This window comes from Populus alba, chromosome 13 (genome assembly GCF_005239225.2).
Source record: "Populus alba chromosome 13, ASM523922v2, whole genome shotgun sequence".
Classification (NCBI taxonomy): domain Eukaryota; kingdom Viridiplantae; phylum Streptophyta; class Magnoliopsida; order Malpighiales; family Salicaceae; genus Populus; species Populus alba.
Window position 1 is genome coordinate 14,006,655 of NC_133296.1, and position 144,179 is coordinate 14,150,833.

At 32.4% G+C, this 144,179-nt stretch overlaps 11 protein-coding genes, 2 long non-coding RNA genes and 1 other non-coding gene across 21 annotated transcripts; 5 read left to right on the top strand and 9 right to left on the bottom strand.

Moving 5' to 3' along the window:
- Nucleotides 1–363: 363 nt before the first annotated feature.
- Nucleotides 364–5,200, top strand: LOC118050384 (putative ubiquitin-conjugating enzyme E2 38). Of its 2 annotated transcripts, XM_035060724.2 has the most exons (8): nucleotides 364–511; nucleotides 701–784; nucleotides 2,003–2,125; nucleotides 2,221–2,841; nucleotides 3,096–3,159; nucleotides 3,332–3,471; nucleotides 3,547–3,858; nucleotides 4,707–5,200. In XM_035060724.2, exons 2-8 carry the CDS (start codon nucleotides 719–721, stop codon nucleotides 4,959–4,961), a joined length of 1,581 nt encoding a protein of 526 aa, XP_034916615.1. In that variant the 5' UTR covers nucleotides 364–511; nucleotides 701–718; the 3' UTR covers nucleotides 4,962–5,200. The 2 variants fall into 2 exon arrangements, with proteins under 2 accessions (XP_034916615.1, XP_073259870.1); XM_073403769.1 differs by having other exon boundaries at nucleotides 427–784.
- A 166-nt stretch (nucleotides 5,201–5,366) lies between these two features.
- Nucleotides 5,367–9,184, bottom strand: LOC118050383 (uncharacterized). Its single transcript, XM_035060723.2, has 2 exons — nucleotides 6,469–9,184; nucleotides 5,367–6,369 (listed from the first exon to the last, which is right to left on the bottom strand). Exons 1-2 carry the CDS (start codon nucleotides 8,231–8,233, stop codon nucleotides 6,089–6,091), a joined length of 2,046 nt encoding a protein of 681 aa, XP_034916614.1. The 5' UTR covers nucleotides 8,234–9,184; the 3' UTR covers nucleotides 5,367–6,088.
- Nucleotides 9,185–9,326: 142 nt separating this feature from the next.
- Nucleotides 9,327–10,075, bottom strand: LOC118050385 (MLP-like protein 423). Its single transcript, XM_035060726.2, has 2 exons — nucleotides 9,843–10,075; nucleotides 9,327–9,760 (listed from the first exon to the last, which is right to left on the bottom strand). Exons 1-2 carry the CDS (start codon nucleotides 10,033–10,035, stop codon nucleotides 9,477–9,479), a joined length of 477 nt encoding a protein of 158 aa, XP_034916617.1. The 5' UTR covers nucleotides 10,036–10,075; the 3' UTR covers nucleotides 9,327–9,476.
- A 456-nt stretch (nucleotides 10,076–10,531) lies between these two features.
- On the bottom strand, nucleotides 10,532–29,689 carry LOC118050381 (two pore calcium channel protein 1). Its single transcript, XM_035060721.2, has 24 exons — nucleotides 29,341–29,689; nucleotides 28,361–28,504; nucleotides 28,112–28,219; nucleotides 27,272–27,367; nucleotides 26,309–26,439; nucleotides 25,605–25,665; nucleotides 25,225–25,391; nucleotides 23,322–23,427; nucleotides 23,080–23,157; nucleotides 21,570–21,631; nucleotides 19,762–19,834; nucleotides 18,833–18,898; nucleotides 18,602–18,745; nucleotides 18,054–18,111; nucleotides 17,115–17,222; nucleotides 16,531–16,594; nucleotides 15,410–15,578; nucleotides 14,872–14,936; nucleotides 14,604–14,694; nucleotides 13,609–13,695; nucleotides 12,635–12,712; nucleotides 11,578–11,615; nucleotides 11,388–11,496; nucleotides 10,532–10,876 (listed from the first exon to the last, which is right to left on the bottom strand). The coding sequence occupies exons 1-23, from the start codon at nucleotides 29,485–29,487 to the stop codon at nucleotides 11,409–11,411; spliced, it is 2,229 nt and encodes a 742-aa protein (XP_034916612.1). The 5' UTR covers nucleotides 29,488–29,689; the 3' UTR covers nucleotides 10,532–10,876; nucleotides 11,388–11,408.
- A 7,449-nt stretch (nucleotides 29,690–37,138) lies between these two features.
- Nucleotides 37,139–45,625, bottom strand: LOC118050386 (callose synthase 12). Its single transcript, XM_035060727.2, has 2 exons — nucleotides 40,188–45,625; nucleotides 37,139–37,519 (listed from the first exon to the last, which is right to left on the bottom strand). The coding sequence occupies exon 1, from the start codon at nucleotides 45,503–45,505 to the stop codon at nucleotides 40,205–40,207; it is 5,301 nt and encodes a 1,766-aa protein (XP_034916618.1). The 5' UTR covers nucleotides 45,506–45,625; the 3' UTR covers nucleotides 37,139–37,519; nucleotides 40,188–40,204.
- LOC118050442 (small nucleolar RNA J33) lies at nucleotides 42,469–42,549 on the bottom strand. The gene has a single exon (XR_004687879.1). It is a non-coding gene; the product is annotated as a small nucleolar RNA J33 (small nucleolar RNA).
- Nucleotides 45,626–50,800: 5,175 nt separating the features above from the next.
- On the top strand, nucleotides 50,801–51,314 carry LOC118050388 (non-specific lipid transfer protein GPI-anchored 30). Its single transcript, XM_035060730.2, has 2 exons — nucleotides 50,801–51,110; nucleotides 51,196–51,314. The coding sequence occupies exons 1-2, from the start codon at nucleotides 50,801–50,803 to the stop codon at nucleotides 51,312–51,314; spliced, it is 429 nt and encodes a 142-aa protein (XP_034916621.1).
- Nucleotides 51,315–52,904: 1,590 nt separating this feature from the next.
- On the bottom strand, nucleotides 52,905–56,805 carry LOC118050387 (uncharacterized). 2 transcript variants are annotated; one of them, XM_035060728.2, is made up of 3 exons: nucleotides 56,490–56,805; nucleotides 54,811–55,101; nucleotides 52,905–54,318 (listed from the first exon to the last, which is right to left on the bottom strand). In XM_035060728.2, exons 1-3 carry the CDS (start codon nucleotides 56,646–56,648, stop codon nucleotides 53,197–53,199), a joined length of 1,572 nt encoding a protein of 523 aa, XP_034916619.1. In that variant the 5' UTR covers nucleotides 56,649–56,805; the 3' UTR covers nucleotides 52,905–53,196. The 2 variants fall into 2 exon arrangements, with proteins under 2 accessions (XP_034916619.1, XP_034916620.1); XM_035060729.2 differs by having other exon boundaries at nucleotides 54,811–55,098; nucleotides 56,490–56,804.
- A 4,439-nt stretch (nucleotides 56,806–61,244) lies between these two features.
- On the bottom strand, nucleotides 61,245–62,496 carry LOC118050390 (CASP-like protein 1C3). Of its 4 annotated transcripts, XM_035060735.2 has the most exons (5): nucleotides 62,056–62,496; nucleotides 61,857–61,959; nucleotides 61,537–61,684; nucleotides 61,391–61,448; nucleotides 61,245–61,297 (listed from the first exon to the last, which is right to left on the bottom strand). In XM_035060735.2, exons 1-4 carry the CDS (start codon nucleotides 62,208–62,210, stop codon nucleotides 61,420–61,422), a joined length of 435 nt encoding a protein of 144 aa, XP_034916626.1. In that variant the 5' UTR covers nucleotides 62,211–62,496; the 3' UTR covers nucleotides 61,245–61,297; nucleotides 61,391–61,419. The 4 variants fall into 4 exon arrangements, with proteins under 4 accessions (XP_034916626.1, XP_034916625.1, XP_034916624.1 ...); XM_035060734.2 differs by having other exon boundaries at nucleotides 61,245–61,448; XM_035060733.2 differs by having other exon boundaries at nucleotides 61,391–61,684.
- Nucleotides 62,497–62,769: 273 nt separating this feature from the next.
- On the top strand, nucleotides 62,770–63,988 carry LOC118050389 (riboflavin synthase). The gene has a single exon (XM_035060731.2). The coding sequence runs from the start codon at nucleotides 62,998–63,000 to the stop codon at nucleotides 63,820–63,822; it is 825 nt and encodes a 274-aa protein (XP_034916622.1). The 5' UTR covers nucleotides 62,770–62,997; the 3' UTR covers nucleotides 63,823–63,988.
- A 9,734-nt stretch (nucleotides 63,989–73,722) lies between these two features.
- Nucleotides 73,723–74,828, top strand: LOC118050394 (uncharacterized). Its single transcript, XR_004687871.2, has 2 exons — nucleotides 73,723–74,092; nucleotides 74,466–74,828. It is a non-coding gene; the product is annotated as an uncharacterized lncRNA (long non-coding RNA).
- Nucleotides 74,829–77,244: 2,416 nt separating this feature from the next.
- On the bottom strand, nucleotides 77,245–79,488 carry LOC118050393 (GPI-anchored protein LLG1). The gene is made up of 3 exons (XM_035060738.2): nucleotides 79,087–79,488; nucleotides 78,365–78,421; nucleotides 77,245–77,896 (listed from the first exon to the last, which is right to left on the bottom strand). Exons 1-3 carry the CDS (start codon nucleotides 79,112–79,114, stop codon nucleotides 77,541–77,543), a joined length of 441 nt encoding a protein of 146 aa, XP_034916629.1. The 5' UTR covers nucleotides 79,115–79,488; the 3' UTR covers nucleotides 77,245–77,540.
- A 143-nt stretch (nucleotides 79,489–79,631) lies between these two features.
- Nucleotides 79,632–83,171, bottom strand: LOC118050392 (uncharacterized). Of its 3 annotated transcripts, none has more exons than XM_073404015.1 (9): nucleotides 82,799–83,171; nucleotides 82,311–82,451; nucleotides 82,129–82,224; nucleotides 81,920–82,046; nucleotides 81,446–81,555; nucleotides 81,122–81,202; nucleotides 80,748–80,830; nucleotides 80,294–80,568; nucleotides 79,632–80,040 (listed from the first exon to the last, which is right to left on the bottom strand). In XM_073404015.1, the coding sequence occupies exons 1-8, from the start codon at nucleotides 83,096–83,098 to the stop codon at nucleotides 80,349–80,351; spliced, it is 1,158 nt and encodes a 385-aa protein (XP_073260116.1). In that variant the 5' UTR covers nucleotides 83,099–83,171; the 3' UTR covers nucleotides 79,632–80,040; nucleotides 80,294–80,348. The 3 variants fall into 3 exon arrangements, with proteins under 3 accessions (XP_073260116.1, XP_073260115.1, XP_073260117.1); XM_073404014.1 differs by having other exon boundaries at nucleotides 79,632–80,121; XM_073404016.1 differs by having other exon boundaries at nucleotides 79,632–80,213.
- A 2,989-nt stretch (nucleotides 83,172–86,160) lies between these two features.
- On the top strand, nucleotides 86,161–88,555 carry LOC140954476 (uncharacterized). Its single transcript, XR_012167741.1, has 2 exons — nucleotides 86,161–86,579; nucleotides 88,206–88,555. It is a non-coding gene; the product is annotated as an uncharacterized lncRNA (long non-coding RNA).
- The last annotated feature ends 55,624 nt before the right edge of the window (nucleotides 88,556–144,179 follow it).

Here is a 144,179-nt window from a genome sequence, read left to right on the forward strand (position 1 = left end):
TGCATCAAAATGATTTAAAAATACTAAAAAATATATTAATTTAAAATAAAAAAATTTTAATTTTTTTTAAAACTTCTTTTAAAAGTACAAACAAACAAGGCTATTATAACAACATAACTTTTTTTTTAACTATTTTTTTGTGAAAAAAAAAAAAATCTTTCATAAATCCTATGATAAAGTCCAGTATGGACCAAGTCACCAAGGCACATTAGCAATAATCAACCACAATACATCCTCACCATAAACCCAACCCCACTAGACCCAAACACCAACAATCCTCTTCCACGTCACCAAGCAAACACCTCTTCGAATCAAAGCTCCAAAACGTCCAACTAGTAAGATACCTTTACCATACCTTATTTTTACTTACCGTGACCTTCCTGCGCACGATAATATGAGAAACATACCTAACAAGGCGCGAATATCACTCTCTCTCACACACTTTCACTGTTTCTCTCACAGAACAGAAAGAGAGAGAGTAGTGAGAGACTTAACTCTCGTGTTTCTTCTTGTACGTCAACCTTCACCTCCTTCTCTCCCCTTCTCTTTTTTCTCTTGATCATCCATCAAATCAAAACCGTTCCTTTTCTGATTCTGATTCTGATCTTCTTTCTACTCCGTGTGAGAGTGTGAGAGAGACCGTACAGTCTTAACCAACTAACACGCGTTTTTTTTCTTTTCATTTTTAATATTTTTTTAGGGTTAGATTTCGGTATAAATGGATCTCGACATGGCTGATGGTAACCAGGACGTTACGATCTCAAAGAAACTTAAACAAAGCGAGGTAATTTTTGTTTTGATTTTATTTTTTTGCGTGTCGTTCGTAATTTAGTGTCGTTTTGGTCACTATTCTGCGATCATGTTCATGATCGGTCGTGTTTTGTTTTTTTTTTAAAAGTAATTATTGTTGACTTCTAGTTTTTTAGGTGCCAAGCGGTTTTCTTTTCTTTTCTTAAGGTTTTAAAGTGATTTGGTTTTTTTTAGTGTCTTACTTTTGGGAAAGTTAGGGTTTTGAAGGTGGATTGTTTGAGTTTATAGAAATGAGGAGCTAGCTATGTTTTTTGCTAATTTGGTGGTATAATGTACTTGCAATTTGAAAGGAAGAAACTTAGGGTGAAAAGAGAAAGCTTGGGGATTTATACTGATTTTTTATTAAAGTTTGGGGGTGGTATTAGCTAACTGTAACGAAATTAGGGTTTGAATATGATTTGTTTCTAGTTTCTCTATCGAGTGCAAGTTTGTATAATTTTTTGGCTTAAATTGGGAAATTTGACCGGAGTTGTGTGATTTCGAGATATTCTGGTAATATGTCTTAAGTTTGGCATGGTGCTTGGAATTGTTTGTTTCGGGATGTCTTTTGCATTATCCAACTGTAGAAGGTAGATTACCCAGTCTGAGAATAATTAACACGATTTTTTGTGCATTATGAGGCAGCAATGGAGTTAGAAACTTGGCGTCCTCAATGGTTTCATCATGTATATGGACATTGGAGGATGAGCCTATTTCTTCTTCTGTCAAAACATGCGTGCTGAAAACTGTTAGAAAGGAGAAAAAAGAATAAAATTTGTTGGTAATTTCTATGGCAGTGGTTCATTTTTGCTTGCATGCTGGGAATTTTGGCTATGTTAAGTGTTTTGTGAAGTGGTAGACTAGTTATACTTTCTCATCTCAATAGCTGTTTGAGCACCACTCTACTTTTTACTTTGTCTTGCATGATTGGGAAACAAAGGAGTCGAACATATGCTGTGGAAACTCGTTTATGCCTTACTGTGAAACACAATGAAGCATTAATTCTGTACTTGGCTGCATATTTGCCCACCTATAGGCTGATTTAGCTAGTTTTGTACTTGCAGAACTAAATGGCACTTGCCAAATTTCACAATCTTTGCAGCAGAGAATTGCCTTTTCAATTCTACCAAAATTTTAAAATAATTATATACAACAATGTTTTTGTAAATTATGCTGTAATTGTTTTTAATGCTGGAAGCAATTTGTTGTTTAGGTTGTTCTATGTGATGTAATGGATGCTCCAGCTGAAGTTTTGATATGCCATGGAAAAGCTGATATGGGCACCAAGGGAAAATCAAAATCTGTTGATGATGATGCATGGCAACAAGAAATTAAGGTGAACTTTTGGAACACCAAAGTAATTGTACATGGCTTTTTTTTGTTCTTTTGAATATAAGCCATTGTTGGTCTAAAATTCTTCTCTTTACCCAGAATGCTTCCTCCAGTGATCTTGGCAATTATACCAGTGTAGCAGGATCAGTGGATAGTGCTTATCATCTCAGGGGTTCAACTTCTGGATCAACTAATTCAAACAATAATAATGGTTCCAATTCTGACATGTCATACCATGATGATGAGGTTGGCAATGATTGTGATGATTATGCTGATGAAAATGACTGTGATGACCTTGATGGCTATTTATATTATGATGATGAAGATGAAGATGATTATTCGGCCATCCAATCTCAATTTGATAACGTGGATCTTCCTCCTGGAGTAGAGGCATCCCTTCCTTGGCTGAAGGAACCAGCTTCGAGTTCAAATATGATATCCAATACCAGCACCTCAACTATTCCTAATCATACTATTCCTAGTCATACTAATCATAATCATTCTGAGAGCAAAATTATGACAACCACTTGTCTATCTGAAAACAAATGGACTGCTTCTGCAAGTAGTTCGATGTTTCCTGCAGATTCAAGCTCTAATGGTGAAGTAGAAGATAGCGGAGAAAACAATACCATGCAAAAGTATAGGAACTTTAAACAATTTGATAATGTGGAAGACTTTTCTGATCATCACTATAGGGGCACCGGTGTCTCTGACCTCCCGGTGAGTAAAGTTACTTGCAGATTCAACTCTCCCTCTATCCCTCTCACACAGATACATGCATAAATGCATGTGTGAATGGGTGACACATAAGCCGACCATGAGGGGGCCATGGTCCCATAACTTTCAAAAATTCGTTATAATACCTTAATATCAGTATGCTTATATTGGCTCTAATAGGCCAAAAAAGTTTTTATTACTTGTTTGTATTGATTGATTTATTACTTGCTTTTCCATTGAATTTTCCTTTGCTGTAGCCTCCCAAAATTTGGGCGAAAAGAATTCAGGATGAATGGAAAAGTTTGGAGAAAGACTTACCAGGTGACTTCTGAATCTATTTGCTGGCTTAAGTTTGGCATTTTGCAAAAGTTGCATCTTAGCCACCCTATTGATTGTAAAATTAGTCTTCATTTGTCATTCTCAAGCGTTTTCATTTTCTGGTTATAAGGCATTGCTTGGTTGGATGACTGAACCCCCTCCCCTTCTCTCTCAGATACTATATTTGTTAGAGTTTATGAAACAAGGATGGAACTTTTGAGGGCTGTCATTGCGGGCCCTGCTGGCACTCCCTACCATGATGGCCTTTTTGTCTTTGATTGTATATTCCCTCCTACATATCCTGATGCACCACCGGTAAGTAATTTGTAATATCTTTTTTATGCATATAAATATTTTATGCTGTGCCTGATTGTGATTCCTCCTTGTCAGATGGTATACTACTATTCAGGTGGGCTTCGATTGAATCCAAATCTGTATGAATGTGGAAAAGTCTGCCTTAGCCTTTTGGGCACCTGGTCTGGCAAAGAGACTGAGATGTGGATCCCAGGGAAATCAACCATGCTGCAAGTTTTGGTCTCAATACAAGCCCTCATTCTAAATGCAAAACCTTTCTTTAATGAGCCTGGGTATGAATCCTCATATGTGGGGGCTGAAGGGGATAAAAGATCTAAGAAATACAATGAAGAGGTGTTCATTTTGTCCTTGAAGACAATGATGTATACTCTACGAAGGCCACCAAAGGTATGATCACACTGACTGCCCCCTCTTAATAATCAATTGCTGCTTTGTTACTTGGAGTTCTTGTTTCTGTTCTCACGGACAAAAAGTTCTTGCCTATAGTTTTGATTCACCAAATTGGCAACTGTTTTTGGTGTGATCTTTCCATGGCCTTAGCATGTATGGATATGATAAAAGGATTACTTGGGCAGACCTACCCTCGGTCCTTGCATATATATGTGTGTGTGTGTGTGTGTGTGTGGTGTAAGGTTTTGTTATTTTTTGTCCTTGCATATATATGTGCGTGTGTGTGTGGTGTAAGGTTTTGTTATTTTTTTGTTTTAAGCTTTTGAATGAAAAATAAAATAGAAAAAAAAGGATTATTAATGTTTGAGTTTCTTTACGTGGTGCATTACATTATGCTTGCAGGCATTCCCCAATGTTTGTCTTGCAATTTGTGAAAAGGTGTATTGGCCCTAGCTTTGGTATTAAAAGCTTGCGCAACTGACAATGCTTCTTTGTTGACGTCCATTCTAGTGTTTTTGTTCGCCGCCATTTGCAGTAGTTTCTTGTATTGAAGGGACCCCCCTGGATAATGTGCCTTAACCATATGTCGGTTTATTTCATATTGATATTTTGTTTCCTCCTGATATTCATTTTTTCTTTTTTATTTCTTTCTTTAGAGGATGTTAGTAGGTTCTGTTCTGTCTAGTGATACCATTGGCCTCTCATCTTATTTAAGAGCATTGTGATTTTACTTGTGTGGTCATCAAATTCGCACATGCATGTTCCAGTTCACTTAGGACATTTGCTGGATTCTAAACTTTGTCATTGTCCACCGCAATAACTAACTCGATTGAGTTTGCTTGCAGCATTTTGAAGATCTAGTCATTGGTCATTTCTACAATCGTGCACATAATATTTTGGTGGCATGCAAAGCTTATGCAGATGGTGCTATAGTAGGTTCTGTTACAGTTAAAGATGGAGTAGCTGATGTTGATAAAGCTGACATGGGTGCCTCGGGTGAATTCAAAGCAACTGTAAAAAAGATGATAAATCCTCTCGTTACAAACTTCACAAGGTTTGGATCGATCAACTGTGAACAGTTCCGGATTGATGACAGATGAGCAAAGAAGTTGACAGCATGGGAAGGGGTGGTTGGTTGGCAGCCAATTTTAGGGCAGCTATTATTATCACAATTTTGACAAATTTGGTTGGACCAATACCCCAGCTTAAGAAGCCTCGGGTTCTTTATGAGATTCTAGGGATGTGTTAATATGGTAGAACGATGACAGGATGTTTTCCAGTTGAACACATTGCACATTTTGATTATAATATATATATTATCTGCCTTCTGGTTTATATACATTAAGGAGATCCTTAGTTACATGATTCTCACCAACTTTTAATGCCGATTAGGGTTTTGGCTGTGGTTATACATGTAGTGGTGGCTACAAAAAGCATTTGGCTGTGGTTATACAAGATTATCAAATGATTGACCCTTATCTTTTTTTTTTTTTTTTAAATTTTATATAGAAGGCATTCTCAATTTCATTTGTTAGAGAATCATAGAATTCACTGTATTCAATAGCATGGGCTGCTCTATGTACTTGTGCTGTTATGCTGCATTATTCGAAGCTCTTATTTTTATCTCTTCACACGAATTGCCACCTGAACTATCTTCCAATTAACTTTATGCACACGCGTCCTGCATCGTACTGTAAAGACATGCATAGAATTGACAGCACACAGCATGCAGTTTGGAGTTCACAAAACACAACTCTTGGACACTTATTTTTTCTCCTTGCAAGGAAACCATAGAAAATGTAGCTCAATACGTGTTCCTAAGGTCACCCACAAAGGCACAAGATGCGACTGACCTGTTTCTAACTCCTCTAACAGATCCAGCCAAGGTGTAGCTCTCCTCCCTTCCCTAGATCTCCAAACACTAGATTGTGAGATCTTTCAATGGAGAATTGATCAGGTTGATCGTGTCAGGATCATGGGGTGTCCCTTGGAAATGGAAACTATCACACTTTTCAGAGTAACTTGGAAGATGAAGCAGCTTTTCTTTACCTGATCCATTTCACCTGATTGCAATTTTATTGTCATTTAATACTGATCAAAAGCCAAGTGGAAAAGGTAACTCTACCACCATCCATACAAATTAGAAATTAATAATAGTAGAATTTAATAACCGAAATAATTAATTCCAAGCCTTTTGTTGCTTCCTTTTCTTTCTTCAAGCTGTCTGTCAGTAAATCCCAGGCAAGCTGTCCCAAGAGCCACTTCCAACGGTTCTGCCGCCTTGGTCCGTGGCTGCGGTGGGAAACAATAAAGCTATCTGCTGCTGCATATCGATATCCATGTTATTATCATCAATTATGACCGAAGTTTGCTCATTGGAGATGTCATCGGTGTACAGATCAGAGAGCTGCAAGGGAGAAGAAGGGAAAATGTCGAGCAGCTTGGTCAAGTCATCAGTCATGCTACTGTTTAATTGCTCTGCTACTTCACCATCTGTTGGCGTCAACTCTGCATGCACAGAAAATCAAGGGATGGAAAGGAAATCATTATTTTATCAATCAATATCAAGGCAAGTCTATTCACATGCATGAACAAAAAAATGCTGACCTGAAGACAAAGACAGAGAGCTGGAAAGATCAAAATATTGTGTTCCGCAGAAATCATCGAACATGAGCTCCTTTGGCTTCTGCTGAGCATCCTGAAAAACCAAATGACTCTGCTTGGTCCAAGTATCCTTTTCATTCACTTCCAAAGCTGTCTTAACCTCTTGCAAGAGATCATCTTGTAATAGTCCAATCCTGCTACTTTCAGTTGCACCAAATCCTATGCTATTTCTCTTACCCTTGCCAGAAGTTGTAACGTTTTTCATTCTTCTTATTCTTGTTCTACCAATCTTAGCAGGCATAGCTGTGGTGTTGGTAGTAGTAATAGTAGGAATGCTGCTAGATGCTGAATTCCAATTCAGAGATGTTGGTGACAACAACTGGGCCAAAGGGAGGTGATCTGTCTGCGTCACGGAAGCGAGAAGCAAACACAGCTTCTCATTCTCCCTCTCCATTTCCTTGTGGAACTCACTACTGTTGCTGCTGAGCAGGTTAGTGAAGCAACACGGGATTTCGTAACTGAGAGGACTGGTGTTGGATGGTGAAGTTATAGCAGGCAATGGTGATGGGGGTAGCGAAAAGTAAGAGGCAGGAACGGTAATGTTATGTGAGGTGGGCGGGGTGTTAACAATGGTGGTGTTGTTCGGGGAGGTGTTATTGTTGGGGGAGGTGGCGGAAGAGGATCGGGAGAAGTTCTTGATGCGGGGAGGGATCTGAAGGATTGGAGGGGCTCGGGGGAGGTAAAAGTCGAAAAGTGGGAGAGTAGGAAAATTAGCAGTGGAAGGAGAGGAGAGAGGGGAGATACGGGGAGGGGTAAAGGGAGGAGGAGAGGGATGGAGAGCGGCATGGGTAGGGGGACGAGCAGTGGTAGGGGGATGAGTAGGGGTAGCGGGAGGGGTAAAGGTACGGGCAGGGGATGAGAGATTATATTGTGGATTAGTCGGAGTTGTTGGGGATAAGAGTTGGGTGGTCGGGAAAGTAAAAGAGGAGGTTGGGGTCGAAGGTAGAGAGTGGGATTTCTTGTAGTTATTGTCGTGCTGAGGACCTTGTGGATTTTGGGGCAGGATTTCTGGTGGATAAAGAGGGAGGCGATGCCGCAGGAGTCTCTTCGTTCTTGTGTTCCAAAAATTCTTGATATCATTGTCTGTTCGTCCAGGAAGCCTAGCAGCCATCCGAGCCCATTTGTTGCCAAACTGGGCATGCAACTCAACAATGATCCTCTCCTCTTCTGCAGAGAAGTTCCCTTTCTTAAGATTAGGTCTGAGATGGTTAGTCCATCGTAGCCGACAACTCTTGCCGCACCGAGCCAGTACAGAACGTTTCTGCAGAGCATTCCAGTTCCCTTCCCCATGTCTGTTCACGTACTCTATTAGTATGGCATCTTCTGCAGCCGTCCATGGCCCCTTCTTCAGCTCACCTCCACCACCCTCATCATCATTAGATGCTGAAATCTGAGCATCCAACTCATCAATGATCCTATCCTCTTCAGCAGAGAAGGCACCTTCCTTGGCATTAGGCCTGAGGTGTGTGGTCCATCGCACCCGGCAACTCTTGCCACACCGAGGCAGCTCAGAGAGTTTATGCACCGCATTCCAGTTCCTTTCTCCATATTTATTCACGTGCTCTATTAGCATGGCATCTTCTTCTGCTGACCATGGCCCCTTCTTTAGCTGGAATCCGCCACCCTCATCACCACCCTTAGACATTGAAGACGATCCACCTTCGCTCTTCGCACCAACCCCATCTATGTTCCCAACGGGTTCCATCATTCAAAACTCTCAAAAACCAACTACAGATATTCCAGTCTTTCCTTTTCGCTTAAGAATAAGAAAACAACTTTGTTATGTGAATTTTGCTAGAAATTAGTTTACCTCCTCTCAGAATCAAGAAATGAAGGAAACAATTTTTCCTGGTGGCCGGGGATGTTTATTGAGGAAATAGAGAGCAAAGAGGGATGCGAATGTGCTTTTTTGTGGGGATCATCTGTTTGCAAGTCCTTTACACCATGGAAAAACAATGCCGTCGATTCATTGGAGGAGGGGGGGTGGGGTTAGAGCGGGGATGGGGTACCCCGAAGGGTAGGGTTTGCTAGTGCTTTGGCCGATAGAAGTTTCACAGAGAACAGAATATTAGAAAGATAGAGGTTGCTCCTCTTTCCTTGCATTTCTATACTCTTGAATGGCGAACCTTAATAGACGGCTTTCCTTTCTTCTCCCCCGCACCCCCCCTGCCTTTCCTTCTCTTTCGTATAAGCAAGACCTGCATGGATGATGTCTAACAGATACAGCCTTGGATTCTTATAGAAGTTAAAAAAAGGTAAAAGCCATAGTGGGAAAAAAACGATAATGACCTGATAACTTCACTAATCTTAGATAGATTGACAAAGCTGACAGCACAGGAAGGAGGGCAGCTGTGTTGTTATCACAATCTTGTCAAATCTGGTTGGACCATATCCATGACTCTAGGGCTGGGCTGCGTTGATATGGCAGAACGACATACAGGCATGACAGTATAATTTCAACTCCAGCGAATATTTAGTAATTTTCCGGTCTATAATCTATATTGCTGGGGATAGTGATAAGCTCCTGTCATGTTTATTTCTCATCTTGTCGGCTAACTTCTAACTCCGAGGTCAGGTTGTGATAACATAATTCCTTACAAAACATGTCACAGCAAAGAGAAGCTTCTCATGAATCTAAGATGTTTAGAGGAGCTCGAGGATACCATTTTATTGTCATGTAATTAGAGGAAGAATTAGAATAAAATGAACACTTGTCAAATTGTCAAGGAGATATTGGTCATGTCTGTAGATACTTCCATTGCTGAGGTAATTATAAGGAAGGGTAGAATCACGACAAGAGATCACTATGGAGGAGACAAAGTCCATTCACTCTGTCACATAAGTTTCTGTTTACATGTTGATGCACACCACACTTATCTCATAGAACACAATAATCATGCATAAATAGTATGTAGTTTGGTGTTCATACATAGAACATCTCACATCAGTACTTAATAGCTTGGCACAAATTTGTCAAACGACTTGAGGAAACCTAGGGCAGCATCCCTTGCTTTGTCTGGGGGAGGCGTTGATGAGTTCAGTAGCTCATAGTCAGCCTTCCATTCGGCAATACATTTCTCCTCCTCCTTTCCTTCCACCGGAAAAAATGAAAACGTAACCCTATAAGGATCATACATGTCCCTTAGGTCACCCCCAACAACACGATATGTGACAGACCTTCCGATCTCTACCTTCTCTATCTTCTGCGTGGATTCCTTCACGTAGCTGCTTACAGCTGCGTGAAACAAAGTGAAGAAGCGGGAAGTTAGTGTGGTCGCATGATAACTTAAGAACAGAGATTGCAAGAGAGAAAATACCTGGTCCCAGCCTGAGGAGCCTGAGACTTTCAGGGCTGCCGTCTCCTTCAATGTATTCAGCAAGGGCAAGCATTTCAGGATTGATTTTGCTAATGATCTCATTGTCTCTGTACATCTCCCAAGCTTTCTCTGCAGGAACGTTGAGCTCTACCTCTCCCTTCATGCTTCTCATCTTCCTTTTCCTCTCCTCCATTTTATTTTTATGTCGTTCCAGAGTTTATATAATACTATTAAAGCCCTATCCCTCTCCGTGGACTTCATTTTCAATGCAGATAATCGACCGGAAAGCAACCCTAGATAAGGTCTAGGACATGTTAGTGCCAATAAATTCTCATGTCCAATAACCACAAGACATGTTAGTGCCAATAAATTCTCTAGTCCAATAACCACAAGATCTTGAGACTTCAAGGTGGCTCAATTGCATCATGCTCTTTAAAGCAGATGCAAATCTTTCCGTATCTCTTTATTTTTATTTGCTGATGCCGATATAAATTCATGTCATGAGACATTGGTCTAGTAAATAATAAAATACAGAATTTAATCAAACGTACTGCTATGAGAACAATTCTTGCAGAATAAAGTCCACAAGGCACTAGTGAATGATGCTTCCATCACCAAGAAAACAAATTTAACTTTATTAATTTTTTATTTCATTTCAGAGGAAAATTTGTGGAAGAATCGGAACCAAATACAGCAGAACCTAGGACTTCCTTAAATTAATAAACATGTTGGAAAATATTCATATTACAATCAGATTGTTTGTGTGAAAGAGCAAAAACAAAAGAGAATTTAAAGCAAAAGAGCTTTAGGAGACATGAATCTTTTACAATGACAAATCTTTGTGTACCATAATAGACCAGGGCAGCTTCAAGATTACATTGTTCCTAAACATAGAATTAACACGTCATGTTGATTAAAGAATGGCCGGGCTCCTCTTGAGAATTCCTCCAAACAACGTTCAGATTATAGGCTCGCTTGAGTTCAGAAGGAAGGAAAACTCTCTCCACCTTTTCCTAGTTAAAATGCTAGAAATCCTGTTGAAATTGCCCAAACAAAAAGCAATAAACAAAAGCACTCATACTTTAATGTATCATACTATCAAAAGGAAAAGGAGAGATTTGTATAATCATGCATTCTTAGAAATAAAAAAGAAATGGATTCGCATTTATGATGGGATAATGCTCGCATGGCATCGATAATATTAAGATTTTGGTCCAGTGGTATTAATGACTCGAGTGTCATCTTTTATAAGTACAGTTCAACCGTGCAAAACCACTCTTGATAGACGGCATAGCTGTTAACCCGTCAGGTCAGCTTGTTGACAGGTTTTGACCAACTAAGGGTTTTTGTTCTAACCAAACTGGAGCCTTGGCTGGTTCACGTGGAGCCTGGTTGAACTGGCCTGTCCAGTTCGGTTTTGACAACTTTGCATCTCGCTAGAAGTTCATGATTGTACAAAGATTTCGAAAATGAAGAAGGTTTTCACCTACTTGCATCTTTGGGCTAACATAATTTAAACTTGAAAGAGAGATTTAATATGCTAACCAGAACTGTGAAAGAAACCATTTATGCATTGGAGCATTCTGGTTTTTCCAGCTCTGCACTTAACATATGATGCAGAAGAATATCAACCCTTTGACTGCGAGTTTTTGTGCTGCACCAACCAAAATAAGTTCAGATTATTGTCAGCACTCAACATCTAGACTGAAAGAAATGACTAGCTAGCAGCACATACCCAACAGATCGGCGTCGGGATTTTGAGTTGCTTCCTTCCTACATTGAGAAGGCAAAAGAATATCATTTAAATTCAGTAGTTAATCTATTGCCGCAAATACAAACTGGGGATAAATCCAATAGCTCAATACTACATTTAACCCAAAAAATCAGGTAGGAGCAATGAAAAATTTGAGGAACAAGATCAACCAGTAAATCAAAGCCACAATTAGCATTCAGTAATGTAACAATAATCTTATGGTATCTGAAACCTGAATCTACTTTCTAATGTTGAAGAGTGAGAGCTTCTTTCCAATGTAAACTAGAATATTTAGCTTGCATTTCTAATTAGCTCATCATTTATAGCAATCACATGCTTATCATATAACAAAAACAATTACTTGAAATTCTCTGTAAATGATTGATTTTTTATCAGACAATATTATATATTCATTTTTTCAATATTTATTGGGCAATGTCCTAAGATGTTAAATTTTCTTTCTAAGTATGACATTTTGTAATTTTAATGGTCGTTGTCCCAAATGATTTTAACAAGTATTATCACTATAAAACTATCATTTAAAATTGAAAAAGATTAAACACAAAAAATGAGTAAAAGTGAAATAGTTAGGTGGATTTAAAGTGAAAAACAAACAAGGGGTTACTACCTGCTCTTGTGAGAAGGAAAAGGCAAATCAATCAAAATAGAGACAGAGGCAAACGAGAGTAAATTTCAAGATCATTAAAGTATTAATTAAAGAAATGAGGTGGTTAAAATATGGAAAAAAAAAGGAGCCAAAGGATCACTAGATAAATTCAATAGAATGAAAAAAAAATCAGATTCATATTAGAAGAGAACAGGAAATTAAATCGTGTATAATACAAATTTTGAATAAAAAATTTAAAGTTATAAAGATTGTGTGGTAGAGCCTATACTAATGGGAAGAACAATGAAACAAACTAATTTCGTTAGCATTTTTTCCTTTTGCTTATAAGCAAATAAATATATTTTGAGAAAACAACGTGAATCACATGCGAAGCATGTACATTAAGAACTAATAGTTTAAAAAGGTACCAACCTTGTCCTCTCCTTCACATTTTTCTGATATCTCAAGTTCCATTTCAGCAAAGAATGCCTCCAGGACAAAAGCCATAACCTGAAACATTGAAAAAAAGAAAATGATGTTTTGCATTTTATAATAGCTTTTGCCCTTAACTAAAAAATGCTATGTATTTAGTAATCCGGTCATAAAGACCACTAATAACTTGAGTGGAACTCTTGTTATCTAGAAAACTCTGCACTTCATTATCTAATATAAATAAAACCAAATAGCAACTAAAAGCTGAGTTCTCCTATGCATTTTAATTTCCTTACAGAACACCATTTCTTATTATCATTTCTTATAATACCAATCAATGATCAATTAAATCCAGCTTATTATCATTCAGATGATTAAGTTATAGGGTCACCACCATTTCTTAGATATTTCTGGAATAGCCAGTCAGTGTTACCAGGCTCACTGAACAGTGAAAACACTGACCATCTATTCCAGATAATGATGCATTTTTTATCTGACCAGTTCACTAGAAACAGGATGGTATGCAGGAAAGAAAGCTACATCACAGAGAAAAGCATGAAGACTGCAAGGACTAAGCGGCAATGAGACAAGCTATTCAGGAGTCTGCCAATTTGAGGTTGATTTCGGTAGCAATAATGACCAGAACAGATAGCCTTTAGGCAGATGAAATGATAGATGCTTACTTTCCACAATAATATAGGATTGATCAGAATGAGCATAAGAATACAAAATGCAAAAAAGGGTCAACCAATAGTCCCATAACTTCTCTCTATGAACTTTCAAGGATTCATGGACCATTCATCTATCTGGAAACAGAATATCCTTCCTATCAAATTATCAACAATAGGGCAAAGAAGTGGAATGCTACACGTGGTTTCCCATTATTTGTGTTTGATTTGACAAATTGACATATCTACAGGTTTTGAGCTTCAGCAAATTCAATAAAAAGTGCTTGAGCAACAAATAGAACTTACCAAATTCAAAAGCAATAGAACCGTTATTAGGTAGAAGCTGATGAAGTATGCAAGGCTCCAATAACTTCCAGTCAAATCCTTGTAACTCTGAAATAGTAAGTACAAGTGATCAGGGCTTTCAACCAAAATTATAAGATCAAAGACTGCATGGTAAAACAGGTAAACATTTTTTCTTATCGCGTCATTGAGTGTTAGAAACAGCCTGAAGTCTCTTGCATGCAATATACATTATTCAATAGTTGTTTTAATGTATTTCCTTAAAGTTTTTGGAAATTTATGACACATTCAGCTACATCATATTGAACCCATTGTTCTCTTCAAATTTCAAAACAGAGCAGATTGTGTAAAATGCATATTATCCCCTCTCTTTCCTTCAATAAATTCATAAATTAATCGCCAGAAAAATCATGAAATGAGACAGTATCCTCATTTACAAGAACAACAATTTGACAGGATATGGAGGAAATGACATGAAAGCATTTATAAATGTGTATATGCTTGCACATGCATGATATACAAAAGAGTGTACTACAATAAGATTTTCCAAAGTTTATCATGCTTAATATTTGACCACACCAGCTTTGTCTCAACATATCTTTCTGACTCTCCAGATCCAGGGGAAACAGCTTCCCACCAAACAACATGTTAAATACATTTGCAAATTACCGAAAATAGAAAGCCACTCAAGCTGATAAATGATTTTTCATTATGTATTTTGCTGATAAACACAATATTGTGATCTCTAGTGGGGACTGCTTTGATGTGGTTAGGGTTCCAAAAGTGATATCCTACTGGCACTTTATGGGCAGAAATAATCATTCCTTAAGTTACAATTACAAGTTTACATGCAAGATACCAGATATTATTATTATTATTTCAAAAGAATCCATAACAAAAGGGCATGTGAAATAGAATGTTCTGCACCGTACTAAAAAACAACAGCGGTGAAAGTGAAAAAAGAAATATAGATGTAGAAGGCAAAAGGCAGTATTTACCTGCATCCACACTTGCCAATTTCCCATAACGAGCAGATTAAAAAGTGTCACCATTCCATTTGGATAGTCATTAAAATTGAAAAGCAAATAACTTATTTTGTCAAGGAAATTGATTTTTGGGAAACTAATGGCTTACCCTAATTGTAAAGCCATAACAAGATAAGAAATCAATTTAAGAGGCACCACCCACAGATCAGAGGCTACCTCTAGAGGGAAAAAGTAAAACGGGGCTTACACCAGGCTCTAATCCATTATGATTAAAGGATACTCATCTTCAGCAAGATCTGTTCCTTCCAAATTGAGGTTCCCGGCATTGACAAGTCCGCCAAAGAGCTACAAGTTTAAACAAGTAGAGATTTTATAACAATAACCATAGTAAAAAAGAGAATATAATCCAGTATAGTTTATAAAAATACTGCAGGCTATCTTGAAGACATGCCAATCCAAGATATCACAATTTGCAGATTACACCAAAAACCACTAAAGAGTAGTGAGGCCATAAATGACATCTTTTCCTTACGAAAAAATTAAATCAATCACATATGCATGAATGTAACAATACTTCCCAATATAACAAAAAAAAAAAAAAAATCCATCCTGTATTTTTTATTGTTAGCAGTTTTTGGGCAAAACAGCACAATGCTTCATCTAAAAAGAAAGGGGATCATTTCTGAAGGAATCAATTTACTATGAACTAGAAGTTTCTTTTCAGTTTCCTGCTACCAAAAAGCATAAATTGAAACAGAAATATTGACAACAGCAGAATTTAATTGCAATATGACAAGAAAACAGAGCATCCAATGTACCTGTATACCAAGAGAGCAATAAATACACATGACGCAAAATATTGTGCCCAGATAAGGCATCAGACTTGGTATGAGGGTTAAAAATGTGGCAACAAAAGCCCGGTAATTTCTAACATACATCAAGATCCTTATTAATCTTAACAATCTTGCAATGAGGAGGTAACGAATCCTGCAAACAAAAAAGAAGATGAAGATACATCATAAATAGAAGAAAGAATATCTATGCATATCAAGCTTCCATTCTCCTATTAGAAAACTATTGTTTAACAACACTATAGTGAGTGGAGATGTTGAAAAACAAAATTGTGCTTTGATTTTGAGTTCAATGATGGAATTATATTCACAATACATGAAAAATGTCAACAATGAGCTAGTGAAACATGCTGAAAGTGGGCCTTGGCAAGGATGGGCAGTTAAATATTACTGTCATACATAATGCCAGAACTCTTTCATTAAGTAATCTAAGCATAACGAGACTGCAGGAAATAAGAGCTTATCGCTTTATCCAATTCTCTGCAAGGGCTAAGAATGATCTACACGAGGAAAACTTAGCATGCTGTTCTGGGTGATTGCGTGGTTGCTGCAGAGCAATCCCCAGTGCTATTTATTTTATGGTGAATAACAGAAAGGATCTTGCAGAAGGTTCAGAATGTCCGGCTGCATGTGCATTAATGTAGGCGACCTTTAGCACAGAGTAAACAGAAATAAGGGTTGCAAGGGCTGGAATATGGAAGAAATACCACCCAAGTTAGACAAAACCCCCCCATCCCTCACTGATGTCACCGTACTTCATTTGTATGCACTAACTGTAGATGCCAGCTAAGTTTGTAGGTAAAAGTGCTGGGCAATCCTCCCAATAGACTTTTGCTCAAATTTTGCTCACACTTAAGATCAGAGGGGAAATAAGTGGATAAGAAGTGATATCCCCACCCTTCCCCATCCCCCATCCTCCAAAGGTGTAATCTAGCTAGTAGACCAAATAATAATAAAATAATATGTTTGAAAAATAGAGGAAAAATGAAAAATAGTGGCACAACTTAGAAAAATCACTTTACACAAAATAATAATAATAATAATAATAATATAATCCATTAATATATATATATAGAGAGAGTTCATACCATTCTCCATTTGAAAGAAAAGTCAGCCCATTAGGAGATGCAAAAGTTACAGTCTCTCCGATAACTGCAAACATAAAAATCATTTTCATGGCATTATGGTGCAGTGTAAAATGAAATATTCCTGTCAAACAAAATAGTTTAGTTTCTCTACTTAGAACATTTGAATCAATGGCAAACATGCATATCAAAACAAAATTCTCTGGAAAACAGTGAGCAGGTTTCTCGAATTTCCCCGAACTACAGTTATTAAATACAAAATCTTTTTTTCTTTTCAAGAGTAGTAGTTTGGGAACATTAAGAAAGAAATACAACCAGATCCTCATGAATGGTCATTAGTTCACTCGTAGGTCATCCTTTACACAACATATTGAAAAGAATACACAAAAACAAACTACTGTTTTTTTTTTTTTTTATTATTGAGATGCAAAAGAAATTACAGTTACTAAAAATAGTAGCAATGAATCAACACTAGAATTCATAGAATCATAGGGTGAGAAATAATTTTCATGCATTCAAATTAATTGCATTAAAAGAAAGAAAATAATAGACATAGACTGCTGGGAAAGATTATATAAAGTAATCACCTATAACCAAAGTGATCACAAAATCAAAGCGATTTTGACCATCCCTCCAATAGTTCTCAAATCCATATGCATAGATTTTTAGAGCCATTTCCACAACATAGATCCACCCTGAAGTACAAAGGGCAATCCATGAACTCCAAAGACATGATTCAAACTCACATCATAAGCCACTACAAAATAGCAAGATCGAATTTACACAACAAAATTGTAGAGCTAAATAAGTGGTTGAGCTTGGACAAGTTAATATCCAACTTTCAATTGACACCCTGCAAAATCTAACTAGTAGATAGTCCGTGGTTTCAATTATTTGACCATCAAGATTGGAATGACAAATGGTCAAGAAAACCAATTTTTATGATAAGAATTTACATCTTTATGAACTCATATTCATCATGAGCAATGCATGTCATGTTTCATCATTCACAGATTATATTTTATGAATGATAAATGGAAATTCAATGAAGCATCAAAAGAAAAAACATGCACAAGGAGGGACACCAAGAGGTATGCAAAATCTGTCTCCATTGGTTTTAGAATTAACTAAAGAACAAGTCAATGTATAATGGAAACAAAAGTGCATTAAAATTCTCACATAATTATCATATTCATATGGATAAATTCCTTCAGCCATTAATGTTACAGGTTTATATACTGCTTGCCACCAAATTGATGTCAACCCTGGCTGATAGAAAGTTTCAAACCAACTACAGAACACATAATTATCCTCGAGAATTTCAGGATTAGTCCTATAGTCAGTCATTTCTTTTCTGCTAGATGGAACATTGTTTATAGACAACCGTGAGTTATTTGGCTATCCAAATTTGAGGCTAGAATTGCATAGACCCAAAAAGCTCCATAAATGTACTTATATCCATAAAAGTAAACACTATAGGAGAGGGAAACAGCATCGGAAGAGTTGATGATTTAGCAAGTCTATACCGAAGACAAATTCCACTTCTTGCCACACCTTTTGAGCAGAATTGTTTGCTATATCAAGCTGCAAACCAATTACATACAAGATTAGCATAATTGCATCAGCATTTAAATATACAACATCAAGACAGTAATCTAACAAGTGGATCTTGGTGGTTTCAAATTTTTGGTTTTGATTATTGAGCTGGATAGTCATGTCATTGAAAAATTGGTTGTCTTGAAATGAACTAGCCCAAAGAACTTTGCGTGTCTCAAATTCTATTTTAATCTCCTTTCCAAATGGTTACATTTCAATGCAAACATACACTCATATGTGGTATTCAGAGGAGTTGACTTTAGATCAAGACATGATCTTGGCAACAGCTACATCCAAAGCCCACATTGTTTTGCAGTGATATGATTAGATTTATAAGAATAAACATTTAAACAGATTAACAAACCAAATCTTAAAAGAATTTAAATATAGAGGAACCAAACTTTAAGCTCTATATGTTTATCGTGATAAGAGGGGAAAAAAGGGAAAACATCAGTTCTATCAAATTTTCATGCCATACCGTTGTCTCAGTGATGACAGCTAACAGATTCATGACGAGAATGGATGATATTATGTAGCCAAATTTAGGGCTTCGTACAAACTCTTTCAACTTTTCAGAGAAAGGTGAATGGTAGATTGATGGAAGGTATTCAAAGTAAGATGGCTGCAAACAGAACCCACAGTATCAGAGATGCAGTCTAAAAGCTCCAAATATTTCCTTGTATTTCAGTTTCAGAGCAATACAACTTACAACATCCTCCTTTTGAAATCTTAGAGCGATTGCATTGCAAAGGTCCTCAAATTCATCCAAGTTGATCTACATAAAGAAAAGATACCAAGGCCAGAAAACATAACTGAAAGATGCCCGATGAAAAAATAATAATGACCAAAAGTTAAAATGTGCCAAATGGGATGGTTGTGAAAGACTCTTGCAAGCTTTTGCAAATGATAGCACAAGCAAACCACAAATCTTAGATACCAAGAACCTAAATATCAGTAATATAAATGAATTCTTGTAGCGCAACATAAACTAGCTGCAATGAGGAGCAACCAAAAATAATGTGAGTTTTGGGATTTGCACTCACACACACATGAATGTGTGTACACACACACATCCATATAGGCAAGCACACATGCAATACTTGATCTTTGAATAATACTTTTGAGCATATGGCTTATACAAGGATGAATGGAGTTCTTTGTGGTTTTTCAAGACAGCAATTTTATAATGAAACTTTTGTGGTTTTTCAGGACAGCAATTTGTGTATACCTAAAACTTGTACAACATTCATAACTAACACAACAAGCTCAGCATCAGAAATATTTTTGTGCACATCAATTTGTGAATTCAAAAAATAGATGATATGCACAAAAATATTAGAATGACGAATACATACACACTCATGTGTGTGTACCAATGATAAGTTCAATGAAGCAAATTGTTTCCTTCCTTTCAATCCATGTAGAAATCATACAAACTGATGTGGCAATTACTCTATTCGTGCTCAACTAACCATTTAAAATGCATGAAACCCACAATCCACCATTTATCACTTACCACACATGTTAGAATGGAGTTTCAGTACTGTTTGTTTGTATGCATAGCATTTCCATGACGATGGTGAAATCAAAAGATCACCTGTGTTTTGTTTAAACACAAGGCTAAAAATATGAATATACCTTGAAATCATGAGAATCGTCAAGTTCATCAAATATCAACTCAAATTCTTCCTTTGATATGTTTGGCAAAGTCCTGATAAACAAAATAAATATAAATAAATAACACATACTTCAATATATAAAACAACTTGCACCAGAATAATAACTTGAGTTATAAAAGCTAAAGGCAAGCGATTTTTTTATCCTGAACCATGGTAACGTCTTGCCATGTTTCCCATCTTTTTTCCAAACTCCATCCAATGGAAATCAAATAAAATTTGCCAAGATATGGTGAAAATAAAGTGATTATTATTACAATTCTTTCATCAGTTAAAGTCAGAGTGCTCCTAAAATGACACCCATGATGAGAAAACCAGAGGACTTACAACAACATAAAACACGGAAGCAATTTTAAATAAGACCCAAGGCTCAAACAGAATAACGTTTAAGGGGGAAAGCATATTCATAGGAAGAAAAAGACCGTCCATGCTCACAGAACCAATCAGTTAACAACCCCAGACAACGAAACCAACTAAGAAGCTCAAGAGAAAGCCATAAATATACACATAACTGAAAAAAAAAAAATATAACAATTAAATGCATTCCTTTGGTCAACATGTTGTCTACAAAGAGTTGTAACTGTTTTCTGCTACAATATCCCCACACTCATATGTTATCAAGGCTTTTTCTTTCAAACAATATATAATGACAGAAGCTGACTTTGGCGGCTTAATCCAATCAGTTCATCAATAGTCAGCCCATATGATTACCTGGTTATGATATCGAATATCTGAAATACTTTTGTGTATATAACAATAGCTTTAAAAACTGTTGCACAATGACTTAAGTCACGAGGATAGTGGTATACAGTGTAGCAGTTCATTCTTACTTCAGGACCAAATGGATGATAGGATAGTGAAATTAAATAGGCATAATGAAGCTATTCATGTCATTAACAAATGAGATCCAAGGAAGGCATAATCCACTTTAATTTTCATCAAGGAAAAATATCAACTTTCCTCGTAAAACAAATGGCTTTTGAATAAGGTTGGTTTTGAGATCAAATACCAGAACAAGTAGGCAAAATTTGACCAATCCTTGTGCAAAGAAAGCACAAGACACCATTAGAATGCCGTTGCACTAGAAATGGATATTTGAGTATAAGTGGTGATTTATAATATCACTCATATTCAAACAGTTAGTTGAATGCAAGCATCTGTGGAGTGTTTGTTGTTGTTCTACCAAGTATAAGTTGAATACACAAATAAATGGCTGAAGTAATAGTTTAATGAAGGTTTTTCCACTTGTGCTCCATAGATGACTGCATTAATGTCTTTTATTTTCCAACTTCTAAAGGAGAAGTGAACACAAAGAATGAACAAAGTTAAATCCTATGAAATCCAACTAATATATTGCCTCATTTTTATCCACTCATTCTTTCCAGGGAAATGGAAACTATTTTCACTATCACACATCCATCCCATATGTTCCTCTGGTCAAGGAGCGAGGAAGGGGCTTTGCTGAAAATGAGTTCCTCAAGGAAGAATAAACTATATGCTACTTTCAGGAATCAAGACCAAAAAAGGTCAAAACAGGAACCTTTAGAATCTGCCAATATCAGTCATCCATCTAGAAAGCACCATGTTCAGGAATATAAATATATATTTTTGCAGCATCTTTGTATTTTTGAGAAGTCAATTATTTGTGCTCCTCCAGGATCAATTGAATTAGACTAAAAGTGTTTGTGCAAATCATATATCGGAAGGATATTGTGCATGATTTATAGAGAATGTTATGAAAGTGTATTGAAGATGGTACACAAGGAATACCTGTATTTATTAAGTGCTTCAAATAAAAGAATGCATTGCTCCTTATTAAGGTATCCAGCATCCTGTTGAACAAAAATGATATTCCCATTGGACACGAAAGAACAACAAATAAGATGTTAGCAACTACATTTTAATATAGAGAAAAAAATGCTATATTCAAATGTTGAAAACGCAGTGTTAGGTCAATCAACAAGAGTAACCATGCTGGGGGGAAGTTGAAAATTTTCCCTTATGAATTGAAGTAAACCACACACCAGGGAGAAAATGATTGCAGGAACATGACATTTAGTCATATTGCGCACATTGTCTAAAACAAACATTTGCATCAGATCAAATCAGATGAATGCGAGACAGAGAAACTAGCCTTGTCACTTCATCGCTTGATTTAGTGTGTTTGTCTCCAAGAAGAGATAAGAGAGCAAGAGCATAGTATTTGGGAAATTCAGGACATGTTATTTGAAAATCTTTCATGCTCATCTTATTCATAATCCTACATCTTCTTAAATCCCTGTAGGTAATCTTATTTGTAAGGTCAAGATACTAAGAATAAAGCATTTGTTTTGTTCAGTTGTAAACAATGTCAATGCTTACGTTTTATCACATCACAATGTCTCCAGATGTTTGTTTCATGCATTCTATTAGAAGTGACACCTTCGAACATTATTACCATATAATTATGTAGCTTGGGTAAAAGAAAATGAAATTGTTGACATATAAAAAGCCACATATTTGTCCAAATAGCCTAAATGAGTTGCTTTCCTATATGCTTTTGTGAGTTTAGCAAAGATGCATACAACTTTTGCAATGATTTGATGAATTTGATTTCAGCACTCTAGAATCTTTAAAGACTTGAAATTATCTTGTCTTCTCATTTTGGATAAAATAGCTTTCCTGACTTTGTCATTGTAGCACCACAAAACGGAATTTTTGGAGCCATATTTGAAGAGCAGAAGGACTGCAGAGAAGATCTTTTGTTTAAATTGTACAGCATGTTTCCAGGGAGGATGCCTTGTCATCCATTAAGTACCATGCTCTTTTTTGTGTCTAGATAAAATTACTTCCTGTATCAATATCAAGTTGAGTGTTTAACAAAAGAAAGTGACTATCATTCACATCTACGGACAATGGATATAGCAACATTGGTACACACATTAGACAAGGATTTATCTTTTGTTTAGAAAAGGTATTTCTTTATCTGGTAGAGAATCATTATGCAAGGGCCATTTTGATTTCTCTGTCAGATTTTCATTTTATTAGATATCTAAAAGGACTTAATGAAGAGCATTTCTCTCAAAAAGCAGAAGTATTTGAGATGTCATGATGTTAGAACAATATTTTGAAGGCATTGTTTGAAAGAGGAAGGCTATACAATTACTTTTCAATGAACAAGAATTAAGCACAACGATTATATTTGTGGGGTGTGCATGCATATTAGCATCCATGGAATACAAAGATAATGCAAATTGAATGGATAGTTGAAAACCATGGTATTGAGTGACAACATACTTACATTCTTATCAATGAGATTGAAGGCTTTCATCAGTATTCTTTTCCTCGAACGGTCCATCTCAGAAACTTGTTTTACAAGCTAGAACAGAAAGAAGATGTAAGCATGTACATTTTCATTTTATCCCTTAACACAAAAGAAAACATCCTACAAAATATTTTGCGATATATCACGAAGGAAATGGTATAAGCATTTGAAAATGAGAGGAAGACCGCATATCTGATTGTTCACATTTTCAACTTTACCTGGTCTTTGAAGCTGTCATATACAACAGCAAGAACCAAGTTGGTGACAAAGTACACTCCTATTAGCACGTAGAGGATGAAAAACAAGCAATACCAACGTGAAACCCTGTAAAACAAAGAAGATGTGGACAATACAATATGTTTTTGTATATATGTTTTTTGTTCTGCCCATAGTTGAAAAGCACACCAAATTAATCAATAGCATGTGTTTTGCCATATGAATGATCCAAAGAGACAGGCATGTAATACTCTAAAAAATTTTAAGCGAGAATTATCACCAATACCAACATGAAACCCTGTAAAATAAAGAAGATGCGGACAATACAATATGTTCTTGTAAATGACCCAAAGAGACAGACATGTAATACTCTAAAAAAATTTAAGAGAGAATTATCGCTTCAAAGAGAGCAAAGACTTCTTTTAAAAAATGCCTTGGCAATTAACAAAGACCAATTACACTACAAGTACACCTAAAGAATGTTAATAGTGGCAAATCAGATTATAAGCAAGCCCCTATAACAAATTTCTCATTCAAAGTCCTAGATTGAAGGGGAAAGCATATCTAATCGATTTGCATGCAGAATCTCTAGCCAAAAATACAAGGCATCTTCTATATCACTAAATATTACATATGCAACTCCACAACTTTTTGCCACATTGCTCTAGGTTGAATCCCATGCCAGTATCACAAGTGAAATGCAAACTATATGGTAATACTTTGGACGAATGTAGGCTCGAGAATCTTCTATTTTGGCAATGTCTAAAACTCTCTTAAAGAATAACATCATAATAAACTCAACCAAGCTTTAAGGACAAACAACTTAACACCAATGACATACTCCATGATGTTTAAGGCTACATTTCCCATGACTTCATAAATCACATCCTGTCTTATAACTTCAAACTAAGTCAATTACAGTATGTCTCTCATGCTCTTTGTTCCTTCCACTGGATGCAATTACTCTTCCTCACTATTTGCACTTTCATATACAAGGTTGGAGCTATTAGCACTATATCAATTGCTAACAGTACTGTGCATCTCTCTCAAACTTTTTCTCTCTCTCTACAGAAGCTGAGTGCCATTGACAATAGATGGCACAATAGATGAAGGGCTCATAAACCCATTACATGTCTAAATGTCCACGTTGCAATCCAGACTATTATCAAATGGCTTTTCCTTAACTTTTCATTAATCAGTACTACCTTTACCTGTTCCTTCCCCTGTCCGTCATTTGAGTATATGGTGTTCTTATAAAGCATAGATGACTTTATATTTGTCCAACAAAATGTGCCAATCAACTTGAAAGGTGTGTTATAATCTCATACTACATTGGAAATGCCCCTCCAAGATACCAAGAATATTCATTCCTATATTTCTTAGCCATTGAATTTTATTAAACTATCAGATCTATTACCAGAAGTTCTAAGGTCTGAATTCCAGGATTTTGTTTTTCTCCTACTTACCCTCAAGTCCTTAAGAGTATAACATGAACTTTACAATTGTAACTTATCAGTAATCCAATCCAGCCTAGTTTCATCTATCATTAATTTCGCAAAGATTAGAAGAGGTTTTAACCATAATGTAACCAATCTCTTAACCCCATCATTTGCAAAATGCAAACACTATTTTTGGATGAAAAAAATGCAAAGAGTAATCAAAGGCAAAAAAGGTTTTTTTGTTTCTTCACTTTTTTGTAATTTTTCTGAAGCTAGAAATCTCATAAAAAATTGCAGTTCAATAGCTTCAAATGACAGCAACATTTTTACCACCACCCTCCAGCCTCAAGATAGAGTAAACACACACACAGACATGAAAAGGACACCTCACTAGCTACACGTAAGTGGAACAAAATATAATAAAATAAAGAAAAGATCACATAAATCATTCCTCAAGAAAACTTACTTGTATGCAGGTATCCATACATCTGGATTGTTGGATGTTGTAAATAAAACAAACATCTGATACAATGTGATGCCATATGAAGTGAAAACTATTCTCCCCTGTTGGGTATCTTCAAACATGACATAGGCTAACCAACTGGAGAAAAGCAGAAATAAAAACCCTAGAGCCTGCACAAAGACATCAGACAACAATAAATAGAAAAGAGAACATTATGTAATGCGCACTCATGAAAATAAAAACATATCAAACCAGTTCATAAAATAAATGGAAATATAGTTTTGAGCAACATCTAAAAGAAATCAGGGAGTGACAATAATTGCAAACTAAGATTAATTGTAATTCCAGCAGCAATATTGAGAAAGGAATGAATGTAAACGAACCAAGACATTCACATAAGTCTTAAGCATTCCGCCCAAGATGATGATGCTCCTTTGCAAGTCCCTGAGGTCATGACAAAATAAAAAACCGGTCAAATAACCATAAGTTGTTTGACAGAGAAGTGCAATTTAAAAATGTTCACCATAACATTCAAATTACATGTAGAAATAACTAAACATTATAAAAACAGATAATCCATTTACCTTTTCTTCTTTTAAAAAAAGAATTCAATAAAATGACAACCCAATTACCACAGCCAATAGAAGTAGAGGAGAAAGATCTCAAACATCATTCCCCTAAATTGGCTGATTTTCATCCCTTCTAATGCAGTCCTGCTAGTTTCATTCTCCCTGCTTGTGTTATCTAAGAGGTAAAATCATGAAGCATGATGTAAACATCCCGGAGAAATTGTGCCAACCTAGGATTTCTTCAGGTATTCAGTAATGATGTGGCATTAAAGAGAGAGTAATCCTTGACAAAATAGTTGTCCACATGACAAATATCATGCAATCCTACCCCATAGTTCGAACCAAACTAAACTGCCAACAGTTCACCAAATCATATCTCCATTCACTAAAATGCTATAGATTAAACTTCACCACCGGAACACAAATGCAAAGAAGGTTTATCTATGTATCTAAGAGGAAGAATATGAACTATGGCTAACACATGAACAAGGAACATATGAGTTTTATGACATAGATACCTGATGTATAGAATAAACAAGACAACTCTTATGTAAGGTGCAATTCTGAAAGGAAGAAAATTGAAATTCACTGGAGATGCATAAATCGCGTAAGCCACCAAATCAATAACCAAAATGCATAGGCAAATGACCTGAAAATTCAGCCACCAAAAACATTGTATATCAAAACCTACAGGAGGACAAATTAACATTTTCTTTATCAATAAACATTGTAGAATAGAGTTTATTGATGCACATGTACATTCCATAAAGAGACACATACGTACTGGAAAAATAGAGAGCTGGGTTGCCCAAATGAAAAAGAAAGTAAGATGACAAGCAAGCATTTTGTGGCTACACAAACATGGAAACACAAAGATGGAGATTTTGTATGCAATAAACAGTTGATAACATGAACAAGTCTTGTTTTCTGTGAGCCTATCAACTTCCCAATTTGGATTTGGCAGAGATGACCATTAACAACAATCAGCTATATGCAAAGACACTCAGTTTCCCACATGGAAAAACAGAAATGGATATATTACCGCAAACATTAGAAAAACATTACAAGAGAGTCCATTTACCTTCAAGACACCAAACTTTAAGCTGGGTTTACGTTTTGGCAAGAAATAAAATGTTACGGAGCGGCTCAAATGGGATACATAGGGTGCCTCGGTCAGTAGAACCCTAGTGAGGGAAGCATATAAATGCAAGGCTGCTTAAAAGGTTAAACTGGAGTTCATTCATTAGTTTATGGGATAAGGTGCTAGAGTTTCACATTACATTAACAAACAATATATATGGTACAATTTTCTCCAAGGTAAAGAAAAAAAAAACATTGAGAGAGTGAGGTATTCATGTTCCAAAACTATAATTATTGCCCATAAGAAAACCCTATCTAACAAGCTAAAGATGCTTCATGTGGTTGAAATAAAAACAACAATCAGATTAAAACTTCACAATAAGAAAGCCATAGCCCAGTACCTTTGACCAAGTAAGAGGATTTTTCCAGTAGATACGGAAACCTTCATATGATATTGGAAAGAAAATATGTGCCACTAGTATGATGAGAGTTATGCCCTGCATAAGAAAAAAGAACCAGTGTAACTTGCCAAAGACCAGATCTGGTGACAGGATAACCCAATTAAAGTGACATGTTTAGTAATAAGACCACTAATGAATTCAAGACAAATTTTACTGACTGCATTTTATCAAGTCTATACTTTAGATACATGTTTTTCAGCAGAATAACAAATAATTTATGAAATTTTCAGCACCTTCAAAACTTGGTGGCAGATATAAAAACTTATCCAGCTTATTGCTAACATTTCAAGAAATCCTAGAAGATCCTTCAAAATTTTGTTAATTAGTCCTGAATCTTTACAGTAATTTGCTTGAACCATAACAGACTTCTTGCCCAAACAAGAAACCTGTTAACAGTTTCTGGTACAAGTAATTCATTAAAAGTGCTACAGTGCATGACCCAAATGTACACTATTAATTTTTTTTATTGTACATTTACAACGCTAGTCAGTAAATGTTAAAAATTTCACTAATCAGTTTTGCAATATTTAAGCCATTACTCAGTGTATGTGTTCCTCTGTGTTGACAGCGTCTTTTGCAGCACCCTGAATAGAAGAGGATAGATTTCAATCCTATGGAACATGTCCTACACTAAATAAGCCACCTTGAAGCTAACCAACTGGTTAACTTTTCTCTACACTAATGAAAAAACTCTTGTTCGATTATATAGAGATGCCGCAGCAAGGTGAGAACTAAATTCTCCAAGTTAGAAACAAACATCAAGAAGATATTTACTCATACCTCAAAAACAAAGGACTCTGCAGCAGTTAAGTACGGCAGCTCCCCAAGATAGAAGAACTCCCTATCATTGCAAGAATGTCCAGAATTATTTTGACACCACAGCGGTTTCTGCACCAGTTAACCAATTTAAGAATTATATAATAATTTAGAGAAACATTGGAAAATCCTGTTTTTGTTTTTCAATTTTCTCAGAACCTTTATGATAAACTGAAAGCATATAGCGGTAATCAGTAACAGAAGGGTACTGACCTCCAAGAAATTTAGTACTATCATTGCAAAGTAATTGAGGGTCCAAATGATATCAAACTGAATAAAGATGAAGTAGAACTTTGCAACACTTTCAAAGTTTTCTTGATCAAGAATTTCTTCCGGTATACCAATACCATCTTCAGCCTGTACAAAGTATTTTCAAACCATTCCAACTAAATTCAATGCCAGTCCCAAAGATTCTCAACCAATAACAAAAAGTAAATTTTTGTCAAAAATCTTAAACTTGAGATGGTTAGTAAATTGCGTGGGAGATAAATGAATAATTAAGTAAAAGCAAAAACCGATTCAGCTCCTCGCACGCTAGCAACTAATGTGATAATTCATGCCACTTGAAACAGGTCCATATCCTCCATATTTATAGATATTAATATTTTCAATGATCGGCTTGGTGCTTCCTCACCAATCATTAATTTCTATAAATCAATATTATATTTTGAATTTTAGCCACTTCACTAACCCTTGATGGACCTGTATTACGGGAAATAAACTAACATAACTGTGCCCATACTGAGGACTATAAACAAACTAAAAGAAAACAATACATGATCATAAACCACAAGTATTTTACTCAAAAATTCAACCCTTCACTGTTTTATTATTATTATTTTACATCCATCAAGATGATATTAACTGACTGAAAAGAATTCCAGAACAAGAAAGCAAAAGAAAAGAAGAAAAAAAAAAGACTAAAGAGACAATAAAATGATTATCAAAATCTCTCTAATGATGATTCAAACCTTAAATCCAAATTACATGAAAGCAAGAAAAGAACAAAAACCAACCCATCAATCCCATTTACAAATCAAGCAAGAAAACATGATCACAACCACTCAAAAACTCAACTTTATAATAACCCGTTTCGATTTAGAGACTCAAAATGTGTTTCCTTTTACTATAAAATGATTAACATTCACCTTCAAGAGCACAAAAAATTAAAATTTTCAAGGAATGAAGCTAACCAGATCAACAAGAGCAGCAGCCTTTTGAAAGGGAGAACCATGAGTGATGGCATCAGAACGTCGAGGAAAATTGGACGTGGGCTGATCTCTTCTTCTAAAACGTATATCTCGTCCACCGCTGCTTTCTCCTAACAAAGGCTTCTCCATTTTCTTTTGTGATCTCTGGTTGCCGAAAATGGTGGGAAACAAAAGGAAGACAGAGAGACAAGGAGGTGTAATACTTACACAGACAGATCCACGGTCCCCGGGTTGTTATGTGTGCGCCCCACTGCATTGAGTTTAAGGTGGGCCAGTGGGTCCACACAGTTAGATCCCACGGTGTGTGGTAGTGTCATTACGTGGAGGGTGGTTTGGTGTAGACTGCAGAGGTCGGCTCAAATCCTGTCTTTTCGTACTTTTTTTCATTAAAAAAGACAACAAAACATCTACTTAAAAGACACTAATCTCATTTTATAATATGTTAAGTGCGTCTTGAAAAGAAAGAATTACCGAACAAAATAATCTACGAGCATGCTTTCAAGATATTTATACAGAAAAAACTTTAATAATACTTTATTGATAATAAATATAAAAATAAAATAAAATTTTTAAACTGATACACACACACATATATTAAAGTTGAATTTCTTAGCGTATTGTAAATCATTGGTTATATTGAAGTTCAATGGGGTTAATCTGCTTGAGGATACTGTTGAATTTTGATGCAGATGAAGTAATTGTAAGGGTAGATTGGAAGCATTTACGAGAGGGAGTAAATACTGTAACGTTAATAATAATAATAATAATAATAATTTTGGCTGAGGAGTGATGAAGAAGTGGGAATAATCTAATAAGTTCTGGCAAAGCAGATTTCTTATACAAATTGATAAAAACAGTGTTATTAAACCTGCTAATCATCATGATTAATTTAGGTTAATTAATTTTTATTTTAAAACAAAAACAATATCATTTAAGTAACAAACATAATTTTAATCCAGTGGATTAGATATGAATAAATTTACAAGTGGGCGACAATACATTTTCAAATGCCCCACTTGGCGAGTTGATTATGCATGATGAATAAATTACTCAAAATTAAATTCCAAATCCTTATCATGATCATGATCATGATCATGATGGCCGTGGCTTCTTGAAAAAAAGTGGAGAGAAGTTTCTATTACTGGATAAAACAAATAAGTCACCTCTCAAGTGGTGATACGCTCAATCGACACGGTTGTCGGCAAGATAAAAGGTCAAAAGCTGGACCAAATAAAATCAATTTCCCAGCTGGCTTTTATTCCTGCAATGAAGATGTGGCAACAAGCTGCCGCTGTTAGACTTTTTCAGTGCAGAAGTTCCATGGATAGAGATGAACTTGAACAGATAGAGGGACCCATCTTTGATATTTCTTAGCGACTAAGATAGCCCCACCATCATGCAATAAGATTTGGATCAAATCGTGGAGCCCATGTTGTTTTTGCTCAGATTTAAGCATTCAAAGCCTGGATTTGAAGGGTCAGATTCAAAGATTTGTTGAGCAGAAATATTGAAGCCCAGCAAGTTGATCCTGTTCATGACGATAGAGAGATAAGCCCAGATATGAAGGATCAAGAAATGGTTGAGCAAAAACAAGAATCCCAACGAGCTAAAACTGTTCATGATGTCAACAATGGAGATTAGGGAAAAAGAGGGGGCATATTGATTGTTTCTCGCAATATCAATTTACCATTTAACAGAAAAAACAGTAAACTTTTTATTGGGATTAATGCAGTTTTTTCTTAGGGTTTATTCATTATTATGAGATTAACTAGCAATAATTTCATCTTTTTATATTTTAAAAATATGGTATAATAACTAAATTACTTTTAAAAACGAAGTTTGTCAAACCGACTTTTATAAGTTTTTTTATATATTCATAATAGTTTTTTAATAATTATCAAATGAGATAATTTGTTTTTTTAATAAATATAAATATTAATGTAAAAATAAATTAATTTTTAAATATTTTTAGTTGTTTTAATGTGCTAAAGTCAAATATAAATTTTAAAAAATAAAAAAAATATTAATTTAATAAAAATTTCAAACAAAAAAACATTTTCAAAAATAATATACTCCAAAAGTCGCTGTATGCTTTCATGTGTTGCCCCATTTCTTTGAAATATTGAATGGTTTTGTGACTGATACATTTAACTTTTATTAATTGATTAAGCTAACAAGTCATTTTCATCCGTACCTACAAGCCAAGGTTTCGATATTTCTATATTCAAAAAAGAAAAAAACAATTGAAGATTTTCACTTTTCATTTATTAGCTTATACGATATTATAGATTTGTCTCTGATTAATTCTAAGGTTGATCATTTTTAATTTGGTTAAATTTTTTATATATAAAGAAAACAACAAAATTGATTTAAAAAAAAAAAAAACAGAAACCGGTTCAAACTGACCAGTTTCTGTTCGATATTTTTAGAAAAAAAAAAACCGATTCAAATCAGTTTGATTCAGTTTTTTTTCGATTTGGATTTTGTTTGATTTAGTTTTTTCGGTTTTAGACTTATAAAACTGAAACCGAATTAAACCGGTCATTTTTTTTTAAATTCTAATCGGTTTTTTTATGGTTCGGTTTTTTCAATTATTGTTTTCTGATTTTCTCGGTTTAATTGATTTTTTTGATTTTTTTGCTCACCCTTAATTTAATCCCCCGAAAATATCATGAGTTGAAAAGCACAAAATTGGATTAAAATCCAAATTTCTTTTTTCATTAATTACATTACCCATTTTATTTTTTATTTATTTATTTTATTATTTGTAATCCTGTGTTAATAATAATAATAATGTCAATATCATCTTAATTAATTATTGTCTTTAATCCTGTCTTGCTCTGGGCCGATTCTAATTACTTTGTTTAATTATGAAAGTTATTTTATAATTTCCATGACAAGTTCATGTTGTCCACTCTTGTTTAACCCTAATGCAGACGCTATTACCCTAGGATCTAACCACATGTATGGTGGATATCAACCTTCTTTTGCATGATCTACACTATAAATATAAGGTCAGAACCTGATAATTAATCATCAACCTGAGTTGAGTTAGGCTTGAGCAGATTCATTCGCTAACTAACCCTTTAATTATTTATCCTATTTTTCCTATAGAAAATGTCTGGTTGTAGCTGTGGCTCCGACTGCAAGTGCGGCAGTGACTGCAAGTAAGTGCTCTAATTTCTTTTCTTGTGAAGCTTTTACCAATTAGAAACATCCAGTCATGGAGCAGGGCATTGAACTGCTTGTTCAACGCTGTTTCCATGCCTTTTTGTCGCTTCAAAGATGATGAAAAGGGCACCATATTAGTTTCTTGATTTTCCTTTTTTAGTTTCCTTGCCGTTCTTGAGACTATAGTCTGACACTCACCTCGCTGTTTTTTGTGATTTCCTTGCACGTTGCAGATGTGGTGTTTACCCTGACTTGGGTTTCTCAGAGAGCACCACAACCGAGACAATCATCGCAGGTTTTGCACCAGTTCAGATGTAAGTGTTCCCACAGCTGATATACTGTAATTGGTTTCATGCACCGAAGTCTTACTTGATTATTCTCCATGGAAGAAAAGGGGAATGATTTTAACTGATTTCCTGCAGGTTCTACGAGAGGTCTGAGATGAACTCTGGTGCTGAGAATGGCTGCAAGTGTGGATCAAACTGCACCTGCGATCCATGCACTTGCAAATGAGAAAACTAGGGCATGGCTCCAGCAAAGTAGTTATTGTGGCCTATAGTAAAAGTAAACCAGGTGGTCAGTCCATGTATGCATATATAATTGTGCTTTCAGTAAATTAATAAAACAGCAAAGGGTTCCTCATAATCCTTTCTGTAGGGTTTCATTTGCTGCTGTAATTTGATGGCTACTGATCTGTCTTGTGTGTGTGTGTGTCACTGCTTTGTTGGCTTCAACTTCCATGGTGATTGGATGAAAAATGCTTGATCAGTTTGTGCTTTAATGGCGTGCAGACTTTTTCTTCTCCTTTTTCCCAGCAAATCATAAGACTTTTCATTTGCTTTGACGCTGTTGATTTGGCCATTCCTCATGCTGTGATAACATGGTAGAACATGACGCCATTGCAAGCATCATTCTCTTGAATAAGAACTATATGTGTAATTTTCTCCTCTTATCAGAACACATTAATCAACATGTATTCAAGAATTAAAGATCCAGCAATCAAATCAAGAACAGCAACTCAATCTATTGACAACGTTGCGTAGTATAATTAATAGAGCGAGAGATGATTATCATCAACATCAAACTAGTTCCTGTCATACTGAGTTTTGATTATTTTTAAGGAGTTTGGTGTGGTGATATCATATCATATCCGATGCTATTTTTTATGTATATATTCATAGTTTTCAGACCCAAACGGATAAAAAAGTAATTGAATCATCAAGTAAATTGGGCTTTACGAAGTCAATATCGTATTCAATTTAATTAAAAATCTAGCTCGAGTCAGGTTCCAGATTATGAATTTCTCGCAGCAACCTGTCAGGTCGGATTTAACACACAGCTATGCAACCAAATGAATCCAAAAGGCGGTTAATTTGCAAACCGCATGTTAGGATGCGTGCAATGCAAAATGTTTGTGATATTCCTGTTCCAGAAGTGGAGATGCCATGGAAGATGCCACCCGCAAGTTCAAGGAACACAAATCTTCTTGGTTGGCATCATGTTTTGCAGTTTGGGGCGTGGTTCAAGGATTTACGCAGGAATTCTTTGATGGGGATGTTGGGATATTGCAGTCCATTTTCTAGAAGAAGATGGCTTCTATTTTCAAAGAAGGTTGTTGGTGCAGCAACCAAAAATAAAAAATAAAGACAAATGTTAGATGATCATCGTTAATGAAAATGAGCTGGAGTAGCACTATTAATGCCTACAAAGGAGGCATGATTTTGGAGAGCAAAATGAAAATATGTATATTAATGCCTACAAAGGAGGCATGATTTTGGAGAGCAAAATGAAAATATGTAAAGAGAATAAGAGAAAAAGAGAGAAGAGCTGCAATGGCAGCAGCTTTACTGTCATTGTAGCAGTTGCAATGACAGCAACGTGAGCTGAGAGTTGAGTTTGAGTGGATGTGTTTGTTTTGTATTTTTTATCTATCTCTAATAATATGAACCTCTCATGTGGATGTAGATTGTTTGTCAAACCACGTTAAATATTGTGTTAGTGTGCTTAGCTTCTAATGGACAACTATCAATATATCATCGGTCAGATTTCCCAATGGGGGAGTAGTTGTTTATATATATATATATATATATATATATATGCAGATTTTTTATGGCGTCATGAGCTTCATGGAGAGCATGAAAATATGCTGGTGTTTCAACTCACAGCTTTGGAGCTCTTTTAGATTATCCAACAGTCACTTTTGTTGTAACCATTTTGTTTTTTTATTTAAAAAATTCTTCTATTTTTATTTAAAATAATTTTTTTTGTATTTTTTTGTTTTGATATGTTGATATAAAAAATAATTGTTTTTTTTTAAATATTATTTCAATATATTTTAAAATAAAAAAATACTTTAAAAAACAACTATTATCATAATATATCATAGTACTTAATACTCTTATTAAAGAGTATAAATATCAATCGAACTTCAAGCCTAAGGACGGTTCTCTCATTTTTGATAGTCCATTTATTTATTTTCTCAATTATGCTAAAAGCAATGTTATTTGTTTTAAAAATATTTTTTTTTAGATGAGACATCAAGATATAATTTATTATTCTTTAACATTTCTTTCAAGTGAAAGCTCTTAATTTTTAAATAGAATAAGGATGATGAAATCTAAACTTGTGATTACTTGGTCAACAAGGCTCTGATATAATATCAAATAATCATCTCATTCAAAACCTTAAACTCTTAAATGAGAACTTAAGATATAATTTATATTATTCTCTAATATTTCTTAAAAATAATCTACTAATTTAAAAAAAATAAAAAAATACTAGCCAATCCAATGGTTTAAGATCAAGAAATTCTTTGGTGGGTTGGTTCTTTGATTATATATATATATATATATATATTATGAGACTTTCATTTGTTATCTTCTTGCCACCGACACTGGATTTGCTTGTTTGTAGTAGAAGGTAATATTTATATAAAAAAAAACCTAAAACAAATGAGTTTAAAACAAAAAAAGACTCAAAAATCAAAACACGTGAGTCGAAAAAATATAGACTCCAAACATATGAACCTGAGAAAGCTTGAAATACTTTTTTTATTTTTTTAATGTCACTTAGAATACCAAAACAGTCATCTTTATTATTGTCTTGAAAAAAAAAATGACAAGAGATTTGAACTCATTCACAATTATGAATTTGACATTTAGCTAAAATTGACTCAATGTTTTATTTTATTATTTTTTTTAATTTTATTTCTTAACATCAAGTTATTTTAACTTTGTTATTTTTTTTTACATGTATTTTTTTTCTTATGGTTATCATTATCATATTTTCTTTTAATTTTTGGTCAATTTACTGTTTAATTGAATTAACTTGGATTTCCTTTTTTAAATCACGCTAGCAATGCCCGAGTATCTTTTTCACATTGCAAAAAAAGCGGCCAGATCTACGGGCCATCTTTCTATCTATGTATATATATATATATATATATTGAATGTATGGTGAAAATAAGTGTTTTGAGTTCTTCGTTCTTTGTTAGAAACCGATAAACCGATAAAAGCTAGATGTCAGAAAGAACGGTTAAAAGAAACAGACATGTCAAAAATATTTGCATGGAATTAATTAACTTATGGTTTGAATAATAGATAATTGAAGCATAAATAATGTAACGGATATAGAAGAGAGAGCAAGTATTTATGTGCTTGTCAATAAATATTATTCCAAAGTATTTAATGAAAATTTTATCATAATAAGATTCATCATTCAATTAATATGACAAACACGTAACAAAAAATAAAATCTTCTCAAACTCCAAATTCAAGCTATCCAGCCAAATTCTACCAAATACTCGAATAAGATCAGATTTTGATTCCATATGAATCTTTCCGGTTCTTTTTTTATTTTGAAATTAAATATTTTATATAAAATAAAATTTTATAACATTAGAACACAAGCAATCAAAGCGAAATTAAGGCCACTCAGATAATTAAGGTAAGCTATCAATTATTTTTCCACAAGCAATCAGTAAAATAATTAACATTAGAACACATAAAAACACAATTAAAATTTGGATGCATTAGAACTTTTAAGCATTAAACACATATGAACCCCCTGCTCTTCTCGCCCCGATGAGCATAACGACAAAGCCAAAGTCTGAAGAATCAAAATGTCTTAAGCAAATGAAATCCAGCAAGGTAAATTTCACCACAAAATTCAAGGCTTAATAGAGACAGGGGGAAATGATTTATCATACACATATGAGGAGTTAATGTGGTGGTGAGCTGGGATCTTCCTCAATAATTCTGCCCTTAAAACCACACAGCCCACAGAATCCAACAAGAGAGAAATAGGAAGTCAAATTCATTCAATGAAGTTGAAATAAAGAAAAGGGTGCAATCCATATAACACAGCCAGTTAAGCAAAAGCAAGATTCGTGTTCTTGACCAAAACAGAAGAAGGCAGATAGGGAATCAAAGCACAAAGCTACTGTATGAATAAACAGATAGAAGCATATTCAACAAAAGATCGGTTATGGATTGCACGATTGGCTGCCTCGTTGAATATCACCATTTTTGTTCTCAAGGCAGTCAGTTAAGACAAAACAAGATTAGTGTTCTACACTACCAAAAAAAGACTAGGATAAAGACACCAGATCTGAAGTATGAGTAACTCAAAAGCTGCATATCTGACAAAAGAATTACAAATAATCAAGCAATCTCAACAAAGCTACCGCACTAAGCTACTTTCAATATATGGACACAGCTGTATTTTCAGAAATGAGGGGAGGCTAGGCACGTAAGAGCACAAGGGTCCGTGAATAATAATGCCAGGGAGAGCGTGAGGTATTACACAAATTACATCAGTAAAGGAGAAAGAATCTGAGAATGAAGAACCAAATAAAAGTTTCCTCTCCAACCACACTGAATTTCAGACATTACCAGAGTAGCAACTGTGTCAGTCTCACGTGCAAAACCCAGGGAGAAATCTAACCTCTCAGTTCGTATGATTATCTTACAACATCTTCTTGACTTGAGACCTGCAAAAGATACCCCAGTCCTCTCAGTAATGACTAGAAAATTTGTAGGACAGTAGAAAGTAGACCAAACGATTCAGTTATCATTCATTCAAAGATTTAATTAGAGACTAAAATACATCAGTATATTAATAGCAAAAGTCAAATGGATAAACTAATTGTTTATCAAGCACCTACACGCAAAAAAAAAAAGGTCCACGGAAAACTCGAGGTTCATTCCCGCGCGTATATATGTAAAACCCATTATTAGGAAGAAAGCAGGATTCAACACCACAACTAGTTCCACTCATGGAAGGTATAAAAAGAATTAAATACATAGTGCAACTGAGGCAATAATTTTACCATAATTCTATTAATCAAACAATAGCAACAAACTAGTTGTTTTTTTGCCCGTGCAATGTTGAAGAATTTTTAAAACATTATGATGATGACCCAGGATGATATTGTTTAAAAAAAATATTGGGATGATAACATATTGGATCGACCAGAACTAACCATATTTAAATCGTGAAACTCTTGATATGGGACATGAGTCTGTGATAACACCATAAAATTCAAATCAAAATAAATTAGAAACTCCAATTCAAATTAACCAAATATTGAAGGCTTTAAATAAAAGAATAAAACATTTAATAAAAAAAAATGATTCAAACAAATCTAAATTGATGTCTCGTATTATAACGCAGCTTGGACCAGTATTTTTAAAGAAGAAAGAAAAATTCAAGACTTGGATGATTGACCTGACAAGATCTATTAAATCAAGTTAATTTAATAATATGATTAAAAAATTAACAATGAACAATAAATAAAAAACACTAACACATGTCATTTTTAAAATTAGTGAAAAATCATATTGAAAAACAAAAAGGAGTCCAATCTTCAAATAAATCAAATGCTAAAATATAAAACATAAAAAACATTGAGCTTAAAAAAACAAAACACAAGACTTTTTACCTTGCGCTACATTGCGGGTTAAATATTTTTTTATTCCTTAAAAAAATGTTAAAATGAATGGAGATAATGACAAACCAGACGATATATTTTTTTAAAAATAAATATTGAACAATTAATTTAATTTAATTCAAAAAAAATTCTTTATAAAAAGCTAAATCCAATAAAGAAAAAAAATATAAAAAGACTCGAGATAACTCAGGATATTTTTAAAAGCAGTGAGAAATCCTATATAAAGAAAAACAATAAAATTACAAAATTCAATATCCAATTAAATCAAATGTCAAATGAAAAAAACTGAAAGACATGAGTTTAAAAAAATAATAACAAATAAACCTAGACGAATCTCTTAATTCTGAGTTAATAATTCACAACTCGTAGAATCCTAGACCTAAGGTCAATTAAAAAACTCAATTTAATATTAAAGGATGATTTAAAAAAAATCAATTATAAAACTGTCAATGTTAAAAAATAGCAATAAAAAAAAGGATAAAATCTTATATGTAAATATAATGAAAAAGGATGAAATTGTAAAAAAAAAAAAAACAACTCTAAAAACTATCTAAAATAAAATAAATAGCAATTAAAGATAAAGACTAAATCTAAAATTAAAAAAAAATAATCGAAGATAAAATCAAAAAAACAATTCAAATCTATAAAGACCAAGGAAAAAAATTAAAGATTGTTGTGAAATGTTGCTAGGGCATACACAGAAACCAAAAAAGAAAGAAAAGGAAAGGAAAGAAATAAAGAAAGCTAATCACCGTCAAACTGATCGAAATTAAGCCATATGCGCCGCCAGAAAGCGAAAGAGTGGCTAAAAAAAACAATTCAAACCTATAAATTAATTTAAATTAAAAAAAAGGACAAAATATTAAAGGAAAAAAAATTAAAGAGTTGTTGTGAACAAGCATGACAAAAACCAAGAAAGAAAAAAAAGAAGAAAAAGATATAAGGAAAACCAATCGTTGTTAAATTGATCGAAATTAACTTGTTGGGCCAGAAAACGACAGTGACTCACTTGTTGGGGCCTTCCAGCAGCTTTTCCCTTTTTTTTTTTATTATTTCTTTATTAATTAAATTACCAAATCACCCTTGAAACCACATGAATATTGCAAAAAAAACAACGTTAAATCACGAATATGCCCTTAAAGCCAAGCTTAAGATTTTTTTTTATTCCAAAGGCATTATAGTAGTTACATTGTTCATAATTAAAGGAAATTTCAATAAAGACTGCACTGTGCCAAAAAAATAGGAAAAGAGTGGATACTGGTGAACAAATATAAAATGACAAATGAATCTAGCAAAAAAATCATTTTACCCCAAAGACAGCAAGGAGTGATTTTTTAAAAGGCAAAACATCAGTTCACTGTTACAATTCATGGTGAATGAATTAAAGCACAGCTACAGTGGTTTTCCCACCCCAAATTTGTTCGGTTAATTCACTCACTGTTGAAATAAAGAGAACTCAAAAGGCATGGAATTATCACAAATGTTCTATATAATGACTTCGTGGTCCAGAGCATGAGAGGCTCCCCTTCATTTAACATAAAAGAATAAATGCAAACATCCCGTAAGGTGCACAGTACAACACTAGCATATTCCAGTCATTTAATTCGACTCTGTCTAGTTTAGGTTGCCAAACATGGCTAATAATCAGAAACAGAACTGATGGGCTGAGAAAAATCTCCTTATATTGAAAGAGTTGTGTCAGAATTACCTCAAATCACAAATCAACTACGATTTTTTTCCCGTGACAAGCTGGAAGATCCGGAGGCCCCTGCTGAATGCCTCGTTGAAGAGGATCCTAGTCTGCATTGATTGGAACCCAGGCATCCATGACAAAAATGCCACAGGGACCATAACTATCACCCCAAACAATATATCATATAGCCGAGCCACAGAAACCACTGCTTCCCAAAGTATAGCGGGCAGGAAGGGGCGGAGTACTTGGGCAATCAATAAAATGCCCCATCCAGTGGGGATAAAAGCCAACAAACTTGTGAAAACATCAGTAAATTTGAAAGATGTAAACTGAAGCAGGGCTATAATCACAAAGATGCCAAGCACAATGATCAGAAACTGGACCATCCGATAGTAGATGTGTTCTTTTGCAGCATACTTGTTCCGGGCATATGCTACCATCAAAAAAAACCCAAAGGCGACAACTACATAAATCCAAGAAAGCATGTAAACAGCAATGCTAGTACTTCCAGCAGCAATACCTAGTTGGTATACGATCCCATATTGAAAAAAGAAGAAGCGAAGGTCCAATATTACATCCAGTAACTTTCCCCAAAGCCCAGTTGTCCTCAGATGATCCTGCTCCTCATTCCACCATCTTTCCCAGCTCTGTTCAGATTTTGCAAACACACCACCTTGGTACCAAATCCAGTTCATAAAATCATCAAAGTCGTATACTGTCTTCAACCAATCAAAGCCAGATGGATTGAAGACAAACGGGGCCATTATCCACGACACAACCAGGAACCAACTAGAGATGGTCATTGCTATATAAACAAATGTGTCCTTAGCTACAGGGCTGTATGCTGCATAAACTACAAGTATCAGTCCAAGCTCAATTGCCTTCACAAAATGGCTACGAGCATAGAGCCTGTAATTCTCTGCAAAACTCTTGTGCTGCACAACAAAACCACGCCCAGTTGCCCGATATTTTGCGCCACCATGGAGGATGGTACGGCCAAAGTAGTGCGTCCGAGTTCCCATAGAGAATGTGTAGAAAACAGATGAGAGCTGGAGCTGCATCGTCAAGAAATCCCAGATAGCTTCAAGAAACCCATGCTCAAGAGAGTTCTCCACTATCATCGGAAGGGCAGTGAAGAGGCCAAGTTGGATGATGAATTGCTGATTCAAAATAGCACCAAGTGCCTTATTGTTACTGCTGTTGTCGGCCAAAGCAGAACCCTCAACACCGCTAAGAGCCAGATAAAGACGGCCCCACAGAAATGCATACACAGTCAGAATGACCATCATAGTGTTCAAAAAAAATCCCACCGTAGTATAAAAGAATGACAGCATACGGAAGAAGTCCAGCCTATGGCCCAATCTATAGACATCTCTGCTAAGAATTTGCTCGCCATTTCCACTGGCAACTTTTGCTTCAAACATGGATATTTGATTCAACCCAACATCCCTTCCTTTTCCAACTTGGATGTATTCGTGGTGAGTAATATTGCCTCCTCTCAAGGTGCAATTAAAGCCAGCAAATATGTCCTCACTAATGTTAATCACTCTGGAAGCCTTGCTGATTCCACCTCTAGTCATGAACCAAAACCTGTCAAAGACATCTGGATGGCCATAATGCATTCGAATTTTCAAAGGGTTTGCCAAAACACGCTGACCCAGGGTGACAAAACTAGTTTCCTGAGCAGACATAAACCATGCAAGAGATGAGACAGAACCAGTAAAAATGTGTTCCCTGACTCCCAAGATAGTAGGTTTACGAGCTCCATAGTAGTGCCTGTATTCTTCCAAAAGATTCCGTATTTTGAGAGCCTCTTCAAAATAGTTATCCTGGTTCATATCAATAGTCTGCACTGCATCCCCACGAGTGAAGATTAGGGCATGATTTTGATTCTCTGGTTTTCCCTCACCGAGTTTCAAGGGACCCGGCAACTTCACCCTGTAGATTTCCACTTCCTTGTCCAGCTGCTGATCATACTTCACAAGTACAGAATAATATTCCATCTCATCCCTCCCAGTGTTTACTTCATCAACATAGGCAACTCGAAGGGCCTCATTATTTTTCATCAGATACAAGATTTCCTCAGCATGGGGATCCTTCTTTGCCTTTTGTGCCCCGTATATCTGGCAGGCAACCACATACGTGTATTTCATCAAAGCAGTCCCATACTCATGACCTTTAAACAACAAATTCACTGAACTGCTATTTCTGCTCAAGCTCTGAGAAGGAGAACTTTCTGAGTCAAAGCTATCCAAACCATTGTCTCGCCTCATTGAGCCAAGTTCTCGTGAACCCTCTTTAATGTCCATCTCCGAGGCAGAATCAAGAAAAGCCAGCATCTTAAGAGCACGGTAATAATACATCATTCCCCTCACAGTACGGCCAAGCGTCTGGCCTCTATAAGATGCCCAGAGCCTAAGATCTCTCAACTTGGTTGTCCATATCTCACCATCCTTTTCCATTCCTTCACGGCGCATCCTCTGCATGAAGTTTTTCCACTCATCAGCATAAATAGTTTGCAGGTAGTACAGTGTGGAAACCCCATCTTCATTTTCAGTTCGAAGCTGTTCTCTGCTGTATAGCACCTCCTCATTGTAATAAGGGGTCAGCACACTGAAAGCCATCATTTTCTCAACCTGGGGAGCGTGGGGCATGTTCATGAACAGGGAATTGCTGAAAAATGCAATTCTGCGCCTGGCCTCTAGATTTTCTGGGATAGCGTTCATCGAATCCCTAGAGGTAAGAATCATGTGCAAACGCCGTGCCTGCCTATAAAAGGTCTCATTGCTAGCATCAGGCAACTGAACTGCATTCCCAAAAAGAAGCCCAGCCATGGCAGCTGGGTCACGAGGAGCCAACCCGTCCTCCATCAACTCTTCAGTGCTCCTCTTCTCTCTGAAAAATTCTCGTACAGCAATCTCATATAGAGCCTGTAGAGTATCTACCACCTGGTTCAGATCCCGCTTAGGCTTGTTCAACAGCTCAAGAAGCTTTATCAACTTGGCATGGAAATTAGGCAAAGCTGTCATCTTGAAAGTCTTGGTGAATTTCTCAATCTGCACAGAGTGATCAATTTCTTGAAACAAAACCGTGATAATTGAGTGCTCTTCTGTGTTGGTCTTGATGATTTCAAGTAACAGGTGCTTGACACTATCATAAGCTTCTATGACTGCACAGCGCCTATACTCGTTCTTGCATATCTTGTACCAGAGCCACTTATCAGGAGCATCTACCAACTCTTTGGCCTGGCTAAGAGCAAGCAGCAGCTCATTGCACAGGAGAAAACTTGGCCAGCGAATCACCCTCACGTTCCAAGAATTCTGTGGCAACTCCATCAACTCAAGCTCCTTGTCAGAGATAATATCCTCCTCCCTGAAAATTATTATGATCTCATTCCATATCAAAGCAAACTTGTTTGCCTCGACCTGGTTAGACTCCAGCTTCTTGTAAGGGTGGCCAAACCCATACCTAAGCTTTAACCTGTGAATGGCATCTCTGAACTTGCTCTTGAACGTCCCCCTTGCATTCAACAGCTGCTCCTCTGGCATCAGATTAAACTGAATTGCACTTGCAAAGAACTGAAATCTCAACCTTAATTGCTGGATGTTTCGAATCTCACCCAAATGTTGAAACAACCCCACTCCTGCTCCAACAAAAGAGGAATAAATGGCATACCAAATCTGCAAGTCCATCAAGTAAATCAACACCACAGGAAGCCACAGCAACCCAACTGAAAACCTATTGCTGTGGTCAAAAAACTCGTGCCATTCATAATTCACATCCTTCAGCTTCAGCATCTGTTTTGATGGTTTAACCATGGGTTTAATCTGCATAAAGTAGCTGAAAGCAAATTTGGTAGCTAAAACCATAGCCCAAAACAAAGTATATTTAATATTATCCACAAGCCCCTCCCTCAACCCTCTACCAATAAAACTACTACTCTGAAACCACCATGTCAACATCCGAAATATCCTCCAATCCGTATTCTCAAGAAAATTCCTAATCCAAGGAAGAATAAACAGAGCCAATGCCAGTATCTCTGGCGCCACAAACACCAAAGCAACCTCAAGAAAAGTCACTACCTTCTTATCAGCCTCCGATGACCAACTCAGATCCCTGGGCGACCTCCTCAGATCACTGTTCCTCTGACTCCAAATCCTCCCATAAAATGCACCAAACACAATAATCCACCCTACTGCAACCACACTTTTCAAAATCATCCTAACCCCAAGCCCCAAAGTCTCCCTCGAAACCAAATTATACTGTGTCCCGACATCAAGCAATGACTGCAAGAACCTCAACCCACTCCAAGTAAAAAAAACAGTCAACACCCTAACCTGCACATCCCTGCTCTTCAACGCTTTCCACGGATACTCCTTCTCCTCCCACGCAACAATAATCCCCGCTTGCAAAAACAAAATCAACATCACCCACAGCCTATCAAAACTCCTTACGATATTCCAAAACGACCGTTGCTCCACAAACCCCGTCTTCCCCACCTTCTTCCTCGATCCCGAAGTCACAAAAAAATTACTCCCTAAATCAATCGGCCATTTCAACCTCTCAAAACACCTCCTACTCCAAAAATACTCATTCAAATCATCATAATTCCGCCAAGCACTATGTGGCGCAGCCCCGTTAAAGCTCCTGTCCACTTCCCTCCTCACCGTCTCATAAATTGGCTTCACAACACCATTCAAAAACGCATTCTCCCCTGAAATTGACGGCATCACCGGCTGCCCTGTATTCTCATCAATATAATCCTCTAATACTCTATTCAATTCAAAACACATATTATGAAATATAAAGCAAATACACTCCGGCATAAACCGTAAATTCGCCGATTCCCCCCAAATTAACAAATACAACGAGACATACAGTAACTCCCTTCTCAGATCCGTCGACCGGTCAGAGATCCAGATATTCGACTTCTTATTCAAGTAATCACACCAATTTGTATAATTCTTCAGCAGTTTCCGCCTGAACCGACGGAGTACACCGGCGTCTAGGGTATCAATGTTGTCCGGCGGAGGAGTCAGCCGCATCTGAGCGTTTGCAAGGTGAAGGACTAGGTGCTCCCGCTGGTTGCGAACGTTGTCCTTTTGGAAGCCGAAGAGCAGAGCAAGCCAGTCGAGGAGGTCCATTGAAGGGTGCCATTGAGCGTAGGGTGGTTTACGGAGGTTTCCGACGGTGCGTAAGGCGGCGGCGGCTGCTCGAACTTCGGGGTAGCGGAGGGAAGGGTGGTCGGCAAGGAGGTTCTGGATGGGGATTATGTTGTAGGGTTGGGATTCGGGTCGGTTCGGGTTAGGAGGGGGCGGGCGACGGAGAGACATGGCATTTGAGAGTGAGGATTGTGGCCGGGTTTGGAGGTGATTTTTAGGCGCGTTTTGGGGTGGTGTTGGATTTTGCTAGAGAGATTTTTGAAATAGTTGTCCTTGCCAGAGTTTTTGAAATATTATGGGATGGAATGGAATTTAGAGGGAGGACTAACTTGAATTTTCTGTATAAAATATAAGGACTTTGTGGTGCTTTTCTTCTTGGCTAATTCTTGAGGTGGTGATCCTTGTGGCTATGGGTCTCTATGGCGTCGATTTTTTTCCTCTATACATATTTATATTTATATAAACAAATTAATTTTTGTCATTGATTTTAAATTCAAAATCATAAACTATGGGGCAAATTAACTTGTTAGTTGAGCTATGCTTTAAATTTTGCTTCTATTGTCTAAAAATTGATGCTGAGTGTGTCTATATATATATACACACACACACTTGATGGGAGAAAAATAAACATAAAGTATAAAGAAAATTAAAAGTATTTTTATCAATTTAATAGAAAAAATATGATTTTTTTTATTTATCTCGGTGAATAGGTATAAATAATTACAACATGAACACAATAAAAAATTTCATGTTTCAGGGATACGTATTAAAAAAAACTCACTTATATAATCAGTTCAATTATTTTTTTGTTTGGGTAAAATCTTAATTCTAAATTCAATGAATATAGAAGTTAAACCATTCCATTTATACCAATATTTGCTTAATACGTGTCAAGTAACCGTGATGAAGAAGATTATTTACTGATTTTGTCTACGATTTCAACTCTGCTAGAGAGGATTGCTTTTTCACGTGTAAGATGCATGCGTCTTTCGTGTGCTTATTTTTGTGTTTACAAATTAATTTTTTTATATTTTAAATTAATTTATTTATAATTTTAAATATTTTTTTATTTTCTATCATAAAAATAATTTAAAAAACAATCATTACTATTTAACATTGTTTTAATAATTAGTTTTTCTTGAAAATACATCAAGTAAAATAATTTGAAAACATTAAAATTTTTAAAATAAGTTTGAAGCAAAAGAAAAAAAATACAAAAAAAATAAAAAAAAATTAAAATGTAAAAATAAACTGTAAATATATCAAATATTCAAAAAAATAAAAATAAAAAACCTCAAAAATTATTGCATATCATGAATTAGAGTATAGTTTTGAAACCTGATCCCTTCTAAAACTGGAACTGAGTTGGATTGAAAAAAAAAAAAAAAATAAAACTTGATGTGACCTGATTGAAAAAAAATCGAAAAAACTCAATTGCAACCCGTTAATTTTTTATATTTTATTAAAACAAAATTATTTTAATTTTTTTTAAAAAAATTAACTCAAATAATTTAAAAAACCTAAAACCTGAATTTTAACCTGCCTCGAATTTAAAAAAACTATGAATTAGAGTGTTGGAAAAGGTTTCTATTTGTATTTTTTTCCTTGCGGGGTTCAGACATTACGCGTTTCATTTGATTTGGATGTGATGGGTAAGAAGAAGAAAATAAATAAATAAATTAGAGAGAATTAAATCCCAATTGCAAGAGATAGTTGGAAGGGTGGAAAAGGAGAACAACCTTTTCTTTAATCATTTATCGTGGATTTACCCCTTTTTGCCGCATTGTCATGAAAGAGACTAATTCAAGAAATACAAAGGGGAGAAAAGGCATTATTAACTAACCAACAAAGAAAAAAACCAATCCATTGATGGCGACATTTTCTAATTTTTTTTAGGGAATTCAAATCATGCTATTCTGGGAAACTAAACAAATAAAATTTATTTCTTAAAAAAAATTTAGACTTAAAGGTTCTTGAAACTAACATATTTATTGCTCGGACATGAATTATTAGCTTTTATTTTTATGCTTCCATGTTTGGTAATATTTAAAAATGATATTATAAGATACAGCTTAACTAGTCTTTTAAATTATTTTTTAATGATTATAAGTTCAAGTTCTCTCAGGGTTAGTATAGAATTTATATTGTCGTTAATTTCAGAATTGTATAAATTAATTAAGGTATATATAAACTAGTTCAAATATCCATAATAAAAAAAAAAACCAGTATTACAACTCCTTTCTCACATAACTTTATAATCTTTTTTCGAAGCTATAATTTATGGCCTTTGAGAAGTGTAATCATATTTCTCTTGTTTGGAATTGCGGTTTAAATGAAATATCAACTAAAATTTTATTTTTTTGGTTTAAAATTATATTTTAAATTGTTTTAAAGTGTTGATATTAAAAATAAAATTTTAAAAAATAAAAAATATCATTATAATACATTTTTAATAAAAAATATTTAAAAAAATAATACTACCTATATTTTCATATACCCCTAAAGAGACTCTTAATGTGATGTGCTGTTGAAAACAAACGTAAGTACACATGGATTACATAATTTTCACATTTTTATGTTAGTTTTTTAAAAGAAAATGGAAAATTCTGTTTTTTTATAAATAAAAAATCTCTCTGAAGTTTCTCTTTTGTCGTTTTCGAGGTTTTAATATCTTTTTTTTTTAAAAAAAAAAAAAAACCCTTCCTTTGTGGGTAAGAGTTTTTATATATAAATACAAAAAAAGGGTGGGAAAGTAATCTTCTTTTGAGGCTTCTCCCATACATACAAAGCCGCCAAATGGGCCCACACTCCACGCCTCCATTTTTCAACATCGATCGGATCTAGAAACTCTCTTCCAGCCGGTGTCTCTGACCGTGACCGTTGGATTCATAAAAGTCAAACAAAACGCTGGTTTTTTTAAAATTCAAACGAAAGTTTACGAAACACGGTTATGATTAGTGGACCCTCTAGATACTTCCACGTCGTCATCACGTGGGACCTCTATTTGATGCCTTTGATGCTTGACGGATGGTTGAGATTTCATGGGTTTCACACTGATGGTTCCGATGAAAGTTCATCTTTCACATGGCATGTGGGTGTCGTAGAATACAAGGCAAACCTTAGTTATACATTCAAAGTATTTTTAAAAATTGGAGCATAATTAAATTATTTAACAACACATGTTATGTGATTCACAGATATTAAAATATTAAATCCCAAATTTATTAAAAAAAATAATATTAATTACTCTTGCATACAAGGAACTTCCTTTTATTTGATCATTCGAGAACACAAATAATTAATAATTAATATATTTAATGGTACACTTGCACAAAGTATACTTTAGATGTATAATTAAGATTATCCCAATTCTTTGGTGATAATTTAAAATTTGTCCTAAAAAAAAATTTAAAAATAAAAGGTTATCTTGGGGGGAAAATCACTAATTAGTAGTTTCAAGTTTATTATTTATCAACAATTAATATGATAATCATAATATCTACATTTTTTTTTGGCATAAATGAGTTTATAAAAATATAATAGCTTTTGCTTTTAAATACATTTCAAGAGCTAGTTTCACTTAAAAAACATAAAATTAATTTTTTTTTGTAGTTTTTTTTTTATAATTATGATATGTTAATATCAAAAAATAAAAACATTTAAATATATTTTTAAGTAAAAAATATTTTTAAAAAACATAACATACTACTATACTAAACACAATCTAAATGTAAATAAATCTAGCAATCATCTAAGCCGAGAAAAACTAGATTATAGGACAAAAATTATCATTAATATTTATGATACACAAACACTAAAGGCTAAATAAATCCTATAATTATTAATGCCATGCCACAATGCTAAACACAATCTAGATATAAAAAAATCTAGTGTTCATCAATGTCAAGAAAAGCTAGATTATCAATTATCATTAGATTTATTTACATTTAAATTGTGTTGCTTTTTTTTTTTTAACTTTGATGATCACTAAATTTATTCGCATCTAGATTGTGCTTAGGCTTGGCATCCATTAGCTTGGCATCCATTATATATATATATATATATATATATATATAATGGAGCAGAAAGCAATGATGCTCATCACAAGAAGAGGAGCATTCTTCTTTGATTTGAATAAATAACTTGTTAAAAACACAAAGTGATGCCCTCAAGTCAAGAAATGGACAGGAAAAGATGCATAGAATCATGAATTTAACTTTAATTCAAAGCATAAAGATGAACATGGGCTCACATGCTTTCAGCTTAAATTCCCTCTGTGATTCTCTCGATGCCTATCCACCCCCTAGTCTACCTGGAGTTCAGATTCCAGGAGATTAATTTACTCTAAATGTAACAAATCCAACATAAACTCGTTTACTTACACGAAAGCTGTTTTCTTTTATTTCTTATTTATTGGAATATCTAATGAATTCTTAACAACAATCCCTTTTCATTACAGAATAATTAAATAAATTAAAATACACGAGAGCTGGAATCCACTTTACTAAAAGAAATCACTAAATGTATAAATAATGTTTGGGATTGTAGCTGCTTTTATTTTTAATTAAATGTATTTTAAAATTGTATTTCACTTGAAAAATAGTAAATTAATATTTTTATGTATATGATGGTTTTGATATAATGATATTAAAAATTAAAAAAAAATTAATATATTTTTAAATAAAAAATGCTTTATAAAAATCTCTTTCCACCACAACACTAAACACATCTATCATGAATATTTTTTTTTTTGATTAACATGGGTGTCCGGGCCAGCTTGCGCGCACCATGACTAATCTCACAGTCCACTGAACATCTTGCAAGCCCAGTAAGCAGGTAAGACACCGCGAGGGTGACAGACATACCACACAGGAAGGACCCAATAAAGACAGGAAGGGAATAAACTCTCCAGCCCCACTCCCACTGGGACTCGAACCGAAGTTTGAAGGAAGAAGAGCTGCCCCAACAACCACTGAGCCAACAACATGTTGGTCATTTATCATGAATATTTGTGATAGTGGGTAGGTGTAGTAAAAAAACTATCCTAGTTTTATTGTAATTTTTTTTTTATCTAATGAGCTATAAATATATTTTTTTTTATTGAGGTTTTTGTTGTACTCATTTTTTTTTATAAAGTCTGTTTATTTTTTTTTATATTATTTTAATATACTGAGGTTAAAAATATTTTTTTAAAATAAAAAATATATATATTTTTAAAAAAACCGCCGGAACACTCTCACTCAGCTTCTACAGGTAGCTTCACCTATCCAACTGCCATGGTCTGCCTCTAACAGGAGACAGTCACCATTACAAGATGGTCGGCTAAAGTTAGCCAGAATTGGATGGCCAACTTTCCTAATCAAGCACCGAAACTTAGATCAACAACTCCCACTTCCTCCGAGACACAAACCCACTAACATTTTCATATAAATTGTATTTTCACTTCCCATAAGAGCAAACACAGAGATGGATAAGTTGCTGTCATGCTTTCTTGGGATTTCATCGCTAATGTTGTTCGTGTTGCTGCAAGATGGTTATGCCCAAGACACCTCGTGCCTAAACCAGCTCGTTCCTTGCCTCAGTTACCTTAATGGAACAAGAGATGTGCCAGATACTTGCTGTGATCCTCTCAAGACTGTGATCAAATCAAACCCAAAATGTCTGTGTAACTTGGCGAGCAATCAAGGCAGTAATCAAGCTGGGATCAATGTGACTGAGGCCCAAGAATTGCCTGGAAGATGTGGACTGCATGTCAATCCACTCTCCTGCCTCACTGGTGTGCTTTCCAATCCACTCCATTTCTGTTCTTGTTGAATTAAATATTTCATGTTAATCGATGATCCAATGTCAATGTGTATCAGGCAGCAATAATTCTCCCAATTCCAAGAACTCAGTTGATAATTCTGCAAGCATTTTCTTGTTGCCTTCTTGGAGCTTGATTGTGGCCACGACTCTGTCCTTCACTTCTCAGTTTTTGTGATCCCAGACAACAGAATACATACTTCAGTCCTGAGTGTTCAAGGAAAGGAAATGTTCAAGCAGAGAGTTCAGTTTTAACATGGAGCTCTTGCCTTCTTTTATACATATACAATTTACTTCTTATAATTTACACATTTTTCAGTTTTGAAGAAATGATAAAACCCTGTTTAATTCTCCTTCTTCTTCTTCTTTGAATAGCCCTGAACAGATCTCAAAGCCTTCTTTTATAGTATTTAACAATGAAATGGAATGTGAGAAACCATATATGTACTCTCAAGGTTTAAAAATTCAGGACTCATCTATAACAAAGCGAGTTCTGTAAACCCTAATTCCTTCTAGCAATTAGACCTCCATTTTAACAAACTGGAAGTTAAAAACTGTAAACGATCTTATTGTCATTGCTGCAAGATGGCTGCATTGAGATTGGTGAGACTTGGTAAACAAGTTGTCTTACTCGAGATCCTTCATGGAAAGAAAATAAAAGAAAAATTTTGCCCACTTGAGTTGTGAGCTTCCATTAGGGGAGGAGGAAGAAAATAAGAAAATCTTAGTGGCAATTTAAAAAATGGTAAGCCAGGTGGGTTTGAGTAGAAAATGGTAAAACACAAAGCCGATCTATTTATATATTGTATGGGTTGAATTGATATCATACTGGATTTGATAACCTGCTTTAAAACCCTAATTAATTAGACATCAGCAATCAGCTTCCAGATGGGTTCAAATCAAATCATTTTATCAAACCGACAAAACTTTGATTGCGCCATGTTAGAAAGGGTTTAGCTTGGAAATGTTCAATTTTAACCATTTCAATAATTAAGTTCACATGGGATGCGACTGGATTTTGGTGTCCGTTCATTGAAGGAGGAGTTTTTCTATAGAATAATTTCTCGACAACCATGCCTCGTCAACTTTGTTTCAATTTTTAATAAAAACTCAAACAATTGCTGTTTTGAACAATTCTTTTTTGGTAAAAAATAAACGGTGTAACTTTTAGTAAAAGTTTTTTAAGAAAAAATATTGAAATTGATTTGACATAGTGCGAGGGCTTTCCTTAATTGAGTTAACTTTCAATGCGGTTAGAAAACACAGACCTCCGACAACGAATCAACCGGAAAGCCAAACCCACTGTTACACAAGCATGTTTAAAGTCATGCTCGAAATGATAGGGGAGTTAGCTAAGTCCGATACTAACACCTAGCAGGCGAGGGATTGTGGATCTGCCACGTTGAAAACTTTCTGGACATGAAAGTTAGGGCAACGATCCCACTTGCCCCAACCTATTAAATCCATTTGCATCTCTGAGCTAGAACAGCTGGAGAACGAGTTCTACAAGTTGAAATATGATTGGATTTTTTGACCATGCCCACCTTGAACTGGGCCTGACTTGGCGCATCAGACATCTTGTACCTTTTTTTTAGGGTCACAAATGATTGGTTACTTCAATATTTGTCGGTTAAAGACAAAGAAAGAGTACATTAAAGGAAGGAGGACGGATATCATATAAAACCAGGGAGATAAAAAAGTAAAGCAACAGAAAAGAAGAAGCATCTAACCACTGAATCAAGAGAAGAGAAAGAGGAAAGATTTGAAAGAAACAAAAAAGGGAGTGAGAAGATTCGTGCTAAGAAACCCAAATTACTCATAGGTTCATGATAGTTAAAAGGCTCACAGTGAAATTGGATCTCCCTTACTAAAAACCAGAGGGAAAGGTCCAACACACATGCAATAAGAACTACTAACATATAACATCATAGATACATGAAGACTCAATAACCATATACACAGTACTGGAGAACACCGTGCATTGTAACTGCCTTTATTCAATTGAAGACGAGCATAACTATCACTGCAATTAAGGTTTCGAACATGGATTAGTGGTGGCTTCAACCAGACCATCCTCCCCTCTGAGAACCCCCAGATGAATGCACTTTCAACCTATCCAGCACAGAATTAAAATCCACAGGCTCACCACCCTCCTCCATCCTCTGAATCACGCTGACAACATGATCACCTCGGAAACCCATGTTTACCAATTTCTCAATCAAGTCATTGTAGAAATTGTTACGCACAAAGTGTGAAGGGCTTGAATGGCGGGGCAGCATACCTGCACCTGTGGCTGGCTGAGGGTATACACCCTGTGGGAAGTGAGGTTGTTGAGATGTATGGTGTGTTCTCCCAGTCTCACCATCATAGATCATGTATGCACTTACTGGGGGCAGGCCTGGATGAGATCCAGCAGTTGCATATACATCACTGGGTTGTGCTCCAAAATTGCCCTTAATTTGCTGAGGTGGAGGTTGCTGTGGAACTGCTGCTCTTCCAGCTCCATATCCATATGGCACCGTGTCAGCACGACTAGACATGGGCTGAGGTGCACCTGAATACGAAACTTGCATGGGCATGCTGTTAGGTAGAGTCTCTGGTGGAGAGGGATTTGTTGGCTGACCAGCTGGAGGGTAGGGAGTGTAAACTGTGGTGGATGGAGGCTTGATCTGGGGCTGCATGGAGGGCTGTTGAGGTGGTTGTAGTTGCAAATGTAACTGCTGGGGCCACTGTTGCTGGTACTGAGGAAATTGTTGGCCTTGTGGTGTCTGGTTTACTTGTGGCTGTGCTGGTGCCACCCTAGATACATCTTGCATTTGGGGTGTTCGGTACTGAGGATCAGAAGTTAGATATTGGTTCTGAGGGTGTTGGGTTGGAGCTGCTGGAGTTTGTAAAGGGGCAGGAGACAAATAATAAGAATGCTGTTGTGCCACATTCTGAGGTGGGGCCTGTTGCTGTGGTGCTACCTGGTGAGGCAGAGCAAGAGCCAATTGCTGGTTATGTATTTCAGATGTATTGTCAGTTGTTTTGGGATCAGAGGCAGCTGGTGCAACTTTTTCCTCACTAGATTGGGAATGGCTTGATGAAGAGGGTTCCTTCTGTGCAAGCTGAAGCTTGAACAATTCTTTCTGAGTCTCAGCGAGTTCTTGCTTGTCCCTTAGAATCTGGACAGACCTGTGCACCTGCAGCAAACACCATAAAACAAGCCATACTATAGTATCATACGACCAGAAGAAAGATGAAATGCTTGAAGATCAAGATATGTTGTCAGCAAAAAAAGAAGTGATAAACTTATTAGTAATTGCATTTTAATAGTTCAATAGTTTAAAAATGAAGCAGGATTGCCTTCCCACAGAAACCCATAATTCTTTTCCGCTGGGGCTCCAGAAAGTACAATCAGAAAACAAATAATTACCCTAATATCACATTATTACTAATATCACTCATATGCATTATTTAGCCTCCCTAAATTTATCAAAGTACCACTGCATTTAGCCAGTCAGGATGTTTTTACTCGACCCAAAAAGTTTGAAAAACCTGGTAACCATATGCACTCCCATGTGTCATCCAATGACCAAGGGAAATAAGCAAAGGTAAAACACAGTTCCTTTGGACAAAATTACTAGTTAGTAAACCATGATATTGAAAATACTGATAAAAAGAAATCTAATCACCTCTTGAATGTGCTTCTCGAGAGATTTGAGTTTTAAATCTGCCTCCTCATTGTCACGAACAAAATCTGATCGCATTTCTCCGATTGATTTATCAAGGTTGTAGCAACACAATTCCAACTGGGACAGCCGTGAACTGATACCCTCAAGAAAACGCATGATGTTGTCAGTTTGTTTTTTCATGCTTTTCTCAACAATAGAGACCACATCTTGATTGAAAGAATCCTCTGGCTGGCTATATGAAGTAGCAGGAAACATTGATGACCTTGTCATTCTACTTTTGTGAAAATCCTGCTTGAAGTAGAAAATTGCAGTTCCTCATATAAGTGAATGTGATAATAATTCTGCTTATACTGAACGGCTAAAAAAAATGCATTCCAGGTTAAGCATTCAAGTTAAGTTGAAAGTAAGAAACTAATGAAAAGATCTAAGAAAAATGATCTGAATTAGACTCTTTCAATTCTCGAACTAGGGCTTCTCAAAGCATGTGCACGGAAAATATCAATTGGGTTCTTTCTTAGTAAACAAAGTACCAAAAGAAAGAAAGAACAGCTATCTAGTGGCAAGTAGTTCTGTGGTGTGCAAACAAGCTTTTCAGCAAAACTTTTAACGTGCAGCCAGTTATCATCATCAGTTCACCACAATATTTAAATTTGCAGAAAAAAGAGCTGTAAGATCTAAATGCTTTGCTTTCCAAATGGCACTTGTCTGTTTTCCAACCCTACCAGCAATGTAGAGCTCAATGATCGTTTGTAATGGCACTTGTTTGTTATCCAAATTTGATATTTTGAGGTAATGAATTGCCAAGTAAGCACAATCAAACATTCCTACTCCTTTTCCCCTCATGATTTTTTTGCATTTAAAAAGCAGTCAGACTAACATTTCATTCTAAAACACATTTTTTTCCTCCAAAGAAAGTTTAAGATGTTTGGTTCAGAGGTGTCAGGATCTCTTTGCACGCACCAAGCATTGCAATAAAGCAAGCATGTGACTATGCAGCTAAATATTGAGGCCCCAAACTTCTCTCATTTTCTAATAAAAATTCCATTATATTGGCTAAAAATAGTATCCTCGCACATCATCTTATTCCCTCTAAACCTCAACACTTATCTTAAGAAATGATAAAATCGATGAAATTTAACCAAAACTCGATCGACTTTCATATTCTAATTTGAAAAACAAGGAACACCAAATTCAAACAAACCCAAAAGGCCTCCGATTTTTTCAACAAAAACTGTAAATTATTATATTCACCTTTTGCTTGCCATATAACAAAAACAGCAAAATAGTTAAAGAAAGAAGTCAACAACCATCAAAACTTTCACTAAAAAAATGAGGGACTCTACTGGAAAAAACCAAAAAAATATAAAATCACCATTAATCATCCCAAGATTAGATAGAAAAATCCATAACCAAATCCAAAAATCTAAAACCCTAAATCCCTAAAAAGGGTCACAGGAATTTCAACATTTACAGCTAAAATAGCAAAAAATAAATTGAAACTTCCATTTAAAATCAAGAATCCAACTCATAGTAAAAAAACCCACAAGAAATACCTAACCGAACCCAAAAAAAAGTTCAAAACCCTAAATCCCCAAATTCCAAAGAAGCTAAGCACAGATTTCAATAATCACACCTGACCCAACATAAAGATCAAAGCTTTACCAAACCAAAACAGTTACCTTGCTCGAATTGGACCCTATAACAGTATCTGAATGAGACAGGTTAGAGGAATCTTGATTGTTGGTACCATAATCTTCATAAGAGCAGAGAATGTCATCAGACCCAAAATCGAATCCTTTTGAACCCGAGTTAGTCCGACCCGATGACCCAGATGCCATTTTGGGAAGTGGGAAAATGAAATTATCGAGATTGAGGAGCAAGGGAGAGAGATGAGTATTTAAGGGTTTCTTTGGAGAGAGGATTTTGGGGGGTTTTGAAGAGGATAATACAGAGAAAGTTCAGGGTCGCTTGGCTTGTTTTCTAAGGAAGGTTCTGTTTTCTTATTAATTTATATAAAAGCGTGAGAAACGTTTTTTTATATGGAGGAGGATAAGGTGCTATGACCTAGCTAGAAGATTCTTCCTTTTTGTTTTAGCCCACCAACTACAAATCCTTACATTTATATCACGATTTCTTTATTCCGGGTCGGGTCGGGCTTTACATTAATTATTTTGTGTTTGTTTATTTATTTAAATATATGCTTCATTCTTTATATTCTTTAGATTTATTCAAACAAATAACAATTTAATTTGACGTGATTGATCTAGTTATTAAAAAGGCATGCTTCATTGCTTAATTTTCTTGATTCACTATTTAAGATTAACATATAGAAAACCATAATAGTTGTAGAGTACACTTCAAGGTTAAAAAATAAATTTAAACAAAAATAAATTTTTAAATTTTATAAAAGAATCGTATCTAAACATTATTTAAAATATATTAATTGAAATAGAAATTCACTAGATAATATCTCTTATTATTGAGTAAAAATATTATGACTGTTTAAAAATGCATTCCGATCCACATTTCTAAAAACTTTAATTTTATTTTTTTGTTAAAATATAATTTTTATATATTTTTTTAATGTGCTGATCTTAAAAAATAATTTTAAAAAATTAAAAAATATATTATTTTAATATATTTTTAAGTAAAAAGTATTTTAAATTATAACATAATCCTAACTTGTTGAACATCAATGACTTTCCTCTCTACCTTCCAGGAAGAAAGAATGGAAGGGCATGCTTCTCTTTTTCTAATTTTCTTCTTCATTTTCAATTTCTTAGCCAATTAGGTTTTGAGGAAAGGAAGGGCATCACGCAACTTTGACCAAGGATCAAGCAAATGTGAAGTTAAATCATGTTTCTCAACTAGAAAGATTGTAAATACTTTTAAATTAAACATTTATGAGTTATAAAACCTAACTAACCAAGTTTGTATTTGTTACTATAGTATAAGGTATTTTTCATTTTAAAATATATATATATATATATATATATTTTAATTATCAATTTAATATACTTAGATATCTAAATATGCATGCATAAAGAACAAAGTCTACTACGCAAGGTTTATTATTTGTTTTTTTTATCCAAAAAAATATTTTTATTTTATTTTATTATTGTTGCTTCGTTGATGAGTTTTCCAATCCAATCTTGGTAAGTAAAGGACTTGATTGCAAAGTTAGCCATGATTGGGTGGTGAAATTGCAAGAAGAATTAGTCTGGGACCGTAAGGGATGTCTAAAAAAACAATAAAAATTAATTTTTAAAATATTTTTTATTTAAAAATATATTAAAAATTTTGAACTGCCACCTAGCACCGCTCAATAGTGAAGTTTATGCTTGCAGGAGACTGATTGGTAGTTGGCCTGTTGTTTTACATTTAGCGAATTGGTCCTCATATTTGCATGGAATTTCTGTTGGCGTGTGGGGTACGGGGGTGGGGTGGGGGATGCTGCCAGGATGGACACGTGTATGGATGAGCATTGGAAAGAATACACGGGTCACCACAGAACACAATCAGTGGTGGTGACGTGCACGCCATGATTCACGCTGTTAACGGATCAAGCGTGGTTCGTTTTGGAGTGTTGATGATGGGATGGCCCAGTTAATTTGATGTTGACTACGGTTTTTGAAAGTCAAAGGGACAGTATATCAAACATATAAAACCGACCTAGGTTAAAAAAAAGAAAACGTGACAAAGCTTTAAAGTAAAGTTGTCATGAGTGGTTAATTAACAAAAGCTAAATCAGAATATTGCTCATTCATACCCTTTGCAATTTTGCACCGTTCACTTAATAGTAGTATAATGGTGTCTTTTATGACTCTTTGAAAAAATTAATCCAAGTTTTTTTTACGAGGCGCATCGGTTGTTTAAGCTCTGACTAGGATACACGTGTTTCCCTCCTACTTTTTAAACATGATAAAATGATCCAATCATCTTTCATGTCAAGACTTATTATGTCAAGACTTATTATGTTGGCAAATAAGAGTATTAAAGTCTTTTTGTATTTTAAAAAAAAATAAAATGATAACTTCACCCTTGAAACAAAAAAACCAAATCAAGCATCTAAAGGCTTTTTGGTCTTTTTTTCATGTTTTTTTTTTTGTTATGGTAGGCTTCATGAAGGGCAATGTGGTCTTTTTGTATAGTTTCGATAATATTCAAATGGGAAAAGCTGAAAACGTGTGTGGCACAAGCGTTCGTATACTTTAGACAATTCATATGACGCTTCCCTCTTGTAGTCAAAATTATCGTTTCGTTTGTTAAATAATATTTATGTTGTCTTATTTATTAAGGGTAGAATAGTACTTTCAGTTTAACCTATATATACTTTATTTGTAATTAGGTTAAGACTATGCATTCATAATATACAGTTTATTCAGAATTCTAGCCTTCTTTTTGTGTTTGATCTCAATTAGTTTAACATCGTTGTGTCATTAAATAGCTTGAGCTCCTTGCTTCTTTTCATAATGATAATTGAACAAGCTGACTGTTTAGATAATATTTAACATTACTGTAAAGATGAGTTTTCAATATGTTTTTAACTTGAAAATGTATTTAAATATTTTTAAAATTTTAAAATTTATTTTTGATATCAGGACATCAAAATGATAAAAAAAACACTAAAAATATTAATTTGAAATAATTTGTTTTAAAAAAGAAACATAATTGCACTTTGTAAACAAACACATCTTTAGACAAGCTAGGTAGATCGATGGGGTTTTGCTTCATACTTCTTTTCTTATTGTTATAACCAATAATTTTGCTTTAAAATTTTTTCCTCTTGAAGTTCAAGTGAAAAGGACGAATGAAAATTAAAGAAAGATGCATAAAGTGATTGGGATTATCCACTACTTATGGCGATGAAACACCTTTATTTTAGCTGGAGAGTTGAGAGTGCCATGAGTAGGTAATGCCTCTATCTCTGTAGTGGGAAAAACCCTAAGCTCATTTTGCAAGAGAAAATGATGACACCTTGACCCTCTTCTGGCATGGTGCTAATCCTAGGAGGGCATAGGGATTGCTCCCTTTTGCCCACAACTGAGCTTTGCAATCCATGATCATGGAAATCACTCCTGCAAAGTGGAGGCGGAAGTGAATTTTGATTTCAAATTCGAGTCGTGTTCTTGCTACTTTAAGAATCAAGAAAAATCAATCGTTGAGGAGTGGAATTCATTGACCAATCTTGGACTCAATTCTGGTCAGAACTCCATTTTTTATGCCTAGTAATTGCCTACAAGGCTTTCTATCTCTTAAGGATGCTGTGAAAGGAATTATCCAAGGTGTAAAAACAATTATAAAAAAAATAGGGATTAAATTTAAAAAAATGTACGAAGAATTGTTGACTCCACACACCAACAGGGATGAAGAAGCCGCTAAGAAGATTCAGTTGTCTCGGAAGCTATCATTGTTAATGAGTCAATTGATAATGCTACACGCGCAGCTCAAAGAACACGGCAAACATAAATTTGACACATCAACCACTTTTTTTAATAGTATTTATTATCTATTAAAATATAAATTTTCCTCTCAATCTACTGATTATAACAAGAGGGAAGGATTGAACTTCTGGTCTCTGTTTCGTCCATCCAAGCTATGTCTTGACGACTTCTCTTTGGATGTGTTGAATAAATGTTCAGCTGGGGGCAAAGAGTTTGTAGTTTTGAAAGCAAAGTTTTTTTGTTTGGATTGGAGAAACCTTATCTCTTAAAAAATATATTTTTATAGGTCAGATGAGTAATTAAAACCTCAACTTATCTCAAATTTTTATAAAAAATATAAGTCCTTACTCGAATTCAATACGTGAATTCAATACGTGTTATATAGATTTCAAGTTCTTTCAAAAGCAAAGTGATAGGTGAAGAAAACAAAACAGTAATTTATTAAAACAAGAAGAGAATCCTTCGTGCTTGGGCTACCAGCTATAAAAAACCTAATTTCCATATAAAGTTCTTTCATTTTCAAGGCCTTGTGGTGAAGCTTTATGTATTAAATTATTGTCTGGGCCATGAATGTTTTTCTTGACTGATAATCTATCATCCATCTTTTTTTCTTATTAATATTCTTATTTCATCTTCAGAATGCCGATCGATCTTATATCACCTGCATATGTTGAGAATCTTCTTTGAAGAACAATCCAAGACTAGTAATATGCAGAATAACTTTTGCAGAATCAATTGATGGCATTCTCCTTGTTAGAACTATGTCATTTACACAGGGAAATATTTAGTTTCATATAGTTTAAAGAAATACCATTTCATTTGAAAACCTTGTGTGGGCTTGAGAAGCTGAATTCAAAGAGGAAATTGGAGTTATAAATGGCATTTCAGTAGCCATGACATTGATCAGCAAGAAAGTTCTGTAAGATGTAAGATCAGCTAGAATATTGTCTTCCCTTCTTCTGATACCACTTGATAGACACAAACGTCTCCTTGAATCTTGGCAAATGGCCATTGTTAGGCATTTTATTTGTGATATAGCTTCCCTTAAAGGACGAGGAAAGCATTTTGATCAATACAAATCTGAAAAAGCATCTACTAAGGCAAAATTTTTTAAATAGGCATCCTACAAACCATACAATGAAAATGCAAAGGACTGGCGATGATTTCAGGAACTAAATCCCAGGACTTGATAGCCTACAAGGCGTTTTTCCAAGAAGAGAATTTAGGAAAGTGTAGATAGAGTAGAGCAGCAGAATTATGTAAGTTATGATTGCAATGAAACCTGCAACTAATGCTCCTGTTACTTGGTTGCAGTACTTGGTGACTTGGCCACAGACAGGTAGCCAACCTGCACTAGAATTCCCTTTCTTGCCTACCTGAGCAACCGCCAAGGCCGCCGAAATGCTTGAGATGAGCAGCATGGTAAACACCTACTTGAAAAAAAAAAGAGAAAAAACGACGAACAATTATGAGTAAGGTTATGAAAGGTTTCCTGCATTCTGCTGTGCCTGAAATCGCTTTGTAATATTTGCTCTAGAGTTCGATATTGAACTGAAGCAATCAAGTTAATGAAACAAATCAAATCTGTGTGCTGCATATTACCAAATCCAAGGCCAGAACTAATCTCCATAGCGGACTCTCTGAAGGGACAAACAGAGCAAGAAAACCATAGACAGTAACAATTGCATTTGCTATCACAAAATACCTGCAGAAACCCTTTTCAGTAACCAACAAAAAGGTGCATGAGCAAAAAAACTAAAGAAGCAAATAGACCCTTTTCAGTAACTATAAATGAACTTACTTGAAGGCTGGTGTGTCGGAGTATTTTGCTTCATATGATAGTGCAAAGAATGAACCTTTCTCACGGCTTGTAGCCATGATAATTACTGCTGCAAGTGTAGCACCAAAGGCAATAAGCCTTAGCAGGAGGCCGAGTAGCCTCTTGGGTTTGACCATTGATGATAACCTGAAAGTTTGAGTGTACTAAAAGTATTGAAAGTTGGAATATGAGATAGAACTGTTGGAGGCAGATGAGAAAATATGTTTCTTTATAGGGTTGTTGCCTAAGAAGGCAGGTATGGAGGGTGGTGGTGACAGGTGCACTAGTTCAGGTCCTTGCTTGTGCATTGTTAGTTGAATTTCTCATCTGTCACCAGCACCGTCCAGTTAGAGTTTTTCTACCTTTTCTGCTATGCAGACTTTTTTAGGGTAAGCAACCTATGGCTCATGGGGCTAGTGTTTCTTGATGCAGATGAATATCACATAGCCTATGACTATGATTAAAGGAGGCAGAAAGTGTCCACATTGTATTATGTAATCTATCACTTATTAAATGATTTATGTATGAACATGATGCGCGTAATTCACTTATTCAGGAACATGCCAACCTAGACCCTGGATCATAGTCAAAAATAGAGAACTTTGAAAAATTCGGAAGAACTACGTTGAGGAGCCATTGAGCAGATGAAAAAAGCACGGGGCCACTTACAAAAAAATGGAAATAGAAGCGGATCAATTTCGAGTGAACAAATGCTATGAGATAGAAAATTATAAAAACAAAACCATTCAATTTGAACAACAAAAGAGCGAGTAATCAAGTTCGACAACGAGTTTTCCATGGGGCCTTACAAGGAGGTCTAGGGACGTTGAATAGTTGTAACGAGTTACATTTTCAGTCGACTTAAAGCAAAAACTCAAAACTCTTCAATTTTTTTCTCAGCAACCAAACAGACAAGAGAAGAGGATGGCTGCACTCTCTTTCTCTCTTACTTCTATCTCCAAAACCCCAAAACTCTCTCCTTCAAAAACCCCGACAACAAAATCAACAATCCTAAACCTCCTCCCTTACAAACTGCTCAATCTCAACAAGTTCTCTACAATCTCAAAACCCAACTCCTTCTCTCTGACCGTTACAAAACCCTCAAAAAACCCGAAACCCAAATCCCATTTTCAACCAATAAGGTCTCTTTTCACTGGCATAGTTGAAGAAATGGGCAAAGTTCAAAAATTGGGAGATACCGAAGATGGTGGCGTTGATCTTAAAATAGCGGCAAAAACAGTGCTTGAAGGTGTAAATTTAGGTGACAGTATTGCAGTTAATGGGACTTGCTTAACTGTCACTGATTTCACCAATCAAGATTTCACTGTGGGGTTATCTCCTGAAACTTTGAGAAAAACTTCTCTAATTGAGTTGAAGACTGGATCTTTGGTTAATTTGGAGAGGGCAGTCCAGCCTATTAGTAGGATGGGAGGGCATTTTGTGCAGGGTCACGTGGATGGCACGGGTGTGATTGTAGAGAAGGTGCCAGAAGGTGACTCGCTGTGGATCAAAGTGAAAACAGAAAAGGGGTTGTTGAAATATATTGTGCCAAAGGGGTTTATTGCAGTGGATGGGACTAGTTTGACAGTTGTTGATGTTTTTGAGGAAGAGGGATGCTTTAATTTTATGCTGGTGTCTTATACACAGCAGAAAATTGTTGTTCCTTTGAAGGAAGTTGGACAGAAGGTGAATTTGGAGGTGGATATTTTGGGGAAGTATGTCGAGAGGTTGCTTAGTAGTCGTTGCTGATTCCTTCAAGAGTTCTTCATCATACAAAAAGGAGGTAAGGGGCGTGGTTTTGTTATTTTGAATTTAGTTTTTATTTTTTCATTTTTTTTTTTTGTTTTAACTTCACTGAAATGAAATTTGAATAAAGACGATGGATATCTGGGTTGATGTTTGATGTTATTTTAAATGATTTATGATATTTGTGGATTTTTCTCTATGAATGCTAACGCGGTTGTATTTATTTGTGTGTTTTTGCATTAGAATTGCCTGGTTCTGTGTATCAAGTAGGAGATATCAAGTGGGAATATGATTTTGATAGGAATTTGGTATAGAGTGAAGTTGTGTGTGTTTTTGAAGTTGTCCTGATGATCTAGAATGTATGAAAAAAAAATTATAGATTGGTCTTTCTTGTTGTTATAACCAGAGAAGAATAAATCTGCAGAAATCCTGTTCTTCATTTCATACTTAATAGCATTTTGGAGAATTTAGTTTGCAGGATTGCGTTCTTGGCCTTTACTGGCTGAGCAAGAGTGTCTTACAGATTAAGTTTTAATTTTTATCTATCTAGTTTGTAGAAATGGCAATTCTGAACACTCCCAACATTTTTATTGTGAAGCAATGATGTTGGCAACAATCAAACTTTGTTTCTTCTCTTGCCGTACTTTTATTTTCAACTCAAGAACCTTCATAGATAATGAAAAATGAGTAGATGATTTAGGGCACCATGAGACTAGTAAATTGAGAGCTGTACTGCTTTAAAAGTTAAAGGAATCAAGTGGGAAAGGTTTGGAATAAAGCCCTAGAAGCCTAGAAGGATGACCATGAGGAAAATAATTAAAAGCTGAACGTGTTCAAATTAACCCCTAGGAAAAATTAGTAAGGTTTGCCATTCAGCCTAGAGTGGCTGCATAGTAGCCTTGTGGATGGCCAATTCAAATATTATCCATGACCTAATTTCAGTTTTAGATTTAACACCTTTGGTTTTGTTTTGTTTCTTTTCTTTTGAAAAGAAAAGCTATCTTGACCGGAAATGCTTAATGGTTTCAGGTCTTTGCCTTTTCAATTGGTTGATATTCTTATTTTTTTACTCCATTTGTAAAATCATCAAGCTGACTACAATTGTGGCAACGTCACTGCTGTTGAAATCAGTAGCAAAATCACTAGTGTAACAGATTTGCTACTGAAAATATTACTTTCGTAAGAGATGCATTACTGCCATTTGAAACTAGGAGTGTGCAACAGAGTTTTTGAAGTTCTTTGGTGTTAAACAGTGAGCACCCTATATGGAGGCTTATCATAATCCATAAGCTGTCTTTATTTCCCTCTTCAATAATTGGTAATTTTATAATCTACATTAAATTTTATTGTTTCCCCAAAAAGAGAGAGTGATGTGATAATTCTCATAGCATCTTAGAAATTTGAGTGATGGTGTGCTAGAGCTCTTTTGAATGATGGGATTTGAAGTTTGTCATTGCCACTCAGTTGAGGGGATGTCGCAGATCAAGCTGTTTGTTATCTTTGCTCATGCAGTGAGGAGACCTGCTACCATTTGCACTACTGTGTCTTGGCAAGGGCGTTCTGGCAGTATTTGATCCCCTCTACTGCTAATGCAGTGTTTGCTTTATACAAGGGGCAATGGTTTGCCTCTAATATCAAGGGATGGTGTGCTAGAGCTCATTTGAGTGATGCGATTTGAAGTTTGTCATTGCCACTTTGTAAGAGTTTTAGTGTAGATATTGCTCTTTGGGAAATTAAGAGATTCGTGGGGGAGGTCAAAATGGCTTGGCGGCGGCGGCATCCACTCTTAGACCTCAGAAAGAAGTGAGGCTTGTTTGCTGGAGGCTGGAGGCCACCTAATCATGATTTACTGCATGATTCCGGTGATACCTGGCTTGGAGAATTTGTATTTCAGTTAGTCATCAGCTATCGTTGCAGAAATATGGGCTGTCATAACATGTTTGGAGGGAGCTCGAGATGGGGGTTTTAAGCAGCTGCATTCACAGATTGATTCTGCTGTCACTGTCGAGATGTTGCAGGACGCAGTTTGTGCTTCTATTCCCTAGCTACTTTGTTTTGCAAGGCAATGGAGCTTCTAAATTGAGCCTTCAAAACTTGACATGCCTTGATAGGGTAACCGCAAAACCAACCTGTGAATCATCCTTGAAAAAGACCTAGAAAAAGGACAAAGATTACATGATCTAGCAGCACAACAACTGAGAAAAATGAAAAAGAATGCTTAGTGCAGGAGGAGTGGGACGGTGATCAAATGAAAAATGGGTAACCGAGGAAAAAGCAGAAAGCACATGATCTAGCTGCAGTTCCAAGCAAAAACCGCAGAAGCCCCCAGAGAGCCAACGCAAAGATAAAGCATTCGAGTATGCAGCAGGGTTTTTGAAGTTCTTTGGTGTTCAAAAGTTTTTTCACTTATTTTTGCAATTTATTAGTAAAATATATAAGGAAATTAAAAGAACCAAACCAATCTACACTAATTATGTTTTCACTTCTTTTTTTGTTTTAATCTTTTGAACAAAGCAGCTTTAGCTAAGATTCACAAATTCTGAAAAAGAGGAAGCAATTGTAGCATGATAAAGTTGTAGGATCCAATTTTCCATTTTAAGAAATGAGCATGGGCCATGGAGACAAAAGAAGAATTGGGATTGTCAAATGTTTCTTTAAATATAAATTATCGAATTCAAACTGAGTGATTGTCATTTAATGTATAATAAAAATTGAAAATAATTTAATTTTTTTATCATTTAATTTCTATCACATAATTCAAGTCATTGAATTCAAGATTTATAATGATAATTGAAATATTATTACCATTTAAAAAAAAATAAAATGAAAGTAACTAAGATAGTGTTTGACACAATTCTGCTTATATTTTTAGATGCTCTTTATAAATATTGTTGGTTTTAAAAAATATTAAATTATTTTTTTAGTGTTTTCTAATAGTTTTAATATATTGATATTAAAAATAAAAAAAAATTAATATATTTTAAATAAAAAAATATTTTAAAAACTAATTTTCATCACAATTTCAAACACCACAAAACATCCCAATCCAAGCAAAACTCGTGCAAGCAAGATACCTGATCAAATCAAGGGAGAGAGTTTGTTGCTAAATTTGTGTTGCTAGTGAATATAAAGTGTTTGAGAGTATATTAATGGTTGTTTTTTAAAGTATTTTTTTATTTAAAAATATATTAAAATATTATTATTATTTTATTTTTAAAAATTATTTTTGATATTTAAACATCAAAAACAATAAAAAAAATAAATTTTTTTTTAAAACAAATTAACAAAAAAAATTAAAAATTAAAACTCAATTCTAAACACCCCGTATCACTAACTAATAATAATTTACTCAACCGCAAGTCAAAATTTATGCTGGCTACCTACCATAACAAAATCAAGCAAATCATGAAACGAGATTGGTCGCTAAGGCATCCAAGGATGACCATTTAACTTGAACTCTAATATCAAATTGAATTGATTGGAATCAAATGAATTTATTTTATTATATATATAATTTTTATAATTTTTTTATTTAATGCATGTATATAAACCTCAAATATTTATATTACTCTTTCATTTATATTAAATAATAAATAGCACTCACATGTGGTGCTATCTTTGTTTATTTTGGATGGATGAAATTATTTGTTTTTATACTTGAAAAGTATTTTTATTTTTTATATCAAAATTATTTTTTTAGTATTTAACTCAAGTTGAATAGCATCTACAGCCGCTTTATTACTAAATAGAATCTAAATATTTAAATGAATGACCAAAACCATTAAGAAACGAATATTCGAATTTTCTTATAGAAAGAATAACAGTGGATAGAAAATAAATATAATAAGAAGCTGACCAATAGAAATCCATGGCCATCCTTAGAAGGCATCCCTCTGTTTGGATAGCATTTTTATTTACGGTGGTGTCAGGTGGCCGGCGGAAAGGTGGGCTGTTGACTTGATGATGGACGGCCGACTACGTGATTAGAAGACATGACATCTGAGTTCATGCGGGGCCAAGACAGCGTCAAAGCCGAAAACATGGAGGATCAGAACAGTTTAGAGACGGAGGATCTTGTCTCTGCTCAACGTCACCTCCCAGGCTGCCATCAAACTAAGTCCCAAGCTGACCTCGTCGTGTTCTCCATTGTCGGCACTGTTATTTCCTGAATTAGCTCGACATTGAGACCATGTGATCGATCAAGCTGCGTAGTCCAGAGACCATCTAATGTAAGACAAAAAGAAGCAAGAATTCTCCTCTCTGGACATGGCTTCTGGACCAGGTTATAAACAACAACACAGGATAGTTCACAGATCACTAGGGTTTGTTCTTCCTGACCTTTTCGAGTTAATTTTTTTTTTTTTTACTTAAGAGAGTATTTTTCTAAGAAATTGAATGATGAAAGAACTTTATTTCATGTAAAAAAATCATTTTAATCTAATAATTTAAGTTTTTAGATAAGTTTACAAGATATAATTTATATTATTCTTTAATGCATATTTTCAAGTAAAAATCTTTTGAGCTTGAAACTTGCACATAGTTTTATACTACATTGTACTTAATTTTTATCATATAAATAAAAATGATAAAATAAATTCAAAACTCATTACTGTTTGGTCATTAAAGCTTCTGGTATATATTACTATGTCAAAGAATCATTTTAATTCAATAACTTTGTTTAAATAAAAAATTTTAAATATAATTTATATTATTTTTTAATATTTTAATTAACATAAAACCTGGGCCAAGATGAACCTCCTTTCTTGATAAAAAAAAACAACTCACAATATGTTAAAAATACTTGAAACTTCGTTACGTAAGAGGGGATGTTTCTTTTTAGTGTAAGGAAGGAAGGCACAAATAAAAGAAAAATAATTAGGATGAATTTCGAAAGGGTTGCGTTGGGGCAACAACTCTTCTTTAGCTTACCCAACAAGTACTTCTTTGTTAAGGTGTCATTAGGTATTTTATAGAATACATTCGTTTGATATGACAATGTCTTTGACTTTGTTTCGATGCCAAGTGACATGTAACCCATGTAAGAACTCAAGGGGGACATTCAAAATGTATTCGCCAAGTTGAAATCAACTTAACCACATAATGAATTTTATCATTAAAAAAGACATCTTTTAAAAAGAAAAAAGATACTCATGTTATATAAATAAATAAAATTATCACCTTCTAACCGATATAAAATAATAATATACGATAGTTTTAAATAACACGACATAGCTAATATTTTCACATACAACATCAATAATGACATATTTTCAAATCCACACATAGTAAATGATTATGTTACTATTTTACATCGCCCAGGAAATAAAAATTTTAATTATTTATATAGCACGAAAATCTCTTCTTTTCTAAAAAGATATCTTTTCAAAAATAAAACTCATTACCATAACCAAACTTTACTAATAAGTATAATAACATTTAGAGGGTTCATGAATATATACACACATCATCAATTTTGCAATGTTTTCATCTATTTTGCAACATTTTTCAATTCTCATCTTTCCAATTTACTTGAATATTCAATTTGTTTATATATATATATATATATATATATATATATAGACACCAACCACTTTCTCTCTCTCTATAAAAGCGTTTGGGAACGCGTTGAAACCGCGTTCTCACAAAATTCAAAAAAAAAAATTTGCTAAAATTTAATACGGTTTATATGTTTTGGATCGTTTTGATATACTGATATAAAAAATAATTTAAAAATAAAAAAAAAAAATTATTAGTATAACATTTCAGCACGAAAAAGTTATTTGAAAAAACAACCGCTATGATGCTTCCAAACATAATATATATATATTGAGAGAGAGAGAGAGAGAGAGATGGTGGTGTCTCATGCTATTATGGCAAAGATCACGCAGGGCTAAAAATTAATTTCAATACATATAGTAAATATAAAAGCTATGAATATATATAGTTTCATGCATGGGGTTGTCCTGCTCACAGCATCCATCACATGTGATTTGGCATGGTCATGTTTTGCATTGTCGGCTCCAACTTTATTTGGTGCCCCACTAAATTATTGTGAATTAGCTTTGACATTGATTAAGTTTATAATTAAACTTTACTCTAATTTCCTGTCATTTCAAATGGTTGATCATATGCGGTTGCCTAGAAAGATTATTCAACTTTTGATTTCAACTTAGAGATAGATTTGGATATTTTATTGGCTGATCTATGCATTTGTTGAGCTTTTTGGAAGATGGAATCATACTGTGCATTTATGCTCTAGGTGGTGAGATTTTGTTGAATTTTATTTCGTGAAGTGATAGGTATTACGTCATGGTCCCCGGTTGGTAATTTAAAACATGTTTAGAATTATGGTTGTTGTTATTTTTAAAGTGTTTTTCATACTGAAATGTATTAAAATAATATTTTTTTATTTTTTTAAAAAATTATTTTTAAAATCAGCACATCAAAACGATCTTAAAATATATATAAAAATTATTTTTTAATAAAAAAATTTAAATTTTTAAAGAATGCGATTTACATCGTATTTCTAAATAGTGCCTTAAAATTATTTGAATAAAATTATATGGTAAATAAATTATATGAAAAATAAAATTCTTTGAATAAAAGTGTGAAGATGAAATAGCATTGTGTTAATTGAATTAAGTTAAAATATTATTTTAATAACTTAGTTGACCCAATAAAAGTTTTACTAACTTAATTGATGGATTCAAAATTTAAAATAATTAATAAAAATAATTAGTTTGATGAGCCCAACAACTCATAAAATAATATAATAATAATTTACTGACTTTTTTTTTTTTAAGTCGTTATAGTGGTGGACCAAAAACAGTTGGTACGACACGTATCATGTGGTCATGTGAGCAAGAAGAACCGCAGAATAGAAAAATCATGAGCTAATGTATCATGCCAACATACATTAGCGAAATGGCAATACTACCCTTCAACAAACCCCTGAATTGTTCATATTTTTTTAACTTTATTTTGTTTTTGTTTTATTCAGACAGAAAATGCTGTGTCTGGCTTGACATTACGAGGCTTTAGTTAATAACTATTTGGTATAGTAGATTTATTTTTAAAATATTTTTTATTTAAAAATATATTGAAATAATATTTTTTATTTTTTAAAAAATATTTTTGATATTAGCACATGAAAATGATATGAGAATATTAAAATAATATTAATTTAAAATAAATAAAAAAATTAATATTTTTATAAATATTTTTAAAACACTGAACAAAATTACCTTGAAGCAGAAGCATTTTGGTCTAACTTAATGTGTAAGAATTGTTTTTAAAAATAAATCATAATAAAAATAAAAAATAAAAAAATTGGTATCACAAACTTCCAAACAAAAACCATTTAATAATATCTTCCTTCTCTGCCAGCTCATGCATTTCCAAAACCTATAAATCATGGCTTTTCCAGTATTACTCCAATGCAGTCTTTATTTTTCAACAACTTTGAGATGCTTGCGTGGTCCCATGTCGTCCATACACGTGTCGACAAGTTATTGAGTAGTTACATGAAAAAATCAGCCTATAATGGAGGACTAACTCCCGAACAAGTCGTCTCGAAAAAATCATCTTCGACATGCCGCGAAAAACCTTTCTTCATTTTTGTTATTACATAACTGCCCTCATTCCATTTCATCAGATTCTAGAAGAAAAATTCGCCTTTTTACCGGACTACCCTTTCCTTTCTTATAATTTTATTATTTAATATCCATCATTAACGAGTTCCAATCAAATCATTAGGATTCGTCTAATTTATGAGAGGCTTCTTATAACCTTTTAATTGAATTTAATCTAGAAGTATTAATAAAATCTAATTTATTAGAGGATGGTGTTGAGTGTCAATATCTTTGATTTAAAGGTGATTTAATGGTCTGTTTGGAAGTGTGGTTTCAATTATTTTTTAAAATGTTTTTTATTTAAAAATTTATTAAAATAATAATTTTTTTAATTTAAAAAAATATATTTTTGAAATCAGCGCATTAATATGAATATAAAAACAAAAAATATTAATTTGAAACAAAAAAAAAATAAAAAAATTTAAAATTTTTTCAAAAACATTTTTGAAACGTAAAAACAAACACGACCTTACACAATGCATGGATAGCAAGATCTTATTTTATGGAAATGTTATTGCATAATTTTCATACTTATATTATTTCATATATAGATTACTGGATCCTAATTTGATATTAGTGATTATTGAAATGCATTAACTCCATTAATCTATAACTATATATACATGATATGCTATAGGCAAACTTGGTGATTCATAGAAATCTATGAATTATGAAAAAAAAAATATCATTTATATTTAGATTAATCACCATTAATATCTTTCCTCTGTTTTTTTTAACATATCTCGAAGTTTTCAAACTTAATTTTTAAATTCATAAGAGTTTTTTTTAATAAATATACAATAAAATACAAGAAGAGAGTTTAGTTTTAACTATATAAAATATCAACATAGTTATAAAACAAAATGGGAATATACATGTTAGAATATTATATATAAAGCTAACGCAATTTAGTGTTTTAATGATTCATTTTGCATCTGATTATTTAGTAGCTATTAAGTATTATTGAGGCAGTAGGGTAATTTAATAAAAAAATAAAAAAATAGAGATAAATGTATTAACATCTTAAAGCGCATGCAACACCGTCTGGTAACCAAAACCTAGCTTTTAGGGTATTGGTTGAAGCATCTCTGCGTCCCCTCCACAAAACGATGGCTCATTTTGCATAGTTGTGATTAGGGTGTGTATAGAATTTTTTTTTTTTTTTGCCTCAATCTTACTTGACTTTCATGGTAACCTTTTAAAGAATCAAATGGGCTCCTCAAGTCTTCATTATCTTGAATCCATTTTTTTATATATAATAATTAATGAAATTAAATATATTTTTTTTAATTTCATCCCTTATAATTTTTTTTATCTTTTATATTTGGTTTTCATTATTTTAATTATTATTTTTTCATTGAAGATGTTTTTTGAATTCGAAATTTTTTTTTACAATTTAATTCTTCTTCAATTTTTTTCCTATCAAATATATATATATATATATATATATATATATATATATATTATATTGCTATTCTTTTACTTTGCAAGATTTTCTTAGATTTTTTTCCTTTTTTTAAAAAAACTTTTTTGTTTTTGTTTTCATCCTACAATATTTTATTGTTTTTAAATTCACTTCCCTTTGGGATTTTTCAATTATTTTAAAAATAACACCAGTTGTTTTTTTTTTTTAGAATTTTTTTTTAAAAGGAATCTTTTTTTTTAAATTAAATTGATTGATTTTATTCTTTTTTTTTTTTTTACCAAAATCTTGTATTTTGTTTTTCTCATTTTAAAGCATTGATATCAATGTTTTTAAACTCGATTCATTGGTCGACTCAGCCCAAGGCTCGGGTTATGAATTTTGATTAGATCACCCAAGTCAACCTCTATTTTTTTTACAAATCAAAACGATTTTATTTTGATAAAAATAAAAAATAATCAATAGGTTGCAACTGTGTTTTTGACCAGGTCTTGTAGGGTTAATTAGGTCACCAAGTCAACCAGCTAGGCCAGCTAGATTTTTAACTACACTTATTTTTTTATAAACTCCGGTTTAGTTCCAACCCTGAATCAGTAAGGTCTTGGGTTGACTTGCCAAGCTAGGCAAGTTTTAAAACTATAATTGTTATAACAAATCATTAATTTTTTATGTTGGTGAAAAATTAACGTAACCCGCAATTCATCTATCTAGTTATTTATATATTTAAAAAATTCCCTCCAATGCAACCATGTGCTGAATAAATGTGACCACGACCTAGTCAATGCATCAAATTCATGCATGATAACATCACTCTTGAAGACATCGTTGTCCAAATATTAATTTAAAATGCCTAAAATAGCTTCCAAATTGAAGGACAAATTAGTAATAAAAAATATATTTTCAAGCACAAATTCGAAGTCAAGATTGTAAATTTAATGTCCAAAGAAGGGGATAGTTGCCGCGTAAATTTTCGAAAGTTACCCTTCACCTTCTATAAATCCCACCACTGGCCTCATGTTCTTCACAAATTTCACTTCTCTTCAATCTCCATCTACACCTTAGCCTTCTCTCCAAGAAACCAATTACCAAATTCTTGAATTCCAGACAAATCACCATGCCAATGAAGAAATCAAGTGTTTTTGCTGCTTCGGTTGCTGCAGCTTCTGCTACTGCCCTCTCTGTTTCTTCCTCTTCTCCTAGTTTTAACTCTAATGTTAAGGTAAGACAGTTGACAAGAGAATTCTGGGTTTGTGTCTTTTCTTGAAAATATTTCATGGGTTTTGGTTTCCTTGCTGTTTTCTCTGTTGGGACTTGCCCTGTTTTCTTGAAATTTCTTTGTTGGTAAAGATTTTGCCTTTTATTTTCTCTGTTGCCTCCACTTTCTTGTAAGCCAAATATCTTTTTTCCTCTCTTTTTCAAGAAATCCAATTTCTCAATTTTGCTTTTCTCGGAATTCATGGAATCCTAATCCGCCCCTTTCGGTGTTTGATTTTTCTTTTATTGATATATTTCAAGCTTATTTGTTAGTTTGGGTTTGATTTTTGTTTTTGTACACTATTAATCTAAAAGCTTGATTCTTTCTTCTTTTCCAGGAGGCTGGGTCAAACAAAGACCAACAAGGACCTGCTTCCATGGAGAAATTTACACCAAGGTTTGATGGGCTGAGGTTTATTGAAACACTGATCACTGCTCACAGATGAAGAGATGAGAGACAGAGAGTCATCTGGCCTTGATAGCTCCATGGATGATGTTGATTAGCCGCACTAATTTTAGCTAATACCCATCTTTTCTCTTTAATCCAGAGGGAAAAAAAAAAGATAGCATAAAGAAAGTTTGACCTTTTTTTTTTTTCTTGGGTGGACTGTAATGCCTGAGTTGAGATTTTGTAAGAGTATTTTCACTCAAATTGTGTCTGTCCTGCTCATAATTCAAATATCTGATTTTTCTTTGTGCTATTTTCACTATTGTTTTTTCGGGTTACCACGTGTCAGAAAACGATTGGTTTTCAAAGTCAAGTGCCAACAGATCTCAGCTACCATTTATTACAAGTTAGGCAGGCATCATGGGTTTTATATCATGTATGTGGATGACAGAGTTTTGGAGCACTTGAAGATATGGTTCCTATGGAGGAGAAGTCCCAAAAAAGAAATTCTAAATTGCAAAGAATTTTCTTTGAATTGTGAGGACAAAATGTCATTATCCTTGCTAAGTTGAAGGATGAGAGCTAAAAGTCAAGTTCTTCTATGCATTCCATGTTGTTTTTCACATGAATTTTTTTTTTTTAATGTTTTTAAATAATTTTAGCTTGAGATGATAAGTAGATTAGTTTCTCTGTGGAATGGAAAAGCTAAGTTCTTGATTTTGCACCAAACTCTTGCTTGGGCGTCTGGGGTTGCCTGAAATCTTGATCTGCTAACACAAAGAATGCCAAGTTCTTGACTAGGCACCATGTTTTTGCTTGAAATTGTATGCTTGCAGTTTTCAAAAACACGATGAGAGTAGTCTGCAGACAAATTTGGAACAGGCTAAGCTAAACTAAATTTAGTGGAACAAGAATGGGATCAATGGTCCAAATGATCGAGTGGTGTCTTGTTTTTTAAAAAAGAATTGTGAAGAACGAAGCAAAATCTTTGAATTTGAACCCAACTACGCAGAATCTTTGATGTGGTGCTACCTTCAATGGTCAAAAAGAGAAAAGGAAACAAAAAACAAAGCGATGAACATGAAAAAGTTTGAATTTTTATTTTATTTTATTTTATATTTTAAATTAATATTTATTTAATGTTTTTATATTATTTTCATATACTATATCAATAAAAAAAAAAATATTATTTTAATGTACTACTAATAATGCCCTACACTTCCAAACAAGCCATGAAACTTGAAATCAAGTATTCTTGATTCCCAACACAAGTATGTTAACGCAACCTAAATACCAGAACTTATTCATTAATTGGTTGCAGTGATCACACTTTTTCAAATAATATTCGAAGCTTATTGCTTAGTCAGGATAATAGCCAAGGTCTTGAGATCTCAAATCTGAATTTATTCCACACTATATTCTTGAATCACAAGGCACAGATATTAGCTCTTGATTTCAAAATGTTATCTTGCTCCATATCTTGCCAAGCAAAATGAGTGGTAAAAATGGATACACATCACAGGCATTTTGTGCGAGCCAAGCTGCTTCTAACATTTATGGACATATTAAGAAAATAAACTTGCTGATCATGCCGCAATTATAGATATCCCACCATTGACACCACCATTCTTGCCACTCTGTTGATGCTTGCTTCTTTTTCCTTGATCGTGATGTTGATTTTTGCTTTTTCTTCTTTCGGTGAGGTATTTCATTGGCCTGCAAGCATGCCCGAGCCTGATGTCGCAGCATACTTTACAGAGTGCTTGATGTGAACTGCTAAAATGGGTATAATTCACGCAACTATTGGCTTCCTCTTTTAGTCGCTTCCACGAGTAGTCAATGCTCCCAAGAGGTTTTTACTTTCTTTTCCTTGCCCTTTCGTTGAAAGTGATAAATGGGGGTAAAGGTGACAGTGACCAGAAAGGTGCGAGGAGCTTACTGTTGGATTAGTGGAGAGGTGATGCCAATGTTCAAGAAGGGAGTGCTCTTGTCTTGTACAGTGAGAATACAGCTCGAGTAAACTGGTTATAAACTAATGAAGGTAAAATGCCATACACCTTTATGTAATGGAGGTTGTGACGGTGTTTGAAATCGTATTTTTACAAAATTAATTTTTTTTATTTAAAACTATGTTTTTTTTAATAGTAATCGATAGCACATTTTGAAATATTCTCGTAAAAGATGTGACCTTAAAAGCACTTGAAATGATATAATAGATGCGTGAACTGACTCGAGGATATGTTTGATTAGTGAAAAAACAAAAAAGTTCCATAGTAATTGCTACAAAGAGACGAGGGATCCAATCTACTTGTGTAAGGAATGGGCAAGTTTTTGGGAAAAAAAAGGGTCTCATAGGACAGTTACAAGACTGTTTTGGAAGCAATAACAGATGTTGTCCAGATGCCTTTTCATCCAATTGTCATATCATGCGTGGTCCTCCCTCTAATATCCATGTTTTTTGAGAAGACCTAGCACACGATTCTTGATGTTTCCATGACATATCTTTGCTACAAGAATCATGTTCGCCCTTATAAGTAATATAGAGAGAGAACTATTACTAGATATGCAAATTTGGCAGCATCAGCACTACTGCAGTATGACAGTGCAGTTTCAAGTTCTTAGAGGGACGACAGACATTGACATAACACCAGAATCTTTAATTATATCAGGTGCCAAGTGACCATCTATAATCCGAAGAACCCAGGTCGATAGCATATGGAGATCCTCTCAAATCCAACTAAGCAATTGACATTAGAGCTTTATAGCAATGTTACATCCATTAATATTCAGGAATGTCTTTTGAAAGTCAAATAGCCATACAGGTTTACAGTAAAACAGTACATGGCTTGTCGAAGTCGAAAGAATTGGACAGAAGATTAGGCACCATTTAGTAGTTAAAAGAATACCAAACTGTAGCACAGAGGTGGAGAAAACGATGATGGAGAAACCATAATTTGATGAAGCAATACTTTGAGACAGGAAGGTGTTTCAGTTAGGAAATGAATGGCTATCCACTCTGAACAGTCTAGAACAATTGTAACAACAACGCTAAGAGTCCTGCTGTGAGCATCAACAATGAGGATTGAGTAGCTGCAATTTGAACCCCTCCACTCTTTTTAGATTGTTCCACATTTTGGCAATCAAGACCATTCTTATCTTCTCTGCATTCGTTGGCAAACAAGCCAGGAGGGTATTTCCCATAGAGGTTTATGAAGCTAAACATGGTCGAAGCACAGTCAGATTCCAGGTCATTTATGGCGTCACTAAAAGGGCAAGCAAATTCCTTGAAAGCATCACAACATGGCTTGGCTGGGTATTGGGGTCCTTTGCACTTGTCTGTGAGGACACTGTAGTCCAAATTTTCAAAGCTTATGTTGCATGCTGCAAATAGTGGGAAATTGAGGAAAACATGAGAATTCATAGGGCCATGTTTTATTGATAATAACCCCATGATGTATCAACCCTAAGATATCGGCTGTTGGTTTAAGTTTCTCCAAGAAAATAGTCCTTCAGCATAGGAAGATAGGCAAGTGATTCAATACAAAAGTTGTACATGTTTGATCACCTTAGCAAATGGGATGCAACAGTAATATTCTATCCTCAACACTAATAATCAAGAAATTAAAATATCAGTTCAAGAATCAATAACTAACAATTAACAAAGGGGGGATGAAATGGAGAAACGTTTAACTTTCTTGTCATTGAGATATTAACTAGGCAAATCCTAGAAATCTGCTTGTTTCTGCAGAACAAAGAGATTTCTCTGTATCCTTTTCCTTTTCAATCACGTACGTTCATCAAATTACAATTTTCCCAAAAGAAAAATGGAAAAATAGAAGGAAAACTTACCTTTTTTCATCTGAAGGAGGGTTCGGCCGGAACCTCCATGAACATCAAGTGCATCATCTGCATTTTTCAATTGCAAATAAAGGGAAAGAAAACCAACATGAGAACTAATGAGATTAAATCCAAAATGTTATGCTAATACAATGCTATGATGTGATATGAATGGTATATAATTCATACAGGAAATGAACGAGGAAGAGGTGGCAAGTCCAGCAAGGAAGAAGAAGCAAATGAGATAAAACCATGGATTAAAATTACTAGCCATGCTTTTCTTTTTCTTTTAGCTTTTTTTTTTTTTTTTTTTTTAAATAAAATTTTGGAGATCTAAATTGATCTCCAACCCTCCTTAGACCAGAAATGACCCTCCTTTCTTTTCTTTTTGCTGCCAAAAAACAGTGTCATCGTATTCTCCCGTTTTACTATTTTTAGCCGGAACGAACATTTGCACGAGTGGTGGTGAAAGAGTTTAGGCAAACAACCGTGAACTTGTCATGGTGGCAAGCAACCATCAGCTTTCTAACAGTAACACAGGCATATTGCTTAAATTGTTAGTTATAAATCATTATATTTAACATAGAAATTTATTTATTCAAGTATTAATAAATTCAACATACCCTCTTATATTTCTTTTTTCTTTGGACATTAATAATACAGTTGATTGATCTCAAAAGGCAGCAAAAAAACCTAGAGGAGAGGACAAATACTTCCATATGCAACAAATGTACCTCCAAATAACAGCCGAACTCGCATCATATCCGCAGCAGCTCAAAACTAAATCCAAATCACAAGCAGGGGCCTATAGCACCAGCAGCCCAATAGCATACCTGGAACTGCCTATTTGCTACACAGGCTAGATCAGCTGAGGAAATTTCAGTATCAGTAGGAAGCAAAGAGTGCAATCCAGTTCCAATTTCCAGACAAGACCATTTCGCTTAAGCTTGTGAGTTGTGACCATTTAACAATTTACTCCTCTGAAACAATTGAATAAAGACTACAGCAGATTTCAAGCAGACAACTCAACCATTGTGATATGATACCAAGAAATCATTCAAGATATCTATAACAGAAACACAGCAATGCTTAAAGCATTGCTCGTTGCAAAATCCTTGCCCTAATGATTGTCTAATTTTACCATCGGAAAAATGAAAAGAAAAACATTTCTCCCTTAATGTGATGTGATAAAAGGAACCACCAGACTGTTGGATTGCAGCAGTTACAAACATTTCCCTAAAACATTTCTTATGTAATTCACGTAATTATAAAAGCCAAATATAGGAAGCCAAAATTGCTGCAATATATGGGTTAGAAGATGCTGTTATTCATTACAGTGTAAAACGTCAAATCAAAGTGAACCAAGTCTCAGAAGTACACAAGGGAAGAAAATCCACTACATTATTGTATGCTTTCTGGTTGCAGCTATTTCTGCACATTGAAAATGATGCCCTCCACCTCTCCCATTGTCTTCCAATTTGACATAATAGGAACTAGGAGCTGATTATAAAGTACGCTACTAAATGACTTCAATTAGTACCAGTGTTCTCAGATTTATCCAGTATCCCATCATTCTCTGAATTGCAAAGTCAATGAGAGGTTGAAGAGAAAAACCACGTGGTGCAGCTTAGAAATTACAAAATGCACCTCACAAGCCTACATCATGGCCAAAAGAGAAACGCAGTAACCTATAACAAAAAGAACTTAATGTTAAGGAGATTGTTGCTTGAAGAGAATGCTCGAGCACGCTGCTGGAGGATGAATGGGCACTGAAGACAAAACCAAAGTTGAATTTTGTGACGAATGAATTCCATTTTGAGAGACATAAAAGCAGTCAATAATAGCAGCACTGACACCAGAACTGGAAAGATTTGAAAAATCATTCATCTGTTTATAACCACCCTATATGAAAAAGATTTCAAATAAGTATTTGCAGAATACCTCAGTAGTTTTAACATTTTCCGAGCAGATAAATAATATCAATTTTAGGTTGGCCTTAACAGATGTTGCTGCTGTGCCTCAGTCTTCGGGTTATGGAACGGCCCATCCTAAGACGTCGAGCAGTTAGTGCTTCTAATAAAACATCTACAGCATTCTCCAGCGCTTCATTCTGTTTATCCAATCCATAGGAGCTGAACTGTGGAAGTACTTGTAGCTCGGACAGCAGGCCAATGGCTGCAGCAGCTGTACAGGTACGATCCCATGATGGCTGGGGCCTGCCAATAAAATGCCATTCATGCTTGCTTGTAAGTTTAATGTAATGAAAGGGCTTCGCAAAAGGCCAAAGAGAAGAGAAGGAAGTGGTGGGAGTCACTGGGGGTATGAATACAAATAGTTGATGTGTAGAAGCCCCTACAGACCCCTAGAAGAGATCAGGCTATGTTTTATATCTCACCGAAGTTTGTGCATTGTAGATACACCTGCAGAGAGGGATATGCAGGGAAGATCCTCCACTCCCCATACTGACTTTGTCTTCTCCTGCACAGAGAACACACAGGTCAATGAAATCCTGAAAACAGCTTAAGGTTTATTAATATGAACATCCCCATATTTATAATATAAGGGTATGGTAGCAAAACCAGCATGCTCTTGTAACAACTAGTGCCAGGGTTCAGAAATTTATACACGTACATGTGGCATACAGAAGAAGATGAGATGAAGGAAAAAAGCATGCACACTTTTTTTTCCTAAGAATTGTCTAACCTGGAATTCAAGTTGCTACACACTAGACAACAGATAAGGTACAGAGAAGGTGCTTTGAAGTATTACCTTTAAGCGGTTGAACATTGCAGCAGAGTTGCTCCATGTACCATCAATCAAAATGAAATTTAAAGGTTTATATTCATTTGTCTGTGAAAGAGAAGCAATATAAGTATCACCACGTAGTTGAACTGAAAGAAGAGGAGAGCTGTCAAACTGAGAACAGAAATTTCATCCTGAATTTAAAGGAAATTAATATTTTTTGTAGGCTCGGAATAGTCCACATCCTGGGATATGTTTGTTGATTTAATGTCAGGATATTTTAAAACCATCAATGACAAGATATTACCAAATAAACACAGCAATTACACTAAAGCTGTGAGAAAAGAGTACCATGGTTGTGTTGCATTCTGGATCAGCTGAAATTTCCTGACAAACAGCATCCTGCACTGATTTTGTTGCTACATTCTTGTTGGGATAAAGGCACCAAACCTTGTCCTTTCCTGCAATTTGCATCAAGCACTTAAACCAGTGGTTCTGCAAGTTGAATATGTGGAGTTGGGAAGAAATAAACACCAAGCAGAAAGTTTTCAAATAAGGAAAATTACTTAACTGCATCGCCTTAGCTAAAAAAAGAATGCTAATTAAGTTCCAGCACATAAATATAAAACCCATTTGATCAAATGACCATACATTGAATAAATGGTGACTTCGTAAAAGTTCTTCATGGATTGCTTAAAACACTCAAAGCTTCTGTGCATCTTTTTTGGCCAGCAGAAATAGATTCTCATAGCAGTCAAAAGAAGTGACAGACAAAGCAGACATGCATGTTGTATCAGTGTATTGCAAAGCATATATTGAGCACACCTGCAATCTTACAAGCATTCCACATTATTTCTTCATCTTCAGCAATCCCATAGAGGCATAAAGTAGCTGATTCAACACCAAGTACTTGCCATAACAACTTTCCAGTGTTGTTTTGTCGTAGAAAATCCTGCAAAAAGTTGATTGAACATTTGATGGCCACGAAGGATGTTACAACATTCAGGACAAGAACTAATGCATGACATGCTAACCTTTGGATGCATATACAACCAAAACCTTATGCCATGCCATAGAGAGCTGGGCTTGACTTTTGAACACATACAATCTTCTTCTAGAGGAAGCCAGCACTGCAAATAAATATATTAATTCCCATTAAAAGACCACACCAACCACCACGAAAATGTCACCGTACCATTGAACATCAATCACATACCTTCTGGCAGAGGTAACCTCTACTTCCAAGCAAACGACAAGCTATCTGTCGAGCTGAAAAGAACTGGAGCTTCTTCTCAGAATCACCTAAAGCCTGATATGTTGCTCTATGTTTCTTGTTCTCTTGCATTCCAAAATCCCCCTAATTCAAAACAGAATATACAAAAAAAAAAAAGAGAGAGACTTTCAGCCATGCGAAACACACCCACTGGAACTACACTATAGCTTATCAAAACAATGATTCTCATCACCACAAAAAATCTCTATGAATTATCAATTGCTCCATTTGAATATATCAAATACCAGGCAAAATAAACAAAAAGAACCGATCTTTCCATTCACAGGAACACAAACCTCAGTGAATTGAACCCAAGAAAAATGCTATTCATAAAAACTTTGTTTTCATTACAGTACCACACAACATAACACATGAAAATCGAATCTTTTCCATCAAATCCCTCCTTTTTTGCTCATTAACAAAATTGTTACCTCTAGTTTGCCACGATGCCCACTAAAGCTCATCTGGACCTCAGTTGTTTTCTCCAAGAGCTTCAAATCCTTAACAATCTCCACAACTTTAGCAGGTAGTGGAGATACTGCACCCCATCCTTGCCATTCCTGTAAAGTTATGGTAAACCCATCACTAGTATCAGGGTTTGTTTGAGGAGAATGTGATGCAGAGGTAAAGTGGGTTCTTGGTGGAGACTCCATGTGGGTTCTGAGAGAGAAGGCTGGAGATGGAGGAGAGATTTTGAATGTCAATGGCCTTGTTGCTGAGACGGAAAGCATGGTGGGTTTTGGTGGGTTTTTGTTTTTCTGCTTAGCTTGTTGGTCTCTCTTGATACGGCGCGTTTTCCACAAGCAAAGAATAACTTTCACTCTATATAAGGTTGGTCTTGGGCTTAGGATTGAGCTTGGGCTTGCATTCAATTGAAATAGCGATGGAAATTTGGTCTGGTTCCAACTTCCAACATAAAGGGAGAGATTGAGAAGCATTAAACTAAACTAAACTATTATTATTAATAAAACAAAATACATCCAACTCATTATATTATGGATTGTAAAGGTGTAATGATGAATTTTTAATTATGAAAAAACCAATTAACGGTAATATAATTTTTTTAAAATTCCATTAATCATTATAGATTGATTAGGGACAATCGATTTTTTTTATGTTTTTTTAGCATGGTAAAATAACTTCATTAGTTTTATAAGCAAAATTATTTAATTTTTACCTTGGAGTTTTTTTTTTCTCACAAATAAAATAACTAAATTACTCTTTAAAGCAAATAATATTAAACTCGTATCCATGGGATTTTTTTAAATTTTCACCCTAGTTTTTTTTTTTTTGTTATAATCAACTTGACTAAGGAACAATTATATATTTTAATAAATATAAAATATTATGTTTTAAAAAAAGTGGCTTGCGCATGTGTGCCATCAAGTGGGAAGCACTAGTGATTTCTGGTGGCTCATAAAGGGGTGTTTTATGGGCAAACAACAACGTTTGAATACTCTAGGTAGACTCTTTATCCCTAAATGATGTGTGTGGTTTACAAACCTCTAATTTGACATCGACAATTTTTTTTCCCTTTCTTTTATCATCGATTTTCTCATCTTACCCTCTAAATTTTTAAAGCAGTCATTTGAAATGTTTTTTCTTCATATCTGATTCATGTTTTTTGGATTATTATTTATTTTATTTGAAATAATTTATAAAATTGGATTTTTTTTTAAAAAAAATCATCCTTTAATTTTTTTTATCTACTATATTTGATCCTATTCTTTTGATTAGTACTTGTTTTATTTGAGATAACTTTTAAGATTGGATGTTTTTCTCAACTTTATCCTTCATGTTTTTTTGTTATCACATTTGATCCTTATTCTTTTGATTATTATTTTTTTACTTTGATTTTTTTAAAAATTGATATTCTTTTCAAATTGCATACTTCAATGTTAAATTGGTTGTGAATTAAGTTTCTTGATTGAACCAGAGTCTAGGATTTTAAGGATCGTGAGTTTGAGAGATTAATTCAGGTTCAAGAGATTTGCCTGGGTTAGCTTAGTTTCCCTTTAAAAAAAAAAAAAAAAACTCATGCTTTTTTCAGTTTTATCCTTCAGCATTTATTAAATTGAATATTGGGCTTCATAATTTTTTTTATTTGTTTTCTATAGGATTTTACACTAAATTTGAAAATGACCTAAGTTATCTTGAGTCTTTTTATTTATCGTTCGTTGTTAAATTTAACTTTTTCTTAAAGAAAATTTACTTTTTAATTAAATTAAATTAAATTAATGAATTAAATATAAGCATGAAATGCTCACTTTATGATATTTTCTTTGGTTTGGTTTATGAGTTATTACTTTGATGGTATGTGCGACCTTTTTCACTATTGTCGGCAGCTTTTCGCACTGATATTGGATTCGTATCAATGAGATTTTTTTTGGTGGTGGGGGTGGTGTCCATGGAGAAGCAATGACGAGTCTCCAATATTTTTTTTTTCTCTCTTGAGTATGGTATTGACAACATACTTTTTATAGTTAATTATTGTTATTTTTTTATCGCTTTATTTAGTGTCAATGTCTTTTTTTTCTAATTATATTATTAAATTAACCAAACTTATTGAACTTGGTCAAATCAATAACTCGAGTTTCATATTTTTCTTACTTCATTAAAATGCTAGTGTTGTTTAAATATCTTGTTTTTATGTAACTAGAAATTTAAATTGACCCACGAGCTATCTATGTAGTAAAAATACTAGATGTATTGATGAGTATAGTGTAGTTGTTAAACTGGTAATAGATGTATTTATGCATAGATGCATGGTTGTCCCAAACTCCATACAAAATCTAACATATAAAAGAATTCAAGTTATTAGGTTAATGGGTCAAACCAGATATATATATATATTTTATTAATACGATGCTATTTCATTTTGTTTTTTATAAAAAGTTCTATATTTCTAATTTAGCCTGTTTTGAATTAGGATTGACTAAGTCAACTAGGTTACCAATCAACCTTTCAAGTTAATCAAGTTTAATCATATCAATGTATTTTCCAATTAAAATTGAAATCCAAATCGAGTTAAGTTTTGAAACTAGATTTTTTAGATAAACTCAGAAGACCTTCGTACATAAGTTTTTATAATTTTTAATGCTTGTAAATTTATCTCAATATATGTCTAAAATAATTAATGTGATTTACCAAACTTATAGTGTTTTGGGCTCAACTCACGACTGAACCCAAGTATTTTAGTCTTAGCAATGTTTTTATATATACGGTATCTTGAGTTTAACTCACGATTGAATTCAAGTATATTGAATATGATATTTTACTATATACATATTTAATTAAGTTACTATATTATTATCATTGAGTTGAGCTATTTCAAAATACAAAAATATTAAGTAAAACATTCTGAATCATCATAGATATAATTTTCAATAAAGTATAATATATGTAGTTTAAAATGATAACTCCCAGGTCCGGTGATTTGGTTGTTGTCTTCAACCCACACGACTAGGGCACAAGCATTGATACCCTCATCATCGAACACATGAAATCACTCGTGATTATAATTAATATAATATAAAATCATTTAAAAAAATACCTTTAAAATCATTTAAAAAAAGGGATTAATTTTTATTGACAACCATACCTGGTTAAAAATTAATATTTTTTTGTATATTTTTAAATAATTTTGATGTATTAATTTTAAAAATAATTTTTTTAAAATAAAAATATTTTAATATAAACAACACTTTAAAAACCAATCAAAAACCATCTAAACTAAAAATAAAAAGAAAGCCTTAAAATCTCCTAGTACAAACTGACATTAGTCGTTAATAACAGAGAGAATTTAGCATTTGAAACCTTTGTCCTGCCGCCTTCTTCCACTTCTCTTTATCCCTCTGTCTCCAACTCCTCCATGCTTCCTCTCCAAACTAACTTTCCATAAGGAAACCAAAGACACAGAAAACTCACTTTCAACTAAAAGCTCTCAAAATGGTTCTATCTTCTTACCCTTCTTCACGCCTAAAATGCTCCCTCTCAAATCCCAGTCTATGATTATGATGTCATCACCTCAGCCTACAGTGGCGCTTCTTTTCCCCGTCCGCCTTGGTGGGGCGGCTTCCTTTGCCGAGTTCAGAGGACTGAGGATCCAAATGGGTTCAAAGTTCTCAACTTCGTTGGTTTCCATTAATACGAGGAGGAATCCTAAGGTTTTTTCTCGTATGGTGTCTGAAGCTCAAGACACTGTTGTTGATAGTAAGTTTTAAATTTTTATTTATTTATTTTAATTTTGGGTCTTATTATTTGGTCTTGTTATTTTACTTCTAGTGCTTTTGTTTGATTCATTGTTTATGATTTTGTGCTATCTTGATTCCGATTACTGCACCAAGTTAAATGGGTATTTTTAGCTCAAGATTTTGAGTTTTATTCAGTGATAAACAACATTAACTTTTCAAGGATCCAATTTAATATTGTAAATGGGGTTTAAGTAAATTAGAGTATGTCTCGATACCCGAGAAATGACCTTTGATTGGGGAGGAGGGCCAATGTTGCCCAATGGAGGGTTTAAGTAAGAAATGAATTCAAGAATGTTAAAAAGAGAGCTCTATTATGATTAAAATAGGAGATTGAACCTTTATTTTTAGTGCGCATCAGGGCATGTCTAGATGTTCTTTATTATCAAGAAACGAACTTGATAAGGCAGGATGGAACAGGGAGCCATATTCGCAAATGGGGTTTAAGGAATTAGAACTGGATCAGAGATATGAAATTCTAGAACCAAAAATTGCATCAGAGAATGTTAAAGACACCTTCATGATCAGTAAAATAGGAGATTAAATCTAATGTTTAGTGTAAGGAATTAGAACTGGATCAGAGATTTGAAATTCTAGAACCAAGAATTGCATCAGAGAATGTTAAAGACACCTTCATGATCAGTAAAATAGGAGATTAAATCTAATGTTTAGTGTGACAAAAATCTGATGAGGAACGGGTGGTTATAATTGCTGGTGGACGGAGACTGCAACTACAATGCTAAAGATTGGATTATCAATTATGAATTAAGAAGGGATTTTTTTCAGGGAAATTTGGAGTTGGGAGAGGGCAGGGGCGGTGGAGTTTGCGTAGTAGAGAGAAGCCTGTGAGGTCTGGCAATGAGCTTGTGTCATTTCCTTTGTCTACACACAGATACATTAAAAGCTGTTGGAGGCATTTTCTCTTGTTATTTTGTGATTTCATTAAATCCAGGAAGGTTTTCCTGTAATTATGTCTCCATTTTGGATGACATTGGGTGTCCAAATGTTTCAAGTGTAGATGCTTAGGCCAATGTGGGCAACTGCAAACCTTGTACACTTTTCAAGAAATCATTGCTTCTTCTTTGCTTTATATGCTCTTGACATTTCCTTTGTTCATAGAATATCAAGGTTCTTCTGAAACAAAAACTGTTTTCGTGGTACCTTTAATTTCAAATGTTTTCCTTAAAATCGGATGGAATCTTCTATTAATCTTTTTCCCCTCTACATGAAATACGATTGCTGGAGCTCTGGTGCAATTTGCTCTATTTTTCTGTAAAATTTAAGTCACCTAACTAGTTATGCATTCAAATCTAGAAAAACAGCAGTGTGAACTGTGATCTGATATTCGGCATTTTGTTTTTGCTGGTTGATATTAGCTAAACCTGGCAGCTGCATTGAAGTTCTTTTTTAGCTTCACAAAGCCATGCTAGCTTCCTCAATAACCTAGCAGCATTTTTCTAATGACTGAAATGCAACATTTCTCTTGAAGATCACTCATTTTTCTTTAATTTTTTTTTTAAATGTATTTCACTAACTTGTCAGACCTCCATTTACCCTCCCATAACACTGGTTTGCTATGAATTTGTAGCCAATATGAGGAGAAAATTTCGAACTAGTTCTGTGGGACCAGACTTTCCCATACGTCTTCAAGGCCTGGCATGGTCTGCAACATCACGGAAAGCTTAGGAATTACTGGATTTGAACCTCTGCATTTCTGATACTATTTTAAGTCGCAAAATGGCCAATCTTCCTCCTCGTTAACTGGTGTCCTCGATTCTTGAAATGGCCGCGTATGAAGCTTGTTCTTTCCAAACCATCCTACGTACGTACCTAAGGTTCTTTGTTTTATGATTTCCCAATCTCTTTATCTGCTGATAAAATGTTGTTGAACTTGGACTGTATTGTTCTTCGTGTCTAATCTAGTACCGCTTCGACCCAGCCCACTTGAAACTCTTCCTATATGTGGTGGTTTTTTCAAACTAGTAATTCAATTAGGCTTGTTTAGCTCCTTCTTTGGTTTCTTTTTTCATTTGCATAATGGCTCATCTATTGAAAAATTTTGATTTTTTCTGTTTTAAATTTTGATTTTTTTGAATTATTTTGATGCATTGATTAAAAAAATAAAATAAAAAAAATATTATTTTAATATATTTTCAAATAAAAAATACTTTCAAAAATAATTTTTATTACTGTCTCCAACACCCCCCTCACTCATCAACATCTGGTTTTCTGAATTTGGTTTTGATGTGTACCTAAAAAAAATGGCCTGTTGCTACCACATTCCTTAACTTGTGACGTATTAAAACATTCGGAATATCCTCCAGCTTTCCTGTTAAAATGTAATTACCAATAATTGGTCATACGTATTATTCTGCCCTTGAATTCAAATAACTGGACTGAATGCTGCATAAAATTGGAAAAATAACTTTCTTGTCTTGTATTTGAGGTATTTTGAATTAAAGTGAATAATTTATCTTATTTTATGTTTGGTAGATACTGAATGAGACCTAGTCAGTCCGGGACCTAGACCGGTTCGAAGTTTAAAAAAATAAAGAAAGGATTGATCCGATAAAAAACTCGGGTTGACCTGAGATAAAATACTAGTAAAAAACCTTATTGACTTTTTTTTTTTCTGAATTTTTCGTCAAATTAGGGTTGCTTTGATTCTTTTTTTTTTTTTTTTTTTTAATTTGGGTCAACTTGGGTTAACCGTCCCGACCCGTGACCTGAACCTTGCCTCAGGTCAACCACCGAGTTAGGTTTTATAACTATGATAATAATTATTTCTATTCATAGGTTGACTTGGGTTAATTAACTCGGATTGACCCTTCTTACCTATAATCCAATTCTTGTCTTGAGGATTGACCTCGAAGTTGAATTTTAAAACTATATTAATAATTATTTTTATTTTTATATTTACTTGATAGTATTTTGAAACAATTTTGTACAAAACAAAAAATAATTTTTTACTGTACAAAAATACACAAAATAACTTCACAATAACATTATCTTAATAATGTACCAACCACTACCTCATGCTCCTGTTTTAGTTGTATCTTATATATATATATATATATATATATTATTTTGGGTTTTCTCTCAAAGCAATTAACATATTTATGAAAAATCCTTGAGGACCTCTATGCAGGAACAGCTTCCAGATTAGAACTTTAATTGCCATACATGTTCTCACTTGGCTGCGAAGAAATACGTTGAATGACACCACTAATGATCTCTGTTTCTAGTTACCCCACACCACTTCCAATGAGTTCTCTCTATCACAGTTCAATTGACCTCTAAATTCCTTGATTCTCAAATCTCATCAGTTCCTACAGTGACGGATGAAACATGGCAGTCACTAGTCATCGAGGCTGATGGCCCCGTGATGGTGGAGTTTTGGGCTCCATGGTGTGGACCCTGCTGAATAATCCATCCAGTGATAGCTGAACTCTCGACAGAACATAGTGGGAAGCTCAAGTGCTTCATGTTGAATACCGATGGAAGTCCTTCTACTGTAACCACGTATGGAATTCGAAGCATTCCAGCTATCATCTTCTTCAACAATGGGGAGAAGAAAGATGCAATCATTGGTGCCGTGCCCAAAACCACACTAATTTCCAATATTAAGAAATTCTTGTAGAGGAAGCTGGTAACAGAATTCCTTCGAATTTTTTTTAATGTTTCCAAGTCCTTTTCTTTTTCTGAATTGTGAATAAAATCTACCTCCCAGCTGTGTGCTTGCTTCCTTGTAATTTTTTTATGTTTTCCTGAAAGTGCTAGCTGGTGTGACCACCCAAGCAAGATGGCTGGACCAAATCCAGCCTTCATTTGCTCCACCAAGCGGTGGCTTTTCATGTTTTCTTCCACTCTAGAACTTTTGAATTCTTGACTCAAGGAATGGTATTGGCATGGAGCCCATACGTCCACTTTGAGTGGTGGTTGAAAGGATTCACCATTGCTTTACAGTGCAGGAAGAAACAAAGGGTTGTCTGAGCACCAAAACCATGATCTTGGTGAGAAAATTCTGTGGTGATAGAACTGGCCTCCAACTCAGGCCAACATTCTCCAAACATGTAGAAAGTACAGTAAATGATGAGGAGATGCGATGGCTCCTTGATAAAAGAGATGCAGTGAATATAGCTAGTCAACTGCCAACCACCACCACTCGTATTAATTTAGTAATAAAATTATTCCATCGAGAAGGGGATTATTTTATTTATACATAGGAATCTGCATATTTTTTTAGCATGATTGCTTGTAGTGGCATAAATAATGTCAATTCTTTGTGGATACACTAATCATTTTATAAATATGGCTGGTTAGATTGGAAAAAAAAATCTAGATTGTTGTTTCATGGGTTTAATTTATTAGTTATTGGGTTGATTATTTTTTATAAAATAATAATATTTTTTATGAGATATTAATTCATTGGAGTTTGGATTGGATTAATTAGATCTTTAAAAATTCTATTGTATTAATTGAGTTTAATCATATTAATATTTTAAATTAGGTTATCAGCCTCAAGTTTTGATATTAATAATAATTAAACTATTAACCTTGAGGGGTATAGTTTAATTAGTCAGGCCCTGAGTTTATTTCATAGAGGTCATCAATTTGAGTTTCACAAACTTTAAGATCACTAGAGGCTTACATGATCGTTAATTTTAGGGTTCGTAGGATTAGTCGAGGTGCACGCAAACTGGCCTGAACACCTATGTTAATTAAAATAATAAATATTAAACTATAATAGATTGTGTAAATTTAGTTTTTTTTTTTGGTTGAAAAAAAAACCCATATAACACATAACATGGGTGAGATTGTAAATCCCAAAAGCTACTTTCTAAACCTAAACAAAAACTTAAGATGATAAAATGAAGATAAATTAAAAGGATTGAAAATAACTTATTATTAATATATTATACATATTAATAATAATTTTTAAAAGAAGAAAAGTTTAATGGCCAGATATAAATAAATTAATTCAAAGAATAGTAACAATGACTAGAGATTCTATAGAAATTACTATTTATTTTTTTTAATATGAAAATGGTAATTAGTGTTTAATTAATACAAATTAGAAATGAAAAAAAATAGTCACTTACAATAAACATCAATTGAATCAAATCAAAATAAAATAAAAAAATAATTAAAACATCAATTATAAAAAACTAACAATTAATTGAATCAAATCAAAATAGAAAGGGAATATAAAATAATTCATTCCAACCCTTGGAATTAATGATATAAAAAGACATTAGTAGAATGGTGGAGCAGTAATCAATTATACTTATAATCACTTAAAATAAACAAATAATAAGGTGAAATAAACCAGATGGCAACTAAGAGTTTTTATCAAAAAAGCATCTTAATTCAATAACTTAAACTATTAGGTAAAATTTCAAGATATGATTTATATTATTCCCCAACACATTCACTTAAGTGAAAACACTTTGGGCTTGAAACTTGCATGGACCTATATTATTTTGTGCTTAATTTTTATCAAATAAATAAGGATGGTGAGATTTAAACTCGTAACTGCTTGGTCATTAAAACTTTAATATCATATTAAAGAATCATCTCAACCCAATAATTTAAGCTGTTATGTAAGGTCTTAAGATATGATTTATATTATTTTTTAACAGTTTTACTATCAAAATAAAAAACAAAACCAATAGTTAGATGAAACAAATCAAAATAGAAAAACAAAAACAAAATAACCGTTGGAATTAATAAAATTAAAAATTTAAAAACCCTTAAAAAACCAATTGATGTATCACACTATATAATTAAATTATGGTAATGTGGCTAATTGCCCATTCATTTTCATGCTCTTGATCATTGAAAATAAATATATATAGTAATAAGAAGAAAATGGAATTGAAAACCTGAAAATCAAACATTAATGCATCACTTTATAATGTAATTAAATCAGAGTAGAGAGAAATTATCCAAAAAAAAAAAGTCAGAGTGAGAGAAACGGGGGAGAGGCAATACTTGAAAAAGAGGCAATACCTGAAAATGAAAGAAAGAAAAAGAAAAAGAAAAAACAAAAAGAAGACGAGCAATACTTGAAAGAGAAGCAAGGAAAAGAAAAGGGATAACAATTCCCATCCCTTCTATTTGCTTGAATATCTCATAAACTTCTATTTTTCAAAATAAAAATTGACTTTTCTGTTTGTTTGGATCTCTCTTCTTCTCCTATTTTGTTATGGATCTCTCTTATACTTCATTTAAAGAAAAATTAATTCAAATATGTTTAGCTTATATTTTGAAAGAGAGGGGCGAGAGAAGCTGATAAAAACAAGGCATCAAGATCTGACACAGTAAGATGATTGCCCACAGGCATTGATTTCTGTCCTCCATTGATGAGCAAAACTTGGTTCTTGGAGTCAACACCTCTCTCTGTCTTGAATACATAGTACATGGAATCTGAAATTATGGAAGGTTCAATACGATGGGGTGTTTTCCCTTCCTAATTACATCAAAATCTTAAAATCTCTTGACAGAACAAGGATATTAATAACAGTCGAGTTTCAACTTATTAGCTGTGAAAACTTTTATCACTTCGTTGCTTTCAAGATCAAGGCACCGTCGACGCATATAGCGTTGATGAGGCCTCACATTGGTGATCACAAACTTGCTTCATGCATGGAGTCATGTTTTTCCTTGCTTCGATGCATGTGTAGCATGCATGCATGCGGAATCTGCAGATTGTCAAAGTAGCAATTACAGCTAGGTCAATGTTCATATATATACAGGAAGTCTGCTTAAGACTTTTCTCTCTTCCTCTTAATTATAGAAGTTGAAGAAGAAGAAGAAATTTTGTGGCAAGCAAGAAAATTGGAAGTACGTACTCCATAAGCTCTTGAACTTGCATGGGTAGGTATATTGGCAGCCACAAAAGTTGGGTCCGAAGACACTTTGTATTCCACATGGATTTGTAGCTTCAGAAATGTCAACTCCATTTTAATTTTGTCACATTATTGCACCCATGTTCACGCATTCAAGTATTATTGATGGCCATGTCTGTTCAACTTGACCTATGGCTATCAATTAGGAGTATCTAGTCGCTATTGTGGAAAAAAAAAAAAAATCTCATAAACGTTATCCATGTTTTTTTTTTTTTCTAACTATATTTTTTAAAATTTTATTTTATTTTTACTTTAAATTAAATTTTTATTGGTGTTTTTGAATGTACTTATGTCAAAACTAAATTTTAAAAAAGTAAAAAAAATAGTATTTTAAAATATTTTAAAATAAAACAAATTAAAAAACAGCATATATTATAATTTCATACACTATCTAAAAGAATACCATATATAAACTGTTTTGAAAAGAATACATTCTAATTTATATTTTGAAAGGTTTTGAAAATTGCATGCAGACAATGCCCTAGCATACACGAATACGGAATCCATTAATGCTAATGCTACATGGTGCCTGGTATGATTTTTCCTGTTTTGTGGATCATATTGAATTGAAAAATAACAGTTTTATAGGATGATTCTTGATTTTATATATATATATATATAGAGGATCAGGTGACATTTATTAAGATGTGTTTATATTGTTTTGAAAATAATAATTGCACATATTATCATATATTTGTCAGAGAACCAATTTAACATAACATGAGATGTTATTTTCTGATACACCATTTCAAGTGAAAGTTTTTTAAACTTGAAACTTGCTTAGATTCATACTATCTTATGCTTGATTTTTATTAAATAAATAAAAGTATGAGATTTGAACTCGTGATTACTTGGTCATCAAGGTTCTGATACCATACCAAATAACTAATTCAACCTAATAACTTAAGCTATTAATTGAGTTTTTAGAATATAATTTATATTATTCTCTAATAATAATAATATAGTATAAAAGTTATCTAACTTTTTAAGATTCATTTCTTAACACGGTGCACTACGATTAAAAATCAACATGTATTTCATATTTTTTATGTGATAAATCTAGTGTACACCATACAACATAAACAAACATAATTAATTTTAAATTCTGATATGGAAATGACTCAATTAATACAATCACAATTGCAAATTTGAACAGTGAATTAATTACTCACTTTATCTTAAATCAGTAGTATTCTTGTAGGATCATTAGCAGAATTCTTTATTTTAAAAATAGCTTGAATTAGCATGAAAAATAATCACCCATCAAGCAAGAGAAGCAAACGTCTGTTACAAACAAGCGTGTTCCTAAACCACTTGATACGAAGTGCAAATTAATTACCACTTTTATTTATTTATTTATTTTTTAGTTTAACGTGGGTGTCCGGGTCAGCTTGCGCGTACCTTGACTAATTCCACGGGCCCTGAAGTTAACGACCATGTAAACCTCCAGTGACCATCATATGAGCAAACCCAGAGCTCGAACCTGAGACCACAGAGGGAGCAAACCTCTTGATCCTTCTTTTATTTATTTTTATTAAATGGGATGATAGCTACTGGCACCGTCACAGCCACGCACAAACTCAATTATGACACACCGAACTTTGAAAATATTATCACCGACCAATATTGATAGCCAATTATAGCATCAATCGTGTTCAGCACCGGTGAAGAAAACTTGCGCCATGGAAGGAGTCAACTCCTCACATTGCTTAACAGGTTATAGAATCTGCAAATTATTGAAGTCCTCATCAACGCAGGAGATTTCGATGGGTTTTTTTATTTTTATTTTTATGCTGTAATATTAATTGTTGGCTAGTTAATGCTCGTTAAAATGCTAATGCATGCTGACCACTTTAAGCACATAAGGTGATGAAGATGAGCGTTGAAGATGAGTGGTTTCGGAGGTGCATCCTTGAGATAAGAAAATAATAAAGAAAATGGACGGTTAACATATGATTATCCATAATATTTTCATATAACTCAAGGCCGAAAGAGAAGTAAGGAATCAACAATAACAACTCAACAATTAAATCAAGTTAATTTATAGGAAATCCAAAACCTTTTATTAGTAGACGTGTAATTCTGTAGGCAGATAATCAATAACTAAATTGCTCGTATGCTGATAATTTATAGGTAATAATCAGTACACTTATAATTGTGAGCTTGTAAATTAGTAGACTTGTAATTTTCATTGTAATTCAATAAGTTTGAAGTTTTTATTAAAAAAAAACTTAGAAAATACCAAAAAATATATATCTATTCATGTTATCTTATAAAGAAATTCCCATTGGTGGTTGTAATCAAATCAAGAATCATTAAATAAATAAATTTTTTTTTTATCCTAAACTGTCAAGTTATCTTTTGCATTCAAGCATTCAAGCTGTTTGAATATTTATTAAGTTTAAATTTGCTTTTAGTATATATAAAGAAAAATCATAAAATTTCAAAGATATCTGGAATTATAGATCTAGAATTATATAAATAATTTAGAGTTTAAATTTAGAGATTAGATCATTAACATCTAACTTAATATTTAACTTTGAATTTCAAAGTTTTCTTAACTTAAACAAGCACAAAAAAACCCAAAACACATGCATTATTGATTTTTAATTCCAATGTACCTAAAGAGAAATTCAAAAGTGCTTTAAGTTGTAACTACTAATTATTAATGGAAATAGATACAAGGAAAGAGACAAATATAAGAGATTTTTCAAAGATATTTTTACTATTAACATATTCCTTCATATTTCATTATTAAACCCAAAATTAACACAAGAAGCATATTAACTTAAAAATGAAAAACAATCTCTTTATCCTAATTCAAAGAATATGACAATTAAAATCTGCAAATATGTACAACTCCGCAAGTAAATTAACTTGAACAACTCAAGTTCTTCCTCTTCGCTTTCGGTTTTCTATTTGCTTTCTTAAATTTGTTGCTAAAATCTCACAAAAGCAGGCTGCTTAATTCTTCTTTTAGTTAAACTCTACTGTAACTTAGATAATAATGGCTAATTTCCATCACTTTCAATACAACGTTCAGTCTTCTTAAGAATTTTCTTCACCTAATTGAAGAAGAAGAAATCTTTTTGCAGTAGTTTTTCTTTTTTCTTTGAAGAATGATATCTTGTTGCAGTAATTGGAGAGACGTACAAGCAATAAAAGCGAATGCAGGGACGTAAGCTTTAGAAATTAGAACATGCATGGTTGTCTCCACCACAAAATTTGTGACTGAAGATTAATGATCACTAATTAATTCTTGAAATATTGCATTTGACTTTGTAAAATCAAATCTGAGTAGATCGACATTATCTTTGGAATAATCTCTTTACTTTAGAAGTTCATGTATATCTTGGTCGGCATTGATCTCAACCCTTAAGCTAGCTGGTACGTAGTACTATACATAGAGTCGACTATATATATATATATATATATATATATATATATATATATATATATATATAGTTCCTTGTAACAAATTAATTATTGCCTACCGGCCTCTAATTATACTTTGTTGACTCTGTGTTTCTTATTGAGCTTAGTCGTGCATCCCTTATCGCTATCCTTGATCATGTCTTCATGATTTCAATTTTTTTAATGAGTAATGTTTAAGAATTCAAACTATGTTTATTTCTACGATCTATTTCTCGAGTAATAGTATACAAATAAACTTCTTGTGAAAATTTAGTATAAAAAGTTTCTGTATAAATATTTTTTCTTATTCTCTATTCTAGGAACTCTATAGATTTGAAAATAAAAAAACCAAACAAAGTTTATGAACTTGTAAACATAACAAAATTTAATTTATACATTTCCAACTTTTTTCTCTAAGAACTACCTAATCACCAATATTGGATTGCAGTTTAACGAATATGAATGTCATCTCTCTTCATTCTTAAAAGTTGAGTTTAGTTAGTCTCACAAGATGAAAAAAAAAAAAGGGAGAAATACAAAAATAACATATTTATTTGCTCAAACCTCTCATTTCTAGAATATAATTTATATTATTCTCTAAAACATCTACTCAAGTAAAAGTTTTTCAAACTTGAAACTTGTACAAGTTTACATTATTTTGTGATAAGGATAATATGATTCAAACTTGTGATTATTTTGGTCATCAAAACTTTAATATCATGTTGAAAAAAAATCTCAACTCAATAGTTTAAGTTGTAAGGCAAGATTATAAGATATGATTTGTATTATTTTTTAATTAACACGCATTTCATTTCAAATCTATCAAGAGCCACCCACCCATGACTTGGAATTTTAAATATAGCTAAGTAAGTTTATATAAATTAAGGGTTATTCAGAAACATAATAATATTTCTATGTACTAAAAAATGGAGTTATATTTTTTTTTTGAAAATTTCTATTCAAATAAAGTATTTTCTATCTAAAAAAAATGAAAAACCAGTTTCCCACTTTCTCAAATTTGTACTAATTTTGGAAAATGCATTCTAGAGGTTCCCCATAGTTTTTCTTTACAAGTTTCTCAGTGTTTTCAAATAAAGAAAAGACAAGAACAAAATAATTTTTTCTTTTCTACACAATTACTTTTTATAATGTAAAAGATTATTTCTTATATAAATGTTTTCATATTTAGTCAGTGTCTTAAATTTAATTTTTATTATAATTATAATATAAATATTTTTCTAGTTAATAATATAGATTTTCTTATTATTATAAATGATAATTTTTAACTTGAATGAACTATAATTAATATTGTATAATTAGATTACCGCGATACAAAATATTGAAATGACTATTATAAATTATGGTTTTGATTTTTTATATATAAAAAAACTGTTGTAATCTTGATGTTTTTTTATTTTTTGGTGAAAAATTTATTTTCGTTTTTAAAAAATGAATATGTTTTTAATTTTGTATGGAAAATGAAAAACTAGAAAAGAAGAAAAAATGAAAATGAAAAAATAAATTAAAATAACTTTTTTATCATTAATGAACAGACCTCTAGCATCTCTGGTCTTGAAGTTTCAATCGTGGAAACTTTTTAATTTCCTGCAACAATTTTAGCTTCTTCATGGCTGCCTTTCATTTCAGTCATCTTTGTTGTCGTTTCGAGTCTGAACAGAAGAAACCTTAAGTACTGATGTATAAATGTTCTTTTTCTTTTTTTTTGCTCATGTTTGTGTTTGATTTTATAATTTAAAAAATATTTTTTTAAAAAATATTATTTTTTATTTTATTTGTTTTAAATTAATATTTTTTAGTATTTTTAAATTATTTTGATTTGTTGATATCAAAAGTATTTTTTAAAAAATAAAAAAAATATTATTTTAATATATTTTTAAGTGAAAAATATTTTAAAAAACAACCGCAACCACACTTACTAGTACACTTAATTGGTTTTTGTTTCCTTTTTGTTTGTATGGTTCTCCTAATTAGTGGCTTAATCTAGGCACAATCTACTAATTTATCGATAAATTAAGCAAAGAATTATAAAGTTATATATAAAAAATTAGGACAAGAAATGGTTTGCATTCTGAGGTGACTGTTTTGCTTTCATGGAAAGAAACAAACTATTTCATCACAAATAACGTACACTTCTTTACAACATTAAGACAAAAAAATGTCTCTCTGTGATTTTTGGCTCCTCTCTGTCTGTGTGTACAAATTTAATCACATTATAATTGTAGTTATCATACTCTATAGTTATCAAACTTAGCTGGACTTAGTAAACTGATATAAAAACTTGAGACCTGAGCATAGTCCGGTCAAGTTTATAATTGAATTAGATAAAAAAAAAAATCACTAGTTTCTTAGTAACTTTATTAACTTAACTAAATTAAATTTAAATTTGATTAGGTCAACATAAAAAAAATAAAATATTATTGTTTTAATAAAAATAATTAATTTAAATTGACTCAATAACTCATGAATTGATTAAATAATTTAGCAACTCATATTTTCTAGATTAGTTCCAGCTGAATTGGTTAGGATAACTATGTTTATAATTATTTTTTGGATAAATGACAAATTCTATTGTTCTAAGTTGGTGATTTGGTAATATTTTCCGGCCCTTTAATTATCGAAAAGTTTGCTTGAGCTACAGTAGCTTCACATTGCGAGATTTAATGGAATTTTGTCAATTTAACTAGCGAGTGCTCCTATATATTATATACATTCATCACTATTAATTAAAGGGTCTTCTTTATGCCTGGTGAAAAAAATAAAAATAATGTACAAGGATGGGAAGCTGGGCAATGTCATTTTAGGCACCCCTCTATGTTTCCAATCTTGTTTATTCGCCAACGAAGACATTTCAGTAGTTAAAGCTTGAAATTATCATTTTCAAGTCTTGATTAGTTAGGTTAATCTTGAGATAGATGGGGTAGAGGTTTTGGATTGGAGAAAAGCTACAAGCAACGTGCAAGCCATTGACTTGCTGTTCTCAATAAAAAGAAAGGGCCATTGATGAAGCCGGAAAAACTTGAATTTTTTATTTTTTCATGATTGTGTATTGAGCTTTATCGCGAGTCCACGTCACTTTCCTGCGAAATAAGTCTGATGCTTAAGTCAACAACAGTAAAAGAAGGGGTGTGGTGTGTGTGAAAAGTAATGTTTAGAGAAAAAATGTATAAATAGAAATACTCAAGCTTGTATGATATAGAATAATATGGTCTTGCAAGGGTTGGCTTTTACGACCTAGAATGATATTCTTGCATGACTTGCTTTTATGGCATGGCTGGTTTATGGCATGAATGAGAATATGTATTGCCATGTCTGGCCTTCAATGTTTAAGTCAAAAGGGATAGTAGTTATGAGCTTGAGAAATGTTTGATGATCACGAATGTGCGCTCTGTAGTGTTTTTTTTAGATGCTCTAGTGAAAGACTAATGACATTAAAGAGATTTTACTACGTGTGAATGGAAACAAGGGTGTCATTATTTGGTTATGTTAGCTTCCTTTACCTTAATATAGTTTTTCATTACATGTCTAGTCGTGATGAGAGTTTTGTCATCAAGAATATATAACCTTTCTTATAAGAAATAGTTATAGACTCCATTAATCAAAGCTTATATGTCAATGGGCTCGAGCCTTTCTACATTGAGATTTTCTTTGTCTAACATTTAGAGATATGCTATGGTGCTCTCATCTTCTTGTTGAGTGATGATAAAGAACTATATTTTGCTGTTTTTGGTTGGAATGCTTGTGTTGAAGAAAAAGATAAGTTTGGTGTTGATATCATAAAAATAGAGGATAAAGTCTATATTTTGCTGTTTTTGGTTGGAATGCTTGTGTTGAAGAAAAAGATAAGTTTGGTGTTGATATCATAAAAATAGAGGATAAAGTCAAACTCTAGGCTATGATACCATGAACATATAGATAGACGAAGCATTATTAAAAGAACTTTGCTTGTAACATCTCTATCATGTGTGACAAGCTCTAGGGTTTATGAGTCTTTTTTAGTTGTCTGGGTTGGCCTTTGTAGAGACATAGTCTTTGAAGAGATATTGTTTTTGGAGAGTTGTGTGTATAATATTCTATAACAAGGAAGGATGTTCTTCCACTTGGCATGGACTGTATTCATCCTAAGATGCTTATAGAGTCATGAATCTTATTGCTACCTAAATTTTGTACCTTATTTAAAAAAAAAAACCAAATATAGTGAAAACAAAACAACAAAAATACAAAAAAAAAAAAATATGTTCTTGACGTATTTGTATCATTTTCAGCATCTTTTCCAAAGAATTTAAAATAAAAAAATCTACTTTCAACGAGCTTAGTTGTTAACATGCCTTTTGAATTGACATTTATGTTTCTATTTTTCAAAAAAATCAAAATATAAGAAAAATCAAAATTTACAAAGGGATTACATATGAAAAGAAAGAAGTTGAGGGATTAAATTGTTTTTGGGTTACTTGGTCACCAAGTTTGCATGGAGACCAAGCAATTAAAAATAACAAACTTATTTTCACATATAAATAGGTGGTTACACATACACACACAATAGAGGGGGAACCGGAAAATAAAAAAAGAAACAAATAGAAAAGTGATTCCCACACATGCTCTTCATCATCTTCACCAACTTGTAACACCCCCCTAACTTCTGGACTCACCAGTGACCCAACCACCATCTTCTTCAATCAAAACCAACAACCCGACTGCCAACCTTCATTTTCAACTACCCACAACCCCCAACTCCTCTTAAACCCGACAACACCAACCACTCACATCATATATATCCTTTTAATCAAATCCACACTTACTAGTCATTAACCAACCCACCACGACGAGCTACACAACTCAAAATCAACAACTCCCTAATCTTTCTTTACAACATTGTCAACCATCAGGACAACGACAACAACTCAACAACCAAAATAAGCTTCTTTTCTATCATCAGCCACCAGACAATCACCTCTGTCACCCATGATTTACTCTTTTTCAAACCTCACAACCTCTTTCACCTCTCCACTATCAAGATCAACACCAGAAGCCTCCACCATGAGTACCACCAGAAACCCTATACAAAACCAAAGCAAATGACATCTAACACCATGGTTGTCGAGTGAGAAAAATCCTTGTTCCAATCACCCATGACAACTTTTGCACTCTCTCTTCTTAGCCTTCTCCTTGTCATAACCTATTTTTGGGTTATTCCCCTAAAATTTACCCCTTTTCATTTTAAAATAAAAAATAAAGTAATAACAACAAGATGACTGAGGATTTGACAAAGCAGGCCAAATAGGATTTCAAATGTATAAAAGAATTAAGCTGCAATTTTGGATGTAATTAGGAGCTTAATAGTACTCAATTGTACTTAAGACTGGAGAGACAATGCAGATTCAAGGTCAAGTTAAATGATTATTAGATTAATTTGCATAAAAATTAATCTCAGGGACATAATTAGACTTTTAATAGGCTAATTTGATTTAATCCTGGGCCAAATTAAAAGTTTAATTATGTTTGAGAATTAATTTGGATCAAATTAAATGATTTAATTAAGTGTAATGACTTAATTATACTTTAAACGAGTCAAATTAATTTTATTAGAGACTTAATTGGTGAAGAATTAAGTTTAAGAGCTCAATTTAGATTTAATTGAGAAGATTGGAATTTTAGAGGACCAAACTAAATTTTTTCAAAGTTAATTGCTTGAAATTAGGCTTAAAATTGCAAGAAAATCAAATTTTAGGGTTAATTAGAAATTAAATTTAAATTCATAACCAAAAATCTTTTTGAAAAGGGCATCAAATTCTGGGGACTTAATTTGATTGAAGGCAGGGGAGAGATTGAAAGTTTATGGTTAATTTGCATAAATCTAAAACCTAGGACCAAAATGAAAAATGCACTAAAATTCAAGTTGATGTTGAAATTGGACAATGACGGAATTGCATAAAATTAAAAGTTTTAGGCCAATTAGGGATACAATTGAAAGAAATTAAAAGCCAGAGAACTAAATTGCACTCTGGTCAACTACTAAATTAAAACCTTAAAGCCAAAATGATGTCATTTGAAAAAAAAAAAAAAACCAGATGATGTGTCGTCTGGTTACTGTTCATCATCTCTTCTTTCTTCTTCTTCTTCTTCTTCTTTTTTGCCTGAAAAAGCTGCTTGGGTGGTTACTTTGTAGGGGCTTTTAATGCTATATTTTCTCATTAAACTAGGCAAACCATGTAGCACCATGATGGCTTGACATTGTACTACACCTCAGAATAGGTCTCGCCGACCAATTATCCCTATGGCCACTAAGGTGCCACCCCGAAGAGGTCAACTCAAGCAACCTTTAGTTGCCAGCTTTTTTAGTCCATGTTTGCACCTTTTAAGCCAATGTTTGAGATCCTTTCCAGTTGAATCAAGTGTCAAGTTTTGTCCTCAATAAAGGCAAAATGTCCCTCTTCCACCCTTATAAATAGGGATGGATTTCAGGCATTGAGCATGAAACCAGGTCCAATAAAAAATATATTTAATAAATAAGATAATAATATTAAAATATGAAAAATATTTAATAAATAATATAATAATCTTAAAATATGAAAAATATTATTTTTTTAAAAAGAAAAAAATAAATATTTCAAAAGGCATTCTAAAAATATTTGTGGGTCCCTCGCATGTTTTCCAAACTATTTTGAATAGTATCAGGCTGTAGATTTACACTGTAAGATACAGATTCGATATTAAAAATATATGATTTTCTCCGAAACTTTTTTTTAAGAAAAAAATTAAAAAAAAAATCAAATTTATTTCCTCTTTCCAAAAACACAAAGAATATGATTTTTTTTTTTGTGTATATAGCCAAATCCTAAAATTTTGTCATGCATGTTTTCTAATGAGAAATAAAATTATTTTTATCATAATTTAAAAAAATATAAAATAAATATCATAACTAGTTTATAATTTATCCATTCAAATTTAGACATCATAGAAACAATTCCATTATAATTAGTTTGTCATTGTTCCACTTCAAAACCAAAATCATTGATATGATGCTATTAGAAAGGAAAATGTATGCTTTTCATTTCAATTCACCTTCATTACCAAAAAAAAAAAAAAAACACAATCAGGCACAAATATTGGAATTTCACGGGCTTCAAGAACAAGTTTTAGTAATCCTAGCCCAAGAAATTAATTAGTATTTTAGTAAAAGGTCCCCTCTTTAGCTCATTCAATGGAAAAGGTAGATAGATGGAAGCAGCGGGGTAGTTCCGGTCCTGAAATTTTTCTTGGGTGGGCTGTTATAAATAAATAATCTATGCTCAAGCTTCATTAAAGCATAGTATTGGATGGCCAGGCATAGTTAAGGTGAAGAGAGTACAAGAAATATTATTTTTTAATAAATACGAGTCTTTTAACCAAGCAAGTTTGTCAATGCATGGTTTGAAAATTAGAGCTGATTAGACCTGGCATGGACCAAATCCAGCCATCATTTGCTCCACCTGGCAGTGGCTCTTCATGTTTTCTTCAAATCTAGAACTTTTGAATTCTTGACTCAATTCTTCATCTAGATGGAATGGCTGATGATTAAAACTCCCTCGTATTTCTTTCAATATCAGGCCAAGTATTGCCCTTGCAAATTCAAACTTGATCATCTTTTTCTGGTCCGTTCTGCTCTCTCTCTCCCTTTCTTGGTGGAGAACTTTCTTTCTTGATGTTGATAGGTTAGACCAGATAATGCAAGGCAGCTCTCTAGACACACGAATGGTATCGGTATGGAGCCCATACGTCCACTTTGAGTGGTGGTTGAAAGGATTCGCCGTTGCTTTACAGTGTAGGAAGAAACAAAGGGTTGTCTGAGCACCACAGCCATGATCTTGTGAGAAAATTCTGTGGTGATAGAACCGGCCTGCCGGCCTGCAAGGAAGTGATGAGTTTGTTTGAGAATGTGATTGTGATTGTTTTTTTATTTTAATATTTAATAAATAATTATTTATTTTTCAATCATTGAAGAGGTATTGTATACAACTCTACTAATAACAGAGAAACCTAGGAGACATCTTAATTTTTTATACGAGTGTAATTTTGCCTACTTGGTTGAGTGAAATTTACTTGAAATAAAATAAGGGAGGGAAGCTTAGGTCTGTGAAGAGATATTGCATTGGTGCCAGCGGTTTATGGTGGCTGGATTTGTGGAGGTTATAAGGGGGGTTATAGGCTATTTTTAGGGAGAGGGGTGCTTGTTTCGAAAAAAAGATGAAACTGTGTCGTGGAGAGCCACTTTTGGGTTTTATTTTTTAAAAAAATTGATGATAAAATTTTCATATTAACATTAGATATGTTGGAAGTAAGCTTTTTTTATATATATATTTTTATTTTTTATAAATTTATCTCGACTTTATGATTCAGGTCGTGAGTTTAAAATATTAAAACCAGTTGACACGAGTTCGTAATTTTTTTTTCTTATTTTCTTTATGTTTGGTTTTATATTGGTTTATTTATTTGGTTTTTTTCTTTTCCCGATTTCAACTTTTAACATTAAATTTACGAGAAGTGGGACTTAATAATTTTTTTTTTTATTTTCTTTCTATGAACTTATCTTGATATGATGAACCAAGTCGTTGGTTTAACACTACCAGAAAATTTACAAATATAAACGGAAAGTCCAATGAAATATTTTCGTCAGTAGATTGCAATGAATTTAACCAACATGATATTCCCTCGCTATATCCAATGATAAACACCAACATAAATATTTCATCGGTATATACTGAGGGAATTATAGTGAAAAAAATGAATTAGAAAAAAGCCAAAAAAACACGATGATATGTCATTTATACAGACGACATTATCGATGATATTAATCAATCGGTAAAATCCCTCAATAATATTTAAGATAGCATTGAAATTGTAAAATACCATCAGATAAACTGATGAAATAAATCTGTCAGTATATTCCAAAGAGCATTGGAACTATTATCTTCTCCCTAACACTGTTTATGGTGTTAAATACATAGGGTATTACCAACAGATTAAGTTCGTCGATATATTTAAAACAATTTTGGGATTGTTCACTTCTCAATTGCACAATTCATGTTGTCAATTACATACGAGATCACCTACAAACTGTTTTCGTGGTACCTTTAATTTCAAATGTTTTCCTTAAAATCGGATGGAATCTTCTATTAATCTTTTTCCCCTCTACATGAAATACGATTGCTGGAGCTCTGGTGCAATTTGCTCTATTTTTCTGTAAAATTTAAGTCACCTAACTAGTTATGCATTCAAATCTAGAAAAACAGCAGTGTGAACTGTGATCTGATATTCGGCATTTTGTTTTTGCTGGTTGATATTAGCTAAACCTGGCAGCTGCATTGAAGTTCTTTTTTAGCTTCACAAAGCCATGCTAGCTTCCTCAATAACCTAGCAGCATTTTTCTAATGACTGAAATGCAACATTTCTCTTGAAGATCACTCATTTTTCTTTAATTTTTTTTTTAAATGTATTTCACTAACTTGTCAGACCTCCATTTACCCTCCCATAACACTGGTTTGCTATGAATTTGTAGCCAATATGAGGAGAAAATTTCGAACTAGTTCTGTGGGACCAGACTTTCCCATACGTCTTCAAGGCCTGGCATGGTCTGCAACATCACGGAAAGCTTAGGAATTACTGGATTTGAACCTCTGCATTTCTGATACTATTTTAAGTCGCAAAATGGCCAATCTTCCTCCTCGTTAACTGGTGTCCTCGATTCTTGAAATGGCCGCGTATGAAGCTTGTTCTTTCCAAACCATCCTACGTACGTACCTAAGGTTCTTTGTTTTATGATTTCCCAATCTCTTTATCTGCTGATAAAATGTTGTTGAACTTGGACTGTATTGTTCTTCGTGTCTAATCTAGTACCGCTTCGACCCAGCCCACTTGAAACTCTTCCTATATGTGGTGGTTTTTTCAAACTAGTAATTCAATTAGGCTTGTTTAGCTCCTTCTTTGGTTTCTTTTTTCATTTGCATAATGGCTCATCTATTGAAAAATTTTGATTTTTTCTGTTTTAAATTTTGATTTTTTTGAATTATTTTGATGCATTGATTAAAAAAATAAAATAAAAAAATATTATTTTAATATATTTTCAAATAAAAAATACTTTCAAAAAATAATTTTTATTACTGTCTCCAACACCCCCCTCACTCATCAACATCTGGTTTTCTGAATTTGGTTTTGATGTGTACCTAAAAAAATGGCCTGTTGCTACCACATTCCTTAACTTGTGACGTATTAAAACATTCGGAATATCCTCCAGCTTTCCTGTTAAAATGTAATTACCAATAATTGGTCATACGTATTATTCTGCCCTTGAATTCAAATAACTGGACTGAATGCTGCATTAAAATTGGAAAAATAACTTTCTTGTCTTGTATTTGAGGTATTTTGAATTAAAGTGAATAATTTATCTTATTTTATGTTTGGTAGATACTGAATGAGACCTAGTCAGTCCGGGACCTAGACCGGTTCGAGTTTAAAAAAAATAAAGAAAGGATTGATCCGATAAAAAAACTCGGGTTGACCTGAGATAAAATACTAGTAAAAAACCTATTGACTTTTTTTTTTCTGAATTTTTCGTCAAATTAGGGTTGCTTTGATTCTTTTTTTTTTTTTTTTAATTTGGGTCAACTTGGGTTAACCGTCCCGACCCGTGACCTGAACCTTGCCTCAGGTCAACCACCGAGTTAGGTTTTATAACTATGATAATAATTATTTCTATTCATAGGTTGACTTGGGTTAATTAACTCGGATTGACCCTCCTTACCTATAATCCAATTCTTGTCTTGAGGATTGACCTCGAAGTTGAATTTTAAAACTATATTAATAATTATTTTTATCTTTATATTTACTTGATAGTATTTTGAAACAATTTTGTACAAAACAAAAAATAATTTTTTACTGTACAAAAATACACAAAATAACTTCACAATAACATTATCTTAATAATGTACCAACCACTACCTCATGCTCCTGTTTTAGTTGTATCTTATATATATATATATATATATATATATATATATATATATATATATATATATATATTATTTTGGGTTTTCTCTCAAAGCAATTAACATATTTATGAAAAATCCTTGAGGACCTCTATGCAGGAACAGCTTCCAGATTAGAACTTTAATTGCCATACATGTTCTCACTTGGCTGCGAAGAAATACGTTGAATGACACCACTAATGATCTCTGTTTCTAGTTACCCCACACCACTTCCAATGAGTTCTCTCTATCACAGTTCAATTGACCTCTAAAATTCCTTGATTCTCAAATCTCATCAGTTCCTACAGTGACGGATGAAACATGGCAGTCACTAGTCATCGAGGCTGATGGCCCCGTGATGGTGGAGTTTTGGGCTCCATGGTGTGGACCCTGCTGAATAATCCATCCAGTGATAGCTGAACTCTCGACAGAACATAGTGGGAAGCTCAAGTGCTTCATGTTGAATACCGATGGAAGTCCTTCTACTGTAACCACGTATGGAATTCGAAGCATTCCAGCTATCATCTTCTTCAACAATGGGGAGAAGAAAGATGCAATCATTGGTGCCGTGCCCAAAACCACACTAATTTCCAATATTAAGAAATTCTTGTAGAGGAAGCTGGTAACAGAATTCCTTCGAATTTTTTTTAATGTTTCCAAGTCCTTTTCTTTTTCTGAATTGTGAATAAAATCTACCTCCCAGCTGTGTGCTTGCTTCCTTGTAATTTTTTTATGTTTTCCTGAAAGTGCTAGCTGGTTTGACCACCCAAGCAAGATGGCTGGACCAAATCCAGCCTTCATTTGCTCCACCAAGCAGTGGCTTTTTCATGTTTTCTTCCACTCTAGAACTTTTGAATTCTTGACTCAAGGAATGGTATTGGCATGGAGCCCATACGTCCACTTTGAGTGGTGGTTGAAAGGATTCACCATTGCTTTACAGTGCAGGAAGAAACAAAGGGTTGTCTGAGCACCAAAACCATGATCTTGGTGAGAAAATTCTGTGGTGATAGAACTGGCCTCCAACTCAGGCCAACATTCTCCAAACATGTAGAAAGTACAGTAAAAAAATGATGAGGAGATGCGATGGCTCCTTGATAAAAGAGATGCAGTGAATATAGCTAGTCAACTGCCAACCACCACCACTCGTATTAATTTAGTAATAAAATTATTCCATCGAGAAGGGGATTATTTTATTTATACATAGGAATCTGCATATTTTTTTAGCATGATTGCTTGTAGTGGCATAAATAATGTCAATTCTTTGTGGATACACTAATCATTTTATAAATATGGCTGGTTAGATTGGAAAAAAAAATCTAGATTGTTGTTTCATGGGTTTAATTTTATTAGTTATTGGGTTGATTATTTTTTATAAAATAATAATATTTTTTATGAGATATTAATTCATTGGAGTTTGGATTGGATTAATTAGATCTTTAAAAATTCTATTGTATTAATTGAGTTTAATCATATTAATATTTTAAATTAGGTTATCAGCCTCAAGTTTTGATATTAATAATAATTAAACTATTAACCTTGAGGGTATAGTTTAATTAGTCAGGCCCTGAGTTTATTTCATAGAGGTCATCAATTTGAGTTTCACAAACTTTAAGATCACTAGAGGCTTACGATGATCGTTAATTTTAGGGTTCGTTAGGATTAGTCGAGGTGCACGCAAACTGGCCTGAACACCTATGTTAATTAAAATAATAAATATTAAACTATAATAGATTGTGTAAATTTAGTTTTTTTTTTTTGGTTGAAAAAAAACCCATATAACACATTAACATGGTGAGATTGTAAATCCCAAAAGCTACTTTCTAAACCTAAACAAAAACTTAAGATGATAAAATGAAGATAAATTAAAAGGATTGAAAATAACTTATTATTAATATATTATACATATTAATAATAAATTTTTAAAAGAAGAAAAGTTTAATGGCCAGATATAAATAAATTAATTCAAAGAATAGTAACAATGACTAGAGATTCTATAGAAATTACTATTTATTTTTTTTAATATGAAAATGGTAATTAGTGTTTAATTAATACAAATTAGAAATGAAAAAAAATAGTCACTTACAATAAACATCAATTGAATCAAATCAAAATAAAATAAAAAAAATAATTAAAACATCAATTATAAAAACTAACAATTAATTGAATCAAATCAAAATAGAAAGGGAATATAAAAATAATTCATCCAACCCTTGGAATTAATGATATAAAAAAGACATTAGTAGAATGGTGGAGCAGTAATCATTATACTTATAATCACTTAAAATAAACAATAATAAGGTGAAATAAACCAGATGGCAACTAAGAGTTTTTATCAAAAAAGCATCTTAATTCAATAACTTAAAACTATTAGGTAAAATTTCAAGATATGATTTATATTATTCCCAAACACATTCACTTAAGTGAAAACACTTTGGGCTTGAAACTTGCATGAACCTATATTATTTTGTGCTTAATTTTTTTATCAAATAAATAAGGATGGTGAGATTAAACTCGTAACTGCTTGGTCATTAAAACTTTAATATCATATTAAAGAATCATCTCAACCCAATAATTTAAGCTGTTATGTAAGGTCTTAAGATATGATTTATATTATTTTTAACAGTTTTACTATCAAAATAAAAAACAAAACCAATAGTTAGATGAAACAAATCAAAATAGAAAAACAAAAAAAACAAAATAACCGTGGAATTAATAAAATTAAAAATTTAAAAACCCTTAAAAAACCAATTGATGTATCACACTATATAAATTAAATTATGGTAATGTGGCTAATTGCCCATTCATTTTCATGCTCTTGATCATTGAAAATAAATATATTATAGTAATAAGAAGAAAATGGAATTGAAAACCTGAAAATCAAAACATTAATGCATCACTTATAATGTAATTAAATCAGAGTAGAGAGAAAATTATCCAAAAAAAAAAAAAAGTCAGAGTGAGAGAAACGGGGAGAGGCAATACTTGAAAAAAGAGGCAATACCTGAAAAATGAAAGAAAGAAAAAGAAAAAGAAAAAACAAAAAGAAGACGAGCAATACTTGAAAGAGAAGCAAGGAAAAGAAAAGGGATAACAATTCCCATCCCTTCTATTTGCTTGAATATCTCATAAACTTCTATTTTTCAAAATAAAAATTGACTTTTCTGTTTGTTTGGATCTCTCTTCTTCTCCTATTTTGTTATGGATCTCTCTTATACTTCATTTAAAGAAAAAATAATTCAAATATGTTTAGCTTATATTTTGAAAGAGAGGGGCGAGAGAAGCTGATAAAAAACAAGGCATCAAGATCTGACACAGTAAGATGATTGCCCACAGGCATTGATTTCTGTCCTCCATTGATGAGCAAAACTTGGTTCTTGGAGTCAACACCTCTCTCTGTCTTGAATACATAGTACATGGAATCTGAAATTATGGAAGGTTCAATACGATGGGTGTTTTCCCTTCCTAATTACATCAAAATCTTAAAATCTCTTGACAGAACAAGGATATTAATAACAGTCGAGTTTCAACTTATTAGCTGTGAAAACTTTTATCACTTCGTTGCTTTCAAGATCAAGGCACCGTCGACGCATATAGCGTTGATGAGGCCTCACATTGGTGATCACAAACTTGCTTCATGCATGGAGTTCATGTTTTTCCTTGCTTCGATGCATGTGTGTAGCATGCATGCATGCGAATCTGCAGATTGTCAAAGTAGCAATTACAGCTAGGTCAATGTTCATATTATATACAGGAAGTCTGCTTAAGACTTTTCTCTCTTCCTCTTAATTATAGAAGTTGAAGAAGAAGAAGAAATTTTGTGGCAAGCAAGAAAATTGGAAGTACGTACTCCATAAGCTCTTGAACTTGCATGGGTAGGTATATTGGCAGCCACAAAAGTTGGGTCCGAAGACACTTTGATTCCACATGGATTTGTAGCTTCAGAAATGTCAACTCCATTTTAATTTTGTCACATTATTGCACCCATGTTCACGCATTCAAGTATTATTGATGGCCATGTCTGTTCAACTTGACCTATGGCTATCAATTAGGAGTATCTAGTCGCTATTGTGGAAAAAAAAAAAATCTCATAAACGTTATCCATGTTTTTTTTTTTTTCTGTTTCTGTTTTTTTTTCTAACTATATTTTTTAAAATTTTATTTTTTTTTACTTTAAATTAAATTTTTATTGGTGTTTTGAATGTACTTATGTCAAAACTAAATTTTAAAAAAGTAAAAAAAAATAGTATTTTAAAATATTTTAAAATAAAACAAATTAAAAAAACAGCATATATTATAATTTCATACACTATCTAAAAGAATACCATATATAAACTGTTTTGAAAAGAATACATTCTAATTTATATTTTGAAAGGTTTTTGAAAATTGCATGCAGACAATGCCCTAGCATACACGAATACGGAATCCATTAATGCTAATGCTACATGGTGCCTGGTATGATTTTTCCTGTTTTGTGGATCATATTGAATTGAAAAATAACAGTTTATATAGGATGATTCTTGATTTTATATATATATATATATATAGGATCAGGTGACATTTATTAAGATGTGTTTATATTGTTTTGAAAATAATAATTGCACATATTATCATATATTTGTCAGAGAACCAATTTAACATAACATGAGATGTTATTTTCTGATACACCATTTCAAGTGAAAGTTTTTTAACTTGAAACTTGCTTAGATTCATACTATCTTATGCTTGATTTTTATTAAATAAATAAAAGTATGAGATTTGAACTCGTGATTACTTGGTCATCAAGTTCTGATACCATACCAAATAACTAATTCAACCTAATAACTTAAGCTATTAATTGAGTTTTTAGAATATAATTTATATTATTCTCTAATAATAATAATAGTATAAAAGTTATCTAACTTTTTAAGATTCATTTCTTAACACGGTGCACTACGATTAAAAATCAACATGTATTTCATATTTTTTATGTATAAATCTAGTGTACACCATACAACATAAACAAACATAATTAATTTAAATTCTGATATGGAAATGACTCAATTAATACATCACAATTGCAATTTGAACAGTGAATTAATACTCACTTTATCTTAAATCAGTAGTATTCTTGTAGGATCATTAGCAGAATTCTTTATTTTAAAAAAGCTTGAATTAGCATGAAAAATAATCACCATCAAGCAAGAGAAGCAAACGTCTGTTACAAACAAGCGTGTTCCTAAACCACTTGATACGAAGTGCAAATTAATTACCACTTTTATTTATTTATTTATTTTTAGTTTACGTGGGTGTCCGGGTCACTTGCGCGTACCTTGACTAATTCCACGGGCCCTGAAGTAACGACCATGTAAACCTCCAGTGACCATCATATGAGCAAACCCAGAGCTCGAACCTGAACCACAGAGGAGCAAACCTCTTGATCCTTCTTTTATTTATTTTTATTAAATGGATGATAGCACTGGCACCGTCACAGCCACGCACAAACTCAATTATGACACACCGAACTTTGAAAATATTATCACCGACCAATATTGATAGCCAATTATAGCATCAATCGTGTTCAGCACCGGTGAAGAAAACTTGCGCCATGGAAGGAGTCAACTCCTCACATTGCTTAACAGGTTATAGAAATCTGCAAAATTATTGAAGTCCTCATCAACGCAGGAGATTTCGATGGGTTTTTTTTATTTTTATTTTTATTTTTATGCTGTAATATTAATTGTTGGCTAGTTAATGCTCGTTAAAATGCTAATGCATGCTGACCACTTTAAGCACATAAGGTGATGAAGATGAGCGTTGAAGATGAGTGGTTTCGGAGGTGCATCCTTGAATAAGAAAATAATAAAGAAAAATGGACGGTTAACATATGATTATGCATAATATTTTCATATAATCAAGGCCGAATTAAAGAGAAGCAAGGAATCAACAATAACAACTCAACAATTAAATCAAGTTAATTTATAGGAAATCCAAAACCTTTTATTAGTAGACGTGTAAATTCTGTAGGTAGATAATCAATAACTAAATTGCTTGTATGCTGATTAATTTATAGGTAATAATCAGTACACTTATAATTAATGTAAACTTGTAAATTACTAGACTTGTAATTTCCATTGTAATTCAATAAGCTTGAAGTTTTTATTATAAAAAAAATTAGAAAATACCAAAAAATATATATCTATTCATGTTATCTTATAAAGAAATTCCCATGGTTTGTAATCAAATCAAGAATCATTAAATAAATAAGTTTTTTTTTTTTATCCTAAACTGTCAAGTTATCTTTTGCATTCAAGCATTCAAGTGTTTGAATACTTTATTAAGTTTAAATTTGCTTTTAGTATATATAAAGAAAAATTTTAAAATTTCAAAGATATCTGGAACTATAATCTAGAATTATATAAAAATTTAGAGTTTAAATCTAGAGATTCAGATCATTAACATCTAATTTAATATTTAACTTTGAATTTCAAAGTTTTCTTAACTTAAACAAGCACAAAAAAACCCAAAACACATGCATTATTGATTTTTAATTCCAATGTACCTAAAGAGAAATTCAAAAGTGCTTTAAGTTGTAACTACTAATATTAATGGTAATAGATACAAGGAAAGAGACAAATATAAGAGATTTTTCAAAGATATTTTTACTATTAACATATTCCTTCATATTTCATTATTAAACCCAAAATTAACACAAGAAGCATATTAACTTAAAAAATGAAAAACAATCTCTTTATCCTAATTCAAAGAATATGACAATTAAAATCTGCAAATATGTACAACTCCGCAAGTAAATTAACTTGAACAACTCAAGTTCTTCCTCTTCGCTTTCGGTTTTCTATTTTGCTTTCTTAAATTTGTTGCTAAAATCTCACAAAAGCAGGCTGCTTAATTCTTCTTTTAGTTAAACTCTACTGTAACTTAGATAATAATGGCTAATTTCCATCACTTTCAATACAACGTTCAGTCTTCTTAAGAATTTTCTTCACCTAATTGAAGAAGAAGAAATCTTTTTGCAGTAGTTTTTCTTTTTTCTTTGAAGAATGATATCTTGTTGCAGTAATTGAGAGACGTACAAGCAATAAAAGCGAATGCAGGGACGTAAGCTTTAGAAATTAGAACATGCATGGTTGTCTCCACCACAAAATTTGTGACTGAAGATTAATGATCACTAATTAATTCTTGAAATATTGCATTTGACTTTGTAAAATCAAATCTGAGTAGATCGACATTATCTTTGGAATAATCTCTTTACTTTAGAAGTTCATGTATATCTTGGTCGGCATTGATCTCAACCCTTAAGCTAGCTGGTACGTACTATACATAGAGTCGACTATATATATATATATATATATATATATATATAGTTCCTTGTAACAAATTAATTATTGCCTACCGGCCTCTAATTATACTTTGTTGACTCTGTGTTTCTTATTGAGCTTAGTCGTGTATCCCTTATCGCTATCCTTGATCATGTCTTCATGATTTCAATTTTTTTAATGAGTTATATTTAAGAATTCAAACTATGTTTATTTCTACGATCTATTTCTCGAGTAATAGTATACAAATAAACTTCTTCTGAAAATTTAGTATAAAAAGTTTCTGTATAAATATTTTTTCTTATTCTCTATTCTAGGAACTCTATAGATTTGAAAATAAAAAAAACCAAACAAAGTTTATGAACTTGTAAACATAACAAAATTTAATTTATACATTTCCAACTTTTTTCTCTAAGAACTACCCAATCACCAATATTGGATTGCAGTTTAACGAATATGAATGTCATCTCTCTTCATTCTTAAAAGTTGGTTTAGTTAGTCTCACAAGATGAAAAAAAAAAAAAGGGAGAAATACAAAAAATAACATATTTATTTGCTCGGAAACCTCTCATTTCTAGAATATAATTTATATTATTCTCTAAAATATCTACTCAAGTAAAAGTTTTTCGAACTTGAAACTTGTACAAGTCTACATTATTTTGTTATAAATAATATGATTCAAACTTGTGATCATTTGGTCATCAAAACTTTAATATCATGTTGAAAAAAATCTCAACTCAATAGCTTAAGTTGTAAGGCAAGATTATAAGATATGATTTGTATTATTTTCTAATTAACACATTTCATTTCAAATCTATCAAGAGCCACCCACCATGACTTGGAATTTTAAATATAGCTAAGTAAGTTTATATAAATTAAGGGTTATTCAGAAACATAATAATATTTCTATGTACTAAAAAATGGAGTTATATTTTTTTTTTGAAAATTTCTATTCAAATAAAGTATTTTCTATCTAAAAAAATGAAAAAAAACCAGTTTCCCACTTTCTCAAATTTGTACTAATTTTGGAAAATGCATTCTAGAGGTTCCCCATAGTTTTTCTTTACAAGTTTCTCAGTGTTTTCAAATAAAGAAAAGACAAGAACAAAATAATTTTTTTCTTTTCTACACAATTACTTTTTATAATGTAAAAGATTATTTCTTATATAAATGTTTTCATATTTAGTCAGTGTCTTAAATTTAATTTTTATTATAGTTATAATATAAATATTTTTCTAGTTAATAATATAGATTTTCTTATTATTATAAATGATAATTTTTAACTTGAATGAACTATAATTAATATTGTATAATTAGATTTCCGCGATACAAAATATTGAAATGACTATTATAAATTATGGTTTTGATTTTTTATATATAAAAAACTGTTGTAATCTTGATGTTTTTTTATTTTTTGGTGAAAAATTTATTTTCGTTTTTAAAAAATGAATATGTTTTTTAATTTTGTATGGAAAATGAAAAACTAGAAAAGAAGAAAAAATGAAAATGAAAAAATAAATTAAAATAACTTTTTTATCATTAATGAACAGACCTCTAGCATCTCTGGTCTTGAAGTTTCAATCGTGGAAACTTTTTAATTTCCTGCAACAATTTTAGCTTCTTCATGGCTGCCTTTCATTTCAGTCATCTTTGTTGTCGTTTCGAGTCTGAACAGAAGAAACCTTAAGTACTGATGTATAAATGTTCTTTTTTTTTTTTTTTTTGCTCATGTTTGTGTTTGATTTTATAATTTAAAAATATTTTTTAAAAAAATATTATTTTTTATTTTATTTGTTTTAAATTAATATTTTTTAGTATTTTTAAATTATTTTGATTTGTTGATATCAAAAGTATTTTTTAAAAAAATAAAAAAAATATTATTTTAATATATTTTTAAGTGAAAAATATTTTAAAAAACAACCGCAACCACACTTACTAGTACACTTAATTGGTTTTTTGTTTCCTTTTTGTTTGTATGGTTCTCCTAATTAGTGGCTTAATCTAGGCACAATCTACTAATTTATCGATAAATTAAGCAAAGAATTATAAAATTATATATAAAAAAATTAGGACAAGAAATGGTTTGCATTCTGAGGTGACTGTTTTGCTTTCATGGAAAGAAACAAACTATTTCATCACAAATAACGTACACTTCTTTACAACATTAAGACAAAAAAATGTCTCTCTTGATTTTTGGCTCCTCTCTGTCTGTGTGTACAAATTTAATCACATTAAAATTGTAGTTATCATACTCTATAGTTATCAAACTTAGCTGGACTTAGTAAACTGATATAAAAACTTGAGACCTGAGCATAGTCCGGTCAAGTTTATAATTGAATTAGATAAAAAAAAAAAATCACTAGTTTCTTAGTAACTTTATTAACTTAACTAAATTAAATTTAAATTTGATTAGGTCAACATAAAAAAAATAAAATATTATTGTTTTTAATAAAAATAATTAATTTAAATTGACTCAATAACTCATGAATTGATTAAATAATTTAGTAACTCATATTTTCTAGATTAGTTCCAGCTGAATTGGTTAGGATAACTATGTTTATAATTATTTTTTGGATAAATGACAAATTCTATTGTTCTAAGTTGGTGATTTGGTAATATTTTCCGGCCCTTTAATTATCGAAAAGTTTGCTTGAGCTACAGTAGCTTCACATTGCGAGATTTAATGGAATTTTGTCAATTTAACTAGCGAGTGCTCCTATATATTATATACATTCATCACTATTAATTAAAGGGTCTTCTTTATGCCTGGTGAAAAAAATAAAAAAATGTTTATTCGCCAACGAAGACATTTCAGTAGTTAAAGCTTGAAATTATCATTTTCAAGTCTTGATTAGTTAGGTTAATCTTGAGATAGATGGGGTAGAGATTTTGGATTGGAGAAAAACAAGCAACGTGCAAGCCATTGACTTGCTGTTCTCAATAAAAAGAAAGGGCCATTGATGAAGCCGGAAAAACTTGAATTTTTTATTTTTTCATGATTGTGTCTTGAGCTTTATCGCGAGTCCACGTCACTTTCCTGCGAAATAAGTCTGATGCTTAAGTCAACAACAGTAAAAGAAGGGGCGTGGTGTGTGTGAAAAGTAATGTTTAGAGAAAAAATGTATAAAGAGAAATACTCAAGCTTGTATGATATAGAATAATATGGTCTTGCAAGGGTTGGCTTTTACGACCTAGAATGATATTCTTGCATGACTTGCTTTTATGGCATGGCTGGTTTATGGCATGAATGAGAATATGTATTGCCATGTCTGGCCTTCAATGTTTAAGTCAAAAGGGATAGTAGTTATGAGCTTGAGAAATGTTTGATGATCACGAATGTGCGCTCTGTAGTGTTTTTTTTAGATGCTCTAGTGGAAGACTGATGACATTAAAGAGATTTTACTACGTGTGAATGGAAACAAGGGTGTCATTATTTGGTTATGTTAGCTTCCTTTACCTTAATATAGTTTTTCATTACATGTTTAGTCGTGATGAGAGTTTTGTCATCAAGAATATATAACCTTTCTTATAAGAAATAGTTATAGACTCCATTAATCAAAACTTATATGTCAATGGGCTCGAGCCTTTCTACATTGAGATTTTCTTTGTCTAACTCTCTCATCTTCTTGTTGAGTGATGATAAAGAACTATATTTTGCTCTTTTTGGTTGGAATGCTTGTGTTGAAGAAAAAGATAAGTTTGGTGTTGATATCATAAAAATAGAGGATAAAGTCAAACTCTAGGCTATGATACCATGAACATATAGATAGACGAAGCATTATTAAAAGAACTTTGCTTGTAACATCTCTATCATGTGTGACAAGCTCTAGGGTTTATGAGTCTTTTTTAGTTGTCTGGGTTGGCCTTTGTAGAGACATAGTCTTTGGAGAGATATAGTTTTTGGAGAGTTGTGTGTATAATATTCTATAACAAGGAAGGATGTTCTTCCACTTGGCATGGACTGTATTCATCCTAAGATGCTTATAGAGTCATGAATCTTATTGCTACCTAAATTTTGTACCTTATTTAAAAAAAAAAAACCAAATATAGTGAAAACAAAAGAACAAAAATACAAAAAAAAAATATGTTCTTGACGTATTTGTATCATTTTCAGCATCTTTTCCAAAGAATTTAAAATAAAAAAATCTACTTTCAACGAGCTTAGTTGTTAACATGCCTTTTGAATTGACATTTATGTTTCTATTTTTCAAAAAAATCAAAATATAAGAAAAATAAAAATTTACAAAGGGATTACATATGAAAAGAAAGAAGTTGAGGGATTAAATTGTTTTTGGGTTACTTGGTCACCAAGTTTGCATGGAGACCAAGCAATTAAAAATAACAAACTTATTTTCACATATAAATAGGTGGTTACACATACACACACAATAGAGGGGGAACCGGAAAATAAAAAAAGAAACAAATAGAAAAGTGATTCCCACACATGCTCTTCATCATCTTCACCAACTTGTAACACCCCCTAACTTCTGTACTCACCAGTGACCCAACCACTATCTTCTTCAATCAAAACCAACAACCTGACTGCCAACCTTCATTTTCAACTACCCACAACCCCCACCTCCTCTTAAACCCGACAACACCAACCACTCACATCATATATATCCTTTTAACCAAATCCACACTTACTAGTCATTAACCAACCCACCACGACGAGCTACACAACTCAAAATCAACAACTCCCCAATCTTTCTTTACAACATTGTCAACCATCAGGACAACGACAACAACTCAACAACCAAAATAAGCTTCTTTTCTATCATCAACCACCAGACAATCACCTCTGTCACCCATGATTTACTCTCTTTCAAACCTCACAATCTCTTTCACCTCTCCACTATCAAGATCAACACCAGAAGCCTCCACCATGAGTACCACCAGAAACCCTATACAAAACCAAAGCAAATGAAATCTAACACCATGATTTTATTACGTGTGAATTGAAACAAGGGTGTCATTATTTGGTTATGTTAGCTTCCTTTACCTTAATATAGTTTTTCATTACATGTCTAATCGTGATGAGAGTTTTGTCATCAAGAATATATAACCTTTCTTATGAGAAATAGTTATAGACTCCATTAATCAAAGTTTATATGTCAATGGGCTCGAGCCTTTCTACATTGAGATTTTCTTTGTCTAACCTTCAGAGATATGCTATGGTGCTCTCATCTTCTTGTTGAGTGATGATAAAGAACTATATTTTGCTCTTTTTGGTTGGAATGCTTGTGTTGAAGAAAAAGATAAGTTTGGTGTTGATATCATAAAAATAGAGGATAAAGTCAAACTCTAGACTATGATACCATGAACATATAGATAGACGAAGCATTATTAAAAGAACTTTGCTTGTAACATCTCTATCATGTGTGACAAGCTCTAGGGTTTATGAGTATTTTTTAGTTGTCTGGGTTGGCCTTTGTAGAGACATAGTCTTTGGAGAGATATAGTTTTTGGAGAGTTGTGTGTATAGTATTCTATAACAAGGAAGGATATTCTTCCACTTGGCATGGACTATATTCATCCTAAGATGCTTATAGAGTCATGAATCTTATTGCTACCTAAATTTTGCACCTTATTTTTTTTAAAAAAACCAAATATAGTGAAAACAAAAGAACAAAAATACAAAAAAAAAAATATGTTCTTGACGTCTTTGCATCATTTTCAGCATCTTTTCCAAAGAATTTAAAATAAAAAAATCTACTTTCAACGAGTTTAGTTGTTAACATGCCTTTTGAATTGACATTTATGTTTCTATTTTTCAAAAAAATCAAAATATAAGAAAAATCAAAATTTACAAAGGGATTACATATGAAAAGAAAGAAGTTGAGGGATTAAATTAGTTTTGGGTTACTTGGTCACCAAGTTTGCATGGAGACCAAGCAATTAAAAATAACAAACTTATTTTCACATATAAATAAGTGGTTACACATACACACATAATAGAGGGGGAACCGGAAAATAAAAAAAGAAACAAATAGAAAAGTGATTCCCACACATGCTCTTCATCATCTTCACCAACCTGTAACACCCCCCTCACTTCTAGACTCACCACTGACCTAACCACCATCTTCTTCAATCAAAACCAACAACCCGACTGCTAACCTTCATTTTCAACTACCCACAACCCCCAACTCCTCTTAAACCCGACAACACCAACCACTCACATCACATATATCCTTTTAACCAAATCCACACTTACTAGTCATTAACCAACCCACCATGACGAGCTACACAACTCAAAATCAACAACTCCCCAATCTTTCTTTACAACATTGTCAACCATCAGGACAACGACAACAACTCAACAACCAAAATAAGCTTCTTTTCTATCATCAGCCACTAGACAATCACCTCTGTCACCCATGATTTACTCTCTTTCAAACCTCACAACCTCTTTCACCTCTCCACTATCAAGATCAACACCAGAAGCCTCCACCATGAGTACCACCAGAAACCCTATACAAAACCAAAACCAAAGCAAATGACATCTAACACCATGGTTGTCGAGTGAGAAAAATCCTTGTTCCAATCATCCATGACAACTTTTGCACTCTCTCCTTAGCCTTCTCCTTGTCATAACCTATTTTTGGGTTATTCCCCTAAAATTTACCCTTTTTCATTTTAAAATAAAAAATAAAGTAATAACAACAAAATGACTGAGGATTTGACAAAGCAGGCCAAATAGGATTTCAAATGTATAAAAGAATTAAGCTGCAATTTTGGATGTAATTAGGAGCTTAATCGTACTCAATTGTACTTAAGATTGGAGAGACAATGCAGATTCAAGGTCAAGTTAAATGATTATTAGATGAATTTGTATAAAAATTAATCTCAGGGATATAATTAGACTTTTAATAGGCTAATTTGATTTAATCATGAGCCAAATTAAAAGTTTAATTATGTTTGAGAATTAATTTGGTTCAAATTAAATGGTTTAATTAAGTGTAATGACTTAATTATACTTTAAACGAGTCAAATTAATTTTATTAGAGACTTAATTGGTGAAGAATTAAGTTTAAGAGCCCAATTTAGATTTAATTGAGAAGATTGGAATTTTAGAGAACCAAACTAAATTTTTTCAAAGTTAATTGCTTGAAATTAGGGGTAAAATTACAAGAAAATCAAAATTTAGGGTTAATTAGAAATTAAATTTAAATTCATAACCAAAAATCTTTTTGAAAAGGGCATCAAATTTTGGGGACTTAATTTGATTGAAGGCAGGGGAGAGATTGAAAGTTTAATGGTTAATTTGCATAAATCTAAAATCAAGGATCAAAATGAAAAATGCACTAAAATTCAGGCTGATGTTGAAATTGGACAATGACGGAATTGTATAAAATTAAAAGTTTTAGGCCAATTAGGGATACAATTGAAAGAAATTAAAAGCTAGAGAACTAAATTGCACTCTGGTCAACTACTAAATTAAAACCTTAAAGCCAAAATGGTGTCATTTGAAAAAAAAAAAACCAGATGATGTGTCGTCTGGTTACTGTTCATCATCTCTTCTTCTTCTTTTTTGTCTGAAAAAGCTGCTTGAGTGGTTACTTTGTAGGGGCTTTTAATGCTACTTTTTCTCATTAAACTGGGCAAACCATGTAGCACCATGATGGCTTGACATTGTACTACACCTCAGAATAGGTCTCGCCAACCAATTATCCCTATGGCCACTAAGGTGCCACCCCAAAGAGGCCAACTCAAGCAACCTTTAGTTGCCAGCTTTTTTAGTCCATGTTTGCACCTTTTAAGCCAATGTTTGAGATCCTTTCCAGTTGAATCAAGGGTCAAGTTTTGTCCTCAATAAAGGCAAAATGTCCCTCTTCCACCCTTATAAACAGGGATGGATTTCAGGCATTGAGCATGAAGAAACTAGAGGCAAAAGATGGGAAAAATCACCCCCTTCCCCGCGGTTTTTTCTTTTCTCTCGACTAGTCTTCCCCCCTCTTCCTTCACAGCGCCTCCATCACCATTGCCACCACCAACTAGATGTCGGACTTCCTAACACTACTAGGAACGCCACCAACAACCCTTCGCTTCTAGCCAGGCAAGGCTTCTTTTCTTTTCTTATTCTTCTCCCCTCAGCCACTGCATTTTGTATGCAATGACAGAAATAATTAAGCATGGTAATTGGATTGGGCTAATGACCATGTATGCAACAATGAGTTGGACCTGTATCGAACCAACCCAGATTGTTGGCCATGTCCAGCCTAACATATAAAAAGAGAAGGTTGTTGGGCTGCTATCAGGGTTGATTTTAGCTTAACCAAGATGGTTGGGCCAGGTCCAATAAAAAAAATATTTAATAAATAAGATAATAATATTAAAATATGAAAAAATATTTAATAAATAATATAATAATATTAAAATATGAAAAATATTATTTTTTTAAAAATGAAAAAAATAAATATTTCAAAAGGCATTCTAAAAATATTTGTGGGCCCCTCGCATGTTTTCCAAACTATTTTGAATAGTATCAGGCTGTAGATTTACATTGTAAGATACAGATCCGATATTAAAAATATATGATTTTCTCTGAAACTTTTTTTTTAAGAAAAAAATTCAAAAAAAATCAAATGTATTTCCTCTTTCCAAAAACACAAAGAATATGTTTTTTTTTTTTTAACTATATCCTAAAATTTTGTCATGCATGTTTTCTAAAGAGAGATAAAATTATTTTTATCATAATTTAAAAAAATAAAAAATAAATATCATAACCAATTTATAATTTATCCATTCAAAACCAAAAACCATTGATATGATGCTATTAGAAAGGAAAAGGTATGCTTTCCATTTCAATTCACCTTCATTACCCAAAAAAAAAAAAAACACAATCAGGCACAAATATTGGAATTTCACGGGCTTCAAGAAGTTTTAGAAATGGTAGATAAATGGAAGCAGCGGGGTAGTTCTGGCCCTGAAATTTTTCTTGGGAGGGCTGTTATAAATAATTAATCTATGCTCAAGCTTCATTAAAGCATAATGCTGAAATTGAAGTTTATATTGGATGGCCAGGCACAGTAAAGGTGAAGAGAGTACAAGAAATATTATTTTTTAATTAATACGAGTCTTTTAACCAAGCAAGTTTGTCAATGCATGGTTTGAAAATTAGAGCTGATTAGACCCGGCATGGACCAAATCCAGCCATCATTTGCTCCACCTGGCAGTGGCTCTTCATGTTTTCTTCAAATCTAGAACTTTTGAATTCTTGACTCAATTCTTCATCTAGATGGAATGGCTGATGATTAAAACTCCCTCGTATTTCTTTCAATATCAGGCCAAGTATTGCCCTTGCAAATTCAAACTTGATCATCTTTTTCTGGTCCGTTCTGCTCTCTCTCTCTCCCTTTCTTGGTGGAGAACTTTCTTTCTTGATGTTGATAGGTTAGACCAGATAATGCAAGGCAGCTCTCTAGACACACGAATGGTATCGGTATGGAGCCCATACGTCCACTTTGAGTGGTGGTTGAAAGGATTCGCCGTTGCTTTACAGTGTAGGAAGAAACAAAGGGTTGTCTGAGCACCACAGCCATGATCTTGTGAGAAAATTCTGTGGTGATAGAACCGGCCTGCCGGCCTGCAAGGAAGTGATGAGTTTGTTTGAGAATGTGATTGTGATTGTGATTGTGATTGTGATTGTTTTTTTATTTTAATATTTAATAAATAATTATTTATTTTCAATCATTGAAGAGGTATTGTATACAACTCTACTAATAACAGAGAAACCTAGGAGACATCTTAATTTTTTATACGAGTGTAATTTTGCCTACTTGGTTGAGTGAAATTTACTTGAAATAAAATAAGGGAGGGAAGCTTAGGTCTGTGAAGAGATATTGCATTGGTGCCAGCGGTTTATGGTGGCTGGATTTGTGGAGGTTATAAGGGGGGTTATAGGCTATTTTTAGGGAGAGGGGTGCTTGTTTCGAAAAAAAGATGAAACTGTGTCGTGGAGAGCCACTTTTGGGTTTTATTTTTTAAAAAAAATTGATGATAAAATTTTCATATTAACATTAGATATGTTGGAAGTAAGCTTTTTATATATATATATTTTTATTTTTTATAAATTTATCTCGACTTTATGATTCAGGTCGTGAGTTTAAAATATTAAAACCAGTTGACACGAGTTCGTAATTTTTTTTTCTTATTTTCTTTATGTTTGGTTTTATATTGGTTCATTTATTTGGTTTTTTTTCTTTTCCCGATTTCAACTTTTAACATTAAATTTACTAGAAGTAGGACTTTATAATTTTTTTTTTATTTTCTTTCTATGAACTTATCTTGATATGATGAACCAAGTCGTTGGTTTAACACTACCAGAAAATTTACAAATATAAACGGAAAGTCCAATGAAATATTTTCGTCAGTAGATTGCAATGAATTTAACCAACATGATATTCCCTCGCTATATCCAATGATAAACACCAACATAAATATTTCATCGGTATATACTGAGGGAATTATAGTGAAAAAAATGAATTAGAAAAAGCCAAAAAGCACGATGATATGTCATTTATACAGACGGCATTATCGATGATATTAATCAATCGGTAAAATCCCTCAATAATATTTAAGATAGCATTGGAATTGTAAAATACCATCAGATAAACTGATGAAATAAATCTGTCAGTATATTCCAAAGAGCATTGGAACTATTATCTTCTCCCTAACACTGTTTATGGTGTTAAATACATAGGGTATTACCAACAGATTAAGTTCGTCGATATATTTAAAACAATTTTGGGATTGTTCACTTCTCAATTGCACAATTCATGTTGTCAATTACATACGAGATCACCTACAAATTAAGTTTGTCAGTATTTTCCTAAAAGCTCTGAAACTGTTTACTTCTCAATTGCACTGTTAATTATAGTTCTTTACGGGTAGAATTACCGATGGAATACAAATTCATTGGTGATATTTGGGGGGTTTCTAAATTTTTTTATTAAAATAAAAACTTAAATTAAATATTATAGCCAAAATCACCGATGGACTGAAGAGTCACCGGCGATATTTGGGGGGTTTATGAATTTTTTTTATTAAATTAAATATTAAAAGTGGAATTATTGGCGAAATGGTTAAAAATATTAATATTTAATTATTTTTTGGTAAAATCATCGATAAAAAAACTCAATTACAAGACCATAATCACTAATTTCATAATAGACACGTTTCTTCTTCTTCTGTAAAAAAAAAATCAATGCCCCTCTTTTTCTTTCTCTTCTTTCGTCAACTCCTTCTTTTCTTTTCTCCTCCACGCACGAGTATGTCTTCTCTTCTTTTATCTTCTCAGTTTTTTTTTTTTTGTTAATTAACATACTTTATGAAATTTCTCTCTCTCTCATCTTCACTCGCAATGAAATTAAGGTAAGGTTTTTTTTTTTTTTTTTGACGTTTTGTTTTCATTAGATTTGTTTTCTTGATAGTTTTTCATTTTTTTGGTTCGTAATAATTGTATGAATGTTGTTGTAGGAATTGTTCATATAAAAATAATTTTGTTGAATTTTAGTTGGAATTTTGTTTTTCAATTTTATTGTCCAGTTTCAATTAAATGTATAAGATCAATTTTAATTATTATTAGTTAATTTTGTTGTTCAATTTTAATTAAATGAATTTATTTCTTGTTGGATTATGGGTTTTTAAATAGGTTTTCTAAGTTAGGTGAAATTGTTTTTAGTTGATTTATTTATTTGTTGTTGTAATTTTTTTGTGCTATTTATTTATTGTAAATCTGTTAGAGTTGATTTTCTTTTTCTTTTTTCTAAGCAACTTAGTTCCCGAGTATTATTGGGTGTTGATTTATATTAATTTTAATTATTTTCTACTTATGTTTAATAGATTTGTTTAAGAAAAATATTTTTAAATAATTACTTATGGTCTTACCATTGGATTAAGTTCGTTGGTATATTCCAAAGAGTTGGAAAAGAATACTGCAAATGCCACTGACACTGTTTAATCACCAACAGAATTACATACGGTCTTTATGTTGGTTATATGTTACTTTCCCAAAGAAAATACTGATGAAATAAAGTGGAATTGTTTTTTCTTGGTACGCTTTTGTCGTCAGTAAATCCATCAATAATTTTATGACTGATGGATTCATTGACAAACCATAAATAACCGATGAGAGTTTTACTAATGAAGTATTTACATTCGTGAGTCTGTTAGTAAAAATAGTGCCGATGAACCGAGAGTATAAATATCAATAAAAAAATATGTCGGTAAATCTAAAAATTCTAGCAGTGTAATAATTTAACTCAAGTCAACCCAAGTTGTTTTTTCTGCCTTTTCTAATTGATTTTTTTTTTTGATTTCATCCTTTAACATTAGGTTGGTTGGAAATTAAGTTTCATTTTTTATTTCTATTTTTTTTTTATAAGATTATCTCGATCTTATGTCCTGAGTCACAAGTTTAACAGGTTAATTGAGGTTAACTCGAGTAGTTTTTTTATTTTTATTTTTTGTCATTTTTTTAAATTATGTCCTTTAACTTTGGGTTGATTGGGATTTTTCCTTCATAATTTACTTTAACTACTGTTGTACAGGGTTATTATGTTCCCATGACTCGAATTGCAGATGTGACAACTGTCTTCCAATCTAATAAATCGTTGTTTCAATATTTAAAAAACAAATGTCTTTTAATAATATATTGTTATATAAATATTTAAAAAAGATATCTTCTATTAATTAATATACATTATATATTGAGTTCATGATTAATACAGACTGATTCCCTCTTCAAGTTTGCATTTTCTTCTTCTTCTTCTTCTTTCTGTTTAATGTTTTTGTTCTCAAGAAAAGGTGATGGCGAATAAATTAATTCTTTTGAATATTTGAAAATGCTTTGACATCTTAGATAAATTCATATGAGATTCAAAGGTACATTCCACTGATCTGTTTGATAAATTCCATACATTACTTCGATTGAATCAATTTTTTTATCTAGTCAATTATTCACTGCGTACTAATCACATGTATGCTTACAATTAAACGGACCGCGTGGCACCGTTTAATTCGATATTCTCCTGCAATTTGGGAAAAAAATAACGATGATCTTATGGTTCAAGACTTTTTTTTTATATTTTTAAAAATATTTTTTAAAAATTTTAATTTTTTTATTTTAAATTAATATTTTTTAATATTTTTAAATTATTTTGATATACTGATATCAAAAATAATTTTAAAAAAAATAAAATAAATATTATTTTAATATATTTTTTTTATTAAAAAACACTTTAAAAAATAATCAAGTAATTTACTGCTCAATACTCTCGTTTTTCTTACTTCCTAAATCCATAGTAAAATTTAAAGCTGTTTTCCAACCACGCAAGGATCAAGAAAATTTCCACTTGACAGCGAGCATGCATTCGGATATTTATATATTATATATATCTTAATAAAGATTACTGTAACCAAGAAAGATTAACTAAGCTATAATTAATTAGTAAGTTCTTTGAATCGAGCTTACTAATTTCCTGTGTTTATCTTAATTAGCTAAAGTTCCAAGCACATATGAAGACAGTCAAAACACGTTTAGCAAGAAGTTAACTTTAAACAGTTACCCAGCATAGATTATTATCAAATTAATTGCATGTGTGCTTGACCTCCAAGTTTCTCGAGTTAAAAGTAAACAAGAGCTTGAAACGTTTTTTTCTTCTGCTTCCCCTTCCTTTGGCAATGGCAGACAATTTCAACTATTTCTATGCAATTAGTAATTTAATTGGTATTTCTTTAATCAGTCAACCACGGAGTACTAACATAATACAAAATATTACTTTTCATACAAAAAAAAACTAGAATATATAGTTACTAAAAGTGACTTGCTTACAATTAGTAATTAATACTTTAACTACTCTTTCACAAGTTGAGTTTCTATACAATAAAACCCAAAATCAAATAAATTATAAATTAATAAATATCGAGTCAAAACACATCTTGTCCCTTCCATTTCACTGTCAATTATATATATATATATATATATATATATATATATATATATATATATATATATAACTCAGGATATCCATACCAACTTACGCGCACCACAATTAATTCTCGGATCTACTAAATACCTTGCAAGCCCAGTAAACAGGTAGGGTACCGTTGGGGTGACAGGTATGCACAGAAAAAATTAAACTCGGGGTGGAGAGAAAAGAAACAAATTCCTTTTCCTGCCAGACCACGACCTACTTCTCTTATTGCAAATTGATCACCTCAGGATTTATTAACATGATTAATATTTTTATTTCTTTTTAAATTCGTCAGCCAAAATCTCAACCAATATTTTGTAATACCATTTTATTTTCAAGTATATATATATATATAGTAGGACTACGATATAAGAAAATGATAATTAATCAATTCGACGAAGGACATACTTTCTTCCCTGGATATACTTTGAGCTATGTATACAAAATATTTGTGTGGCCATCTTGGTGTTTATAGGGTTTTTTCTGCTCATTAATTTATTTTAATCAACTAATCATGTGCCTGCCCTATGTTGTGGGTTTATATTTTAATTTCTTGAAAAAATTAATATTTAAATGTCAAAGCATGTGTTAGCTATTGTTTTTAATATTTATTATATAGTGAAGTATAAATTTTCCTCTGATCTCACTTTAAAATACGAAAAAAAAAAAAAAACCAAGATGAAATGATTAAAATAACCCTAGGTCAAAGTTAAAGAATTTTCAACCTAATGTGCAACTGAAATTGAAAAGGCGAAAATGCATTTAGCCTCAAGGTCTAATTTTGTTTTGCTACAAGGATAACTTTGGTTTTAACTATTTAAAATTAACAAAAAGACTATATTACACCCATCTTCCTGAATAAATATTTTTGTAATGAAGGGTAAACTTATAATTTTTTTTTTTTATGAATATTAATGTCTAGGTCCGCTTGCGCGCACCTTAATTAATCTCACAGGCTCTGAAGTTAACAACCATGTAAGCCTCTAGTGATCATCATATTAACGATCATAAAACTCCAACCTAAAACCACAAGAAAAACAAATCCATTAATCCCAAACTTTTACTACGGGATTATCTACTAAATATTTATAATCATACCAATATAATATATGGTGCTACCGAGTCTAGAACTACAATGATTTTCACTGTAAATTTTACTTTTCAGTATATTCTTTTACATGGGCTAAAAAATTAAAATCTTTAGGACCGTTGGTAAAAGAAATTTTAAATTTCTCTACCACAGCCTTTTTTATCCTCTAAATTTTGATGATAAATTTATTTGTTAAATGTCATGCAATTGACCCGATAAAATAAAATACCGAAGAAAAATATGATGACATTTCCATGCATTTTTAATATGTAGAAATTATTTATATATTTGAGCATTGTGAATGAGATGTTATAATTAAAATAAATTTATTTAAGCTTTAGGAATATTAAAGTTTATATTTTTTACAGATATTTTTTTGTGAGGATTTTCATTAATATAAAATTTTTTAAAAAATATTAGTAAAATATATGTTGTATTGATAATTGTAAAGTCAAAAAAAGCTAATGTTACCACTCACTATCAATTAGGGTTAAATAATTAAATTATAGATCTCCAAACATATAAGATTAAATTATAATTGGGATTAAAATTCAAGGATTAAATAATAATTTACTTATTGTGCGTGTGTGGGGAAGGTTTATTTGGTGTTGTGGTTCAATGGTTGTTTTGTTAATTTTTTTTAAATTATTTTTTATATATTTTTAAATTGTTTTAATAGGTTAAATATTAAAAATTAAATTATAAAAAATAAAAAATATATTAATACATTTATAAAATAAAATTACTTTAAAACATATGCACTAGAATATTTATAAACCGTCCCTCTGGATATCCAAACAACATATCAAGGTATTAATTTTCAATAATAGGGGCCGTCGAGAAGCTAGTAGAAGGTTCGGGACTATGATTTGGAGGTTGGACTCGTAAGATCTGTGGTCAAAACCTTGAGGATGCCATCTGTTTTCCAGTAGGATTCTGCCGCGTTTCAGTCTGATAAACACAGATTAATCCTCAATCTATTTTCCACGTGTTCTTTCTTCTAGAATTTCAAATGTAAGGAAAAAGAAAAGCAGAAGACTCCTCGTATTTAGTAAGAAAATTATTCCATCTAGAAGGGGATTATTTTATTTACACATAGGAATCTCGAGTTTTTTTTTTTTTTTTCCTATGACTTGCATTTTCTATTTGTAAATCTATCAATAATTATTTTAAATATACTTATTATCATATGGCTGGTCCGGGCACTCTTTGGATTGTTGGGTAATTAGCTCAATTCATGATCTATAGGTAAATTATTTTTTTAATAAAATAATAATATTTTGTTTTCTAAAAGGTATTAATTCAGTCAAGTTAGATCGGAATAATTAGATTTCTAAAAAGCTCAATCGAGTGAATTGAGTTTAATTTTTTTTTTTTTGTTTGATATGCATTTTTTGTTTAGTGTTTTTTGATGTAAAAAATACTAGTTAAAAAAATAAATTTCTTGTTAACATAAAATTGATAATAAACCATCTCAATCAAATTGATTGCCAATCATAAGCTGTTAATATATATACAACTTGAATTTTATTACATTTGGAGGGTGAACTCTTCCTCTTCTTATAATGATTTAAATTTTAATTAAAATAGAAAGTAGAGATGGTAGGATTGAACTTATGAATTTTTTTTATCATTCAAACTTTAATAGGCTAATAAACCATCTCAATACAAAATTTGAGTTGTTAGATGAAGTTATAGAATTAATATAGTTTTATCATATTCTATATCATCGATACAAACAGTGTTTTTCAAAAAGAAAAACCTAAAAAGGTTTTTGGACAATATCATATGAAATGTTTTCCGCTACAAATAAAAAATGTAAACTTAATCTCTTGACAGAATAAGGATATTAATAATAGTTGAGTTTCAACTTTTTAGTTATGAATTTTTTTTTATCATTTTTTTACTTTTTATCAAAGAATTATTTCAACTCAATAGCTTAAACTGTTAGGTGAGGTTTCAAGAATAGTTTGATTGATATTACTATTTAACACACCACCTCAAATGAAAGCTTTTTAGGCTGGAGTTTTGAACTCATGACTACTTGATCATTAAAATTTTGATATCATTTTAAAAAACCATCTCAACCTAACAACTTAAGTTTTTATGGGAGATCCTAATAATAGTTTTTATATTATTGAATGGGGTGTGTATGTGAATTATATAAATTATATCTCGGGATCTTACCTAATAGTTTAATTTTTTAGATTGAGATGTTTTTTTAACATAATATTAGAGTCTTGATGATCAAACGATTATAAAATTTAAATATTAAAGTAACAATTAATATATATATATATATATATAATATATATATATAATTCTGTTAATGAGGTCTCCCACTGGTGATCACAAACTTGCTTCATGCATGGAGTCATGTTTTTCCTTGCTTCGATGTGAAGCATGCATGCATGCGGAATCTGCAGATTGTCAAAGTGGCCATTACAACGGGATGCTTGTTTCTCATTTATGGTAGCTAGGTCAATGTTCATACAACCTTAACCCTTTCATATATATATATATATATATATATATATACACACACACACACACACACACCCTTTTATATTTCAGGAAACCCGAAGGACAAGCAAACGACACGCTCCTAATCCAGTTATCATGAAAGCATATCACAAATATTAAATTAATCTGCATAGACACAACTTAACGATTGTATTCTAAATAACTGGAATTAAATACACATAACCAATTAAGTTCTTTATCTTCTTCTCTTATAGTCTTAATTGTAAGAACGACTAGTTGTATTTTGCTTTTATGACTGATTAACATCTCTTTCAATACGTACAGCAAAAGCACGGCTACCTCCTACTTTATATATATATATTGAGTCTGCTTAAGACTTTTCTTCCTTCCTCCTAATTATAGAAGTTGAAGAAGGAGAAGAAATTTTGTTGCAGTAGTTGAGGAGGCGTGCAAGCAAGAAAATTGGAAGTACGTTCTTACATAAGCTCTTGAACTTGCATGGTAGGCAAAGCCATGCCACAGATTGGCAGCCATACAAAAGTAGGGTTCCAAGCATCCCACATGGTTTTGTACGTAGCTTCAGAAATGTCAACTCCATTTTAATTTTTCACGTTGTTGATGGCTTCTATGTTTTCAACTTGACTTGTAGAAAAATTAATTTCTCATAAACACTACCCATGTTGGAGATCTAAAAGAAAAAAAGAAAACCGCATGTATCAGGAGACCCTAAATAATAAACAGAGTAATTGTCATCTTGTTGATAGTTCATTAAACCCAAAACACAAGACGAAATTTTGTTGAAGAGGAAGAGAAATGTCTTCGAAGCAGTAGGTTTCTTCTTCTTTTTTTCTTTTGAAGAATGGAATTTTGTTGCAGTAATTGAAGAGACGTGCAAGCAATGAAATTGAAATTGATGATCATTAATTATTTCTTGAAATGTTGCCTTTTACTTTGTAAAATCAAATCTGAGTAGATCGATATTATCTTTGAAATAATCTCTTGACTTTAAAAGTTCATGTACATCATGTTTAATTTGCACTGATTTCAACCCTTAAGCTAACTACTAAGCTGGCTAGCAGCAGTGTATATATATATATATATATATATATATATATATATATATATATATATAGAGTCAACTATATAGTTACTATCAATAGCAAATAAATTATTGCCCACTCTAATTATAATTAATTGACTGTGTTTTTATTTATTTTAGTTTTCTATCCCTTATATTTGTCCTCCACGCCTTCAATAGGTTTGAGCATCACATCCATGTCCTCAAAGTTTAAGTGTTTGTGATTTTTTTATATCATGAACATGTTTCTTTACGCGTTCTATATATTAATGGTTATTTTTAAGATTCAAGAGAAAAGACCTTTCAACTTAGTTGATAGTACAATTATATATACATTGAAAAATATAAATTGTAAAATTCAAAACACGAATATCATTTTTTTCTAAGTAATTCTTTACCCCTTAACTATTATCATCTAAGAACACATTTCTTGACGCGTTTTATATGTGAATGGTCATTTTTAAGATTCAAGTCATAAAAAACACTTGTCAACTAATCATTTTTAGTTGATAGTACAATTATTTATTGATTGGAAAATATAAATTATAGAATTCAAAACAAAGATATTATTTTTCTATATCATGAACATATTTCTTTACATGTTCTATATGTGAATGGTCATTTTTAAGATTCAAGAGAAAGAACCTTTCAACTTAAGATTTCTAGTTGATAGTACACTTATATATAGATTGAAAATTATAAATTGTAGAATTAAAACTAGGAATATCATTTTTTTTCTAATTAATTCCTTACCACTTAACTATTGTTAGCTAAGAACACATTTCTTATGCGTTTTATATGTGAATGGTCATTTGTAAGATTCAAGTCATAAAAAAAACCTTGTAAACTCAAGATTTTTAGTTGATAGTATAGTTATATATAGATTGAAAAATATAAATTGTAGAATTCAAAAAAAAGATATAATTGTTTTATATCATGAACATATTTTTTTACGTGTTCTATATGTGAATGATCATTTTTAAGATTCAAGAGAAAGAACCTTTCAACTTAGTTTATAGTACACTTATATATAGATTGAAAAATATAAATTGTAGAATTCAAAATAGGAATATATTTTTTTTCTAATTAATTCTTTACCACTTAATTATTGTTAGCTAAGAACACATTTCTTGACGCGTTCTATATGTGAATGGTCATTTTTAATAATCAAGTCATATAAAAAACTTGTAAACTCATGATTTTTAGTTGATAATACAGTTATATATAGATTGAAAAATATAAATTATAGAATTTAAAAACAAAGATATTATTATTTTATATCATGAACATATTTCTTTACGTGTTCTATACGTGAATGATTATTTTTAATATTCAAGAAAAAGAACATTTCAACTTAGTAGATAGTACACTTACATATAGATTGAAAAATATAAATTGTAAAATTCAAAACACGAATATCATTTTTTCTAATTAATTCCTTACCATTTAACTATTGTCAGCTAAGAACACATTTCTTGACGTGTTCTATATGTGAATGGTAATTTTTTCAGATTCATGTCATAAAAAAATCCTGTCAACTCAAGATTTTAGTTGATAATACAATTATACATAGATTGAAAAATATAAATTGTAGAATTCAAAACAAAGATATTATTGTTTTATATCATGAATATATTTCTTTACGCGTTTTATAGTGAATAATCATTTTTAGGATTCAAGAGAAAGAAACTTTCAACTTAGTTGATAGTACACTTATATATAGATTGAAAAATATAAATTGTAGAATTCAAAATAAAAATATTATTTTTTTCTAATTAATTCTTTACCACTTAACTATTGTCAGCTAATAACACATTTCTTGACACATTCTATATGTTAATGGTTATTTTTAAGAATCAAGTCATAAAAAAACCTGTCAACTCAAGATTTTTAGTTGATAGTACAATTATATATAAATTGAAAAATATAAATTATAGAATTCAAAACATGTTTAGTGTTTTATAAAAGAAAAGATAAATATATAAATGACATTAATTAATATATTTGATTGAAGGGACATGTATAGCTACATAGGACACAAATATATATTTTTGATTTAAAGGATGGAGACAATAACATTTATTAAATTCATATTAAAAACAATTTTATAGTGAATTTATACTCATTCAAAACAAGAACAGGAAAACTTGTCTTTTTTATTCTAATTATTTCACCATCTTTTTTATATAATAGGTTTCTATTCAGGCCATGTTTGCATGTCAAATCTTTCAAGAGTCACCCATGAATTAAAATTTTAAATATAGCGAGGTAAGTTTACATAAATTAGAGGCTATTCAGAAACAATATAATATTCCAATTTTTTAAAAATTTGGAGTCGGAAAAAAAATTGAAATTTTCTATTCAAATGAGAAATTTTATATTGGTGAAGTGGAAAACAATTTTCTCACTTTTTCAAATTTGTACTTAATTTGAAAAGCATATTTTAGAGATTCTCTACTGTTTTTCTTTATAAGTTTTTCACTATTTTTCAAATGGGGAAAAGACATTTACAATTTGTTTTCTTTTATATATAAACACTTTTTAATAATGTAAAATATTAAAAAAATTTTTATTTTCATATTTAGTTAGTTTCATAAATTTTAATTTTTTTTTAATAAATCTAATATAAAATTCTTATTAGTTCACATTATAGTTTTTTCTTGATACTTTTTAATTTGAGTGAAATGAAATTAACATTCTATAATTAGATTATCACAAATACAAAATATTATGATGATTATTATAAATTATTGTTGTAATCTTAATTGCATTTTTTTTTTTTTTTGGTGAAAAAATTCATTTTCATTCCCCAATGTGTTTTTCATTTTTATTGAAAAAAATAAAGGAAATAAAAAAAATATAGTTTTCTGTTAGTTGAACATGCTCCTAACGTCTCTTCTCTGACAGCAAAAAAAAAAAAAAAAAAAAAAAAAATGATTTCATTTGCTATTGATTACCCTGCTATTAATGGAATAACAATCTATAGTACTCTTGATGTGCAACAACTGTAGGCTTCTTCATGGTTGTCTTCCATTTCAGTCATCTTTGCTGTCGTTTCAAGTCTGAACATAAGAAACCTTCAAGTACTGATGTTTAAATGTTTTGTTTTTTGTCTTGCTTTAGCTCACTTTTAGTTGGATTTTGTTTGTATCCTAATTAGTGGCTTAATCTAGGCACAATCTACTGATTTATCGATAAAGCAAAAAATAAAAAAAAAATTACGACAAGAAATGGTTTGGATTCTGAAGTGACTGTTTTACTTTAATGAAAAGAAACAAACTATTTCATCACAGATAACGTAAATTTCTTTACATTAAGACAAAAAAATGTAAAGAACATATATATATATATTTTATTATTATAAACGATAGTTTTAATTTGAATGAAATATAATAATATTGTATAATTAGATTACGACAAATTAATGCAAAATATAATTGATATTATAAAAGCCTTTCATTTCAGTCATCTTCGCTGTCGTTTCAAGTCTGAACAGAAGAAACCATGGATCATGTTGTGAGTCAAGTGTTCTGTTTTTCATCTTCCTTTTGCTGACTTTTAGTTGGTTTTTGTTGACTTTTTGTTTATATCGTTCTCCTAATTAGTGGGCTTAATCTAGGCACGGTCTACTGATTTATCGAAAAAGCAGGAAAATGAAGAAGAAGATAACTCCGAGTCTGAATAAACAATGTTTTTCCAAGGATAATTAGTTTTTATTAATGGGAGGTAGAGATTCTCTTAAAACAAGCGATGGTAGGTTAAATGAGATTAGTTAGATTTAATGAGATTAAATATTATAGGTGTAGTTTAATTAGTTAAATTCTAGATTTATGGTTTATATTACTAGTTTGAGTGTCATAAATTTCTTGATTACTAGAAACTTACATGATCGTTAACTTTAGGGTTTTTGAGGATTTGTTGAAATACGTGTAAATTGGCCTGGACACGAAGAATTACAAACAACAACAACAACAACAACAACAACAGTAATAATAATATTTGTCAATAACCTTATGATAACTAGAAACTTACCTGATTGTTAACTTTAAGGTCTTTGAGAATTAGTTGAGATGCGTGTAATTAAGCTGGCATGGACACTTACAATTAATAATAATAATAATAATAATATTTGTGAATAAGTTTGTCTCTCATATTTTTTCTCAGGGGATATTAAGTTTGAGCATTTTTTTTTAAATACAATAAAATAACATAAAAACAAACAACTTAGGCTAATTAATATCTACATGCTGCCATTCTTAACTAGAAGTTAAATTATAAATATCTTAATTAGTCATTTAAAAAGAGTTCATGCATGATCCATAAATAAGTGTTCATGAACCTAAATCTAATGACTCTGGATTTCTTACAAATCAATTTGTGTAAGATGGATGCACATAGCTAGGGTCTTTCTGTCCAAATACAGGTAATCCGTATCTTCACATTACAAACATGTCTATTTCACCGAGCCTATCTCCGAGACAGTTCATCTGCTCAAACTGACATTTTTCTTCCTTTCATTTTTCTCTACCCGAAAGAGAATCGTGACAATACCCCACCACCCACTTGTTACGTCAGCAATCTTCTAGGCGAACCAAGTCTCCACGTGAAGAAAGATCCTTGCAAGAACGGAAAAGTTGCTGTCAAAATCAGATTGTACATGCACTGCACATTATCATGGATTTGTGTTTTTGCTTCCACAAAAAAAAAAAAAAAAGTTGGGAATTTGAAAATATACTCTAAACCTTTTTTTTTTTTAATGATAATTGAGCAATATTATTTATGAAAGCTAGCCATTTAGTGGGTGGCTAAGGAAAAAAAAAAAAATAGTGATTCATCTATCTAAGAAGCTCAACAAACACGATCTATTGGATCATTTGTAATTTTTTTTTGCATTTCTTAGCAGATCATTACCTGTGTAACCAAAATTTTCTTCACAGCTTTAACCAAGCTGATAGACAGTGGAGAATTTTTTTTTTTTTTTTTTAAATTAATTATTCCCATTTCGGCTGTATTTCTTTAAAGATTAGGTGATTCCTGCTTAACCAAAGACTCCAAGCAATATCATATTAAAGGAGGTTCTATGCTTTCCTCTGGAATCTGTCATCTGTCATCTGTCAATGTTGGCCATTGAACCAGAAGCTGATCCAGATTCCTTGGAATGCACCAACAGACCCCCACATGTTATGAACTTTGTCCATAGTTTCCAAGCAAAGTAGCACTGAAAGAGAAGATATATAATCTGCTGATTCTATCTCTGATGCACAGAATGGACATAAAGCTTGCTCCAATGAAAGAAGGTATCGGTCGAGAAGAAAATCTCTTGTACGTAGACAAATTTGTATTGCTAATTAACCATAAGAAAAACCTGCATTTTTAGCCATTTTTCCCATTTTCTGATTCAAAACATAACATTTTTTTCCCATTTTCTATAACATAGTAGGAGCATCTTCTTAAGGCCTCAGAAGTATCATCTTCAGGATTGATCACAGACATGATGATTTCTTGTCGAATTCCAGATAGAGATTTGAACAAGGTTGGGAGGCCGTTTTCGAAAGATGGTTGGTATTTCTTATAAATAAAGTCCTTCCACCTAACCCTACTTTCAGAACTAGGCCTCCAAAACCATTTGAATAGCATGAATTTATTTTTCATAACAGTGATTCTATCCCCAAATCACCTCAATCATATATTTACCCTCACCACTGCTCATGAAAACCAATCTTGCTCTTCTCAATCATGAAGTTTCTCCATGATTATCTTATCATACTAATAGGCGTTTTTGGACCCTGTGATTCACGACAAAATTAAGGTTTACGTTACAACTCATAAAGAAATCACATATTGGCTAGTTAATATGCATCATTCCTTGTTGATCTTTCACATGGATCATGCATCTATAAATTTGATGCCAAGTTGATGAAACCATGATTGCTTTTTGTCCTAGCTTTTCTGTCGCCATGTCAAGTTCAAATGCACAATCATTACCCACTGCCATTGCTCATTGGAGGTGCTTTTAATTAAAGTTTAATCGTTTATATTGTGCGCATTTGCATTCGGTAGCTGAGTCACATCCATCGGTAGGTTTCTTAAATAATAGCAAGGACTGGTATTCCGGAGATTCTTTTATATATAAAAATCTTAAAGATGTATTTTAATTAGTTAAGTTTTGAATTTATGTTTTAGAAATTTTTATAAATTTTAGAGTTACTGAAAATTTACATAGTTATTAATTTTAGGATCTGTGGGATAAGTAAAGGTGTATCCGGATATTCACATTAATTTTTTAAAAAATTTACTTTATATATAATCCATGGCTTATATGGAATAAAAATTAAATTATAATTTTGTCACTAATAAGTTTATCAATGTCTCACTTTCATCTTATATTTAAGATTTCTTGAAGTTACTCCTGTAGTATTAAAAAAAAAATACCTATTTCCCCTTAACTACTAAATAAATGGAATAATTAAAAACGGATCTTTCATGTTCTTGTTGCACCTTTTCTTTAATTTTTGTTGCTCTCAAGTCACGTATTAGTAATAATATTCTTTAATGAAAAAAAACATTTAAAAACCTAAAGAAACTAAAAAAAAAAAATCTAATTCAAAAGGGAGGGCTATGAAGGCTAACATTGGAACATTTTGAGAACAAGAAAGGCTCTAAAGTTTATCCCTCAAGTTTAAATAATGCTGACATCTCAAAGATCTACAGTGTTTTACAATAAAGCCAACCCAGATTGTCTTCCTCAAGTGTATTAGTCCAAAAAAACCCTAAAGATTTTTGCATGTAACGTCTTGAATGACCTAAACCCAAACCATCTCTTTCGGTGAGGTGTTAAATAATCGGCTTTTCAAAATACAAAAAGAAAATCTCTTTCATTATTATCCCCATGCACAGTAGCGAAGTACTGTGGTGTAAATATCTGAAAGGCTCGAGAGAGCCTCATGGACATAAAAGGAATTGAAATATATAATAGAAGGACGTATGTGCAATTCTTAAAACTTGGATAGAGCTAAAAACGAAGGATGTTTACGAAGATTTCAACAAATTTGGGATGTCCATAGCCATGCCTAATCTCCACAAAGAACCGCTCTTGGGAGTTGATTCTTAGGCATATTTATAATAATAAACTCATTTTAAATTTTAAGTTTGACTAAGTTAAAATAGAAAGGTGAGATTTGAACGGGTAATTGTTCGATCATTAAGATTTGATATTATATTAAAAAATTAATTTAATTTAAAAATTTAAACAGTTAAATAAAATCTTAAAATATACTTAAATAAATAATCTAGGCTCAAGCTCCATGAAAGCCTGGTGTTGAAATTAATTGAAGTTTAAATTGGATGGTAAGGCATGAATTTCTAGAAGGTGGAAAGAGTCGTACAGGAGATATTATTCTTTAATTAATACAAGGTTAATACTAGTCATAAGGATTAATTAATCTTTCACTTGTGTTCTCTACCCTCCACCATGTCTCTTTAATTCATAATTAATTATTTTCTTCTCTTCTTCCACATGATGTTTATATATTGTGTGGCCATGCAAGAAGCTTCGGCTGCTGAAAAGATCCACACCCTATGTGCTAAACGACTTTCAAATGATCTAGAAAGCTATAATTTATGCACTTTAACTTGTTTCTACTAGGCCAGATAATTGGATTTCAACTTGTTTGAAAGGAAAGAAGAAAATCTGGAAATGTCAAGATCAAGATCAGTTTGTTGCTGACGCCTCTGCAAACTTGATGTTTGTTTGACAAACTGTATTTAATAAATGTTCATATATAATTTGTTTTCTCCCAGTTTAATAATAAGAGTAATTAGAGATTTAATCTTAGGGTTTTGTCCGATCGAATTCCCATTCCCATTTCTAGCTCCGAAAAATATCCATTTTGGCTAATCATAGCGATACAATTATCAAAGGAGGTGACTCTTAATACTTGATTTTATTCTACCCTTTTAAAATGTATGATAACTTTCAATATTTATTCAAAAATTATTTTTTTTTTATTAATATGAGAGTCCAGATCAGTTTGCGTGCACTTTAACTAATTCCACGGGTTTTAAAATTAACAATTATATAAACTTTTATTGACTATCGTATTAGCAATTACATGACTTGAACTTAAAGTTATAAAAGAAGCAAACTTTTAATTCTAATTTTTTATTATTTGACCACTTAGTTAAAAATCAAGTATTAAGAGTTGGTTTCAAATCTTTGCACATGACGTTCAGCAACTCATCAGCCAAGAAAATATTTAATTCTATATATAATTACGTGCTGATCACCTTGCCTTGCCGTTAATATGGAAAATGAGGATTAATTATTTGTATAAGATAATCATATTATGTGATTAACAAATATCAAGCTAAGTACTGCTGTCTCTGTTGGTAAGAGATGGGTGTGCAAAAGGGCAAAATTAGGGCACCACTTTCATGATGTTTCCATAGCTATCAGCAAGCAAAACCGCGTGGCAAAGTGTGTGTGCAAGTAGCGGCCTAAAAGAAAGAAGATTATGCAGGCCTAATCTTGTTTAAAGCATTTTCTTAATCAGTGAAAACAATCAAGCTATCAAAAAATAATCTCACACAAATCATCGAATCTCTAGAAAATAAATCAAAAGATTCTCCATATCTTAAGAACCAAATGTCCAATAATTCAATAATCACTTGTTATGCAATATTTATTTATTTATTTTATTAACATGGATGTCCGAGTCAGCTCACACATATCTCAATTAATCCCATTAGACTTAAAATTAATGATAATATAAGTTTCTAACAGCACAATGTTTATCTATTTGATTGTACTTGTTATTAGCATTACTCCCTCACTTTCTTCATTCAAAAAAAAAAAATTATTATAATACATGCCCGGAAAATAACTAATGATATTTTATTAATTAATTTATATAATTTATTTTTAATAAAAAAATAAACATTAAAACAAAAAATAATAAAATACATAATCCACAAAAAATATATCTACCTAGAATTTTCTTCTTCTTCTTATATCTATTTCCCCCCTTTAAAATAGATCATATGAGATAACAAATAGGGTATCATTAATTACTTTCTAAATACAATAAATTACTTTGCTTAATTCTTTACTCTTTTTTATATAAAAGAATTTAAAGATAAATATGTTATCTCATAAAACATTATCTAACTCTTTACTTTAACAAGGCTATAATTATATATTAAAAAAATGGAGCTTTATTAGGAATCTTATTCACTAAAGGAAAAAAAAATGTTGGCTTCCTTTTGAAGCATCCTATTGCATAAGCTAAAGTTTTAGGTGTCTTTATTATAGTTTTGATATAATCATGTTAAAAATAAAAAAAATTCTAAAATATATTATTTTAACATATTTCTAATTAAAAAATATTCAATATCTAACATGTACTTTTGTAAAAAGTGTAAATTCTTAACTTATTCATGTCAAATTATATCTAACATGTACTTTTGTAAAAAGTGTAAATTATTAAATTATTGAACATTTGATTCTTAAGATATTGAAGAATATTTTGATTTATTTTCTAAAGATTCGATGAGTTATGTGAGATTATCTTTTGATAGCTTGATTGTTTTCATTGATTAAGAAAATGCTTTATATATTAAAACAAAAGATCAAAGCGGCAAAAAAGAAAGAAAGGTGTGATTCTCCAAGGGATAGGTATATATTATATAACATGTTTGATTGCTTCAATTCAATTACTCATATTAAGATATTAAAGAATCCTAATTATCACTTTACCTTTGTTTTATATAAAGTTTGATTATGAATAAAAAATATAAAAATAATAAGAAGCATTTTTTACTTTAAAATTATATGAACTCATTAAAAAAATGTTTTATATACAAATTTATTTTATATTTTTTGTTTTTGTTTCTTCAACCAAATATATTATTGGTTATTCTATATTTGTCTTTTTTGTAACTAATAATTGAATAGTTTTGGATGAACTTAATTTTATATTTTATGACTAAATCATTTCAGACATTTGATAATCTAAATTTTAACTATCTCTATTTTGCATTTTAACCCAATATCTGCGCATACCATTTCAACTAAACATCTTATAGTTAACTTTACTTAGAGGTGAACCAAAAAAAATAAAAAAAATTGATTAAATCAAGAAAATCAGAAAAAAATAATAAAAAAAACCGATCGAATTGTGAAAAAAAAACTCTAATTAAACCAATTAAAATTTTTAAAAAACCAACCGGTTCGGTTTTGATTTTATAAGTCTGAATTTGAAAAAACCAAATCAAACCCCA

Excerpts from the sequence above, each read along its gene's own strand:
- LOC118050392 (XM_073404015.1), bottom strand. The coding sequence starts at position 83,098 with ATGCTTTCCGTCTCAGCAACAAGGCCATTGACATTCAAAATCTCTCCT. Across the intron at positions 81,203-81,445 it reads CAGAATGCAACACAACCATG|ACAAATGAATATAAACCTTT; the intron begins GTACTCTTTTCT and ends TCTCTTTCACAG. Across the intron at positions 80,831-81,121 it reads CAATGTTCAACCGCTTAAAG|GAGAAGACAAAGTCAGTATG; the intron begins GTAATACTTCAA and ends TTCTCTGTGCAG.
- LOC118050389 (XM_035060731.2), top strand. The coding sequence starts at position 62,998 with ATGGCTGCACTCTCTTTCTCTCTTACTTCTATCTCCAAAACCCCAAAA.
- LOC118050381 (XM_035060721.2), bottom strand. The coding sequence starts at position 29,487 with ATGGAGAAGCCTTTGTTAGGAGAAAGCAGCGGTGGACGAGATATACGT. Across the intron at positions 18,112-18,601 it reads CTGTCATCACTGAGACAACG|CTTGATATAGCAAACAATTC; the intron begins GTATGGCATGAA and ends ATTGGTTTGCAG. Across the intron at positions 14,937-15,409 it reads ATTGCTCTCTTGGTATACAG|CTCTTTGGCGGACTTGTCAA; the intron begins GTACATTGGATG and ends TTAAACTTGTAG.
- LOC118050390 (XM_035060733.2), bottom strand. The coding sequence starts at position 62,210 with ATGGTCAAACCCAAGAGGCTACTCGGCCTCCTGCTAAGGCTTATTGCC. Across the intron at positions 61,960-62,055 it reads TCCGACACACCAGCCTTCAA|GTATTTTGTGATAGCAAATG; the intron begins GTAAGTTCATTT and ends GGGTTTCTGCAG. Across the intron at positions 61,685-61,856 it reads TAGTTCTGGCCTTGGATTTG|GTGTTTACCATGCTGCTCAT; the intron begins GTAATATGCAGC and ends TTTTTCAAGTAG.
- LOC118050384 (XM_035060724.2), top strand. The coding sequence starts at position 719 with ATGGATCTCGACATGGCTGATGGTAACCAGGACGTTACGATCTCAAAG. Across the intron at positions 3,472-3,546 it reads CATATCCTGATGCACCACCG|ATGGTATACTACTATTCAGG; the intron begins GTAAGTAATTTG and ends CCTCCTTGTCAG. Across the intron at positions 3,859-4,706 it reads CTCTACGAAGGCCACCAAAG|CATTTTGAAGATCTAGTCAT; the intron begins GTATGATCACAC and ends GTTTGCTTGCAG.
- LOC118050387 (XM_035060728.2), bottom strand. The coding sequence starts at position 56,648 with ATGGCATCTGGGTCATCGGGTCGGACTAACTCGGGTTCAAAAGGATTC. Across the intron at positions 55,102-56,489 it reads TAGGGTCCAATTCGAGCAAG|CAGGATTTTCACAAAAGTAG; the intron begins GTAACTGTTTTG and ends TTCTACTTCAAG. Across the intron at positions 54,319-54,810 it reads TCGAGAAGCACATTCAAGAG|GTGCACAGGTCTGTCCAGAT; the intron begins GTGATTAGATTT and ends TGTTTGCTGCAG.
- LOC118050388 (XM_035060730.2), top strand. The coding sequence starts at position 50,801 with ATGGATAAGTTGCTGTCATGCTTTCTTGGGATTTCATCGCTAATGTTG. Across the intron at positions 51,111-51,195 it reads TCCACTCTCCTGCCTCACTG|GCAGCAATAATTCTCCCAAT; the intron begins GTGTGCTTTCCA and ends AATGTGTATCAG.
- LOC118050385 (XM_035060726.2), bottom strand. The coding sequence starts at position 10,035 with ATGGAGGAGAGGAAAAGGAAGATGAGAAGCATGAAGGGAGAGGTAGAG. Across the intron at positions 9,761-9,842 it reads GCTCCTCAGGCTGGGACCAG|CTGTAAGCAGCTACGTGAAG; the intron begins GTATTTTCTCTC and ends TGTTTCACGCAG.
- LOC118050386 (XM_035060727.2), bottom strand. The coding sequence starts at position 45,505 with ATGTCTCTCCGTCGCCCGCCCCCTCCTAACCCGAACCGACCCGAATCC.
- LOC118050383 (XM_035060723.2), bottom strand. The coding sequence starts at position 8,233 with ATGATGGAACCCGTTGGGAACATAGATGGGGTTGGTGCGAAGAGCGAA. Across the intron at positions 6,370-6,468 it reads CTCTCTGTCTTTGTCTTCAG|AGTTGACGCCAACAGATGGT; the intron begins GTCAGCATTTTT and ends CTGTGCATGCAG.
- LOC118050393 (XM_035060738.2), bottom strand. The coding sequence starts at position 79,114 with ATGATGCGAGTTCGGCTGTTATTTGGAG. Across the intron at positions 78,422-79,086 it reads AGTTCGGCTGTTATTTGGAG|ATGATGCACTTGATGTTCAT; the intron begins GTACATTTGTTG and ends TGAAAAATGCAG. Across the intron at positions 77,897-78,364 it reads CCTCCTTCAGATGAAAAAAG|CATGCAACATAAGCTTTGAA; the intron begins GTAAGTTTTCCT and ends CACTATTTGCAG.